Source organism: Copadichromis virginalis, linkage group LG20, assembly GCF_057382275.1.
Source record: "Copadichromis virginalis isolate Kocher_CV1m ecotype Utaka linkage group LG20, C_Virginalis_male_GT1.1, whole genome shotgun sequence".
NCBI classification, from domain to species: domain Eukaryota; kingdom Metazoa; phylum Chordata; class Actinopteri; order Cichliformes; family Cichlidae; genus Copadichromis; species Copadichromis virginalis.
Genome location: NC_140637.1, coordinates 29939407 through 30061302, shown reverse-complemented (window position 1 = coordinate 30061302; position 121896 = coordinate 29939407). Strand labels below are relative to the sequence as shown.

Genomic DNA, 121896 nt, shown 5'->3' with positions numbered 1-121896 from the left:
GGGGGTCAGGGGGCATATCATTACTCTGTGAGACAAATAGACCATCCAAACAAAACATGACACCCTGAACGTGAATGCAAAATTGTCCAAAGGGCAGTGCACACATTTTTTTTTGTTCAATATTGTGTTTTAATTCAAATTCTGCAGTTTTGAGACCTCAACAGTCAGTGTCTTCTTCTTTTTAATGTAATAACATATAAATGTTGCTTCCTGAGTCCAGCTTGAAGTATTTAAGCACTATTAAGCTTCACTGCTGATACCAGTATTAAAGTGCGTTTTCACTCTCTTGCCAGTCTTGTTCAATGCTCCATAGCCAGGTGCTGGCGTTTTGTCTCACTTTATCAGCCTGGACACTCTGAATCAGTGACCTTTCTCTAAAGGATGTCAAGTATTTTATGCAGCCTCTTAAAAAGTTGTGTATTTAGGCAAACATGTCAATTGAGGGACCACAGAGACTAAACACTCCATGAAGCGCAGTGAGCTGTAAATGCAGGCAGGTTAGAGAGGCTTTGTGTGTGTGTGTTATGGATCGTAGAACAAGGCTGGTGGAGTTGATAGTGGGGTCGTTTCCCCGCTTTAGTACCCTGCTTCCTTAAACTGATTTGCAGATGCACATAAAAACCAAAATTGCTCATTTTCAGCCATTTTATGACTCTTTTAAAAAAGGCAACAAAACAACGGACACTGTTTGAGTTATCTTACTACCCACACAAGTTGTCTCAATTTGTTTGTATTGACAGTAAAAGCTCATAAGAGGAAACCATAATGCACCAGGGTGGGTAAACTTTCCCTTGTAAGGAGCCTCCGGAAAGATTTCAACATCTGAAACAAACATATGATTCAGCCACTGTGTTGCTAAGAGCTTGTGTTGAAAACAATAGACGGGCTTCTCAGCAACACGGGCCGGCTCAGGACTTCCACCCCATCATGACAAATCTGTCATCCAGTATGAAGTGTCTCATACTAGCGGGAGATATCAGCAACACTCACCACCCTTCTATTATAAACATGGGGAATGTTACAGAGTGCAGATGGGAAAGCAAAGCTGATAGGAACTGACTGCGCATATATTCAAGGTGTGTTTGCGAGTGAAGTGTAACAGAGTGAACAGTATGAACCCAGTGAAACAGGAAAACCAGGCAGGCTTTTACACTAGAGGAATTTCCTGCCTGTAAGATGTGTGTCATTGTGTTTCTCCTGCTTAGGAGAAACAGACAGACAGCTTTTAGGCTTACCATTTACATTAGCTGAAGAATCTAATTTCAGTGTCCTATTCCTCTCAAAGTCTTTGTTAGGTTTTACACAATAATATAGCCCTCTATTCAAAAACCACATTCTCCATCATTGGCATCATTTTTCTTGATTAGAAAAACTTTTTATTCTGAGCAAAATTCCACTAAATGTTAAAAACACAAGAAACAAACAGAAGTTAAACTTCTTAATCATTGTCACTCGTGACCTGTCTGGGTTTGAACTACTGAGTTATCTGTTGTGGCCTTTATTTACTGTCTGTTTCCCGGTGGTAAAATGGTGTTTACTCTGTGACTTAAAAGCAAAACAGTTACCGTCAGGGTGTCTCTCCAGCCCCGTGGAGCCTATCAGTATCATCTCACAGTTGGTGACACAAAGAGAAATGAGATCAGGAGGTGGGATGGAGGTCGGTGTCTTCTGGAACAAAGATTAATAGCTGGTAATGACTGTTTGCTGAATTAGAGCTGGAGATTACCTTTATTTTGAAACTTCGAGTATTTTACAAAACTGTCTTCTTTGCCACAGTACACCTACAGTACAACCTAATTTCGGTTGGGGATTTGAGTGTTTGTGGTATTAGAAACTAATGTAGTGTTAAGCTGGTAGACACAAACTGCTTAGGAGGTCTGGGAAGCCTGATTCCTTCTCACTTCACACTCCAACATTTTTCATCTTTAAATGTAAAGTTTAGTCTTTGCATCCCAAAGCACTCTTCACAGAGCTCCCTCTATTTAACAAAGCTTAAATGATTTTATTCACTGTGAATATATTTTTTACAGTTGAAGTGCACTGCTCTATTGCAGATCCACTTTAAAAGGGAGAACAAAAGAAATAACTGTTATTTATTAGTAACAGTCTTATATCTAAGCTGGGGCCACCACACCCTTAGCTTAAGACAGTGGTTTTCAAACTGGGGGATGAGCCCACCTGGAGGGTCACATAGTCTTTGCAGGGGGTCATTGAATACCAAGGAGTGAAAATAACCAGAACAAATGTGATTTATTTAAGGAGAATAAAAAGTGAGAGTTTTCTGATGCTATTAGACTAACCTTTCATCAGAAATTTCTTTGGATTTATTTTAACTTAATCATTAATTGAAAATGATGTCTGTTCTTTCTTTGCCTTTGGGGGGAGACCTCGACCTTGTTGCACTGTGTAAACCAACCGAGAAACAGAACTTACCCATGTGAAAGCATGATTTCACACCTTCACATCTTGATATAGCTGTCCTAACATGTGATAGATGCTTGTTTGTTGTAAAGCATATCCTCAGTTATTACAGAGAAAGAGTCAAGAGACACTATACGTGTGTATGCATGGGTTCGCATACATGTACGTACTGCATAGAGGCTATACCACAGTGCCAATATGTCAGTTCTATATTTAAAATAGTTGACCAGCTGTGTTGAGTCCTGTGAAGTGTGCTATAAGTGTTTTGCAGCACTTCAAATCTGTTGCCATAGAGGCTGAGTGATGATGTCAAAGTCCAGGCATTGGAATAAAACCACACCCCCTTTTCAACCGAAAAGACAAGATGGAAAATACTGTTCAGTTAGCCAGACCCAATTACACATCACCGAAAGCAAAAGAGACTCTGGTTTTAGGCACAGAACATACTTAATAACGGAGCACGCTTTGTGCACTGGCTTGTTCCTGCTTGATGGCGTACATGCAGGTATGCATGAAAAGAAGTAGAGGAGGAATTACTTCAAAGGAAAATGTAACCAATACTCTGATGCTTTAACAGGTCACACAGATAAATGTGTGTGCACAGATAGCACGAAACCTATGGCTGTCAGTAAGTAGACAAAAAAGAAGCCCGTGATGACTAAGAGCTGATTATCATTTGCTGATACTATTATACCCTGTGTCTAACCTCATGCATGAGGTCATAGGACTCTGATTGCACCACCATGACTACCTCCAACTGCTTCAGATTTCAGAACATCCAGAAGCATCATTATAAAACAGCAGTGCACCTTTGGAAGATGCACTATCTTGTTATTTGAGAGCCATCGTGTGTTGGGGTTTCTGAATAACAGACCATGACCTCAGCTGAAAACTTTCAACAACAAATGTTTTTTATGGGTACAGCTCGTTTGTCTATTAACCACACCTTGTGCTTTGGCTCAAAATGAACCAGCACTCTCATCTTAGGGACTTAAAAACAGAGTAAGAGAATGAGACCTCTCTGGGATTAAGGCTTTGAACCATCGAGCACCCCCGACAGCTGTGAACTGCCCCCCCCCCGACCCTCTGGATTACTCCCATCAGTTTCTGCTCTGTGTGTCAGAGCACTTAGAAGAGTTATAAATATGAGCAGCACTTGACAGAGAGTTCATGTTGCTACTGCCACACAGCCAAATTTGGCCCCTGTGTTCAATTCCTGAGGCCTCAGATGAATCAGCTAAACCAACAGTCACTAATTCCAGTCGGCCTGGATTGGTTTATTAAAGGTCTCATTGCAGTGAGTAGATGCTTTTCACAGCCTAACCACTTTCCTTGCTCCTCTCTCGTGTGACTCAGACAGAAATACATAATCTTCCTACACCCCCCCTTAAGCTCCCCAGAAGACATCATATGCCCAAATCAGATCCACACTGTAATTAGATAGAAATACATATGGATCACACATTGAGATCCAAGAGTGGCTGATGGACGTATAATTAGTACAGATTTATGCAAATAGGTCATAAGGGAAGGGGAAAAGGCACATGGGAGTCTTGCATTTGGAAAGCGAAGCAGTTATATTTATAGTTTTAAAAAAAGCGTGAAGTGACGTTTCACTGACCTTTCAATCACCTAGCAGCCTACCTTCTCTGCCAACAAATTTGGTCTCAAAGGGTCACGATAAGTGTGAGATAAAATCAGAAAGAGGCTTTAAGGTCCATTGTTAACAGTCTTAGTGTGAGTGATAAAAGCATTTCTATCACATTAGTAAACATATGGGTTAGTGGATTAGAAGATCCCTCTTCGAAGTTTTTTTTTTCTTCTCCCCTCTCTCTCTTCGTTTTTTTAGGGAATCACAAACTCCTCCTCTTCTAAACTCTGTTACGGGTCTGGGAACTCCCTGCTGTATGTATCCTGATTAGGTGAGCAGAGAAGGCGTGGGTCTGAAGAGGGGCAGAGAGAGAGAAGCCGCAAGAAGAGCGGGGACGCCGAGAGGAGCTGACGGAGCATTAATGAGATATTGGCCGCTTAGAGTTACAGGGATGCAACTGTAGTTTTACTCCCCACTGTTTACAGGCTTCATCTACGGACTAGAAAACAAAACATTTGGCCAATTTCGCCATTCAAAACTAACTTTAGTGGATTAATTTATTGTCAAAAATGGGCTTGGTGAGATTTCTCACAAAGACGCCGGGGATAGTAGCCTTTCTCGCACGCTCATTCCTTTGTATTATCGGGCTATTACTGACTTTTTCTAAGCCTGCCTGCAAGGCTTTCAACTTGGATGTGGAGAACCCAGCTGTTTACAGCGGACCCAATGGGAGCTACTTCGGATATGCAGTTGACTTTTATTTGTCTGATTCTGGCAGGTAAGTGTGCTTAATATAGAAAAAAGAAAATGTAACTGCAGAGCGTTATGTAGTAAAAAAAAAAAAAATATATAAATAACATAGTTTCCGTATAAGGTCTGAAACATTTGAGGTTTATCTGGGCAATTCAAGTTTCCCAGTTGTACGCAAATATTGCGCACAGATTGCAGTGTTCATTGAAGTATTTCGGAACTTCTGGCCAAACTTCAGCCATCTACAGCTCACCCGTTAAAGTCAGAAGTTTCCAATATTTCATTTGTGGGATGTTGTTTTGGCTCGGAAAATCGGGGTTTTGTGTGTATACTGTGCTTCCTGGACGCATGCCTTGCGCACAGAGCGCACACGGTCAGTCTGCCTACAACTTACTGCAATTGAATTTATCCAGAAAATTTGATTTTTTGTTGTAAGTGTTTTCTGAAATAAAGCCCACATAACTCCAATATAAAAGACTGAAAGCTTCAGTCTTTTATATTGAGATGAAGATCAAAGATCGGAACATTCGGAAATCTTCCTCAAAGCTTAATCTCATTGTCCCACCAAATTACAAAATTAAGATGACCTTTTAATCCGCCCTTGCCTCGAAACCCCAGAACATGCTACCTCACTGCAACCTTTAGCGATCAAATCTCGGTATTAAATGCTGTGGCTGATTTTGATGCTTCCTGGTTCATCTGGGATGTGATCCCAGTGACTCGTAGCATGCAGTGACCGTCTCAGTATTCTTCCCGAGGGGTTTTTGGCATCAGTCACTTTTGGAAGTAAAACTTTGGCAGGCATGGCTGTGACCAGGACTTATACTCCAGTATTCTGTGGGGAATATAAATAAGGGGTGGGGTGGGGGATGCTCTGTCCCAGGATCATATAGTCTTTCTACCAGCTGGAATGCAGGAAAAGATAAGACATAGATTACATTAGTTCCTGACAGTTCTGCATTTGTGTTTGTTTTTTGTGTTGCTGACCATTCACTATATTTTGGTGAGTCCACTCAAACCTGTAATTGCAGTAATCATTAGCAAAAGGTTATACAGCTGGAGTCAGGACTTCACTCCAATGTAATCACACTCTCTGGCTGACGATGTGTCTGCTGAACAGTTTCTCAGACCACTGTTCAAGCAGCCAGCATGCAGCGATTTGAGAACGGGCTTTGTGCCGAGTGGGCTGCGAGCATCAGCTTTAGTTTCCCTGTTTCTCCTCCCCACTTCCCTGGACGGCAGACTCTCAGACATGAACAGATTTCCTCCTCTTCTATGGCCCTGACTGTCTCTTTAAACTCCTTCTGCTATTGGTTTTTATTTCCCTGCCTGGGAAGCAGGGGTTTTAGGAGAGCTGTATGATTTAGAATGTGAAGCTTGCATGCACAGAACCCTCTCCCCCTCTCCGGCTTTCCCCTCCTTATTTCCTCCTATGCTGATGTCATTCTGCAGGCTTTTTAATTCACCCATCGCCTAAACCTTCCCCCACTGTCTAGCCTTTCTCCCCATCATAACTCCTAGTCTCATTAAGTATCAGACACTGTAGACGTCATCTTACCGATGACTTAATCTGAACTTTTTTACAGTTGAGTCGCTCTGCTCTTGGAAGCGGACGTGAGACAATGGTTTATATGTCCAGGACAAGGATATTGCTTATTAAATGTAGTTTCCTAAAACACACTGCCCTGTAATTTTCCTCCTGGTGATCTGTGTTCAAAAGGCAGACATCAAATAAAACGAAAGTCTGAGAGAGCACATTTAAAACCATTACTCATCGCTTTATCTGCAAACCACATTCATCTGCCACATTTCATCCACACTTTCTTAGAAGTGTACACATCAAACATTATCAGCAGTGACATGAAATGAGTTCCTATTATCTCTTGTTTTGCCATCACATCATCATCGTCCACAATTTTTGGAGCCATAAGATGTGGGGGAGTATCTGGAACCACTGTGAGGTCAGTTGAGGGTTGCACAAAGAGATTCTTCTTGTCAGGATGAACTGCTGTGAGCCTGGCTCCAACCTTTAGGTAAAATTATTGCTGCTTTTCATCCATGCAGATTGCAGATGTGGATTCAGAGACTGAGACTTTCTCCTATCAATAAAGCTGCTGTCAAGTCAACAAAGAAGTGGGCTGCTTTCACCCAGTTTGATGATCCTTGACAGCTAGTTTATATATGTGGGTCTGCCATGCCCTTTGGCATGACATAATAAAGTTAAATTTAGACATTTGTGGATGGCCCCCCATGGAAGGACGCCTGAGGATAGAACTATGTGTGACAGCTCTTGTCAGAACAGGGCAGGAAGAGCAAGAGGATATATGGTTCCCTGTTGTGTGAGCATGTTTCTCCATGTTGAGTGAAGATGGACATTTCACAGGCTTGCTGTTTTCTGTGTACATCAGTCCCCTTGTGTACCCTCCTCTACATGGACTTTGGAGGGCCTACTCTTTCCTCAACCACTTAATCACAACCACTAACTGACTGCTCTTTCACTTTCTCTGGTGTCTGGCATGGATAAGGGAGTGGATCATACCGAGATAGAAAAGGTTAAAGATCAGGAGCTGTAAACAATAACATACCTTGCCTGGAGTGTATGAGCAGAAGAGACAGGTTGATGTGTTTCAGTGATGTGTTTGGTGATATGGATTAGCTTAGCCCTGTGCCTGTCCTGGTTTGGCCGTGACAAACACATGGCAAGGTCAGCCAGTCCATGTTGGTAACTCTCCTACAGTTTAATCTCTCAAACAGTGTTAGAGTTAAACTAATATTGACACTGGACTGGCTGCTTATGCAGCAGTGTTTTTTCTGTGCCTATGCAGGGGTCGCTCTCCATATATGATCAGTCTTATTTCTGTTATTGTTTTCATTGGTGTCCTGTTCTATAGACCTGGTTCTAAATCAAACCAGTAAGTGTTTGAGCTGCAGCACAGCACAGCTTGTATATTTGGGTTGCCAAGCTTTTCTTCATCCAGGTTCTCGTTGTTACGTGCAGACAAAGGGGCCCTTTGTCTAATGGCAGAATTTGTTTACCATTTTCCACTGGAGGAGCTTTCACTGTGACTCATTTCTTTTTTAAAATTTATTAGCCTTAAAAAGCAGCTTTAATCTTCTGTTGTCAAATGTTGTTTTCACCTACTGGCCAGTAGGTGGGAAATATTCATGCAGGTTTTTGTGAAGTCAGGCGGGAATAGTTAGCGAGGTTACACTGTAGTCTCTTTCTAAGTTTTGCTGTTTTTCTTTTAGTTAAAGATACTTTTTTATACTGAGTCTCTGTGTGTTGCAGTGGAAACAGATGTCAACGTGGATGGTGATGATGGCTTTAAAGGGCCACTGGACCCCACTGTAATGTCTATTCTATTAGCAATGTCCCGAGGATGTCAGGTTTACTTTGGTTCTGGAATGGTCAGGGCTGGCCGGACTGATACTTCAGATTTAATGTCTCACTGCCAGCAAGCCTGGTTTGTTTTACCTTGAATCATGAAATGACTCACTTCTATAGTAATCTGATATGGGCTGTCCTTTATATGGCAATAAGCACATGACGCCATTGTCCTCTTGTGAAATTCAAATTGGAATCAGTTTTATTATTTAGGAATATTTAGGTAACATTTAGCCTTTCTTGCCTATGAATGTGAGCTTCTGTATATGCATGTGTGGGTGCAGCAGGGGTCAGAGGGGTGGAGAGGCAAAGTGCTCCAACAGCTGCAATCCCCCATGTTTAATACAACAGCTTCTCTATTCTGAGGTGAGAGCATTAGACCCCCTGATGTGGCCATTGTGGAGAGGTGTGAACCAGCAGCAGTAAAATCCCTGCAGAGGACTGTGAAAGAGGAAGAGACTGTGATCGTGGTTGGGGATGGGCAACAGTTTGGTATGAGCAAATGCAAAGATGAAAATCTGAGTCATTTTGGATGTTTTTCTTAGTAGCTGGGTGTTTTAAATGTCTTGCTTGCCACTTGTGAAACAACTTGACACATCGACGGTTTTAACAAAACAGCTGATGCTTTCCCCACATTCACTCTAATGAGTTCAAACTGATTGCTGCTTGTTGAAAAGTTGGAAGGAAAGGCAATGATCGCTGAATGAACTTGTTGTCAAGTTGCTGATCCGCGTAACAGCTCCTGGTTGAGAGCTGTGAAGAGAGTCAGCTGCTGAATAGCATAAAGTATTGAAGCCTTAGCTGTTATTTCTGGTTGTGACATCTGCTTGGATGCGCACACATTTTGCCTGTGTGACAATAAACAACATTATTTGGCTACCTTAGCTAGCAGTGCCTCAATTTCCAGGCCACCTGTTGCCCGGCTATATTATCCTTCTGAGGATACAGAGGAAATGGTTTTGCTGTGATATGGGATCAGATCCTTGAGAGACTGGGCTGTTTATCTTATCATCACTGGTGGGTGCTTTTTCAGATCTTAATGACTTCTTTTCAAGTCAGTGCTGGGATCTGGAAATGTCTGTAAATTGTTAAAAAAAAGGACATAACTTGCTCTAGGCTTTTAGAGCTACATATAGATCTGTTCCCCGTCCTGCAACTTACAGTAACATCTGACTGTTAAGAAAAAAGTGGCCTCTGCTCAGCGTAGTAGACTCACTGTAGTCAGCACGCGCCAACCAAACACTGCTACTCTCATCATATTCAGGCTCCTGGACAGCAGGACTGACAACATGTGTGTATGTGGTGTGTGTGTGTGACTAGACGAGCGTCCATATGGCAGCTGTAAGGACTCAAACAGCTTCTGTCTGGCCTTGACTTTGAGAGTACTATCCTATTTGTATGGGTCCATGTGATCTGCAATAAATCATCAGACACTACTGCCTCTCATTTCTGTCATTCAGCTGATCTCACTTCTCAAGTGTCAGTCACGCTACAGTTGGAAATCATTCAGCTTTTCTTATACGTGTTCCACATTTGAACTTGATTTCGAAATTTTGTCTCTGCTCCCACTGATCCAGGTTTCATTCAAACTGTTCATGAGAGGGACGTTTAAATCTCTTTTTTTCACTGAAGGAATGAGAGCAGCGAAGGTCATGAGCTGTCTCTGGCTTAGATCAGATCACTGCATACGAGATCCTTTTTCTGATATGGAACCACTCCAGTGTTTAACCATATCCTAATAGGTTAGTGCAAACTCTGGGGCACACGTGTTTTACTTAGGTGTTGCTAAGGTTCAAGGGACGCTGGTTCTTTTCTCCGGCCCTCTTTGTGCACAAGAACCGTAGCATTTGTTGAGCCGTGTTTATGACTGCAGATGGTGACTGCAGCCGGCACTGGAGGCTTAAAATGTGATTGTAATTTTTCCCTTTTCGAGCTTAAATCTCTTTTTTTTTTTTTTTTTTAATAGTGTTCAAGTGACATCAGCCTTGCAGCTGGGTGGAAGACAATTAAATGTGGAATGGGGGGGAAAAAATGCTGTGCTGAACAGGAGGGGGGTAACAGAGGAATTTGACTGCTGACAACTTCCCTCTGTAACCTCATCATAAAGCGTATTAGTTACGGCTACGCACTGTTGTGTCACATCAGCAAGTTCCAGCACTCTGTATCACCCTTAATTTCTCAACCCCACATAAAATAGTGGTTACAGTCTGGCAATTATGGCGTGGTGAAATGTTTTTTTGTCGAATGTCCCCTGATTTCTGACCTTCTAATGAGACAAACCCAGTACTTGGTTACAGTGAAGCTGTTGTTTACACATTCCTTACTTGCAGCCTAAATCGTTTAAACTAGTTTAATTAATGCTTAATTGTCAGCTGGGTGGTGCGCATCATTAGTGGCTGCTGTAAGGCAGTTGGTGGGACATGAAGAAGCCGCTAATGCTTTTCATCTGCCCTGACTTTCCCATTAAAACATTGCTCAAATCTCTTTGTGTGCTGTGAAATTGGCTTGCCATTTGTTCATAGCAGCATGACCAAATGAGCAGACCGATCGGTTTGAGATGATCACATTTGACCTTTTTATTGCCTGTCAGATGGATACTGTACTGCTGTTTTCACGGCACTACAGGAATTATTTGCCTAGTCTCCACTTTAGCCATTGAAGCATTAATACAGCCCATCTCAGGAGTATCTCTGTCCTGAACAGCTGAGAAATCTTGTGCCTGCCTCTAATTACGTGTCTTTTCTATGGGCAGAAATCTGTGCCATCAGAAACTGAATTTGAATAAGTTAAATTTGAATTTGAATTGCTCAGATTGAATCTGAATTGTAACTTGAATAAATGCTTTTGAAAACTGAATTTGAATTAGTCTAATTTGAAATTGAATTTATGGTTTGAAAATGATCATCACTAAATTGAAATTGAATTTTATATTTTGAAAATGAATTGATTTGCTTTGAAACGGCATTTTATCCTTTAAAAATTCAGCTCTCGAATAATTTCAGTTTCACTTCTCACCATTCAGTTTCAGTTCTATAATTCAATTTCAGTTCCAAAATTCAGTTTTTTGGAACTTACATCCGGTTCCGGTTCAAGCGCAGATTAATAGAACTACGTTTTACTAGCGGACCGAAAGTGTTACTGATGGGAATCTACAGCGTCTTGAGCTGAATTAAGACTTCAGAAGTCATTCGTCATGTCGAATGACCAGCGGATAAACTCTCAGGTTGGTAATAAATGTATTACATGCATAAGAACAAGCGTCATGTTAACAAATGATAGCCGTACGGTAACTTTTATGCTTATTGTAGCTGCTAGCTAAAAACGCTAATTTAGCGTAGTTTGCCCTGAATTCAGCTTTGACAACAAATATGATCGACTGTTTCTAGTAGAATTCCAAAGTTGTCATCTTGGACCCTCTCAGAGTACCCCCTCTGTATGCTTGCAGAGACCCCTACAGTAGGGAAACATGCAAAACTGTGTCCAAACCTTTGTATTTTAGCTTTATTTATGTCTTACACAGCATCCCAACTCTTTAGCTAACTTAATAACTTTAGCTAAAGTGAATAGTTAGTCTAATTCATTAGTGCAGCATTACTGGGTCACCTCTGTTTGAAGTGATATAATGTGATATACAACTATCACTGAAACAGCAAACTTTGTAAATAAGCAAACAACACTTCTCATTCTCTAAACGTTTGGCCACAGCTGTAGATTACACTATCAGTGCTTGTTCACTCTTAACAATAATTACATTTCTAAATTTACTTTGTGCATTTACAGGTAAACAATATCTAATATTTTATCTAAATGACTTCTTTGTCTTTGAAAAGGGTGAAGAGCCTGAGGCCGGTGAAAGTCCAGTTCTACTCTAAGTACATCCTTACAGTGGCTCACAGGACAAGGCCACATTCCTGTCCTGCCAGAAGAGAAGAGAAGCTTCAGAGTCTTCATGCAGTTCAACCAATATGACAGGGGTCTCAAACTCCAGTCCTCAAGGGCCAGTGTCATGCAACTTTTCCATGCCCTCGAGGACTGGAGTTTGAGACCCCTGCCGTATGGTGTTTATGCTGTTTTCTACCCCACCGTTACAGCATGTCTGACTGCCTGTTCAGCATATGCAAAAATAGTTTAAGCATGTGATGACTAAGGCCTTCCATTATGGTGTTTGTCATCACATGTCACAGACATCTGGATGATCATTTGGAATAAACTAAAAACTAAAAACTTGTTACTTCATCTTATCTTTATTATTGTTCTTATTTTACATTGTTAGGCATTAGGTTTATTTGTAGTAGTCCTTTCCAACTTCTTTCCCTCTTCCATGTTACTGTGGCAGCTTGTCAGCATCTATTTGGGGTTGGGAGTGGAACAGAAAGTAAGGAAATCCAAAGTGCCATTAAAACCAGGAGAGGTTCTTATATTTCAGAAGAAGGGCTTAATTCAAAAGACCTCAATGCCATATTTTATTTAGGAACCCTAGAGAGCACTTTGCAAAATAACACATTCTTATAATTTCACCCTCAGATGAGCCAAGCTACGACTGTCAGGGAAGGTGATGTAGGTACAGAGCATATGAGAGTGGTTAAGTTTGTCTCTTGTCTAGATGAAGGCACAAGAGGGATGGATGGCAAGGCGTAGAGATTCAGTATCTTCAGTCTTCAGTGGACACTCCATTTCTGGCACAAAACACCTGTAAAAGATGGTCGATTTAGGAGGTGACCCGACAACTTCAGCCTGTCAAACATAGTAATGGAGCAGTATGTTTAAAAAAAAAAAAAAAAAAAAAATCTAATTAAGTAGAATTATTATGGTAGTTAAACACAGTGATAGTTGTATATCATATTATATCACTTCAAACAGAGGTGATCCAGTAATGCTGCACTAATGAATTAGACTAACTATTCACTTTAGCTAAAGTTATTAAGTTAGCTAAAGAGTTGGGATGCTGTGTAAGACATAAATAAAGCTAAAATACAAAGGTTTGGACACCGTTTTGCATGTTTCCCTACTGTAGGGGTCTCTGCAAGCATACAGAGGGGGTACTCTGAGAGGTCCGCTAGTAAAACGTAGTTCTATTAATCTGCGCTTGAACCGGAACCGGATGTAAGTTCCAAAAAACTGAATTTTGGAACTGAAATTGAATTGTAGAACTGAAACTGAATGGTGAGAAGTGAAACTGAAATTATCCGAGAGCTGAATTTTTAAAGGATAAAATGCCGTTTCAAAGCAAATCAATTCATTTTCAAAATATAAAATTCAATTTCAATTTAGTGATGATCATTTTCAAACCATAAATTCAATTTCAAATTAGACTAATTCAAATTCAATTTTCAAAAGCATTTATTCAAGTTACAATTCAGATTCAATCTGAGCAATTCAAATTCAAATTTAACTTATTCAAATTCAGTTTCTGATGGCACAGATTTCTGCCCATACTTTTCATGCCCCTACTTTTACCAAGGAATTTGATGAGTCGCACTCAGCAGACTGACGTTTGAGCCTCATTAAATGCTAATTATGCAAAAGCTCTTTCTTTTGAGCATGCAGCTATAAGATAAGGGTGGGGAAATGCCAACGAGAAGTTGACAGATCATCCAAAGATAAAGACCCATTAAATACTAATTCTTCCTGCTTTACAGTGCAGAACTTTGTGTGTGTGCGTCCTTGCACATCTGCATGTATCAGTGTAAAGTAGTCAAAAAAACTGCCTTCAACTGCCAGCTTGCTGATTAAAGCATGATGTGCTTGTTTGGTTATTTCCTGATTTTTTTTTTTCTCCTCTCTTTGAAAAGCTGCCATGGCCAACTGTGGCTGGACTCTGTTCAGATCTGATTCAACAAAAGATGCTGGAGCTTTGTTTCCTCTGCCTTGTTATTGTGTACATGTTCCTCCAGCTGTGTCATTTATTGCATGCATGTGCTTGCAGATTAATTCTTAAATTATTTTGCCAAAAAATCATTTGCTCATCCTGGTTGTCCGAGAGCATTTGGCTGAAACAAAGGAAACTGTGCTCAATGAACTTTTCTCGCATAGGTTTGGAGGACTTGTAAGAGGCACACATGAAGTGTGTGGTCTGCTGGTGAGAAACTTCTGCTACTTCTAAACTCAGATCTGAATTTAAAGATAGCAAAAGCAAGCTCTCCATCTGTCTTATTGTGAGAATTCAGAACTAGGAAATCCTGCTGTGATTTACAATACCGAACATGCAGGTCTTTGCTGCTTTACTGGGATATCCCTGAGTCTGCATATACAATCAAAAATAAAAGGGTGGGGGGACACAGGTTCTTCCTCTCCAAATTGAATTGGTTTGCTTCTTTGTTCCTCTTCCAACGGGAGTTTCTGCTCTGGATTTGGAACTGGCATTGCACATTCTTATGAGGTACAGGCTACAGTAACAGTGTGACCGTGACCTCTTTGTTCTCCCACATATGTGTTTTCATAACCATAGATGCTGAGAGGATTTCAAAGCTTTGTGCTGACCATCAGTAGACCCTGCCCCACCGCTGTTAGAGGTTTTTTCTCTGTGGTTTTCTGCATCTTAGCATCTACAGTCATGTTCCAGGAGGATTAATTACAGTGGATTACACCATCCTTGGAATATTCCACCGTTTAACTGCTGTTTGACTCATACTGATTCTCCTGTCTTTTTCTGGACCCTACTGAGTAGTTACCCTTCGGGCCATGATACTAAGTTTAGCCCCAATGTAAACCTTCATGCACTATTGGTAGATCTAGGGCAGGAAAGGGTGTATTCTTCCTGTTTTTAAGCTCCCTGGACACTGTCTGGTCTCATTGGTCCCATACCTCCTCTACCCACATCAATCCCAAATACGTCTGTGATGCTTGTCAGGTCAAGTGGCTCAGGAATGAGGTAATGGCTAAACCCTTAGGCACATTATCTAGCCCCCCCCCCCCAAATCTTGCCTAAGGCTTGATTGTCTCAATTTACATAGCACCCCCTTACTGCTTTTATTCTTTTATTTCTGTTTGGAACTCACCTATAACCTCACTATTCTTTCCGTGTCTACTGGTTGTGCCTCTTCACGGGTGACTTGCCTTTCTGTAGTTGTACAGTGTAGCTCCAAGGACACTGATGTTTAGTATCACAGCTGTAGAAACAAGAGAGTGACTCTACTTAGCCTGTCTGCTTTTTTGTTTTCCTTGTGAATCTGGCCCACAGGGGAGCGTGTGTGACCATGCAATTGTTTCCCCTTGTATGTGTCTTACTGTAAACAAAGGGAGTGAATGTGCCTGTCAACATTGCTGCAGCTTGCAGTGGTTGTAGGGGATTATGTAAAACAGTGCTGCAACCTGTTAGGATGTTTAAAAAAACGTGCGCCGGATCATGCTTAAAGCTGTTCAGGTGGGAGGTCTGGAATGCAGTTTTTAATTGAAGTCAGGCTGGAGATGTTTTCACACATGAACTCCCAAAAATGTTGGAAAAAATTAGGTTGGGACAGTGTCCGAAAGTTTTCCTTTCTCACATGTAGCTCACAGCAGGAGATGGCTGGCATTTAGCTGTGTTGGAAATATTCTCTTTACTTTAGGTTTGACACCTTAACCTAAAGCAAAGTACCCATGCTGTTCTCATATCGGTGCAACTTCAAATAACAGAAACATTGTATCTGTGTGGTACATTTGCACTCTCACATGTACCTCTGATTGATTAAAAAAGGGTGTAGCATATGTGTGAAATGACTTTTGAGCTACAAACCGTGGTTTGATTAAAAAAATGTACGTTTAAAAATGCTTGGTTATCTGTTAGTCACCCACCCTGTCTGTCTTTTCTTTGCAGTGCAAGTGTGCTGGTTGGAGCCCCCAAGGCTAGAACAAAGCAGTTCAACGTTACAGAGGGAGGGTCTGTATTCTACTGTCCATGGAGCTCCAGCCAAACCGACTGCCACGCCATCAAATTTGACCTTGAAGGTAAGTCTTATGACTGATATTTACACTCTGGGCTTCATTAGCGCCAAAGAAGTTTTATGCTCTTTTCTAGCTTTGCAATTCAAAAGAAATCCTTCTCCACGGGGCCTTGATGCTGCAAATCAGTTCATCCACTCTCTGAAACAAACAATTTTTTTCTGCCTTCTCCCTCCCTTTATGTCAAATTTCTTCTGTTCAACCATGAGGTTTGATCAGAAGATGTGCTGTGTTTTCAGGCTCAAAGCTGGAGCTGTTTCTCACTGACATAATGCAGAGTTAGAAATGACAGAAAAAAAGGAGCTTTTTACTTCATAGAAGGTTATTTGCACAATCCTGCCTGTTATCTGTGCAATGCAACTACACTCTCTTTTTCCTTTAACCTGTTTGTTGGGACATATTGTTTGCTCTTAAACTATTCAGTATTGTTGTTTCTCTGCCCATTTTTTGGAGGCAATCAGAGCATTTTCTTTCTGTAAAAGGAATCATTGTTTTACTCCATTGAGTGGTTGTTGGCTACATTAGTTCCTGGACTTTGGGTGTTCCTTTTTTCCTGTTTGTCTTCTCTTCAGGGATAAAAAGATAATGAGGTGTCAAAGAGTTCTTGAAGGGTACTACTTCCTTCCTCCAGATCATGTTCGTGTTGCCTGGCCTCGGGAGGTATACGGAGATAAGCAACCAATAAACAAATAGGTCGGACAAAGAAATATCCTGTTTGTATGACAGGTGAGGTAGACACTACTAGTCTTAACAAAGAGGCTCCAGTTGAGTCAAAATCAAGTAAAGTGGTTTAGAAGAACACGAGGAAGCGTGTGAGGTTGTCTTAAGAGTGGATTCATGTTTCAGTATGTTGACAGAGTGCCCACAAGCCCTGTTTTGCACAATGGATCCACGGCGAAGTGAAGAATGAGCAGGTCAAATTATAAATGATGTAGCAAAGACATACTCCTATACAAACACACAAACAGTATGACTCATACATGTAGGAGGATCCCATCACTTCTGGCTTCTTTCCTGGGAAATCCAACTTAAATTTATTCTCCCTAATTGACAAAGTGGAGAAATATTCCACTGCATGTTTCACAAGCCCCTTTCCCCCCTATTGGACGCCACTGCTTGGTACCCTTTGCTCCACTATTTTAGCACTGCTTTTCTTGCAACATAAAATGTGTCGTGCAGCCATGGATGCTGGCTAAAGGCCACGCGGAGTGATATCATGCACATTCAATGAGCCCTCACGGTCAAGGTTAGTCTCCTGGGCTGCCAGAGTCCTTCATATTTTGAAAATGCTTTGAAAGAGCAGATTAGAGTGCCAGTGCCAGCTCTCACATCTGGATCAGAGTAAAACTGCAGTGCTGTGGAGGAACGCTTAGTCCATGAACATCTGCATGCAAATATGGCTATGACAAGCAGCTGTTACATGAATGACATTTACTGCTGCAATTCATTTACTGCAGCTTTGCCTGTATTTTCTTTGCCAATCATGATAGTAAAGACTAGTGCAATAAAAAAAGACATTTAGTGATTTTTTTTTCTTTTCCCCCAATTTATTCAGTATGAATAATAAAGAAAATGGCTCTAGAGTGTCTTGTATATTCTTGAAACAAAGTGGTGTCAGAGGTCGCCTGTTTCTTGGTGTTTTTGAGCTCTGACCCAGAGGCCACAGAACCTCTTAATTAGCCTAACTAATTGGGTCAAAGTGGCCAGAGACTCCCTCCTATCCACATCCTCTGCCACTGAGATAAGAGCCTGTCTATTTGAGAGGACACATACAGGATGGGAGGCAGGGAACGAGAGAAAAGAGGAAAGGCCAAGAAACCAGAGACCAGCTCTCTTCTGTCCCCCTCTCGTCTCCTGCTGTCAGTACTCCCACAGGGGCAGCTGATGTGATGAGTGAATTTGGCCATTTGTCTTCTACCTCACTGACACACAGCAAAACACATACACACTTAAAACGAGAGGGTCTGACCACACTAATGGCTCTCCACTCACCCACAGTTCAAAGTAGACAGTGAGTCTGTATGCACTCCAGACCTTCACTGCCCCTCTGCTCCCTGGAGAGACTGGCACCACATCACATCAGCACACCGTGCTATCAAGCCTCCCAGGGGGACTTTGGTCGGATCACATCTTGTTGTGGGTCCTTCTCTGGATTTCCCTTTATCTCCCCTGTGAATCTCCTCTATTTTCATCTTAAAGGAATTCCACATGATTACAGCTGGCTGCCTTCCGTCGCCTCACAGACAACAAAAAGAGCTTTTCATCATTCATTATAGTGACACAGAGCCATGGCTACCACATAAAGACTTTGCTAACCTTGTTTGGGTCCTTACTATGAGGTGCTTCCTTTCTGTCACCCTGCAAGATAACCTGAGCATAGTTAGACAGTATGAATTACAAGACCACCTTTTTGAATGCTACTCTTGGTTATCTTGGGAAGTTAACGCAAACCAACACAGATGTTGGTCAGTCTTAAACTTCACCTGGCCGATTAGCATTTGCCTTGACCAAACAAACCCTTCTGTTATGAAAATGTTAAAAAAAAAAAACATACCATGCAGCTAAGGCAGATTAGTTAAAGCAACAAGGAGCTGTTTGAAGTACTGGTTGGGGTTTTGCCCATGCAGCAAAAGCACTTCTTATCACTCTTTTGAACACTTGAATCATAGCAGCCTGCTGCTCGCCCATGATGAATACTGTTAGCACGAAAGCCCCAGAGATGGAGATTAAACAGAAATATATTTGGGTTATTATAAAACTATATTCTCTCTGCTTACTGCTTGGGTGATGGGAGGCATCACTCCCTGGAAACAGATGGGAGAAGGGGCTGTGCAGTTGAGGAGCCTTGTGGTGAGATAGTGAAAGAAAAATGAATAGGAAAATAGTGATAATGTTGAAACTGACAACAGAGAAGGGGAGAGTGAAGTGGGTGCCTAAATAGAGATGAGTGAGAAGCTGCTGTGAGGAAGTGAGGCCAGAGTGTGTTTTCCTTGGACCCCAGCCCCTTTGCTGTTTCCACAAAGACATGGTGCAGGCCTTCATCCTCAGCTCCAGGCTGCCTAGTTGGCTTGAAAGAAAGACTAGAGGAAGACAGGCATGGACAGAGTGAATATAATACACAATTCCTTCCTCACATCCACATGGGTCTTGATCTTTCCCGGTATCTCCCAGTTCTGTCTGACAGACACTAGCTCTGTTCTTTAGAAAGACACCTGTGGTTGCAGAAGTCTGAGTGAATGGGGATTATGAGTGAAGGACTCGTGGAATGGCTGATCTTATACGCACTTCCCCTTACAGATGTCAGCTCCTACACTCATATGAGCGGTATGTGTCTTCCTTGCATAATCAATTAGTTCAGATTTCGTTCTTTATTGCAGCACAGATGTAGCATCTGTTTTCCAATAAAGTTGTGTTTAAACTGGACTCCCCAGACCATCTGTCGCATCACCTGCTGCTGTCAGAGCACTAAAGTGGGAGATCAGTGATACTGTCCAGGTGGTCAAACAGGGCAAAGGGTCAGCAGGGTTAAGCCACACCAGTCCAGTCCAAACCTGGCAAAAGCTAACACAACTACTATCTGTAGAACAGTGGCCTAGTAGGAAATAACATTCTTTTCAAGTCTAACCATCTCTGTATGAAGAAAGTGTAACATAATGCATGTTGTCTGCCAGTTTTTACAGATGTTTCCAAGAATCTGGAAGGGAGGGGCAGGCAGCGTTATGATGCTTGAGGTCCAGCTGAAGGAATGCATGTGTTATCATGCTGCTATAACTCAAATTCTTTTCTCTCTCTCTTCCTTTATTTCCCCAGGGGATCGCAATGTCTTGCTCAATGACACAAATTACCAAGCTGATTTCAAATCCCACCAATGGTTTGGTGCCACTGTCCGGTCTCATGGTGACACAATTCTGGTAAGGTAGCCTTCAAAGAGATGCATTTAAAATGATAGAATCTTCCTTAAGGGATGAAAACCTCAGCTGTTGCTTTCTGCTGTTAAGATCAGGAATTTCAGACTAGCCTGATATATGACTGTGAGAAACTTTTTACTTGAGTGATGACTCACTCTCTTGGCTGGGTGATTGCACATATCCTGTGTTAGTTAGAAGTTAGGAGAAGTGGCTAGATTATTGCCCATTAAGTTGTTGTCATTCAGGTCCACTTTTCACCCCTAGTCTCAACTCACTGTACTCACAGCCACACACATACACCATGTGACATCAAAGTTTAGCTGCCTGTTGTTTGGTCTGATTGTACGGCTTGTGACCTGGGTTGAGTTACATGGTTACCCCCACACAAGACACTCCACTGACCTCAGCTTGAGACCCATTCTGAGTTCAACGGGGGGGGGGGGGGGGGGGGGTTCACAACTGGAAAAACATCTCCCACCTAATGGCTCACCCTGTTCATCAACACACTGTTAATCCTCCACTTTTCTTACTTGTCATTCCCACTCCTGTGAACTGCAGGCTTGTGCCCCACTTTACTCATGGAGAACTAAGGAGGATATTCCCCATTCTGATGCTACAGGAAGCTGCTACCTCTCTGTCGAAAACTTCACCAACTTTGTGGAGTATGCTCCTTGTCGTACAGGTAATCATCACCTCTCTTCAAATCTTATCGGCATGGATGCTTTAATATATCAGGATAACACCAATGGTTGTTTCCTGGATGGTTTCTGGATATCATTTGTTGATGCTTCACTTATTCTGACAGTAAGTCCTTCATGATACACTGCTCCTTTTGTCCTTCAGAAATCAGTGGTCCATCAGGACAAGGTTACTGCCAGGGAGGATTCAGTGCCGAATTTACAAAGGTAAATGTACATTTTCTGTCAGTGAACCAACACGGGTTTCTTGAATAGTTGTATTTTTTCCCACTGAGGTAATTCACAGGTGTTATTTTTCTTTTAGGATGGCAAAGTGGTGCTGGGAGGACCAGGCAGTTATTTCTGGCAAGGTATGTAGGACCTGCATCAATCAAAAGTCAAAAACAAAAAACACACACGCACACACAGAAATCTCAGTATGTCCTTCCAAGTTTCTTTCTTATCATTATCTTATCGTATTTTAGGTCAAGTGATCTCTGCAGCTAAGGAGGACATTATCAGAGCATACTATCCAGGCTATTTTATTCAGGCGGTGAGTGGCCAGATCCAGACCAAACAGGCCCATTCTTTGAAAGATGACAGCTATCAAGGTAAGCTAATTAAAACTTTATAAATTTTGCTAAATCACATGTCGTCATGTACCTGCCACGAAAGCTAATTTTTCTGTTTCCTACAGGCTACTCTGTTGCAGCTGGGGAATTTAGTGGTGATGGGGTAGAAGGTAAGTCAACAAATCAGGTAGCAGACACTGCCAGCATTAGGTGAGGTTGACAAATAGTGAAACACTTAAAGACATTTACAGAGCAACATGAATGTTATAGTTGTAGTAAGATAAACATAAATCATTTACAATATTTTACATAATTATTGAGCTGGAAATGTCTTTAGTAAATTCTGTTATCCTCTGACTGGGCTTTAACCGTATTTTTCCCACTTTAAATCTTTGCTTTGTCTCACAGATTTTGTTGCTGGGGTTCCAAAAGGACACATGCTTTATGGTTCGGTAAGATCGCTTAATCATCACTCTCATTTTGGCTTTCATTTAAGCGCTTTTAGAATGGGAAGCCTGGGATTTATACTTGGGAATGATACAAGAAAGAAAACAACTTTAGCGATATTGTCACAGTGGGGATTATTTTTGCAGTGAATTCCTTTCCATGGATCGTGCTTATATTAGACCCTATAAAAGTTCCCCATATGTGCTTGCTGTGTTGCAGGTGTCTATTCTGAACGGTACAGATCTGACAAACATGACTGAGTACACTGGAGAGCAGGTGAGTCCAAAAACTCCCACCTGAGCCAACTACAGAAAGTTCTGTAATGCTCCACTTCCTCTGTGTTTTTATTGCTCAGCTCCCCATGAGAGCTCTTAATTTGCTGATTCATAGTAAGCATAAATAATTTCCTCTACTGCAAACCACAATAGAGACAAAAATCTAGCAAACACAATACTGCAAATCTCAGTTCTTGGGGGGGAAAGTGCAGTCGCAATTTGTGCAAATGGTTCTAGGAATAGAAAAGCAATCAACTTATTTCAACACTGGTGATTGACTCAGCTGAACAAATATAATCACAAGCGAATTTGCATACACTACGGCGAGACTGCTTTTGCAGTGCTTTGTAGACTGAAAATCGTGACAGAAACTGAACGAGAAATGGAACCGACAGGCCTTCACTGGACCCAACCTGTAAAACCCATCAAGCCTTTGTGATTTCTTGAGTCTTTATGATTTTTTTTTGTTCTAGTAACAGAGAAAACACGCCTGAAGTTTAGTTTAACAGTGTGAGGGTTTGGGATTTTGGACTGCTTAAATTGTAATCATGTCTTCTGTTGATGTGATGTTTAAAGTCATGGAAACACCTTTTCTTTTTTCTTTTTTTTTTAATAGATGGGCTCATATTTTGGGTATGCAGTGGCCACAACTGACATTAACAGTGATGGGTGAGTAGTAGCTGTCTGTCTTTCTTTATTTTATTTTTCAGTGCATCTTTTTTTTTCTTTTTTGTGATGTTCCTGTTTTGTCTGCAGGATGGTTGACCTGCTGGTGGGAGCTCCCATGCTCATGGTCCGAAGCTCTCATGGACGCCTGGAAGAGATGGGCCAAGTCTACGTTTATCTCCAGCGTAGCCCCTTGAAACTAGAGTCCCGCCTACCTCTAACAGGCACTCAGGTGTTTGGGAGATTTGGCAGCACCATTGCACCCTTGGGAGATCTGAACTTGGATGGTTTCAATGGTAAGAATAGGGAATTATAATATGGTAGGACAGAAATTGGTAATGTGGGGAAATGATATATAAGGCGACAATTTAAAAGAAAGAAATTTAGTAACAATCTATTATGATGCTACTTTTTTCTCATTACACTTTGAGAATGCTTGTATGCTTTGTTATAATATCGAAGATTACGCTATAACACAATGACGCTCTGTAGAAATGTGCTTGCTTGAACCACTTATGGTCTCTAAAGAATGAAGCCGAATAGCTTTGGTGACTTCAACAATATTTATAGCCTACAATACATTTCACTTTATGAATGAACCAAACTAGAAGACTAATAATGCTAAACCTAAAGACTGTTATGGATGGTAACTAAGTGTTTAGCTTAAAAGATAAAACAGTTATTGGTTATGAACTTTAAGTGTTGCTGCTTATGTCACAATGTAAGGCATATAGTCAATAAATGATATAGTATATACAATGATGAGTATGTTAAGTGATCTTGGTATAAGAGGATGAACATGAGAGCTTATCAGCTAGGATTCAGTTTTAGCTTTAATCACAGAAATGGACCGGAAGTTTCATTCCTACATAACTGGGGATTATGTAGATCACACAGAGCATCATCACATAGGTTGACTTCTAAATACCCCTGTGTCCTTATGTCAAAGAAAAAAAGTTTTGCTTCTTTGTGCAATTTCAAAACATTAGCAACACTTTGTAGAGCAAGGAAACCTACATACTGTAGGCTATTTAAGTAAATCATGCATATTAATTTTGTAGTGAAAAACAGCTGAAACTGTAAATAAAGTGCTCTGGGATTTTAGTTTCTTTCTCTAAATCTCAACGGTAATATAAGTTAATTTTTCCCCCTGCAAGATGTGGCTATCAGCTGTCCATTTGGAGGAGAAGATCAGCAGGGACTGGTTTATATTTACAATGGATACTCAGAAGGACTCAGACAAAAGCCATCTCAGGTGATTAGGGGGCAGTGGGCTGCAGGGACTATTCCTGCTAGCTTTGGATTTGCTCTCAGAGGTGCTAAGGACCTGGACATGAACGGATACCCAGGTAAGTGAGGATGAAATTTGTAATGAGCATCATTAACGGTTTATTTATTTATTTTTTGTGTGTGTTTAATTTATCTTTCTTAATTTCCTCAGATCTCATTGTTGGAGCTTTTGGTATTAATAAGGCTATTCTATATAGGTATGTTTTATTTTTATGTATGTTTTTGCTTGATCGAAAAGTCAAATTCCAAAATTAAGTCTGGGGGAAAAAGCATGGCTGTGTTCGTCTGCCTGGTGTGCCAAGATAAATGTTTGGTCACTCTACAGATATAGTGTAAGAACAAAACAAAAGGAAAGACATAGAAATAGAGTTTCCAAAATCTGAAGCTAATCTATGAAGCACTTAAAGTGGAAACTGTAATATCTGATGACTGTGTCTTCAATCAGCATTCTTGTTGTTGCCTACAGATCCCGGCCGATAGTCAACACCAGTGCCTCGCTGACAGTTTCCCCCACCATGATTAATCCTGAGGAGAAGAACTGCATTCTCACCACTGGAAACTCCAGCATTCCCGTTTCCTGGTGAGTATTCAGACGGTCCAGAATTACAGAACACTCTGTTTCCTGCAGCTCTTCACTTTTGGTATTTATTTGACCCAACTGCAGAGACATGGGCTTCCCCATTTCCCCCATGCATAAACATTTCTATCATAATAGGAAGTTTTGATAAAGAATATCCTTTACACAGTGATGGTATTCTGAGGACTGCTCTTATCTGACCTATTTTCAGAGTGTCTTCATATAACACACTTTATTTTGTGGAGTGGAGAGAGAAAAAAAGTTGAATAGAAGCATTGTTTGCAGTTTTCAGCCTGATCTAACTGTGCAAAGTATCCAGCTCCAAAAAAAAAAGAAAAACCCTAGAGGAAGGAGACCACGGTAGCTTGCTGCTCGACACGGTTGACACTGTGCTCCTGTTTCAGCTTCCCCCCCTTCTCTACATGCTGATCCATAAAGGAAACTGTTGTATACACATATGTCTTGATTGTGCTACGTTGCCTGGTGATGGGGAGATTTTGGTGATCGGGGGGAGGAGAGCAGAGGAAATAATGGGAGGGGAGGGGCTGGAAGGTTTTTGCAGTTGCTTTGAATGAGATATTGTTTGGTGGTGGAACACAGCTGGGAAACATCAGGACACGTAGACTCCCGTGAGCGTGCGCACACAGTTGTGCCGAAAAGGGCAGACACAGGAGCATTCATATGAAGTTACTGCTACTCTTCAAAAGGAGGCTTTGCACTTTCTCTGTCTTTTGCTCTCATTTTTCACCTCTCTTCCTGTTACTTTGCTTTTTTTCGGTAAAGCCCATCCATCTTTCTTTTCTCTTTTGCATTATTTTTTTTTCTGTGACTCTTTCAAGGGGTTACTAGTGATAGGGGTTGGGGGTTTTGGGGTTGCAGACTTGGACAGCGGCGGCATGTTGTGTGGCTGATGTCATGGGAGAGAGCTACAGGCTTATATAGACAGCCACTCACTGGTCAGCACTGAAACCTGAGTCGTTGCTCAATTTCACCCTTCTTAACTCTGCTATTTCTTTGTGTGTGGGGAGGGCTGCGGGTGGAAAGCGGAGACACACTGATTTATCAGCCTGGCCGGCAAAAGTAGTTTTATGCCAGCCTATCTCCAAACATGTGTGGTTTTTGTCATAATATTCACTGAAAGCTCAGTGTGCTCCACGCCTTGTAATGTGAACCATGTAATGAGCTGACACACACAAAAAAAGTCACCCATGAGAAAAGGCGAGAGAACAAGGGAGGGCATCTGAGGTGTCTTATGTGTACAGTATTTACACAGAGTCTCTGCCATTAATGGATATGCTTCTCTCATCATGTCCTTGTCCTTTCTTCCCAAAACAGTGTCAACCTGAGTTTCTGCATATCTGCTGATGGGAAACACCTTCCAAAGAACTTAGGTGAGCCAATTTTCCACATCTGCATTTTATTACAAACTGTCAAATAGCCACCAGTGGTAATGTTTTAAATCCATAACAGTCTGTAGGTTAAAGTGTTTTGGCAGCTAATGCAGATTTTCAGACTTTGTTATGACAAAAAGGGAGTGCAGCATGCCAAATGTCCTTTGTGATCCACCTTGAGTGATCTAACCTCTTCTGTCCTCAACATTTTTCCTCGTTACCTCTTAGTTATCATCTCTTATTAGTCCCCCTCAGTACACAACAGCTCTATGTGCCATTGACTATGTTGTGTGTATTTCAGAGTATTTACGGAGGTCCTTTTCAGACCTGTCACTTTGTGACTCTAGAACATTCATCACACCATGAATGGTCATTTGTGTGTGTTATGCGTTCCAGATTTCCAGGTGGAGGTGCAGCTTGATAGTCATAAGCACAAGCAGAAAGGTGCAGTGAAGAGGGCTCTGTTCTTGGATTCCCAGCAGCCTTTGCTCCCGATGACTGTGAGGCTGAACCACGGAGAGCGAGTGTGCCAGCATAAAAGAATCTACCTAAGAGTAAGTCCTCTCTTTCTCTAACAAAAAATGACATTTAAGCCTGTGCAATGCTTAGAATCATTATTGAAAAACTGCATATAAGTGAAGTGTAACTAATAGCTGTAGTCATTTTATAGTTGTGTTTCTGTGTCACTTTTGAACAGCCAAATTGCACGGTGGTATGACACAAAATGTGTTTTTCTCACTGTAGGATGAGAAGGAGTTCAGAGATAAACTCTCCTCTATTTATGTGGCCTTGAACTTCAGCTTGGACCCAAAAGCTGCAGCTGACTCCCACGGCCTGCGGCCCATCCTCAACTATCAGACCACACACGTAATTGAGCAAAAGGTAATTTGACGTGAACTACACTTCTATCAGCTAGGTTAATTAACCCGGGTATCTACAGAGCTGTTTAAATTATTATATAGTAAGTTCACTAATAATCTGCATGTGCGACTGAGATTCCTTCAACTCATTCTCTCTGATCTCTCGATTGCACTTTCCGCCATCATTCAGTAATCACTGGCCAACTCCTTACTGACTCTTCCGTTCATGATGAAAGTGTGAATCTTTTCTTTGTCGGCTGGGAAGAGATCCAGGGTGTCTGGAAAGTTGTTTTCAAAATGAAAATGTGAGACACATGTACAGTGGCGTGTTTCCTTGTCCCAGCAGGAGTAGCTCTTGGCCTGCTTAGCTACTGAGGTGAGTGTTTTCAGAGCTGCAGGCACAGAAGGATGGTCAATATTTCAGGGAGGGGCACGGACAGAATGTTGGCCCCTCTGGTTGAAGTGTCTCAGCATTTCTACATGAAGGCATCTTTTCAGCTGTGGCACAGCACGCACCATATGTTTAATTCAGCAACAGCCACCAGATTGGAGCATTAAGGGAATAGCAATCAGTCTAGTTTGATCTCCATCTCTTTCTTTTTCGTTCTCTACCCTTGTGTGTTTCTCTTTTTTCCTTTTGGACCTTGTCACTGCTGTTTTTCTTTCCTAAATATCAAAGCTTTTGGGCCTCCAACAGATGTGGTCTACTGCTGTACCAAGACCTTGAGACAAGCCTGAGAGAAAGAATTAGCCATAAACCTGAATCCGTTCTTTGAATGTATAAAAGCAGAGTAGGAGTGGTGTCAGACTGCCAACAAATTTAATTAATTTTGCTTTACTCTGTATGAATATAACGGTATACAAACAGAGTATGGTGACTATTATACCACAGCCTTGGCCTAGAATAGATACATGATGCCCTCTTGATTTCCACACATGCTTTGAGAATGTGTGGAAGGCGATATAACAGTTCATAGACTCTGCCAAGTTCGTACTCTCTCAAAGCTGGAGTGCAGTCTCACTCTCTCACCCTAACATTTTCCACATGTATCTGTGAAGATTTGTGGCATTATGATCTATTAATTGCTATCGCATCGCTCGTCTTGCACATAGCATGCATTTGTATGCATGCCAGTAAAGATTCAAGTTGCAGCCACCTTTGGAGAACTTGGAACCGGCTGAAATTGTGAATCAATGCCCTCCTTGTTCTTAAAACAAAGTCGTCTGACCAATTGAATATGATTTTGATGAATGTGCTCCAGTCATATTGCCAAGGTTGTGTTTTGTTTTTGCCAAATGATACTTGGACTCATTATGTCACATGCTGATGTCAGTGTTGATGTTGTTTAAGTACAGTAATGGTGGTACGAATGTTGTTTTCCTGCCCCAAACAGACATATGAGCTGGGGTGCACATGCGGCCAAGTTAGCATGGTGGTTACCATGGTGTGCATAATTAGAGCTCCTAGATGGTGTAATGACAAGGGGGGTTCTTGGCTCTCTTTAATCTTCTTCTCTATTTCTATTTATTGTCTTTATCATCATGAACATCATCACACTGTCATAGTCGCGGCGAGATGCAATTTAGCAATCCACAGGGCTTTCCCTGCCACACGTTCAGCGGTCATCCACTTATCCGGCAGTGTTTCTGCTCCTTTCTTGTCTTTCCCTCCACTGTAATCTCTGAACCATCCCTCCTGCTGTCAGGTCACCAGAGATATCTTATGTCTCAGCAAGTTCCTTTAGGCTGTAGGCTTCTCCCTTTACATTTGATCATGCTCCACAGTGGTGTAGTGTGTGGTGAAGGCGCGGTTTACCACATAGCGCTGTGATGTGGGACACTGGTTAAAGTTGGGAGCTGGCTGCTTTGTGCTCAGCTCCATAGGAGTATCTTCTTTTGTACAGGCTCTGATCTGCACCCTGTTTATAATCTCCCCCAGTTTTACATTGCAAACAGAAAGCACGTGCGTGCCGGGACAGCTGGCTCATCAGGCTGTCTGTTGCTGTCATGACCTCACTGAGGCAGTTATTGTCTCTGTGTTTTTAGCTGTCTGATGTGTAGTGATGATGTCTTGTAAATAAGAGGGGTTGCAGTCCAGGTGTGTGTGCATCTTGGGTGGTGGTCCAGAGACAGGTGGTGGAATATATTAGTCATACTGCATGTTGCATCTTGCTACACTCATCTTGTTCTCTTCCTTAAACAGATCTTGTGATTTATCTTGTGTACCTAATTCTCTTCACGTGTAGAATAAGTGTCACAACCTACTGTGTGATGTTGGCCTGCACCCCTATATTCAGACTTTTATCATCTTCAATTTGTATCTTCTAGGCACAGATTCTGTTGGACTGTGGAGAGGACAACATCTGTGTTCCTGACTTGAAGCTGGCAGTTAGCGGGTGAGTCTTTTTCCTTAGCTGTTGCTAAAAATCCCAGAGCATATAGGTTTTAGAAAATAGAATAAAGTTCAATGGATATTACACAGTGAACCCTGAACAGGATTACAAACACTGAAATTTTCACCTCCGCTATGCAAAAAGAGACCCTAAAGCATAAAAACAGCTGTTATTGTTGTTCTCTACTTTCTGTTTAGTTTAACAAACCACAGTGTGAGTGTTAATAGTATTTAGTATTTAGTATTTATTTAGTATTTATTTATTTATTGTCATTGTCAAGAACAATGAAATTGCGTTTGGGGCTTCCATACAACCCAAAAAAAAAGAAGAAAATAATAAATACCCCTTAAAACCCAAGTGTACATATTTAACCCAGTGTGACTCCAATGCAATAAGACAATCCTTAGCAATAATGTTCGTAGAAATTCAGACAAAGACCTGAGAAACATGACAAAATACAACAATGCAACCCATTCAATATTATTGTACTGTGAGATATGATATCAGATATGATAGTTATCTATTTAAGAAAGAGGGGGGGGGGGGCAGGAGGGGGAAGAGAATAAAGATATGATGCACCAATGCAGACCAGTTCATTGCTATTAAGAAGTTGGATATGGTTATTGTCCGTGAGAGGGGGGCAGAGAGTTCAGGAGCCTCACAGCCTGTGGATACAGGCTGTTGGCCACAATTAGCTACAATTTTGAAGTACAGTAGGGGCACCATTCGTTAAAAACAAAACAAAGCAGGAAATAGCTCAGCTCCACAGGTGCTGTGACAAACGCTAAAGGGGGAAAGACAGAAAAGATGAAAGGAATCTGTTTGCAAGAGGCCCAACCCTGTCTTCATCGCCATCCCCGCTACACTTTGATTCGAGAAATCTGTTAGCAGTTTTCTCAAAAATAACTGCCTCCCTGATACTCCCTGCTCTGCTCTGTCATTTTGATTTCACATTCCTATATTTATCTACCATCTGACCCCATTTTTCCCAATGTATAACTTATCTATTACATATGGAACAACCTGCTGGGATTCTGCTGCGCCCCATCCGATAGAAACCCAGACGCAGAAAGTGTGATTAGTGCAATTAAAATTATACTTTGTTGATTTTCGTCTGCTCTGCAGTAAATTATGGCAGCCTAATAGTTGTTGGAGGGGGTGATCAGATGGTCATGATTTAGTGGAATTTCAGAGAAAAATGTATCCAACATTTGTACGATGTTTTTTTTTCTATTCCGCTGCCAAATCACATAACCTGTTAGACCAAGGGTCCCTCAGGGAAGTCTTAGGGTTTTGTGGTGTTTTCTAATTTTGAGGCTTTGTTTGCTTTAAAAAGTGCCATGTCAGTTAAAATCAGGCCCCAGCTGAATCTTTGGCCAGCAGAGGATCGGCTTTATAACTCGTCTCCCTTTTGCTGTCTCTTGCTTTTATGAGAATAGACTTTAATTAAAAGTGCCCTTGTAGCCCTTCTTGTGGAATTTCTCTTTGTGCCTAGCTTTGGAGGAAGGTGTAGGGAGTGAGAAAAAGCAATAATTGGGAGATGCTTTATAATTCTGCGCCTTTTGTATGTCTTTAATATCACATGGGGAAAAAAATTATGTAAAGTGGGCTATTTTGAGATTAATCTAATTGTTGCATTTTTGCAGCCAGGTTCTAAATAAAATAGATCTTATAAGCACAGAGCATGCAGTTATATTAGTTTTATTAGAGCAATTTGCAATTTATTGCCTGTTCCACTGCCAGCAAATGGGAACAAAGAATGCCCTCGTTTACTTGGAAAACAACTTAATCCATGTTTATTTATGGAGGCATTTATCTAGTGACCCAACTAATCATTTGGGGGTTTCTTTGTTTTGTATTTCTTTTTCCTTGGGTCCTCAGTGACAGGAAGGAAGTCTACCTTGGTGATGACAACTCACTGACCTTGACATTCAATGCCAGGAATGAGGGTGAGGGAGGGGCGTATGAAGCAGACCTGTATGTGGTGCTGCCCCCTGAAGCTGACTACATTGGCATTGCCCGCAATAATGAGGTGAATAGAAACAATCAAACTGACACCCTGATTTTGGGACTATTGGGACTTTAATCTTGATGATTTTCTTTCGATGTGGTTTGACCAGTCTGTCCTCTTTTCCAGACCTTGACCCAGTTGACTTGCAGCTATGAGACGGAGAACCAGACCCGATACCTCAGCTGTGATTTGGGGAACCCAATGAAGTCGGGCACCAATGTAGGAGCAATGTTGTCTTTTGGCTGTCTTTCTCTTTTAGCTCAGTGCTTAAGAAGTTTAAGTGTTGTGACACAAACAAGGTTGTTTGTTTGCTTGTTTTGTTTACATAGGACATATAAATAGTATCTGAAATTTAATGTATCAGTTATCAGTTCATAGAAACTAAAAAAGGAAGTGATGCGATCTTCATTTTGGGTGTGGACAGCACAGGAAAAGTCAACGTGTGTCAGGAAATGGTGTGGCAGGAAGTACAGGCTACATTTGTTCTATTGGTTCCCTTTTTTATTGATTGAGTCACAAGTCAGCATGTTTTTAATAGGTTTGCGGTGCAAGACAGTTGGCTACATGTTAACTCAAAGCGACAAAAAGACTTCTTTATTGTAAATGGATCTGACTGACTGACCCCTTAATAATGTGCAGCACAGGAACAAGAAGTCACATTTTTGTGCTGCAACATGCTCAAGCAGTCAGTCAGTAATTTTAGGTCCTTTCCTTTTCTCTGTTACTTGTAATGAGAAAAAATTCAGAGGATGTTAATATGTCTGAACTTCCTTTCCTTAGCTCTGGGCAGGCCTACGTTTCACAGTGCCGCGGCTGAAGGACACACACAAAACGATTCAGTTCGAGGCGCAAATCCGCAGGTACAATTTCATGTGATCACCAACACAGGAAAAAATAGCAAAAGTGTACACAATATCAACTACTTCTGATTTAATAGTACTGATTTTCACAACTCTCAAATTACATCAGCTAATCAGATCTTCTTTTTTTTCCATTCTCTGTTTCCACAGCAAAAATGAGAATAATTCCCATAGTGAGGTTGTAGCCTCCAAGCTGGAGGTGATTGTTAAGGCTGATGTCATTCTACAGGGGTGAGCTGAGTGTTAGAATTCCCCCATTCGTGCTTTTGTGACTTCATTAAATCCCTAGTGCCTCCCTACACATACTCTCATACCCCTCCTTCCCATTTTAAGTGTGTCTCGACCAGATAAGGTCTTCTTTCCGCCGGCCAACTGGAAACTGACCAAAAATTACAACGTGGAGGTGGACGTTGGGCCTGCCGTGGAACACATCTATGAGGTAATCGATGTTAGCTGTGCATGCTCAGTGGGGTTGAGCAGATTGGTTTGGAAAGCAGATATTATAGTTAAAAAAAAAAAGAAGGAGGAGGAAGACAGAGGAGGAAAACCAGATCACACGGTGGGATTTGCGCCAGTGCAGATCCATGGATTTGTGGATTAAAAAAAGTACACCAGATATTAATATTTCAACATGGGAAAGAAACTGCTTGGAGAAACAAATGAAAAACTTAAGGGGACTCTTACAGTTTTTTTAATGTTTGATATAGTAAAATGTTTCTTTTTCACTCCTTTTTCCAGCTTGTGAACAATGGCCCTAGTAGGATCAGCCACACCCTACTTGAGCTGCGCTGCCCTTTCCGTGTCCAAGGTCAAACTCTCCTTTACCCTCTGGAGTTCTCCACTGAAGGCCCCATTAACTGCACAGCTGACAAAAACATGAACCACCGAAACCTTAAAGTGAGTGACATTCAGATGAACACCTCTCAGGGTCAAATGAGGCAAAGTCAGAGAGTGAAGATCTCCCATCATTTCCCTGTGTGATTCCCAACGGTTGGCCCACACCCACCTTCTCCACCCTGAATCTCGACTCCACCCAGGACACTTTCCCCACCACTGCTTTGAAGTTCAAACTCTTCCCTATGCTCAGCACAGCTTGATGAACCACCTCACCCAGCAACACACTCATTCATCTACAACACCCCCTCATACTAAGTTGTAACTTGGGGATTTTGTGGGCAAAACATTTTAGTGTGGTTGTTTGTGTTTACATGTGACGTTTGACAGATGTTGAGCAGAGCTGTGAGTGGTCATCTGTCTTAGCTGTGATCTAATGTTTTTCCCACCCCCTAGTGAATTGCTAAGTATGGTGTATTTCCATGGGAATCCATAAGGAGTAGAGCTCACATGCTTCTGATTAATGACAAAAAGCCTCAGGGTCATGCTAACATTAGGTCTTATATTGACAGAAAGGGTGGTGCACTTTTTTTGCCTAGTGAGGTCAGTATCTGTGTTGTTCTAATGGGTGGCTGGTGTGTTTCTGTTTTCCTTTAGCTCCAGCGCTCATCCACGGAGTCACCTATTCTGGCGCTAAAGGGCCATGAGCATCGCCTCGAGAGGAGGGACGTCCACAAGAATCAGCTTGCTCATTTGACTAACCTGGTAAGGCACTTAGCGGGAAATTGTCACATTCTGTAAGAGCAACATGTTTTATGCATGAATGAACCCTGTCGGACAAAAGGGTGGAGTCTAGCAGTCAGGGACTGATTGTGATAGTGTCTTTAAAGCAAAGGAATGACAAGCTTTAGTTTGTAGTTTGGAGTAAGTATGATGATGGAAGTAAATTCATTTTTGCACCACACATAAACTTATATTTGAAACTATAGATTTGATGCTTTTCTGTGCGACCCTGTTTTGGTGACACTGGCCCTGCTCCTACATGAAGCTCTGGGGACGGGAAATTAGGTTATGATGTCGTTAAAAGGGAGGGGTCAGAGGTTACAGGCTTGTCCCATTGTGGTGATTAACATTAAAGAGCCTTTAGTAGTGGTGGGGAAAAAGGCATGGGAGGCTTTTTGACTGTGATGCACTGCTTAGTTCACAGACTTGTCTCTAATTTTTGGCTCTGGGTGTTATAAGCCTGCTCAGCCCCCACACACTGGTCCTATTGATCCACCCAGCTGTAGGTAGCTGCTCTATCTCCCTCTGTCTGTGGATACCTGCCTCTACCAAAGAAGTCTTTGTCTCTGTGCCCGTCTCTCCTAACTGTGGTCGTTTATCAAGCATGTCCAATGACACTCTAGTATGAAGCAGCCCTTTCTCCTGTTTCTCTTGTGTCTGCACTTTTTCCTTATGCCTGAGAGAATAGACATCTCCATTCAGCACGAGTCTTGATCAGAATGCATTACTGTTTTGTGGTCAGAGAAGGTGAGATGGTGAGAATTGTAGATGACCTGTTTCGTTTTTGAAGGACTGGGATTAACTGCATCAAAACTCAAAAGACTTCCAAATTACTTTGATTTAAAATGGCCTCACTTTCATTGTGTTGTGGGACATGCAACATTCAGTGGCACTGAATGGGGAGCTCTTTGAAGATAATAGTGGTATATCTTATTGTTCTAGCACATGTAATACATTTGAAACCACTTTACAGACTTTTCTGCTTGCTAAAAGCAGGACTTCTTGGTTCAAAGATACCAGACGACTGGGGTGTTTCTGTGCATGTCCTCTTTGTGCTTGTGTGGGCTCTCTCTGGGCACTCCAGCTTCCTCCCACAGTCCAAAGACCTGCATGTTAGGTTAATTGGTGACTCTAAATTGTCCGTAGATGTGAATGCCTGTTTCTCTGTGTTAGCCTTTCAAAGGACTGCAAGCCTGTCCAGGGTGTACCCCGGCTCTCGTCTTATGACAGCTGGGATAGGCTCCAGCCACCTTGCTACCCTGAATTGGACAAGCTGCTAAGAAAATGGAAGGATGGAAAAAATTTGTAGGCTAATAATGGCCGAGCGCTTTACACGTATGTTTAAGGCCTTTAAAACCTCATGGGTTTACCAAGTTGGGATACCTGGCAGATGTTTATCTTTATCAGGGGCTGAACCAAAGTCCTCTTTATTAACAATCTATTAACATACTGACTGTAGACACGTATTAGTCTTAATTCTGTCCTTATTAATGTTGAATGACTGCCATATTTATGAACCAGCAACGGTAACTGTCAGCTTCAAGATGAACTAATTATAAATCTAACATCAAGCATGTCATATATGAAAAAGGGCTTCCACGTATTTGATAGTTCTGTTATGTTTTACCTTACCAAATGCTCTCATTATCTTACTTGAAATATGGCTGCAGTTAACAGTAGTTTTACCTGATCAACACTCTGATTCAAAACCACCTAATTTATTATTAGCACCATTGAAGCGTAATTGTAAAACTTTACAGACCGCTTCCGTACAGTAGCTGTGTTTTCAAGCTCAACTGTCATTTTATTAAGGATCCATGCCTCCATGATCCAGCTCTTGACCACATAATCCTGCCAGTGAGGATATATGTGGGAACTGGGTCTGAGGCATCTTTGGCATTCGACCATGTGCATGTCATTTTCACAAACCTTTGAGGCCCTGCTGCCCTTGGGCATCAAGCATGACTACCGAACGGAAACAGACTGATATGCTCTCTGTCTGTCTGAATAATTATTAAGACTGTCTAAGACTGAGCCTAAAGGAACTAGGCGGGTACCCTCTTCTCCTACTTTTGCCTTTCTCTGTGTAATAAGTAAACTAATGGGTTCCCGCAGGAAACCCGCCGAAACCTCTCAGTCTAGGGGTGGTCTGGCTACAGCACCTTTAAAACAGAGTGTGCACATGTTTTAAAATGTTAAATGTATCAAGCTGCACTATGGGGATCTAATTAAGATTGTGTACTCTACAGTCTTGAGAAAAATGGGCTGGTTTTAGTGGTTGGGCAATAATGTGGCGAGTGGTGCATGCTGCATTTTTACAGTCTCATGACATTCCTTCAATCTAATTCGAAGCAGGCGTGCAATAGGGATCATAACATTGGGTTCTTTGTTATATTTGTATATTTGTTCCACCGGCTTTTATTTATCTGTTCTGCTAGTTTTTAGATTTGCTTTAATAACTTCCACTTGAATTTAGGCTTTGTCATATTATTTAAGTTTAGTGGGAATAAATTTTTTTTTTAGATGGTATTCTCGCACAAAATGGCTTGAAATGTATTTAACATCGCAAACCACATCATAATGATGGCATTCTCTCTGTTTGCACAGAACTGCTCTACTGTGGACTGCTGGAAAGTTGAATGCAATGTGGGTCTTCTGCAGAAGGGGACTACAGCTATCCTTAAAATGCGATCCCGTGTCTGGGCTGAGACCTTCACTGAGGTTTGTGGGGGAAGAACCTTGCCATACAAACTCCCCACACACATACTGTACATTTTACATATCTTCCAAACATAAGACAAAATACAGTAATAAATTGATCTTCCCCTACCAGTGGCTGTATATTTTCTCATGTCAGGCTCTGGGAGGAAGTAAGAAGCCATTTTTATTAAAGCGTTATTAAAACAACACTGAGACTCGACCTCAAATGTGCTGCTAGGAAAGGCAAATAGTTGGAGTTGTCAGTAAGACATGTTTGGTTGTGATCAATTTGTACTCAGCAGCAGCTCTGAATCAGTTAACAGTATTACCAGTTACGCATATTTGCCTAAACAAATGAGACAACGGTTGCTTTCTGAGGATGCAGTTTGCTCCACACTGGTGTTCATACTGCAGCTTCTACCAGTGTTTGTCATGTCTAAAATACACAGATTATTTCCCATCTATGTGGTATGTACTGAAAATTTAATATTTGGTTACCACAGCTTCTCATAGGGTAGGAATGCTAAAGGGTGTTTCGCAGGGAGATGCACATGGTCAATGTCGCCACCTAGTGTATAACTAGTATATTATATGCATTTTGAATGTAATTTCTTTTTTCTTCTTCAGAGAGCTTATAAGCAATATGTGCTGGAGTGCCTGGCAGAATACCGTGTGAAGAAGATGCCATATGCAATCCAGCCTAAACTTTTTCCCAGTGGAAACAAAAAGGTATTTAATGTGTTTATTAAGTTATTCAATTTATTAGAACTTGTTCATTTCACACAAATCTATATTTTTAGTACATATTTTTGTATTGTTGTAGTTTGGAAGAAGACATCTTGTCTTGTCATCCTCAGGTGGTGACTCCAGTGGTTTGGAACAAGCCGGATATTGAGAACTCAGTTCCACTGTGGATCATCATCTTGGCTATTCTGGCTGGTTTACTGCTTCTGGCTCTTCTCATATACATCTTATACAGAGTGAGTACTGCTGTGATATAAAAAGAATCATAGCATGCTTTTGATCTGAAAGATCAATTAATGGGCTGGTTTTCTGTTCTCATTTATGTTTCCTGCATTTCTGAAATGTTTTTTTTCTTCTTGCAGTTGGGCTTCTTCAAACGATCTGACCCTTACGGCACTGCCATGGAGAAAGCGGAACTCAAACCGCAGGCTGCCTCTGAGGCCTAAAAGACCACCAAAGCTACCAAAACCACAGTACCTGGCCATATGATTGCAACGGAGAATTGTGGTGGAATATGTAGAGTGGATTTAAAAAAAAGAAAGAAAGACAGAAGCAGTTGAAGAGTTACAAGAAAGAAAGACTACTGGAACTCCACTGTGCTGCACTAGAGGAAGACAAAACTCCAAAGATCTCAAAGCCAAATGAATGTTTTCTTTTTCTATTTTTAATTTATGTCTTTTTTGCTGGCAGGGTTGGACTGTTATCAAATGGAACTTGTGTCAATGCATAAGGCTAACATTGGACTGTACAACAAAAAACGACTGCAGAAGAAATGCAGGCTACCGTCAACCTGCAGATGCAGGAAGATGGGTTTAATTTTATGGATTCTTGGTATGGATCATTTTGTTATTTCCCTGTAACTGCCTTATATTGGTGCTAATGATCTGATATGATTGCTGCCTCTAACAGGATATGGCCACATGTTGCTTGTGGCATCTAGGAGCTGTGAATTATGCTGCCTGCTGAGGCCTGAAAGTATTCTGATATCTCCTAAACACATTTAATTGACAAAAAATAAGAAAACTGTTTATCTGCCTTTAGTAAAGGCTACATTACATCGACAAATATTTAACAACAAAACCTGTTTTAAAGCTCAGATTTCATAGCTAATTGTAATTCAATTCCTTTGCTAAAATTTAAGTAATTTTAAATCCCAACTATTCAGAGGTGCTGATTCTTGCCCAGTGCATGCTGGGATATGCTCCACCACTCCACCACTCCGGAAATTTAAAAAAATGCATAGATGGACATTTCTCACCCGACCATGGAACTGATCTCTCTCTGCCTCAGGTTGGTGGACAGTGCCGGGTTAAGTTGTTTTTGCACTCAAAGGAAATCTACTGATATTATTCCAAAGACACCAAAGACTGACTGACCTTCCTTTGAGTTCTGAATTTGACTCCTACTGATCACTTTGTTTAAATCCTGTATGTTTGAGTCGAGAGTTACCAGTGCTGGCAATGTCATTGTTGTGTAGTCGACTGGGATGGGACTGGAACCACCACAGACCTGTGAAACCTCATGTAAGGCCTGAAGCAGTGTGGTGCTTCTGTCAAAACGCAGTGTTCTCAAGATTTAGTTTTAATGTCATTACTCCTGCTTTGTTTGGATTGGGTTCATTCAAGATGGAAGCCTAAATGAAGCAAATTGTGCTTACGGTGGAGGAAATAAGCATATAATGATATATATATTTTTTAAACTGAAGACATGACAATCAGCAATCCTGTAGCCTCGACAGTAGGCTGAAGGCAGAATGATTCTTTTTCAGCATAAAATGTGTGTTGCTGTGAGATACTGTATTTTTCTATTCTTTTTTTTTTCTCTTTTTTTGTGTAAATGCTGCCCATGCTTAAAATGAGAAGTAGCTGAAGCCATCCCACACCCAGAGGCTGCAGGGACGCAACATTAAAATGCCTCGTGTTGGTTTCTTTTGACATATGCATAAGTTTAATGTGTCCTTAATGTAAATACTTAGTGCTTGTCAGTTACCGTTCCAGTTGTGTGTGTTTACATGTATACATGCGAGATTTCATGAATACATGCATTTGTGTGGATGGTATATTTATGAATGTTTGTTTTTGCCTTATTACCTTTCCCACTGCCTAGTCCTTTTTATGCCAATCACATCAGTAGCTTGAGATAATTGAGCTTAACCAGTTCTGCGTTACTTTTAAAATTGATAGCATAAATACCTCTAACAAAGGGATGACAGCTAGGCACTGGGAACTACATGTTGTTTGGAAGTGCAATATTTATATTCACTTGTTTTAATATTACAGTGCTTTCTTTTGATTTATGTTTTGTTTGTGATTGATTTGTGATAAATCAGACCTTTACGTGTGAAGGTGATGAACATGTAGCCAAATCCTTTGTTGGTGGTTCACTTGCTTTTTCTCACTAAGCATTATTTCAGGTGTGAAAGTTTTTGTTTTTCAAGGATTTTTCCCACTTCATATGTACTCACCACTGCAGGACCTTTCTGATCTCACTTTTTGTAGCATAGATTTTCATAAAAATACAAGCACATTTCTGGTATGTTGAATTAGTTTGGTGATTTATGTGCTCTGGTGTTGCACCTGTCCAAACAGCATCATACTGACCGTCTGCAATGCATTTGTTTGCTTCATTAAATTCTCTTCATAAATCCCCTTGTAGTTGATAGATACAATTTTCCAGATAGTCCACAAAATTTGCATTTGGAAAATTATTTTTATCCTAAAATGTAGTCAGTAGACATTGTTTTTTTTTTTTTTTAAACGAAACACAGAAAATCATTATTTATAATGATGGGATAATTTTACTTCTTCCTCCTCAGTTACATCAGGAGAAAGCACTGGTTTCTTCATTTTGTTATTTACATGTCTTAGCCAGGACTTTCAAAAAGGTGTTGTAAATATTAATAAGATGGAGAATTGTGAATATCCTCACCCCATATTGGGGAGACCCTTTAATGTCAGGTGGAATGGGGGCTCTTTGAAGGTCAATTTTTACCTGTTACGGTTTGTACTTTAAATAAAATGATTCCTTTTTAAACATGTTTGTACTGTCATTAAATACACATTAGTGGGAAAATAATTTATTTAGAAAATAATATACGAAATTATGCATGTCAGTTAGTGCCAAACATGATCTGATACAATATATTTAATGTGAAAACACTTGTGCACTGACCTAAAGTGGTTAATTGTGGCACAGGTCTGTGTTCTTATGGCAGTTTTGTGGAAAAAACAATGTGATTCTTCCACAGACAGCAGTATAAAAAAACTTCACAAAATGAATTTTGACACCAAAGACAAGAATACTTCACTGTACATCATGTTGTAACATTTCCTTTTGAAGGGATCACTTGAAATGTTTAGACACCAGTGTGACATAAGGCTTTCTGAATAACCACAAGTCCTGTCAACACAGAGTCAGGGCCACTGGAGCTCATTTCTGTGCACAGAGCCCATTTTGACTGTCAATGTTTTGCTGTGCAGAAAGCTTCTCCAGTAATGTCCAAACTCCTTAAGTAACAATGAATTTCCATGGGATGCTACATCTCCAAAGGTCCAGTTCCCACCTCTAATTGAGATGAGTTTGGAGGTTTTATTCCGTTATACAGAGTTAATTTTTCGGCTGTGATTTTGCTTCAGTTTCACAGTCCTTGCACATTTTCAGTCATATTTCCTAGCAATCGATTGTTCTCGATAGCTGCGTAAGCTTGCGCTGGTTGTCAATCACCTTCAGGTTTTGGATATAGTGCCGGATGTTTGTGGAAGTCCGCAGAGGAAAGGCGTGATCTGAATCTAGAAAAGATTAAAATCATGCCTGAATCTGCATATGTTTAAGTTTTTGTACTTTTGTAGAAACAAGGTTAAACTGAACCTTCTATAGATCTTATGAAGAAAATATTAAAAACTGTCGAATGGCATTAGAGATGTGGCTTACATGTAGACAAGCGAGTAGCAGCGCCTTCCAGAAACATACGATCTGCCAGGCCTCTCTGTGGAGATGAAGGCACTGCAGAGGGAAAATAAAACATTATCTTACCCGATTTATGCACAAAACTGCATTGTATGTGTTTACTCCAACATGCATGTGAATTACTTCCAACTTTTCCTGAATGCATACAGTCTCAAAGGTATGAAGTCAGTGGGCCCGATCATTTTGCTGCCAAACTATCACTTACCATAAGGTTGGCTTCTGCATCCTCGAACGATTTTCACTGTTTTGGCAAGCATTCGCTACGACAAGGTGAGAAAGGAAACTCTTCAAGTCAGTCTATACTGAGGATATGATTTGTAAGGAAACAATTACATAACAACATTTGAAAATAACTTTTCCATACCATTTTCTCAAAATTGACCAGTTTGTCTACGTAGTTTGCGTTTCCCTCATGGATAAACGTCATATCTAGATATAGGAAGGGACAGAAGTAATTAGTATCTTAATAATAAGGACTTGCCAGTGGATTTGCGATTTACTGGTGTCTGTTACCTTTCAGCAGCAGAGGCATGAAGGGAATGTAAGGAGGACTGAGTTTAGCTATAGCCAGTCTGTATGCCCTGTGGTTGCGTGAAGGGTCCTAAAAGAATAAGCGAGCATAGCACAATCAGACCATTAGAAACCTTAAAGAAAATCTATTGTTTAGGACATTTATAAAACTTATTCAAAGCTGAGTACATAGTATAATTTACCATGAGTCTCTCAAGAGAACAGTAAATCCTTTTTGTCTTGCTGGGTATTCTCTGTAACAGACCAGCAAAAGATTGCAAAGTCAATTTTAAAGTATTTGTTTAATAAGTGTGGCAGAACATTTATTATTATCATGCCTGCTGCCTCAAGGGGGCTCTCACCTCCCAGGTCTTGTAAAGCCTCTGAATTGCACTGTTGCTTAAGCCAAACATCACAGCAAAGAATGAATTTAGATTCTTCTGCTCCTTTAATCTGTGATGGAGAGGACACATGACTGTAAATAAAGTGCAGTCCTTGAAGTGGATGGATAAAGTTTAAGATGGGGGGACAAAAGTAAGTACAAAGGTCCTGCCCGGATACTCACAGTGAAAATACCTGTATGATTACAATATATGATATTAAGCAGGATATTAATGTTTACTGTATCAATTTCTTTTTTTGGTATAAGACCATGCTAATTTTTCTAAATGTATACTATATACAAAAAAAGTATTGGGCCGCACCTCAGTGGATAAAAAATGAGTTGGCCTGGATCTTTTAGTTTCAAAGAATGAAAACCTTAATGCTTCTGCTTACTAAGACATTGAAAATGTCTTAGTAACAATTTAATGGTTCGAATGTTGTGGTAACAGTTTGGTGAAAACCTGTTTCTGTTCCTGCACGACTGTGCTCCACTGCACAAAGCAATGTGCACATATTTCACACATTTCTCTGTGAACCATAATTATAATGGATTGGATTTATATAGCGCTTTTCAAGGCACCCAAAGCGCTTTACAATGCCACTCTCACATTCATACACTGGTGGAGGCAAGCTACAGTTGTAGCCACAGCTGCCCTGGGGCAGACTGACAGAAGCGAGGCTGCCATATCGCGCCATCGGCCCCTCTGGCCAACACCAGTAGGCAAGTAGGGTAAAGTGCCTTGCCCAGGGACACAACGACCAGGACAGAGAGCCCGGGGATCGAACCGGCGACCTTCCGGTTACAGATGCGATTCCCAACCCCCTGAGCCACGGTCGCCCGTGGCCAAACGTTTGCACCAAACCATCTGAGGTTTCAATCAACAAGTCTAAACTATGAGTTGCTTACTGGTAAAGTAGATGCACCTATGGTATGACTCTGAAAGTCGTAGATGACTTCCTTGTTGTGTCATTACATTAAAATGTGACATTGACCTTGAAGCTGACGTCACTGAGATTTAAACTGAGATTTGATTTATAGTAGATGCACCTATGGCATGAATCTCAAAATCCTACATTGCGTCATTCTTGAGTTATCGCAACCATAAACTTGACTGTCCACACCGCCCACCCGGTAAGGTGATGACAACACCCCATCGGCCTTTTAGGGCCGGGAAAAAGGCAAGACATGCGTGAGGTCAGTAGGTTTCACTGTTGAGATGCTTATTTGTTCAGTGGCCAACCTGCTTTGGCTAAATGTATGGTTTATGCAATTAATTCTTACACTGAAGCGATCTTGATAAACTTCTTGAGCAGCATAGCACGTTTCACGAGGTCTTCACATAGGCACAGCTCAGTCAGTACCCAGTGCTGCACCTCATTAAAGCGACGCACAAACCGCTCTAGGTTAGCCGTGATGGCTCCAGGGAATTTGTGGCGCCCAAAAATGTAGTAGACCAGCTCCACCTGGAGAGACACAGACAATGAGTCACAACCACTGGCATAATTTAAACACACCGTGAAACAAGCAGACAGGAAGTCTTTTGCAGGTATCTTTTGTTTCTTTAGAAATGTGAGGCATGCAGGAAATGACCCAAATAATCTGATGGCAGAGATGATACTGGTAGATAAAAGGCGGTAAAGTTTGAGAGTCATGCAAAGTTCTTTGTTGCACGAATGCTACTTTGAGCTTTGGTTATGTATGTCAGTGAGCAAATAAACAGCTATGGGCGTAGTGGCCATGAGATACAAAACACAACTACAAAGGGAAATCCACAACATTTAGAAAATGCAACAAAAACAACAATTCAGAGAAAAACAAAAACAAATGCAGAACACTTCAGAACATGCATAAAGAATGTACAACAGGCAAATACACTGTTGAGAAACAAAAAGGCTTTAAAACCAAAAAGGAAATGCTGTTATAGGTTCCCTCGCCACCAAAACAGTCTTCTCCTTCCTGCATGGTTCTTTCTTCTTTCTCACTCCCGTCAGGCTGTGTTTGCTCAAAGGGGATTACCAGATCATTGTGTATCACTCTCTAATGTTGTAGGGCTTTTATCTTACAATATAAAGTACACAGAAATAGCAATTTTTGTAAAATATGCTATATAAATCAAATTCAATACAATTAAAGTTAATTACTAGTTAATACTCTAGTGTTCTGAAGCAGTTTTGAAGCAGTTGATTGGTAAAATCAAACGAAACATCAATCATAGCCGCCAAGTTACCTCGTGCATGGCAGTGAACAACTCCCAGTCATAATTGGTGAGCTCACTGGCAATGTCTTTAGAAGACATCTGTTCAAGGACGTCAGCGCTTCCTTGCTCTGGACCCTGCTGCTCCTTTAGAGGTGTCTGACAGAGAGAGAGACGGCGCAGTGGCAGAGAGAATGAAAATCATCAGGAACAATGTTGTTCAGGTGAACATTTAATGACTTGCCTTATAGTTGGGGATGCTGCTTTCAACAAAACCATAATATGAAAAACCATAATAAACAACAAACATATTTAGAATATATCCCGTGAGTTAAATCCCCTCCTCATTTTCTATGAAATAGAATAGGATGATATTAATCGTTACTAGTTCATGACCATGCTACAGTACTTTATGGTGAAACTTGGCTGTGAGATGAAAATGACATGAGGCTTTTATTAGGTGTTGCAGGTACATAAATGCAAAATATAGGTTGTTTTAGGTTTGGCTGCTAGGTAGTTGCTATGAAACATAATAATATTGTGTATGATTCAGCTTTTGTGGCTATAAATGAGATGTTACTGTTACAAAATTAAATGATAGGATGTTTTCATAGGTGCTGTACATGCGTAAATGCAGAAAACAGATCCTTTTAGCCTGTTGATAGTTGGTTGCTAGGCAACATCATAATGTCTGCCATAGATAACAACCGGCAGCAATATCTGATGTAGATAAAGGACATAGGATGTACCTGTCTTCCAAGTCTGGTTGCTCAACCCCTGATTGTGTAGGAGGAGTTGGTGGACAGACAGACAACGAGTTCATGTATTTTAATAAGTGTGTTTTAATAAACTAAATAGACCAAAAAATGGTAAAGAAGTTATGGAAGAAAACAAATCCTCACCAGTTGTTCCACTTCGCTGATTGTGCAGATGAACAGTCTCTCGTTGAGTCCCAGGGCGGTGTAGACTGCAGTAGCATCCAGCTTTAGCTGAGCTCTTTCTGTGCGCAGTCATAGGAAACAGAGTAATTTTCACCGTAATTAAAAAAAAAGGAGAGCATTTGAAATTCTGTGAACACGACATAGGTTTGATGACAAACAGAATTACTCATCTGTTAGTACATTAGTCTAGCAATCTACAAAAAACTGATTATTTTAATGAAAAATAAGTGTTGGTTCTAGAAAACAAAACAAAAACATATGACTAATGCCTCCCACCTCCTGTGGAGTTCATTTTGATGAGGACATGATCTTCTCCAGCTTTTCCTAATGCTGACATTATCTCCTGTACAGATGTATTCACCGGCAGCATCGGAGTGAGAGGTTTGTTGTCTGGCCTGTAGATCTCATACAACACTAAATCAGAAGAGGACAGAAAATAAAATGTCACATCATGCTAATTTGGTGATTAATTTAAAGACTAATGGTGCCTGTTAAGTTACTGGATACTGAGATTGTTGTCCTTTATTGACATATTGCGTGACACACACGTCACAAGCACTGATTCTAAACCCTTTTCCCAACATCTGTCATCATGGCCATTCACGTGTTCATTTAAACTAACTCTAACCTGGATATGGACTTCAGCTTAGCATTTAAAACATTTTTGACTAGTTTTACTATTCCATCAATCAATCAATTTTCCTGTAGACTCCTGGTGGAGCATAGGGCTGCAACAACACCACGCCAACGGACTGTTCTGGGGCGTTCTCTTCAGCTGGGTTCACGTCATTCAGGCGGCCAGTCCAGTGCTTGCCTTGTGAAGTTGTCGGACGGTTTTCGGAGTGTGTGACCTATCCAGCCCCATTTTCTCTACTTGATGCCTTGACCGACCAGGTTCTGGCTGGTTCTCTTCCACAGGTCTGTGTTCGAGATCTTCTCAGGCCATCTGATGTTAAGGATGTGTCGCAAGCACTTGCTGATGAAAATCTGTATCTGTATCTCGGACCCATACAGGAGGACTGCTTTCACATTGGTGCTGAAGATGCGGATCTTGCCACGCTTTCTATTCCATACTGCTATTTAATGCATATAGTGACCAAGTTGAACTTTATATTCAGTATTTTTAGTGAACATTAAACATGAACATCTAGCAAAACTGTTTATACTGTTTAGCTATATTTCAGACACAAATTTAGCCAGGTTTGATTTTGAAGTTGTTGGTAAAGATAGATGTAAAAGTTTATGTATGATGTTTGTATGATTTGCCATCAATTTCAGGTCGTTTCCTTTTTTCATTTATTTAAATATCCCCCACTAGACTTCTATCCTTATTATGGGGATTTGGTTTTCTTGATTATTGTCAGCTGTAGTGTTTGAGCTTTACTCACCTTTATCATGTGCTCTGATTGGTTGAACCCTCCCAACTGACTCCTCAAAGTTTGAAAACCAATCAAACTGGTGGTTCTGCCAATAATATAAAAGGCGACTCAGTGACACTTCAGCGACATTAAACTCTCTAATGGCAGTAGAAAGACATTTCTTACACTCTGTCACACTTTTTGGCAAACATCCCAAAGGGTTTAAGCTCCAGTAGGACTTGTAGTATAAAGAAAAACTTTCATTTTGGCCTTTAGCCTCTGTCAGGGTTATCAAAAATATACTGCAGATACAACTTTAAATAGAACACATTTTAAGTAGAGAGTTTAAGTAGAAAAGACAAGCTGTGATATATGTCTGGTATACATATCCATCAATCCACTCAAATGTGTATTTTTGGGGAGGAAATTTTATTTTTAGTAGAAAATTATTCAGCATACATATTCACCAATAGATATAAGGCCAACTGGGCCTTATACCTTATGAGCCCCCCCTCAAAATAAATTAAATATGTCATGGCTGTGTCCAGGCAGGGATAGAGGACCCAAATGTAGACTCGAAAAGGGCAGATGTGAGCTTTAACAGCTTTATTGCTGGACACAAACTGAACTAAACCGAGAGATACAAACATAAGCTAAACCGGTAAGGGAGACAGAACACACAGCTAGAGTGAGGGTACCATGCGACGACGAGCAGTAGAAGACACGGACACTAAATACACACACTTGGTAACAAGGAAGTGGTGCACAGGAGGGCGACACACCTGAATCTAATTGCTCAAGGGAAGCAAGACAGAATACACTAACCTGAGACACGGACCCTCAAAGTAAAACAGGAAACACACAGACAGACCCTCCAGACACAGACTCAGACACACGATACTGACTAGACAGGAAAGGCGGGACCGCGGCAGGTAAACAGAGGGTGCACTGAGTACAGGGACATGAGGAGCACAGGAACCAAAACCTAAAGAACTTGAAATGCAAAACAGAAATCAAACCCTGATATATATGAACCAAGATGAAACCAAAGACTAATAAAAAATAACAATACAAAATCCAAAACACTGGGTCACTGACCCAGGACTGTGACAAAATATGGTAAAGGATAAAAAACTGGTTTAAAACCATAGAAAACATACTATTTAAAAAGTGCTCAAATATGATCCAGTTAAGGAATACCTTAAGGAGTTGCTACTGTAAGAGAATTTTCTTGGACATGATATCTCTGAAAAAGGGCCAATTTTCTTTACTTAATGGGTTGTTCCTCATACTACAAGAGTTGCTGGAGCTTCAGCCTCTTAAGACATCTGCTCTTCTCCATGCACCTTTGAAGTAGGCGAAGTTGTGCCAGAAACCTGTACTTTGTTTCCACACACTCAATAACTTACCCTGCTCAGTGACTGATAGCCATTCTCCAACCTGAAAAAGTATAGAAGAATTAAAGTGTTAAATAGTATGCGAAGAATATCTATGACTTGTGAATTGTTAAGAAATATGAAACATGATCTGATAGTGCGTACACTTTTGTCCTCCTCCTTTCTCTGAAGTCCTTCAGCACGTTGAACAGTTGTGAATTCGGTGCCATATCTTTCTTTAATCTCTGTTTCAACCCCAACATTAAAATAAAATGATTGATGAAAAAAAACATACTGACACAAAAATCACACAGTGATATGTTTAAAATTTTAATTTATGACTTTGAGGCTGAGATCTCACCTCCAGAAAGTCCAAGGCAATAGGGTCTTCTTTCAGGTGAAGGCCAAACAGTGCCACCCACTGGCCAACCAACTTTACTACTTTCTGCTTAATGTTGAGAACATAGGCAGTCTTCTCCTGCTCTGAGCCCTCAGCAAGCTGTGCCTGGTAAGTGCAATGTTGGTTAAGGGTATAACACATAAGACCTTAATTACAAAATAAAAACAACATTAACTATAACAATTTATTCTGGTAATAAAATGCACTGAGAATTCCATTATATTACAAAAATACACTATAATACAGCTTTGTTTGACTACAGTAATTCTCATAAACAACACTAGCTTCACTGTTGTCAGTATAAATGACACTGTAGGATATTGGTGCTGTAGTGCAGGACAGAGCTGGCTGGAGGGCATGAAGACTTTGTGGGTGAGCAGGAAGTCACTCACACAAGAAGCTGCAGGGACACAATCATCACCATAATACAGTGATTACAAAGTAACTGACTTGGTCTGAACATTTTTCAACAACAGAAAACAGGTATCTGTAATCTTAACAGTGTCACCTATAGCATCATTTCCATTACACTCCAACTTTATTGTTTCCAGTAGGTGTTCCAAGATTTTCTCAGGTGTTCCTGACATAACTGTGTACCTGCAAAAAGCAAGACAGAAAAAAAACAAAGAATAACTTTCAAAACCTTGTGTTTGCCTTACATTGATCCACATAAATAAAGCAATAAATTAATTAAAAAGTATTTGTTGTGTAAATGTTGACTTGTTATCTCCTCAAAAAGAAGAAGCACAAAAAGTCTCTTGACGTAATCATTGCATAGTTTGTCTAGCAGACTGTGTTTACAACACTTTGAAAGTTCTTAGCTGTATATCACAGCCGCGTAGACAATAGCGCTCTGTCTGTTTCAGATCATAGCTTTACTGTGTTTGCTTAAAACACTTCACCTTCCAGCACATCTCTAATTTCCACACCCCTCTTTCGCTCATGATGCTTTTACATGACGCTACCTCATGTTATTAACTTTTGTGTACTCTCTCACATACTTTGTTATGCTCTTGTCTATTTATGCTCTCCTCTTTTCCTCTTTTCTTTCCCTCACCCCTCCACAGCCAGCTGATTGCTGCCCCTCCCTGAGCATAGTTCTGCTGGAGGTCTGTTTCTGTTAAAACTAAGTTATTCTTCTCCATAATCACAAAGTGCTTGCTCATGGGGGATCGTCTGATTGCTGGGTTTTCTCTCCAACATCAAAGGATCTCTACAATGCAATATAAAGTGCCTTGAACTGTTTTGAATTGATTGCTATATTAATCAAATTCAATTCAAAACTTTGAGAGCACAAAAAGGGACTGAATGTTCAGAGAATAAATGTTCTTTTCAATTGTGTAGATTTACAAGTAAAGAGAAAAAAGTGGTTTAAACGTAATCTAAATAAGAGTCCTGCATCAACTTAATTGACCTTCATACTTGATAAAGTGGTTCAAGACTGATAACACGTCACTCAGAAAGGCAGGGTTAAAGTCCGCCTATTATGTGAGTGTTAGGTAATACTCCATTAATAAACGGTTAACCACATCTTTAAAAAAAATTTATGTAATCATCACTTATTGTGATGCAGTGTTTGTATTAGAGCCATGCATTATCAGCCCACACCCAGGCAAAGCGTCTTCATGATCATAAACCTACTTGTAAATTAACTGCAGTATTTTATAGAAGTTAGTAGGTCAGAGTCGCTTACTTGCTGCTGTTCCCTGCTCCTCCTTGTTCAGTCGAGTCTGCACTCTTTTCCAACACCAGCACAGTCTTTCCGTGCTCTTCCAGTCGCACTGTATTAGCCTCCACGTCCTGAAGGACAGAGAAGGATGACAACCAGTTTGAAAAGTTATTTGAAAATTTGCGTGAATCTCACATCTCTTAAATTGTCACATGGGGCTACATGTGTTCAGTAAGCACCCGATGTCTGACAGACAACTTCTGGTGATAAAAATGCAGTAAGAGGAAATCCAACAAACCTTGAGGATCCTTATGAAGTCCTGTTTATCAACACGAAGGAAATGACAATTGTCCTCTCGCAAGATGATGGTGGCGGCTCGAGGTTGCTCATTTAGCAAAGCTAGTTGCCCAAAATCCTCACCTTCATGTAGAGTAGTCACCAGACCCTATATGCACACAATACTCTGAGCTATACAGCATACTTGAAATCAATTGCAACGTGTTTTATTAGAGACAGTGGGTTTTATTAATTTGGAACCACTGGCTTTACCTTGCCGTGCGTGATCACATTTACAGAGCCTTTCCAGATGATGTACCAAGAGGTTCCTTTATCCCCTTGACTGAACACTATATTGAAAAACAAGCAGAAAGAAACCACATCAGTCAGTCATATATCTTTCTAACCATTACAACTCCTAGAAGATCACACCTTGAGAGCACCTTCCTTAAAAGTACTTTGTTAAATATGGCTTTAACATTAAAGAAATGGGTAGGATTGAAGAGAAAAAAGACCTGATGATCTTCTTATCCACAGTAAACAAAGAAATTAATTATAACATTAGACGGTCTGAATAGTCTTAATCTTATTTTCTGGAAACAATGAATGTTTCACAGAAAAAGATGCTATTTTCTGTGCATAAGAACCGTATTATCGTGTGATTCAGCAACACAATGAAGCTGTGTAAACTCACAGACTGTTCCAGCTTTGGCATGTGATTCAAAGACCAGCACTGCTGCCAGCTCCTTACGCACCTACAGGCACAGCAGGACAAGAACAGACAGAAGCGCACTGATACCTTTTGCTATCATTGTTGTAAATGGGTTTTTCTTGATTTTCACTTTCATATTTCCAGTGTATTTTTAACATTTCTTTCATGTGGCATAAAATACAAAAGAAAAATATTATGGTTGATGTATGCAAGTAGAATAGTGTCTTTTAAAAAAAATATATTTTAATAAAATATATCAGATCAAATCCATGGTTAACTATCACGAAAACTTGATAACAGTTCACATTAAAAAAAAAAATCAATATGTAGAGCCTTTAAAAATGTTAGGGGAGTTTATAGAGACTGACTGAAGAGGAGAGATGAGCGGCAGCTTTGACGTGGAGCAGCTCCTCGTAGATAACCTCCAAGTCCTCGGGACTCCTCTGACTGGGGCTGTAAAAAAAAAAGGAAAGAAGAAGAACATAATAAGCCAAACAAAACAAAATACAGTAACTTTGCTAGCACCTTGAACTTGTTGTAAGAAGCTTTCTGACAATACAATACAGGTTATCATGAGGAAATGCTCATGTAACAACTAAACAAACTGACCATTTACGTAGAATCATAGTGAGCAGAGCATCAGGACCAAGCTGAGACAGCAGAGACAGAGCTTCCCCTAGTTCATCCTCTGAATCCTTCTCATTCAATATGTGGTTAAGTCCAAACTGGGAGTCTTGGAAGCGATAGAACTGTGTGTCCTTGTCGAGGAAATTCAACTCGTGTTTCACTTTGATTGAGACAAAACACAGAAGAGAAAATAAAACCCTTAAAATGAAATGCAAGAATGCGGTTAGACAACTCCAACACACACGTTGCTTTAGAAACAACAACGAGGCAGATGAGTAAATTTTTAGATAAGTTTTATGCCGGTCATTTATAAAACTTTAGATATATGGAAATAAATGCAAATGCTTTCTGAGTGAGTTCCTTCATTTGATGATGAAGCATTTCTGTCCTGATTGGAGTGGTCTCTTCCAGGAAGACAGTGTCTCATCCAAAGAGCTTAAGTGGTTAGTGAACACTTGACTGACTGAAATAACAACGCAAAACAAATGTCATGGTAGACTCGGTCACCAGATTTCAAGATACTCGAGCATGTCTGGGACATTTCTAAGTGCTACCAAAAGCATTATCATCAGAATACATGAAAAGTAATTTGTTTGGACATTATTCCACATTCATCTACAGTTCACAAGAAGCCCTAAATTCACCCAACACATGACAAGTATCCTTCCTATTTTTCATCAAAATACTAAATTCTTCCCCTCCTTGAATCGCTACCTTATCGTGGTGGAGGGGTTTGTGTGTCACAGGGATCCCAGGGGCTATGTTGTCTGGGGGCTTTTGCCCCCTGGTAGGGTCTCCCATGGCAAATTGGCCCTGGGTGAGGGACCAGACAAAGAGCGATTCATAAGACCCTTATGAAAAGGACATCGAGGGAACAGTTTACCCTGCCCGGGATAGGGTTACCGGGGCCCCGCCCTGGAGCCAGGCCCGGGGAGGGTGCCCGAGGGCGAGCGTCTGGTGGCCGGGCCTTAGTCCATGGGGCCCGGCCGGGCACAGCCCGAAGAGGAGACATGGGCCCATCCTCCCGCAGGCCCACCACCCGCAGGAGGCGCCATAGGGGTCGGGTGCATTGTGTGCCGGGTGGCGGCCAGGAGCGGAGGCCCTGGCGGACTGACCCCCGGCTGCCAAGACTGGCAATAGGGACATGGAATGTCACCTCTCTGGTGGGGAAGGAGCCTGAGTTAGTGCGTGAGGTTGAGAGGTACCGGCTAGATATAGTCGGGCTCACCTCTACACATGGCTTGGGCTCTGGAACCAGTCTCCTGGAGAGGGGCTGGACTCTGTCTCAGTCTGGAGTTGTCCCTGGTGAGAGGCGGCGGGCTGGGGTGGGTATCCTAATATCCCCTCGGCTTGCTGCCGGTACGTTGGGGTTTTTCCCGGTGGACGAGAGGGTTTGTTCCCTGTGCCTTAGGGTCGGGGAACGGGTCCTGACTGTCATCTGCGCTTATGCGCCGAGTGGCAGTTCAGAGTACCCAGCCTTCTTAGAGTCCCTGGGGGGGGGGGGGGGGGGGGGGGGGGGGGGTGCTGGAGGGTGCTCCACCTGGAGACTCTGTTGTCCTGCTGGGAGACTTCAATGCTCACGTGGGTAACGACAGCGAGACCTGGAGGGGCGTGATTGGGAGGAACGGCCTCCCTGATCTGAACCCGAGCGGTGCTCTGTTATTGGACTTCTGTGCTAATCACAGTTTGGCCATAACGAACACCCTGTTCGAACATAAGAGTGTCCATAAGTGCACGTGGCACCAGGATGCTCTAGGCCGTAGGTCGATGATAGATTTTGTAATCGTATCAGCAGACCTGCGACCATATGTTCTGGACACTCGGGTAAAGAGAGGGGCTGAGCTGTCAACTGATCACCACCTGGTGGTGAGTTGGATCAGGTGGCGGGGGAAGACGCTGGACAGACCTGGTGCACCTAAACGCGTAGTGAGGGTGTGCTGGGAACGTCTAGCAGAGGCCCCAGTCCGCGAGATCTTCAACGCACACCTCCGGCAGAGCTTCAACAGCATTCCGAGGGAGACTGGGGACATTGAGTCCGAATGGACCATGTTCAGCGTCTCCATTGCCGAAGCTGCTGCATTGAGCTGCGGCCGCAAGGTGGTTGGTGCCTGCCGTGGTGGTAATCCCCGAACCAAATGGTGGACACCAGAGGTGAAGGGAGCCACCAGGCTGAAGAAGGAGTCCTATCGGGCTTGGTTAGCCTGTGGGACTCCGGAGGCAGCCGACAGGTATCGACAGGCCAAGCGGAATGCGGCTCGGGCAGTGGCTGAAGCAAAAACTCGGGTGTGGGAGGAGTTCGGAGAGGCCATGGAAAAAGACTTTCGGGCTGCCTCGAAGAGATTCTGGCAAACCGTCAGACGTCTCAGGAGGGGAAAGCGGTGCTCTACCTGCACTGTGTATAGTGCTGGCGGAGCGCTGCTGACGTCGACTGAGAAAATTGTCAGGCGGTGGAAGGAATACTTCGAGGACCTCCTTAATCCCACTGACACGTCTTCCGAGGAGGAAGCAGACTCTGGGGATGAGGGGAATGACCCGCCAATTTCCGGGGGCGAGGTCACTGAGGCAGTTAAACAACTCCTTGGTGGCAGAGCCCCTGGTGTTAATGAGGTCCGCCCCGAGTTCCTGAAGGCTCTGGACGTTGTAGGGCTGTCCTGGTTGACACGCCTCTGCAATGTTGCGTGGAGATCAGGGGCAGTACCTGTGGACTGGCAGACCGGGGTGGTGGTCCCCATCTTCAAGAAAGGGGACCGGAGGGTGTGTTCCAACTACAGGGGGATCACACTCCTCAGCCTCCCTGGGAAAGTCTATGCCAGGGTGCTGGAAAGGAGAGTTCGTCCGTTAGTCGAACCTCGGATACAGGAGGAACAATGCGGTTTTCGTCCTGGTCGCGGAACACTGGACCAGCTCTTTATCCTCTCCAGGATACTTGAGGGTGCATGGGAGTTTGCCCAACCAGTCTACATGTGTTTTGTGGACTTGGAGAAGGCATTCGACCGTGTCCCTCGGGGTGTCCTGTGGGAGGTGTTGCGAGAATATGGGGTGTCTGGCCCATTGCTACGGGCCATTCGATCCCTATACAACCGTCGCAAGAGCTTGGTTCGCATTGCCGGCAATAAGTCGGACTCGTTCCCGGTGGGTGATGGGCTCCGCCAGGGCTGCCCTTATTCTCCGGTTCTGTTCATAATTTTTATGGACAGGATTTCTAGGCGCAGCCAAGTGGCGGAGGGCTTTCGCTTTGGTGGCCTCAGAATCTCATCTCTGATTTTTGCAGATGATGTTGTTCTGTTGGCTTCATCGGGTGAGGGCCTCCAGCTCGCACTGGAGCGGTTCGCAGCCGAGTGTGAAGCAGCGGGAATGAGGATCAGCACCTCCAAATCTGAGGCCATGGTTCTCAGCCGGAAAAGGGTGGAGTGCCCACTCCGGGTCGGGGATGAGTTCCTGCCCCAAGTGGAGGAGTTCAAGTATCTCGGGGTCTTGTTCGCGAGTGATGGGAGAAGGGAGCCGGAGATCGACAGACGGATTGGGGCTGCAGCTGCAGTAATGCGGACGCTGCACCGGTCCGTCGTGGTGAAGAGGGAGCTGAATGTAAAAGCGAAGCTCTCAATTTACCGGTCGATCTACGTCCCTACCCTCACCTATGGCCACGAGCTGTGGGTAGTGACCGAAAGAACGAGATCGCGGATACAAGCGGCCTCTCCCTTAGAGATAGGGTGAGAAGTTCGGCCATCCGGGAGGGGCTCAGAGTAGAGCAGCTGCTGCTCCACATCGAAAGGAGCCAGCTGAGGTGGTTCGGGCATCTGACAAGGATGCCCCCTGGGCGCCTCCTGGGTGAGGTGTTCCAGGCATGTCCCACCGGGAGGAGGCCCCGGGGCAGACCCAGGACACGCTGGAGAGATTATATCTCTCGGCTGGCCTGGGAACGCCTTGGTATTCCCCCGGATAAGCTGGAGGAGGTGGCTGGGGAGAGGGAGGTCTGGGCCTCTTTGCTTAGGCTGCTGCCCCCGCGACCCGGCCCCGGACAAAGCGGATGAAAATGGATGGATGGCTGGATGGATACTAAATTCTTCAAAAGTTAGCTCTTCAGTTCTTACCATGGAGAAGTATTCCCTCATCCACTAAGACCTGCCATATTCCCACTGCCTGACTTCTTGATTGGAGGCCTTCATTTTGGGTCATCAGCCAGTCAACAAGGTCCTTACCGGAGCAACATTGCCTATGAGAGAAATTTGCATGTAATTAAGAGACACTGTTACTTTTAATCATGAACTAAAGCACATCGCCAGAATAGGTACCTGTATGTTTTGAGGTGATGCTTTCTATCTCGGATCAGACCAGGGTTCTTCTCAATCATGACACTATATACTGATCTGGCTGCCTTCACCACGCGATCTGAGAGAAACTTGATAAACATGAAAGATAGGTGAAGTTAGCAAATACAGCAAAGTTACTGTATTAGGTGAAGTGTTTTTTATAAACACAATTTCTGCCAATTTTTGGGTTGGTGAAAGGCCGAAGTCAGCAAAAGAAACGAGTGTTTGTGAAAGTGAGGAAGACAATTTCCCCCTCAGTTTTGAACAATGTTGTGTGTGGAGACTTCTGTAGGTGTTGGAGTGTAATGGAGTGTTTGTGGGGGTTGCATAGGTGTCAAAGTGTAATGGAGTGTTTTTGGGGGTTGCACAGAGGTGAAAAGGTGTTAAAGATGCAAACTTAAATGCTCTGAAACTTCACTGACTTTCCAGCTTCTGACTCTGGCCAGCACAGAGCAACAACAAACTGTATGACAACTCTGAACTAGTTTCCCTTTAACCTGCTTTGATGTCCCCACCACTCATTCTCAACAGCACACCTACACACACACACACACACACACACACACACACACACACACACACACACACACACACACACACACAGTCCTGTTTTCATATCTTAGTGGGGACATCCCATTGACATAATGCTTTCCATAGCCGCCTACCCTAACCCTAACCATCAAAAATGAATGGCTGAACCTAACCATAACCTAATTGTAACTCTGACACTAAAACCACATTTTGAGTCTCAAAAATGCCTTTAAACTCATGGGGACAGGCATTTTGTCCCTATAAGGGTTGTTATGGGGACAAACAGACCACACACACACAAACACACACACCCAGACACACACACACACACACACACACACACACCATAATATAAAGGGTTGCATTAACCTAGACCATAACTTTAACCTAAACCCAAATCTTCAAATTTAGTGAGATTATGGGGGCTTTCTTTTTGTCCCTATAGTCCCAACAATATTGGTAATACAAATACACATAGCTGCACATAACACACTGAGGTCAGGCTTAAACTCACAAAGACCTGCACACAAGGGTGCACAACCTGCCAGCCACTCATGCAGAGGCAAAGCTTACGTAACAAGAATGTACTTTGTTTGTGGCTGAAATTCAGCTCTCCAATTTTAGACCTTCTCATGCTTTATGCTTTGTATTTTGAACATAAAAGAATTGATTTAAACTACCACCCAACGATATTTACTGTCTCAATGACTGACAGTCGCACAAACTTTAATTCTGCGCCTCCCTGGTTGACTCCCACAGGTCTTGTGATTACATGCTTGACACAGGCTGTGGATTTTCCCCTAGACACTGTTGTTTGTCTAAGGTGGTGACCTGGAGATTCACACAAAATCCAACACGGATTACTTCCTATATTCTTTTCTTAAGAATGCAATGCAAAGAAGCCAGCAACAGAAACTACTTTCTGTCTCCTGTAGGTTTCTGCAATTCATTCAGGATGTAAAAACACCTACTGTTTGACTTATCTGCTGACATCATGCCTCGATGACTCCAACACAGCCCCTGGTTTTCCCTATTTAAAGTGGGCCATAACACATCCTTGGTAAATCCAAGTTCACACAAAGTTGTTAATTCAAATTTAAAATTGCAATTAACAGCTGCAGGCACAGTGTACACTTTAACCTATCGCCCTGACACTGGACTCTTCCCAGACCTGACATCAACAGAGTAAATGCGTCCTGAGGCCTCTGCTGTGCCCTGCTGAAGTTAGTGTGTCGTGAGGTCACTTGTATTCCCAGAGGCCCATTTTCCCATGGGGCTCCTGCAGTCACATTCTCATGCCTGTCAACTCCCAACTTATTTTCTTGATGAGGCGACTTTCCATTACCTAACTCATTCCTTACAAAAACAACATCAAAAGCCATACATCACTGTGAGCCCTCTGCTGCTGACTATATGTGGTTGAGTCTGCTTCCTGAACTAGGCCATCTAATCCCATTATCTGAGAACTACAACACACATGTAACTGTTTCTAGTGAGTGAAATTAAAGAGCAAACATTTTTCCCACAGGTGTGCCAGTCAGTGACACAGAGTACAACACACACTCAGCCCGTGCATACACAGCAAAATCTCCAGTGTTAAATTAACACTGGAGAGTGTCTATATGGGTCCACACCTCTGAGTGTTAAATACAACACTGTTGAGTGTTAAATTAACACTTTTGACAGTGTTATATGTTTAAAAGTAACCTAGTCAGTTTTGAAGATTAACAATGGCTAACACTGAGCAGTGCTGATTTTCTAACACTGGAAAATAACTCAAAATGTTAGAAATATTCCAGTGATGTATATGCCATCTATAACAGTTGGACAGGCGGCCATAATATATTCATGACAGGGCACTATACTGTTGTTTAGGTAATTTTAAAGTCAGGAACCTACATTATTAGGTGATTTATGACTGAATATGTATAGTATAATACTCACGTGATCCATACTAGATCATACTCAAATTGTCAAGGAAATGATTCTAATCTGTGATTATAAATTACTACAGCCAATTTTTGCAGGACCAGGCAAAGAACAGCTGTTCTACAGGTTGTACAGTTTACTCAAACATGCTAGATGCTTGAGAAAAGCTTGTAATTGTCTTTATCACAGCTCAATTGGATTATCTTTTCTCTGTCTTATCCTTTTTGACTTAAATCTGATGGTGACTAAAACCATTAGTCATGCTCTTTTAAAATGTTTAATTTCATGCCTTTGTCTCATTCAGTGGAATATTGATGAGTGCAGCATTCACTGCATGTCTCCTTTGTAGGCGAGACATTTCTCTACTTTCTCTTTGACCTCAGTGGGCTGTGTTGTGTGAGAAGCACAGAGTGAGTTGACAAGCAGCTTCATCTTTGGGCTGATTTTTACCCCTCTCTTTCTCTGTGAGAAAAAACAGCAACGCCACACTTCTTCAGCAAACATATATACCACAAACATGGGTAAAAATGTACGGTAAAAAAAAAAAAGCTTTTCAGAGATTACAGACAGATTTCCGTTTCCATTTCATGTTTGAATTGGAAAATGTTGGAGCACAATCAAACCTTGCTTATTAAAAACACCAATCCTGTACAGTGCTATCATAATGTATGATGCTCACTACTGACTTTTAGAATCGGGAGCAAACATTTGCTAAGCAACAATAACAAAAAAAACCCCCAATGAGGTTAGCAACACATGTCTCCTGCAGATTCAGTTGCTCTGTCCTCCCTCTGTGTCTTTACAAACCCGAAAATATTCACAGGGTTGATTATTTACCCATATGGAAAAGATATATATAAATCTTATAAAGTTTGTATCTGTCTTGTGTGAAACTTGTATTAAAAGCAGATATAAGATCCCTTGAAAAATTACATAAATGAAACTTGTATGTTTTGGATACTTATGAAAACAATATATGAAAGTAATGAGAAAGTGGCCACTTTCATGAGTAAATCATATAAGCCTTATATGATTCACTATATGAAGTAGGCCACATCTTATGCAAGTCTTTTATAAGTTTTTACTATTTCTTTTCCATATGGGTAGGAGTTGAAAGATGCACTCTCTGTACTGCTTTCTACCTTTTCTGTCGCAGGGAGACCACTGAACCTAAACAGAAGCCACTTTCCCTGTCAATTCTTCTTATCAGGGTTTTAAAGGTTCACTACTTGGCATGCTGTTGAAGAAGCTGAGATAAAGCAACATGAGGGGCCTGGACTGAGTTAGGTAGGACTCAGGAGAGTGGGGAGGGTCAATTTATTGTGGGCCTTGGAGTGCTCTTTAGACTCCTTATGACTGCTTGCCCCTGCAAGGAATGTGTTTTTTTAAAACTCGGTTGAGTAGTAATGCAGGATATTATAAACAACAAAAGAACAAGTTCAGCAGTTTGAGAGGATGCAAGCTCTGCAACTCTGAATTATACTGGAGGTCAGTAAAACTAAAGCCACCAGTGCAGTGAAACTTGTCAAAGGCTAACTAGAGTTTAATCAGCTAATTAGTGATAACCAACAATAGATCTCACATGTGCTTAAATTATCTTTCAGGACAGGGGTGAAGGTGTTTACACTCTGCTTTAAATCTTACCTCTGCTCTCACATTGTGGTTCTCCTTATGGTCAGAGTGAGAGTCTCAAAGCACCACTGAAATGCTGTTAAATGTTGGCACACATACCTGCTTCATAGTGTCCTTTGAATTCAGAGCCTCTGGCAGTGGAGTCTGGGAGAAACAGAAAGACATACTTTATACCCAGTGAACCGTTTCTCCATATCTAAAACCTCTAAAATAAAGAAAATAAATTGCTCGGGAGCAGCATTCCACAGGAACTAGCTGGGCTGGTTGTTGATGACAATCTTGTTGTAGCTAGTCTGAAAGAAACACAACCAAGCTGGACCATCGAGAAACGGAAAATTGTTTTCTTTTCTTTGGTATGAAGGTCACTACAGATGCATTATCTCAACCTGTGATGTGCCATTGTCTCCAACATGGTGTGGGTGGTTGTCAAGTGTGTGTAATGAAGTGGGAGGAAAGAGTATTTAGATCTCGGCAACAGAAGGTACATGGTTAAACTCTTTGAATTTCATTAAAACAAATATTTGCTTTAAACTACAGACTATCCTTTCATGTAAAAAGTAATTGAACCTGAACATTTAAAGATTAATACTGAAGCAGCTGCCACAGGTAAACAATATTGATGATTTTTCATTACACTCTTGAAATGCTCACTTAAAAGAGTCAAATCATTGCTATCTCTAACGTCCTACCATGTAAAAATATTCAACATTCCCACGTTTGTACTTTGACCCAAGTCAGACTTCCCCTTTGTTGCTTAGATTTTATGTTTTTATGACCATCTTGCGGCTGTTGTTGTCTGTCTGTATTCCCAAGGTAATTGGGTTCAGTGTAACTAATTGAAAATATAAAGGACACACTACGTTTCAACTTGCCTCACAGTTCTAATAATTTACTAGTGTCACTTTAACACAAATCTCTCTCTTTCTACTGAATTGATGGATTGTAAGAGTTGTAACAAAACAAAAAAAGGTAAATATGCAGAGCACTCACGTGACATAGAAGACATGTAAACAAACAGTAGCTGATGTGATTCTTCACATCGGAGATAGACATCGGTTTCTCTGCTTCTACTGCACACACACTTTGTGGCATGTTTTATTTGGCCTGCTGTACAGGCAGCTACATCATGTGATATTAGCCTGAATGGACCACAATTTAGCTTGTAACCCAATTGCCACTGAATGGCAGTAACTCCATGAAACATTATGCATAGCATAGCTAATTTATGAGCCAATCAAAACAAACGTGCCTCGTAAGTTAAAAACATGTGGAGAACATTTCAATATCTGTTCGACAGACACACTTAGGAACCCTTATGTATGTGAGGTATTTTTTCTGCATTGTGTCCATGTGTCAGCACTGGTATGCAGGAGCAAGAAGTCCAGGAGGGATGCTGCAAATGATGACAGAAAAATGAGCTCAGCTGTGCTCTTATCTGCCTCATGTGCTCAGAGAAAGAATTAGCTTAACCTTCAGGGCTTATTACTAATAACACACGACAATGAATAGAAAGATTGGATATCACTCTACTGCCAAACAACTAAACAGCTTTGAGTAAAACCAAATACAGCATACAGGCTTGCTATTACCTGTTACAGAGTCAGATTCCACTAATGTGCTGGCATAGCACAAACAATATTTGAAATGCACAATGCACAATGTGAATGCATGCATTTGTCAATTTTGCATTTAGGATGATTTAGCATGTTTTCAAGTTCTGTAATTTGTCAGCTGTAAGATATCCCTCGGTTTTATCCGGTTCAGCGATACTTCTGACGTTCAAAAAAAGATTGATACTTTTATACTTCTAGATTAATGTGTTGTGCATCATAGTGTTATGGTAAAAAAATCCAAAGCAATTGTTGCTGTTCATGCAGAACTTTTAACTAGTTCACGGAAGTATGACATTGATATTTGGCTGGTAAAAGCAGGTAGTTTGGGACACAGTCTCTGCACGTTATCTTTGGCCCCCTGATAGTTAAAAATCAGGTAAATTTAGAAGACTTTCAGCGCTGTTATGTGTCGTCCTGTGACCTGGCAACCGAAACCTCCCTCATTTTGCATTCTTCTACAAACTCTTCTGTAAACTGAGCAAGGGTGTTTCAGGGAACGTGAACAATAAACAATGCACTATTTATAACCCGAGGTAAATAATAATAATGAAATATGCTTTGTTACCTTCCTGTGTCACCACAGCCAACTGCTACAACAATAGAGGAACCTGCTTCAGTCTACTTGGAAGCGTTCCTGAATATCTACAAAATGCAGAGACTCCAGCTGATTTACATAGTTAAGGCTGAGCTAATTTTATTTATTCTGTATATGACTAAAACAGCTGCTTAAATGGATGACATTCCATCTATTTTCCTGGAATCAACCGATGATAGGTTTTCAAAAACTAAGACAGTGGCAAGAAATGCTACCGCAGTCAGCCACAACCAAAAGAGAAGGGTTCACACTCCTTGGTCTGTTTAATAGCCAAAACATCAACATCAATAACAATGAAAACAAGCTATAATAATAATTCAGAGGGAATTTTGAAAAGTTGGACACATGAAAATGCTGATGTCAATTAATTTGCTCTAACTAACTAATTTGTAGGCTTGTTAGCTGCAATTGTTTCTGCTGTGGTTTCTATAATGAGGCTAGTATACAGAGAAAGTAAGGCTGGGAAAACTAGTAAATAGAGCAGGAAAGGCAGCATAGTGACATCAAATAAACAGAGAAGTGCCACAAAACTGGGCTGTACTCAGTTACATGCACTATTCACACAACCACACATTTTGCTCCCAGATCTTCAGAAATGTTCTGTCACTTTTCCATCTTTCCTATTTCAGCACCAAATCTCGAAGCTTACTTGCAACGTAAAGGATACTTTTAGGGCCTTTTAGGCAACATGTGTCAGACATTTAGGAGATACCAATTTGCATACCAAATTATGATTACAGTCTTTTACCCTCGCAGTAGCTCTACCAGCAGTGAGCTCATATGAACTAAAGCAAGAAAGCAAATGACATCTTGGAAGCCCTATTTTGTGCCAACACCTCAAATTTATAAACTTTTTATGTTATTTTATTTTTTCTTAATGAACGCTAAGCCTTTAAGTCATGTTACTTTGGAAATGAACGGATCAATATAAAAAGACAGTGAATTATGATGTCATCGTAGTCATCATTCTCATCTCTTCTTATCCGCATATTGTGACACCATGCAGTAAAAGCAATTCTTGCTTATGTTCCATGAAACATTCCGCAGTCGTTTCGCTTAAGTAAATGTATAAATATTAAAGAGGCATACCCAGCTGATGCCCCGTATTGTCTGTTTTTCCACCGAGCAGCGGTCCGGGAACACTTGGTAATTGTGAGTCCGAAAGAGATGCATCTTGTTTCGGATCAAAACAACCGACAAACAAGTTTCCCAGTCAGAAGATCTGCAGCTCGGCAGCTCTACACATTATTCACGGCACAGTAATCTGGATAGCCCCGTCTCACACTCATTACTGCACAGCGGCGACTCAACACGGCGACAATGTGAACTCATAACTCCGCATTTTGTCCTCCTAGTAATTCCAGGCAGGTCCTGCATCAAACTCAGATCTTGCTGCCTCATTGAGGTCGAGTCGTGTACTGTTCAGCCATCCCTCGCGGCACAGGCGCACTGTTGCTGCGTTGCGTGTGTGCGCTCTTTGGCTTTTCACAAGAAACTGCATCAGAGAGACTGCCTCTTCTGGCAGTTTTACCACCTAATTAAAAACGGCGTTTGACGTATTTAGCTTGACCTCGTGTGCATGTAGAACCTTAACATTTTGTCCTTCTGTTAAAACACGTCAGCGAGTAGACAAATATGATGTGTATATTTCAACTCAAATTCATTCTTGAATGCTAGAGATGAAATTTTCAAAGATGTCAAACCTTACTCAAGTCTTAGTCAAACAAGTAATTTGCTAAAAATGTGCACCCTTTCTGTAAAATAACTGGCTTATTTGTTACAAATTTGCATCATTTCTTGGCTGAACTGTTAAAAAAAAATGGGTGAATCCACACAAACATTGGGGTCAGGGGTATTAAAGGAGGTATAATGTTGCATGAAGGTACTATATAATAAAGTTTGTTTAGTACAGTAGTTCAGGAAAACACACAAGCTGCAGCACGTTGTATAGACCACACACTTATCAGGTTATCCAGCTGCCTGGCTCAACTGGGCCTGTAGGCAGAGATAAACTGCTTCAAGGGCAGAAAGTAATTTAGGTTTGAGGACAACACTTAATGCGTTTATGCAGTTCTAGTTCACAGGTGTTTTTCCTTTGGTGTTGAAGTGTTATGTACCCATTAAAGCTTTATGAAATCATAAAATTCATAACAGGTGTTCAGTTTTGAATGGATTTTTCAATATTTCTTCCTGTGATTCAAACCTTACACCTGTAGTTCACACTTTTGGCTTTTTGTGTTCGTTTATAGATGCAGGTGACTTACGTCCCCCAACTCTGGTGTACGCCGCCTTGGTGGAAAACTGCTGTTTCTGACGTAGTTCTCCATCAAGAAAACAGCTTGAACAAAATCTGTGTGAAGAAAAAACAGCACAATGATTTTATTCTTTAACAGTCGAGAAAGTAAAATGGGAAGGTGTCACGGTCCTGGGTCTCCTGACCCAGCGTTTTTAGTTCTTTGTGATTTTTGTATTATTGTACTTGTGTGTGATTTATTCTATGGCTTCTAGTTTTGATCCCTTGCCCTTCATTTCTCTCTGTGTCCCCTCTGTTCTGTGTAATTGTGTGTCTTTGCATGTTTGAGTTTCTTGTTTTCTGTCACTCTGCATTGTGCATTATGTTCTCATGGTTGGTTTTTTGTTACTCTCTCTAGTCTAGTCTCTTGTGTTCCCAGCTGAGTATTTCCCTGTGTATTTTGGTTCTTAGACCTCTGCCTTATGGTTTATGTCTCTGTATTTCTTAGTTGCTGTCTCCACTGTGTCAAGTTCGCGTCTCTGTGTGATACTTCCTGTTTTACTTTGATGGTCCGTGTCTCATGTGAATGCGTCCTGCTTTGCTTGTCTCGTCAGTCCTGATTTCTCCCAGCTGTGCCCTCCTTCTGTGTCTCATTCCCCTCGTTACTTCCCAGTGTATTTAAACCCTGTGTTTCTCTGAGTCAGTGTCGCGTTGTCCCTCATGCTGTGTGTGGATCTCCCTGTGAGTTCTTAGTTTATGGTCTCCCAGTTTAGTCTAGTTTTGTATGTTTGTTCTACCAGCAAATAAAGCTGTGTTTTGAGTTCACCTCCCCGAGTCTGTGAGTCCTGCATTTTGGGTCCAACTCCTGCCTGCCGCACAGCGATTCATGACAGAACGACGCGACCAGACATGGACCCAGCAGGCTCCTCCCGGGAAAGCGATTTGGCCCGCATCTTCAGCCTGTGGGAGCGAGTTTCCCATGCCTCGGACATTAAAGCAATGTCCATTGGGATAAACGCCATCGAGGCAATTCTCAAGGGGAATCCCCATCTTCGCGAGCTCTCAGGATTTTCGGGCCTACTGTCCAATCTGCAGAAAGCCAAGGAGACAGTACAAGCTCGCGAGCTCGTCATACCGCAACAGCGACCGCCACAATCGGGGAAACGTTTCCACGCCGCTGCCACTGGACTTCTCTCCATCCACCCTCCACTCTGACTGTCACTCACCCGCTGCTTTTCTCGCAGCAATGTGGTCGGAGGATGAGGAGCCGGCCGTGATCTCTCCGTCGTTGCCAGTTTCCTCCATCACCGCACCTCCGGCTTCCCGAAGAAAACGGCATTCACGCCGCCGACACCCACCGCCACAGCCAGACCCCGAGACGTCTGAGTTGCCAGCTGTGGTGAGTGGAAGGGACAATCAAGAGTTTCCTGACTTTGGGACTGTTTATTCCGGGGCTGTGTTTTTTCACTTAGCTGCCCAGCCAGAAGCGCTAGCTCCATCTCCTGTGTCCCCGCTAGCACAGCCATTAACTCCACCACACGCTCCATTTTCACCTCTACCATCGCTTCAGTCATCAGTTCGGTCTGCCACTCAGTCGCCCTTAGTTCCGTCATCCACACTACCACCTGTTTCCCTTCCACCACCACCATCACTACACCCAGCCATTCAGGCTGCTACTCAGTCAGACATTCAACCCATAGCCCTGCCGTTAATATGCTCTATAGCTGAGCCACTAGCCGCCCGACCCGCAGCCACTTCAGCCACTCCTCCACCCGTCACACCTCCACTACAACCATCACTGCAATCCCCAGTGCAGTCTCCAGTGTCCCCAGTGCAGCCTCCTGCAGCCCTGCTTTCCCCAGTGCAGCCTCCTGCAGCCCTGCTTTCCCCAGTGCAGCCTCCTGCAGCCCCAGTGCAGCCTCCTGCAGCCCCAGTGCAGCCTCCTGCAGCCCCAGTGCAGCCTCCTGCAGCCCCAGTGCAGCCTCCAGTGTCCCCAGTGCAGCATCCCTTAGCACAGTCATCCACTCAATCACCAGCTCCACTTTCCCCTCAACTATCACTACCACCTCTAGCTCAGTCTCCTGTGCACTCACCTCTGGTTCATTCTCCTGTGAAGTCATCAACTCCACTGCCTACTCCACTCTCACCACCTCCGTTACAACAGACATCAGTTCAGTCCCCTGTGCCAGTGCAGACGCCCTCAGTTCAGTCTCCTGTGCAGTTATCTACTTCACCACCATCAGTAGCTCAGCTCCCACTCTCATCCGCATCTCCAGTAGCTCAGCTCGCACCTGAACCATTGGCCCAGTCCCCGATAGCAATACGGTCTTCTGTTCGGCTTAACATTCAGCCAGGGGTCCCAAACCTCTCTGGCTCTACATCAGCTCCTGCTGGAAGCTCGGATGAGCTCATCCAGGACTCCGCGGCTCCCACGCCGCCATCTACCTCGTCCGCTGGGGGTTCCAGTGAGCCCGGCCAGCACCTCCTCGTCTCCGCTGAAGGGCCCGAGGGGCCCGTTCAGCCTCCTGTCTCCGCTGGAGGGTCCGAGGGGCCCGTTCAGCCTCCTGTCTCCGCTGGAGGGTCCGAGGGGCCCGTTCAGCCTCCTGTCTCCGCTGGAGGGTCCGAGGGGCCCGTTCAGCCTCCTGTCTCCGCTGGAGGGTCCGAGGGGCCCGTTCAGCCTCCTGTCTCCGCTGGAGGGTCCGAGGGGCCCGTTCAGCCTCACGCCGCATCAGCTGGAGGGCCCGAGGAGCCTGTCCAGCCGCCACCTGCGACCGCCTCGTCGTCGCCTGGTCCGGTCTCAGCCTCTGCTTCTGGTCCAGCTTTGGCTTCTGCTTCTGCTCCGCCTGGCCCAGCTTCGGCTTCAGCCTGTGCTCCCCCTGGTCCAGCCTCAGCCTCTGCAGCTCCGCCTGGTCCGGCCTCCGAGTCTTCGTCCTCGTCTGGTCCGGCCTCCGAGTCTTCGTCCTCGTCTGGTCCGGCCTCGTCTGGTCCTGTGCCCACCAGGCCATGGCCAGCACGCCTGAGACTGGAGGGCCGCCGCTGCCTTCCGCGCGGTCGGCCCCCTGAACTGCTCCGTTGTCTCCTTCGCCGCCGCTGTTGCCTTGCGCACGGCCGGCCTCCTGCACTGTTTCCGCGTCGCCGCCGTTGCCTTGCGCACGGCCGGCCTCCTGCACTGTTTCCGCGTCGCCGCCGTTGCCTTGCGCACGGCCGGCCTCCTGCACTGTTTCCGCGTCGCCGCCGTTGCCTTGCGCACGGTCGGCCCCCTGAACTGGTTCCACGTCTCCGCCGTTGCCTTCCGCATGGTCGGCCCCCTGAACTGCTCTGTGTTTGGGTTGTTTTCTTGGGCTCCGGTGTTTGCTGTGCTCTTCTTTTGTTTTCTGTTCCGAGCCCTCCGTCCTGGGCCCCCGCCGCCCGCCCTGGGTTGTTTTCTGTTTGGTTTTGTTTTTCTGTGTTTGGGCTGTCTGGAGCCAGCCCTTGAGGGGGGGGTACTGTCACAGTCCTGGGTCTCCTGACCCAGCGTTTTTAGTTCTTTGTGATTTTTTGTATTATTGTACTTGTGTGTGATTTATTCTATGGCTTCTAGTTTTGATCCCTTGCCCTTCATTTCTCTCTGTGTCCCCTCTGTTCTGTGTAATTGTGTGTCTTTGCATGTTTGAGTTTCTTGTTTTCTGTCACTCTGCATTGTGCATTATGTTCTCATGGTTGGTTTTTTGTTACTCTCTCTAGTCTAGTCTCTTGTGTTCCCAGCTGAGTATTTCCCTGTGTATTTTGGTTCTTAGACCTCTGCCTTATGGTTTATGTCTCTGTATTTCTTAGTTGCTGTCTCCACTGTGTCAAGTTCGCGTCTCTGTGTGATACTTCCTGTTTTACTTTGATGGTCCGTGTCTCATCAGCTGTGCCCTCCTTCTGTGTCTCATTCCCCTCGTTACTTCCCAGTGTATTTAAACCCTGTTTCTCTGAGTCAGTGTCGCGTCGTCCCTCATGCTGTGTGTGGATCTCCCTGTGAGTTCTTAGTTTATGGTTTCCCAGTTTAGTCTAGTTTTGTATGTTTGTTCTACCAGCAAATAAAGCTGTGTTTTGAGTTCACCTCCCCGAGTCTGTGAGTCCTGCATTTTGGGTCCAACTCCTGCCTGCCGCACAGCGATTCATGACCGAAGGTAGCGTTTTCCCTTGTCAGTTAATAGCAAAACAAGCAGATGTAAATTTGCAATGTCTTACATAAGGACAAGGAGACCCTTCTAAAAACTTAATTTCCCATGTTCTGTTATAACAGGATCATGTCTGTGTGCTGCAGGCTGGAAAAGTTATGCAAGAATTGTTTAAATCCCAGCTATTGTTCTAGTGCAGGGCAGCCCTTCCTGTACTGACCTCAGTGTCTGAGTCACTTTGCCAAACCTTTCCACAACACACACTGACCAGAGCATCCATGTTTTCCATGCTTGGCTGTAATTTGAGCTGTGTTCAAACCGCCTCTTTTGTATGTTTTTATTAAAAGCTCAGCACCTGTTGCTGACCTTTACTGTAGACATTACTGCTTCCATCTTGGAACCCTGTTACATAATCGTGTGGTAAGTGAACGGTGGCTCTTGGAGTACAGAAAACTGTACTTTAAAAGGTACCGTGAGGCACATTTGCTGCAAATGTTCAAAAGAATAATGATTTCTTACCATGTTTAGACCTCCTTCGAGTCATGACAACAGTCACAATTGTCTCAAAATCCAATCTTAAAAGTAGCCAAGCAATCAAACCCAACCAAACAGATTACCGCTGAAGTTTAGTCGATAAATTGTGTCCTCTGACTAAACTGTGTTTCTCTGTGTCTTGAAAATGGCTCACAGGGGCTCTCTGATGCCACATAAAGAATGTTCACAACCAAGGAATCCGGTTTTCCTTCTTATGACCTCCTGGGGGAATTTAAATACAATAGTTTAGCTGATAAGGAAGAGCATATTGCTACAGTCTGGTTGATAGCATCTGAAAAAGTGACTGTCTTGATTGTCTTCTGTAAATAGCAACATATTACTGGGAAAACATTCTTTCAGGGGATTGATGTTTTGCACCAAATATCAAAAGACCTAAGCTGCACTTAGACTATGATCAGCTTTCACCCTGAAAATCCTAAAAATTCAGCAGTGGCGATTGCTTTCTGGCCCAGGGATTGAAATCAAATCTTATTAACTCGTTTGGAGATTTAGGTGACCTTGTTTTAGCTCCAGAGAATATAACCAGCAAAAAGCTCCAAGTTTCAAGGTAGACTGAATTTAGACTGTTGACACCTTGAACTCTTATGGACCCAGGTCTGCATTGCGTATCACATTCCAGGCTGGCACTTTGAAAATAAATGCTGCCCCCTATTGATGATGCACATGCCCTGCAAAGCAATTCACAGGGTATTTAGAAATTGAGCAACTCGCTGATCAGTTTCTTATAAAGAATGCTCAAAATGAAACAAAACAAAAAAAAAAAATGCAAGCATTAGTTATAGAATGTTATAGACTTAATTTTATTACAGCATCAAACTATAATGGATTGTTTTATGTGCAGCGCTTCTCTCTGTGTTTCTATCTCTAAAGTTGTATTTATTTGTGTGCGTGTGTTTCTATTTAGATCCTTCGGGAATGGGAGTGGGATTTCCTGCAACACACCCATGGAATGTACTTTGCCAGTAGTCTTTGTTGTGACTGTCTAGTGTCTCTCCATACACACACACACACATAAACACACACATGTCCGTGCACATACACACATTTTCCTTCCTTTATCCAAGCCAGTTAGCAGTGACAGGGAAATACGTGTTTGATCTGTTTGACCTTATGGTCTATTGAGGGCTGAAGCAGAAAGCAGAGCACACATAAGCAAAGACATTAAAGCAGTTGGAGACAATATTTCTGCACCCACTGCAACACTTTCACATTTGTCAACCACGTTCTTTCACTTCTAATCCCCGCTGTGCAGTCACATGTTGACATTTACATTACCGACTTAGTTTCAAATACTAAAAAGTAGCAATTTAAATATATTATTTGGAGAAAAACTAGAATTTGAACACCTGTGATGGAAAAGTGCCTTTATAGACTGAAATTATCCTTAAAACCCTGTCAGACAAATCAGCAGGGGCTTTGTAAAGCACAAGATATTATGATTAAAATAGACATATAATATTCATTAATTAGCACAACGAACCAAATGGTCTGCCACAATTCCACACAATCCTTTCCTCTGCAATCAGTAACTCACCAATGTCGCAGTCTTATAAGATTCTTCAGTTTGATTACTTCAGTTCTTTAATTTGTCTGCTTTCCTTTTCTAGCCTTCGCTTCTATCATATGTCTCTCAGTCAGGGTACTTTATGTGAGTTACGGGGAGTGCTACTGGACACAGCTTCCTGTGTCTTTCTGATTGGTCCTGAAAAGAGTGCCCGGGGGCATGGGCTTAGTACAGCACTGATACATGGCAATGTATGTGAGAATATGAAGACAGAATTTGAATCTAAGCAATGTGAATTGCAGTTCATCAGAACTAGGTTATGTGGTTTTCTTGTTTAACAGTCTCGACTGTAGACGAGCTGCAGACAACCACAGGAAATCTATGAGGCTCAGCTTCTGAGAAAAAAAGTCAGTACGCTTTACTATACATCCTTATCACTGTTCCATTCATAGTGAGATTATAAATACATTATGTTTTTCCATGGGAAAACTGCTTCATGCCTGCCACTGTTAGCCAGGAGCCATGATTTACTTTGAATACAGTCTTTGGTGTTATTCTTTTCTGTGTGCAGCTGCATTAACACATGTCCATTTGTGCAGGAAAATACTGTGATATATTTGTCTGACCTTATGACCACATAAACATTTGACATTTTACTCATAAACTTCTAATACATTAAACAGAAAGAAAAGAGACAAACTAAAAATTCATCTCAGGTCAGTTAGTTTTTTGTGTGTGACCAAAATGCAAATGTATGAACAGCACTACAGCACTGTATAAGTTATAGGGATTTTAGATGCTTACATTCTTATTTATCAAAAGTACATCTGATCAAGCATCATGCATTCAAGCATCAAGCATTCAACATAAAATTGTCTTCAGAGACCTGATCAAGTAATCATGACACTTCTTCTTTCGGAGCTCCCTTCAGGGGTCCCCACGGTGGATTATCTTCCCCTATTCCTAGCATTCTCTTCTGATAACCCAGCCCCCTGTATGTACTTTTTCAATACACCCATTAACCTTCTCTGCAGTCTTCATCTTTTCACCCTACTTACCAGCTTCATATTCAAATATCCCTATATTCCTCCTCTGCACATGTCCAACCCAGCCTTGCCTCTCTAACTTTGTCCACAAACTGTTGAACCTAAACTTTCCCGCTGATATCCTCATTTCTTATCCTCTCCATCCAGGTAACTCCCAGTGAAAATCTTAGCATCTTAAGCTCTGCACCCTCCAGCTTGGCCTCCTGTCTTTTTTGTTAGTGTCACCGTCTCCAAACCATACATCATTGCAGGTCTCACTGTCATCTTGTAAACCCTCCCTTTCACTCTTGGTTTTGTCCTTCTTTCACAAATCACCTCTGACATTTGTTAAATTATAATACATTAAAGCTGTTCAAATTTGCAGAATAGTTGCGCAAAGGTCTTTAAGGTGCTCAAAACAAAAGTCCCAGAGAGTGCAGTGCACACAAACACTAAAGGCAATGGGTTGAAGTTAATAAACAAATTAAAAATTTATAAATTCCTATTTTGTTTTCAGTGCCTACAACTTTGCACAACACATTTAATTCTACAAAGCTCCATTAGAGAAGTCTAAGAGAAATGCTGTTTCTCTTTGCTCCACTAGGGGCGGTGTGTCGATAAGAAGGGGGTTTCCTCTGTACAAAGATATTTAAAGGGGAGGTGATAGTATGGCAAATTTTTGTAAACAGAGCATAGAAATTCGTTTTTTCCCTGAACTAGCAATGCTAGTTCATTTGTTTGTCCTTTGTCGTGTAACAGCGAGTGGCAGGTAAAGACCAATAACGAAAGTTTTTTACTGAAATAAATATTTCCTCTGCGGATGAAGAGGCAGCTCTCCGGGGTGGTTTTGTTTTCTCGATGATAGCCTAACATCTTTGCGGCGTACATCGGATAAGCTCGTCTGTTGTTATTTTGATGTTGCTTGCTAGCTGGAAATCTTAACGCCATTTTCGTCTTTGTATTACGTACAAGGCACATGAAGTGACTGATCTCTATTTCGAAATAGAGTTTTGCTAGCAGGGATAGCTGTCGGTCTCTCCCTGGGTCCTCTTTAGCGGAGGGGAAATTCATTTCGTCCTTTTCCTGTAGCTTAGGGTATTGCATAATGTGGCAGTAAGCTGTGGTTTAACCTAATAATAGTTTGTTTTGAGGGAAAAAAAATACTCCTTTATCTTCGACGACGGTGCTAACGTTGGCTAACAGTAGCAATATTCCAACATGGGAGTCACCAACATATACATTAAAATAGGATATGCTACTGTTGGTACTGTGTTTGGACTGTCGGCTTTCTTGGTCTGGAATATCGCATATAAACAACCATGGACGGCGGCTATGGGAGGCCTGTCAGGTATGTTGAAACACATAGCATTAACTAAAAACACTGCAAACAGTTAATGACTTTATCACGGGATATCGGCGCATTTAGCCATGTCAGGCAATCCTAATCGCGATGTAGGCCTGGACAGTTAAGCGCCATAATCATATAACGACTCTTAAAATTTAGTCCGTCACTGAAATCTTTATAAGATACAATGCATTATTGGTACATTATGATTTTTAAAAAAAAATTTGTAATGATATTTTTAATGCTAAATTATAATTATTTATCTTTCAAGTAGAAAAACCGTATTGTTCTTTTTTAATTAACTTAAATAATTGAGTAATTTAAGTGATTTACTTGCATTTCTGAGTATCATGTAAATTTTGTTTTAAAACACATTTTTTTGCAGAAAATTTCTAAAATAGTAGTCTTTTCTTGTTTTGTATGGGAGTAGTCTATTACATTCTATTACAACACTGTAATTTCCATAAATTACTGTCACGTGGTGGTTTTCTGTAGTCTTCAGGCTGCAGTGTTATCATACTCAATCGAAATCTGTGTTTTTCTGTCTTGACAGGAGTTTTAGCGCTCTGGGCTCTCATCACACACATCATGTACCGTCAGGACTACTGGCGAACCTGGCTCAAGGGTCTTAGATTCTTCATCGCTGTTGGAGTATTCTTCTCAGTTTTGGCTGTGGCTGCCTTTATTATCTTCCTAACTATGGCCATCGCACAGAAGCAATGTAATCTTGTCTTTTCTGTTCCTGTTTTTTTTTTTTTTTAATGAATTTTGTATTGTTGTTCATTTATGTTAAAATAAGTGACTGACAATTCAAATACTCAGAGAGGTGAGGATTGTTGTAACTCTAGTAGTAACCACCTTGTTTTTTCTGTCCCACAGCTTTCACTGACCCGAAGAGCTTCTACCTCTCCTGTGTGTGGAGCTTTCTGACCCTCAAATGGTCTTCCCTCTTGGCCTACTACTCATACAATTACCGCCAGGAGTTTGCGGACATCAGCATCCTCAGTGATTTTTAGTCAGTACTCATTTTAAAGACTTTGGTGGACTTAAGGGGTTTTAGGCTGCCAGCGGGAGATGGACAATGAGCTTTTATAATAAAGAAGAGGAAAAGCAGACATGGCTAGATTAAAAAAAATAAAAAATCATCAGACTTTTATCACATGGTGCTGCATTTGCTGCACTTGCTTAACAAGCTCTGTATTTGCATAGTAACCTGTTCTCCCACTTTTAATGGCCTACGTGCTACAGTCCTGTAGAAATTGTAAACCTCTGAAAACATCAGCTGCTTTTGAATGAATTTGTGGAGGACATTTGAGACGTGCAGGTGGTTTTAAACAGCTACATCTTTGGATTGTTTCATTTTTAAACAGTCAGAAAATCCCCTCCATAACAGGCTTTTAATCCAGTGATTAGTGTTTCAAATGAAAGTTAAAATACTCAACCATAAAATCGAAACCAAAATTAAAACCATTTACCTTAAAAGTTATACTAGCTTGACAGCGAGTGATTGTTTTCATCCAAATTAGCTCTCAAACAGTCAGCACTCAACTGCAGAATACTCATATCTCCCGATAGTCACTGACTTAATGTTTGAGAAGTGTTTTATAGTTATTATAGTCCAGGATTTGCTAGACAATACCAATACCACTGTTCAATACCAAGTTCTTTATTCTGCTGCACTACTCTGCTATTGCTATTGGCGCTTGTTATTTTAGTATCACGACTAAACATTATGTGTGAAGCATTACTACAAAGATCAAGCTGTTGCAGTGCACTAACAAAAATGGCAACATTATCGAGAACGTTTTGTTTATATAAACTTAACTGAAACTTGTTCACCTTCACTTCTGTGTACAGATACAAATGTCTGTCTTAGATGAGTTAAATATGTTTTATGTGCATCCTACTTTTTGATGAAAATCCTCTGCGGCATTGGTTTTATACAGACTCATGAAAAAATGTATACACTCACTTCTTTATATTTTTTCCCCTACAAGTCCATGTACATGTTGCTACATGTAGCCACGTATCACCAGTACTTGCAGCATTTTACTACTGTTGGCACCATTCACAAACAGTACTCTCAGCTTTTCACAGTTTTTGTTTGGAAAATGACTGGTTCTCATAACATTTCTGTCATTGTCAATTTATTCGCTGAACTATGTTTTTGGAAATTTAGCTGCAGATATAAAGTTTTGTGTTCTCATCGAAAGCTTTCTGTCATGTGAAATGTTAAGAGCATTCATGCTTCTGTAAGAAAGGAAGAAGTGCTCTATTGTTCTCTCATTCTTGAAGGCGATGCCTTCAGGTGAAGTTTGTGCTTTTCTTTTTGTTCCACCAGAGGGAGACTTTCATTTTATGTCGAGAGGTTATCTGAAGTCTGGCATTCCTCTTTTAGAGAAAACACAAATGGAACTACTATATAATTGCACTTTAGTCTATGATATTGATGCCATTGTTTTGCACACAAATTCTAATACAATGGGACAAAATCATGTCTTACACATTGTCATGTCTGTCTCACCCTCTTTTTGTGAAAAGGTGTTTGTATGTATCATTTTGTTGCAGTTAGCAGGATTACTTGTATTTGCCAAATTAAACTGGTTTGTAATTGGTTTAGTTCCAGCTCTATCTTATGTCTACCCTTTTCCCATGAAATATGTAAAGTTGTATTTTTGTTTGTGTGTTTCTGTTGATAAGTATGAATATCAGGATGCTACATGTATATAGAAACTGAACCTATTAAAATACATTTATTGGTAATTACATCTTGTGTCCTTGCTCGGTAGCACACTGATGAAACGGCACATTCGGCAATCAGAAGTTTAACCAATTTAACTACACTGCTCAATAAATTAAAGGAACACTTCAGTCAGAGTATACCATCAAGTCAGTTAAATTTCTAGGACATTGATGTGGTCAGTTAAGTAGCAGAGGGATTGTTAATCAGTTTTATTTAATTTGTTTTAGTGAAATTCAACAATGAGACAAGCCTTCAAACAGGAATGTTTTTATAGATGGAAGCTGACATTTTTCCTTCCTCATCTCTTCTGATGACTTTTTTCACTGGTTTTGCATTTTGCTAGAGTCAGCATCATTACTGGTATCATGAGTCGGCACAGGTAGTCCAACTCTCCCAGGACAGCACATCAGTGTGTGACATTGCTAGAACGCTTTGTCAGGGAAGTCTCCAAAACATGGAGGAGAATGTAAGCTCTAGGAGAGCTGGACTGGGCAATAGAAGGCCTTTAACTCATTAGCAAGACCAGTATCTGATTCTTTGTACAAGGAGAAACAGGATGAGCACTGCTGCAGCCCTATGAAATTGCCTCCGGCAGGTCACTGGTGTGTATGTTTCAGACCAAACAATGAGGCACAGTCTTCATGAGGGTGGCTTGAAGGCCCAACGCCCTCTAGTGGTCCCTGTGCTCACTGCCTGACACTGTGGAGCCTGATTAGTATATTGCCAAATATTACCGGAATTGGGAGTCCAGCACTGGTTCCTGTACTTTTAATAGATGAGACCAGATGTTAAAAGGTCAGGAGATGCCATGGAGAACATTATTTTTCTGGTAACATTGTTCAGCATGACTGGTTTGATTGTGGATGGACGGACAGACCTCTACTGGCTAGGCAGTGCTTGGCCTCATGTGGCAGGAGTATGCAAGCAGTTCCTGAAAGATAAAGGAACTGAAACAGCTAACTGCCCCTCACACTCGCCTGGCTGAAACCCAGTAAAACAGCTCTGGGACATTATGTTTTGGTCCATTCGATGCTACCTCAGACTGCCCAGTAGCTTAGTCATCTGGTCCAGATATGGGAGGAGATCCCCAGAAGACACCATCCATGGTCTCGCTAGGAGCATCCCCTGACGTTGTCACGTATGCATATCTTGGGCCTTCACATACATCTGAATACAATTTTGAGTTGCTACAATGAAAATTCAGCATAATGGACTTGCATGCTGTATTATTTTTTCACTTTGATTTTTTTGTTGTCTTTGAATTCAGCCATCTATGGTTTGATAATGATAATTTTCATTAAATGATGTGGCATCCTTATGATTTCATTATGTGTTTGAAAGTGTTTCTTTAAATTTTTGAGCAGTGTATTTCACAGCACCAGGCTTTATCCTTTTAAGCTCCACCCAGCAGGTGTAGAAGGTCTTTAGCATTACTTCAAAAGTAATCAAACAAGTCTCATTTGAGTCAAACATCTGCAGACGTGCTTCAAGAGTAAGCAAGGCAAAAGTAAGTACAGTGTCTTAAAATTTCTGTTTTTTATTTAACATTGTACAACAAAATTTCTTTTTTTATGTTGAGCTTTAACATCTGTCTAATTGTGTTTGCCTTTACACACGGCATTTTAGTCAGCTGCAATCAGTCACACTACAGGCATACACCAGTTGTTAGGAATCGCTTATTTACATTAACAGGTTATATGTAAGAGATGTAATGTAATATCCCTAGGTTGTGATATTGATAAGATATATTATTCACACAGTATTTCCATATTGGAGATTTATTTATTAGACAAAAAGGCTAAATCTAATTTCATTTTCTTAATGCAGTTATATCTCTTTTTAGCTTTATTTCTTTAAAATCTTCTTTTCCTGTTTAGTGTTTAACAGTTTATAAAAATATAACAACAATTACAACTGACAGCTGTTGGATCATCTGTTCAATATAAAAAGTAAAAATATCTGTGTATTCATAATGTATTGTATTGTCATTCTGGTGAAAAATAACATAAGTTTTTCTCCTGCATGGAGAAAAGGATTACCGAGGACTGAATAAACTTGTGCATGATCTTTTATTTACCCAGTGTAGATCAAACATTTTATTAGTCCCGTGAAGTTTTGGCTGATCTTTCATTCATCAAGGTTAGATAAGGACCTTACACTTAAAATATGGGCCAGGTTTAGTATCGGGAAAGGTGAAGTATAAAGTTCCAGGTATGCTGTTGAGTTTTTATGGATACTTTCATGAATTAATGACAAATTTAAACAAAAAAGACACCAAATGACTTACTATATTAATGTGTTAAATTTCACTTTGAAGACATTGCATAAAATATCTGCCTGTTTAATATATTTTGCTATGTTGTAGCCATGCAACAGGAAAGCCCACGTTATGTGATTGACAGGCCGGCATATAACCTCCCTGACTTTGACAGAGAATTTGACAAAAAGAGTCGACAGTTCCCTGTTGGAGAAAAAGTAAAGAAACTCTTCAGGTACCGAACTGCAATCTTACTGCACAGTCAACATGAACAACGTGCTTTTCTCTCACACAAACTCTTCTGATAAGCCTCTGTATTATATTCAAAAGCACGGGGATACATAACTGGAACTCAAGTTTACATGTGTGTTATTGACTTTTATAAATGAACAAGCAGAAAACCAGAGATCTTCTAAGACAGTTTTTTGTTTTTTTGTGTTAGATGTTCTGTACCCAGGCTCAAAGGATTGTTACTTAAACACCTGCCGGTTCTAAGCTGGCTTCCCAAGTACAAAGTAAAAGAAAACCTGCTGTGTGATGTCATTAGTGGGGTCAGCGCCGGCACCATTCAGGTTCCCCAAGGTCAGTCAATCTTCTACTCTCAGATAACTCTGTATAACAGCCTTTGACTGATGCTAGCTGGTGGAGTGGATAACAGTTTTTGTGTTATTTTTTATTATTTATTTGACAGCTTCTTTTCTTTCCAGGCATGGCTTTTGCTCTCCTTGCAAATCTTCCTCCTGTCAATGGTCTCTATTCCTCTTTCTTCCCCCTCATCCCATATTTCTTCATGGGCACTGCTCACCAGATGGTCCCAGGTAAATCAGAATGATTTATCTACAGCAATTTTGTGTGATGACAGTGATAAGTTACCAGAGCTGCATGGTGCTGCACTGAGCCTGACTTTGCCCGCTTTGCAATATGGCAAGGAAAATAGATGTGACACCCTACTTTCTATGTCTAGGTACTTTTGCTGTTCTCAGCATTATGGTGGGAATCGTGTGTCTTAGGCTAGCCCCTGAGTCGGATTTCAGTCATTTCAATGCCACTCTTAATGCCACAGTAGTGGACACTGACAGGATGAATGAAGTTCGTCTGGCTATATCTGGTACTCTGGCCTGTCTCACTGCAATCATACAGGTACTTATACCACTAAAAGCTCAGTCCTTTAAGGTAAAATCTGAAAGGAATATGGGATATAGTTTAAAGGTGGCACACTGAGTATGATTTATGTCTGTGCAGATTGGTCTTGGCTTCATGCAGTTTGGGTTTGTAGCCATCTATCTGTCAGAGTCGTTTGTCAGAGGCTTCATGACTGCTGCAGGACTGCAAATCTTAATTTCAGTGCTCAAGTATATCTTTGGCATCACAGTGCCATCTTACAGTGGTCCGCTGGCTGTTATATATGTAAGTTACCCATTCATTATTAAAGAAAATATGATCGGATACTTTGCAAAATTATGATTTGCTGAAAATGATTTCTTTCCAAACAGACTCTCAAGGATATAATATTGGGCCTTCCTGATACCAATATAGCCTCCTTAGTCTTTGCTTTGGTCAGCAGTGCAGTTTTGATTGTGGTGAAAGAACTAGGTTTCCACTTTCGTCATAAACTTCCTTTCCCTATTCCTATTGAGATCATCGTCGTAAGTAGTTAAAATTTTTTCTTTTAGATATTTGAGATAGCTGTTGCACAGATGTTTTTCTGGGTGCACATAAGAGAATTAACAGTATATAATAGAATGTAGCGTGATTTCTGTTCCTGTTTTACACAGGTGGTGGTGGCCACAGCCATCTCAGGTCCGCTGCATCTTCCTGAGATCTACCACATGGACATTGTGGGCAATATTCCTCTGGGGTAAAGCAGACATCAGCTTTTTTGTCCTACTGTTATTCATGAAAGTCATTAAAGAATGTTTAACTCTGATTTGTTTCTTGTCTCTGTTTTCTAGATTTCCTGCACCGATCCTCCCAACAGTGAGTCAGTGGGAAGACATGTTGAGCACAGCTTTCTCTCTGGCTATTGTCGGATACGTCATCAACTTAGCTATGGGCAGGACACTGGCAGCTAAGCATGGCTATGATGTGAATCCCAACCAGGTTTGAAAAACTGCATCTCTCTTAAAAATGTAAGAAGTGTATTTTATTTCACTTTTGTCAACACTGAAATGGTCTTTTTGAATAGGAAATGTTGGCTCTAGGCTGCAGCAATTTCCTTGGGTCTTTCTTTAAGATCCATGTGATCTGCTGTGCTCTGTCTGTAACGCTGGCTGTTGACAGTGCTGGAGGAACTTCACAAGTGAGTGCAGATCATACTCAAATTATAACTAAGAACCTACTGAGGAAGATTTAGTATGGACTATAAATACAGCAAATGTTTACCAAAGCCCCTAACTACTGCACTACTGCTCTCTTGTAGTTTGCCAGTCTGTGTGTAATGCTAGTAGTAATGGTCACCATGCTCGCCCTGGGAATCTATCTAAAGCCACTCCCAAAAGTAAGTGGACATAACAGTGTGAACCTGAAATATCATACAAAACATACAGACGTAAGAGAACAACTGAGACATATTAAGTAACTTCAGTTATCTTTGTTTCTCCAAGTCAGTGCTTGGAGCGTTGATTGCAGTAAACCTGAAGAACACGCTCCTACAGCTCTCTGATCCCTTTTACTTATGGAAGAAGAGCAAACTGGACTGTGTAATTTAAATTATTTGATATGATATTGAAGCATAATGCAGTGGGGTTTTTTTTACTATATTTTTTTCATGTCTTATTGTCTCTTTTTTAGTGTGTGTGGGTTGTGTCATTCTTGGCCACATTCTTTCTAAGCTTGCCTTATGGTGTTGCTATCGGAGTGAGTTTTTCCATCCTGGTAGTTATATTCAAGACACAGTTGTGAGTAAACTGTATGAACATGTAGTACATTTGAACCAAAAATGAGCTCTACTGTTTTAGTTTTTCATAACTACATTTTCCTTACAGTCGCAATGGTTCAACAATTGTTCAAATTAAGGATACAGATATCTACAGAAATCCAAAGACGTACAGCAAGGTATATTAAGTATATATCTTTTTTTTTTACCATAAGAAATTACTTGGGGTGAATTGCATCTCATTTTTTTGTAACAACTCCACAGGTCATGTCAGTAACAGGTGTGAAAATAGTTAACTATTGCTCACCAATCTACTTTGCAAATGTGGAAATATTTCGCCAGAGAGTCATCAAAAAGGTAAGACAAAATGGCCACTTTTCCCGTCAGGCAAGGTTGGCCATGTGTTCATGTGACATGTAGATGTTTATATAGTATTTGTATACCTAGACTGGGCTGGACCCTGGCAAACTTATCCTGGCCAGGCAGAAGTTCTTGGACAAAGAACAGAAGGAAAAAGTGAAACAAGATAAGGACAAAACGTCAAGAAGGCGGAAACTCAGCTCTTTGGTTAACATGAAAGCTCAGGTAGGATCAAGTTCATATGACATCAGACTCATGTAATTTACGGGCCATCCAACTGTTGATATATATCCCACTGAGTTAAAGGTGATTCACTGAAAGTACAACTTGTGACCTTTCTGTACCTTTCTGTATTTGTTTCCTGTAAATCTAGACCATATCTCAGCTTGAACTGCAAAATGACTTTGATATGAACGATGGCAGTGCCAACAATGCTGAACTTCCTACAAGCTATGTCAACTTCCACTGTAATGACATTGAACTTGGTGAGCAGTTGCCTGACCAAGAGCCATCCAGTCCCCCTGTTCTCACCCTGGAGCCTCAGCCAGTGCCCTTCCACACCCTAATCCTCGACATGGCGGGGGTCTGCTTCATAGACCTGATGGGCATAAAAGCATTGATAAAGGTTATAAAGTTCTCTCCTGTGCTAACAGAGTCAGGATTAATACAATATAGGATTAATGTAATGTAATATAAGTACACTAAATGTTTTAAATTTTTTTTATGGTGCAGAAAGTAACCATAAAAGATTAAAGATGCAGTTATTTTAGATTGGAAAATAGTTTAAATTGGCAGCAAAAGTTTTTTGAAAGGGGTTTTATTATGTTTAATACTATAAAATGGATGTCTAACAGCTAAGTTAATTAACACAAATTATAATTTCAGAGAATTTCTCATTTTGATATTCCCATATCAAAGAGACTGAGGCAGTTATGTCCAAATAGAAAAAGAGAGCTTCTAACCTGCGTTGAACACGTTTTTGAATCATGAAAGGATGCTTTACTTTTTTCTCAAATATTTCATTTTCAGTTAGCCAGATGCTGTTCAGCCGAGCCTTTTTATGAGAGCATTAATAATTGGATTTCGTTGTAAGTTCATGTATGTGCATGTCCATGACAGGTTTTCTTTCTTTCATTTTCCACGCAGATGAACTCGGGCTACACGATGCTGGGCATTAAACTGTACCTGGCTAACGTTCAAGGTAAAATCTTAAACTACCTGCATTTGTTCACACCTGTTGGCTACTCTGTACAGTTGGCATGGCAACAAAGACCTAATCATTCATAAAGCACTGAGTCCATTAGCTCTGTGAAGTGCTCTGTCAGAGGAAAACAAGTTAGACATTGCTTAACATTTTGTGCAGGTAATCTCAATTTCCCAGCGAGATAAAGGGAAGATCCACAGTGACTGTAGTTTATCATGCTTGATTACTTTAAAGCTGCAAATTTTCTCTTGTTTCCTGCCTTAGAGAATTGTAATTACAATACTACAGGCGCGTTAGGCAAAATCACTACGTTTAACAATGTCTTTGTCCCTGTATAATATTAGTTGCCTTACTTTCAGCCCAGGTGTATGAAGAACTGGAGGCCGGGGGAGCGTTTGAAGATGGCAATATTGCCCGCAGTAATCTCTTTCTTTCTGTTCATGATGCCATTCTGTTTGCTCAGCAGACCTCTGGAGAGAGGGAAGTCTACTCAAAGGTAGGCCTCTCTGCATAAAATAACCTTATCAGACAAATCCTTTTCAAAACATCACATACAAACACATGCTGTTTAAAGCCTCTAAGGTTAGGGATATGGGGACAGATTAAACAGAGGAGAAAAATATATTTTTTTCTTAAGTGAAAAATTCCTCTTCTTAGTACAGCTTTTGTCACCTTATCTGGTTCAGCAAAGGTAAACAGAAATATCACAGGGTTTTGTGACAGAGTAAGCGCCACAACAAACAAAGCTGTACGTTACACCAAGGTCATGGCACATGCTGTATGCTCTGTATCTGATTTAGTCTCTCATATTGTTTCTCATTGTCACATGAGCTAGAGCAGCCTTTTTATTAATCTAACATGACATACACACCATGGAAGACAATAGCAAATTATTATAGGTGAAAAGGTAGAAAATTGTTAATATTTTTTTAATTCGGAAGATTAATAAAATAGATTATGTTGTACATTTCTAAATAGAAAGTAAAATAGCTCTGTAAAAATTGGTTACTGATAAAAAAAATATTACTTAGCATGGATAACAAATGATTTTAAAGTATACTTTAGTTCTGTAATGCAAAAGTCTAGGTCTTTGAAGAGCACTTTGGAGTAACTGCTTTCACACAGTTAAAGGAGATTTCATTGTATGCCAACTGTCTTACTGCATGTCTGTCAGTATTAATAGAATCACATTGTGTACAAGCCTGTTTAACTAAAATATGTGAAATGTTGTTGGCTGCAGGCCCAGGGAGCAAAACACGGACTTGATTTTAACATTAATGAGGAGAAGGATCTGGAACAGGTACACTGACGTTTGTTTGCACAACCTGATACAAAATGACAGGTTCACCTACTTATTATTAATTCTGTAGCGAACATTCTGTGTCTAAGAGTCACTTTACTTTTGCAGGAAATGTTTTGAAGTGAACAAGAGCAGAAGAAACATACTGAAGATATTGTCAATAATCTTGACATTATTCTGCAATTTATGAAATGCGTTCTTGCCAAAATCCGTCCTCTGCTTAAACTTTCATCTTTTATCCGACTATCTAAAATTTTCCTATGTTCTACCTTGATCAGTAATCAGGGGCAGTATCCAGTACTTCACGTCACTGGCAGGGGGTGGCACGTACTAGCGCAAGAGACACTAGCAAGAAGCAAGTGCTAATGAAGGGAACTCTGGGGCTCAGTTTGCCTACCTTTTACAATAACCGAGGAGTGAACTGCTGACTGCGCAGTCATACAGAAGTGCTCCTTTAATTAAATGAGAGTGTGCATGGCCACAGCTGTGAGCTACAACTAGCTGAGCAGTCTGGCTAAGCCCCTGTGGAGGTAAGGAACTGCAAAAGGCTAAACATAAGTGAAAGGAAGATTACATAGTATCAGCAGTTTCATGGCTTTGTTGTTGCAAACTCTGTTAAGCATCAGAGTCTTCATAACTGTCCATAAGGCAGAATTGAGCTACAACAACCAAATAACACTCTTAATTGTTGCCTCTTGCGCCAGTATAAACTGTAAGAAAGAGAAATGTGTGGGCCAGATAACTTGTGTTTGTGTAGCAGGTGCTTAAAGGCCTGTGGTGTCTAGTCTAACAGCAGGCTGTCAGTGGTGTTGGTATGCCTGTGATGCATGAATGGATTTATAACGCTATTAAGAAATCATCCTAAGGTATTCTGGCACACATCTGCGCCTCTGCTCCCCTTCGTCTCTGCAGCAAATTGGCACCACAAGTGATTACAAGGTTTCTATGGCCATCAGCTTTAATTTGGAGCCTTGGGAAAGTCTTTCATCGCTTAATGCATGTAAGTGTCTGTGTGTGTTTGTGTTTAATTCATCACCTGCAGCTTACACTTCTCTTTCTTCTCTGCCTCATTGTTTTCAGGCTGCCTGTGTGGACTTGATTTGATTTAAATTAAGGGATATTTTGATTGAAAGAATTAGTTTGACTATTGTTTGACATATGGTTATGAGCTATTATTGTCCTACTTTTCTTGACTATAAATGTTTCAATGTACTGTGTAAGAAAAGGCAATCTCTCTGTCATTTTTCATTTTCCATACACAACACTAGCAAAAGCTAATAGACCACTATATTCATTTGTTGTACTAACTTTAGCCAGTATAGCAGTTTTTATTATGTACATGTGATAACTCATTAGAAAAAAGTTTTCAAAGGAGTCTGTGCAGTCCTTTGAAATGCAGAGGAGTTCAGCTCAGTGACAGCAAGGCGCCCAAATCATCACCCCTCCACCCCCCTTGACAGTTGGTATGGGTTGTTTGGCTGTGGGTTGTTTGGGGTGGTAGAACAGGTCAGCTACTAACCAGAAGGTTGATGGTTCGATCTCAGGCTCCTCCAGTCTGCATGCCAAAAATATCCTTGGGCAAGATACTAACCCCATGTTGCTCTCCGATGCATCCATCAGAGTGTGAATGTGTGTGAATATTAGATAGTGAGCACTTAACAGCTTATAAAAAGTGTTTGTGTGACTGGGCGAATTAATTAGCTGTATAAAGTGCTATGAGTGCTCAGATAGAGTAGAAAAGCCCTATATAAGAACCAGTCCATTTACCATTTGTGCTGATATACTATGTTTGGTTTACCAGACGTGGTTCTCTGGTTCTCTCTGCATTGTGGTCAAACATATCTACTCAAGTCTTATCTGTCAACCTTTCCAAAACATACATGCTCAGTTTTTTTTTCTAATGGTGCTGTCATTAACTTCAACATTTAACATGCTCACTGAGGTCTTGGTATGTTATTTTTCATTTTCTTTGAACATTGAATGGTTTGACTTTGAATTTGCTGGGACATGCAGACTGTGGCAATGTGTTAACGTACACCTGAATAAACCAATAAACAGCCAAAATGTATTCTTTTATAGAGGCAGTCACACTTACTGACCATCAGTTAATCAGATGCATTTGATTAGCAGTACCTGGCTGTTCCTCTTAATTCCTATAGCTCCAGTATTGGTGAGGACTTCATAAAGTCATTTGAAAATGTTATTTTTCAAATTACTGTAGTATTTAATTTCAATCACTTTCAATTAATTTCCAGTTTTTAATGTTTTTTTTAATTTTATTATTTTTTATAAATGTTATGTTTTTGAGTTTCAGTTATATTATGAAAGTTATTAGTTATTGGTATGAATCAAGATGTCTTTCATTGCAATACAAAAACAACACTCTGTTAAGACAAGTCCCTCACATTCATGTAGAAATCCCAAACTTAGTAAGCATCTACATTACTTACTCTTCCCTGTGCTAAGAAATTTTGATAATATTGATTGTTGGCCTAAATCAATTTTCTTTGTATTTTTAGTTAAATATGTTACTTCATTTGTGTTGTTTTTATTTTTATCTCAAAAATAAATGATTGAACGATGAAATTAAACGAGTTATTTGCAGTAACATTGTGAAATTTCAGTGGTCATTACTGAGCATTAAATTACTTTACAGTAACAATACTGTAGGCCTATGCACATGTTTGTGTGTAAAGCAGGCCTAGCTTAAAAACACCAGGTGACTTAATACACAGTAGTTTCTTGCACTTTAGGAGAATCTTTTAATTTGCTTCCATACTGTAAAAAACAAAAGTAACAGAATACAGTAAATAATGTATGCAATAAATATATGGATCACAGAAACATGTCAGTCATAGCTTTTGAAATCGTGTGGTTGCAGCTTTTTGTGAATTGTTCAGAGTGAAAGGGATTAAAATACTGTAACACCCCCAAGCCACTGGTTCACATCGTCTATGCACCCACCCATGAATTCTGGGCAACTGTTTTTTCTTATTTGGTGTTGTTACAACTTTACAGTTACCATCATATTTTATTCCTTTCTAACGTATTCAAATTGAACAACAGACTTTGGACTACTTCTATTTTCAATCGGACCCCCTTGATACTGTGACATTACTCCATAATTACTCTTTATCAATGAAGCAATAGGTAGAAAAAAACCAAACCTTTCTGGAGGTCAAACGATGATTACACTGAACTATGAAATACCTCCAGCTAAATCCCTTTTCAAATGAGATGCTGTTATAATGGACTAGCTTCTTAATCCTATAATAGCAAGTTCACATAAAAATTTATTTTACACCCCTTGCACATTCATTGACCATGATGGTTTAATTAACAAGGTTCCTTTTAGTAATCTGAGACCAAGAGATTTATGTATTAAATTTGTTTACACGCCCAGTGGTTTCATACTATTGAGACTAATTGCATGGTGTCAGAGGGTATCTTCTCATTGAGTTATGGGACCTTGTCATTTAACGCTCGTGTACTTTTATGAAGCGCCTTCCCTGAGAAAATATTTAGTTCTGACCTTTCAAAATCAGATTTAAAATTGGAGCGCTTGGATAAAGACCCAGGAAGCCAAAGACTGTTGTGCAAATTGGATGTGGGCTTGTGAGCCTCATCTGAGGAAATGAGGATGATGGAGAAAAAGCATATCAGTTCTGTAAATTTAAATAATTGTTGTCTGACATTGATCAATTGACAGCAGTTGGTGCTTTGCATATGCATTTTACAGGCCTGTGTTTGGGGATCTGTTCTGCATCATTAATAAACTAGTTTTAAGCTGGGGCATCATAAATCTTGATTGTGTAATGTCAGCAAATTGTCTTTGGACAGGGTTTGTTTCCAGAGTTGCAAAGAGCAAATGTGACCAGTGATATCTGGTATTAATTAATGCTGCCTATTGTCTCATTCCAGTAGTTCAGCAGCAACTAAATGCACCAACAATGGAACGTTCTCTTGTGATTAATTAAGGCATAAAATCATTAAGTCTGCGTGTCTAACTGAAAGATGGTTAATTATTTATAGTTGAATTAAGCCAGAACCCCACATCTGATTGAAGATGCTGTTCAACCTTCTTGCCATTTTTGTTTTCCTCCTATATCAACTTGTAGATGCACTGAATTTACACGCTACCATTATTGCATTAAAAGCAAAAGCAATGCTAACTAATTATTTCAAAAGCCACTGACCTTCATTAAATGATTGAAACTACAAACAGCAGAATTTTTCTGTTGAAAACTCAGAGTTGGCTTTATTTTTTGTTTTTAACAACTTAATTGTGTGATTTCAATTTCATAAACAGTATCATAAACAAACTTGCAACAAGAAGATAACTCTTTAGAGAGATACACAAATTTGACCTTGCTAATCAAGACAGATTTGCAGCTATTGTGTTGGACAGGTATGCAAGTGAGGTGTTTTATCATCCTATCAAGTCATTAAACAGAGTGGGGGTGCTGTTTGCGTTCCTGTCTCTTACTAGATTAAAAACAACAACAACGCAACAAAAACCAACCCCCTCCCCCCGCCAAAAAACAAGTGATGACTATAGATTCTGGCTCCTTACTGAGCCCTTCAGTATCAGTGGGGAAATTAGACAAGACAATGCAAAACAACGCAGTGTGGTGCAATGCTGGGAGAAGTCATTAGAAGACTACACAGAGTGTAGAACAGAGCCACATGATGCTTTGCAGCATGTCATCAGGGGTGTTATGAGTGTTATTACACAATGATAATTTAATCGCTGCTGTACAATTATTTCATTTATTTTGAGAATTGAATGATAAGCTCACAGCCCAATTTAGAAGATCTCCATCAGCACTGATGGAGTGTTTGTATGTTCAGACTTTTAGAACCGAACTGTTCAGCACAACAGACACTTGACTTTAGAGACCATCACTAGGCATAACTGGGTGCCTACAAATGCCTGTCACATGGAGTATGCTGAGACCATTAACCGCATAAGCATTAGTGAAATTGCCACTTGCTTCAGCTGCATAATATAGCAGAATCATTAACACAAACATATTAGCATCCCAGTGAGTTCTACATGAAAGTGATCCATAAAATTTTCCATAAATGCAAGTCTGAAAGCTGAAAAAAGGGGGAAAATAGGAAAAATAGGAATAGGAATAGGAATGGGCTTCAATACCAGACCAGTTGAGACCAGTTTGGCTTGCTCTCTTTATGCCTGATGTCTCATGGGTAAATCTGCCTTTCTCTGGCTCAGAGGAAACACACCTGTCAGAAACACACAGGAGAAATCTTCTGCTTTTATCTCCACAAGTAGACAAGCCAAGCAGCCATTACTGAAAACCCTTTACCAGATGTTACCATGACTTTGCTGTTGCTCACCTCTTGGTTATTCATAACCTTTCTTTGGGGGAATTCAACCTACCTTTGGGATGACTTTTTCTAAAGTCTTAAATTAGAGCTAAAATAACTTAATCTGTTGTAAAATGTATTAACATTCCCTGATTTGAAAGCATCATGCTTATCTTAACATGTAAACTGCTGCACACAATGCACTATTCTATACAGTAGAATAGTGCAACCAGATATTTTTTATTCTTTAACACCCCCCCCCCCCAAAAAAAAATAACTAAATAAATAAATAAATAAATAAATAAATAAATAAAATAAAGGGAGATTTATGGTGGAAGTTGAAGTTTCAGCATTGGCCATTTACTATGTTTAGGCATATGAGGCGTTTTATTGTGACAACAGTACACAGTACTGCTTAGTGATTCAGTGTGCCTGACTCACTAAAACTCTAACTGCATCACATTATGACCATCTGTTCACCTTTCTCTTGCATTTTATTAGATGACAACTGCAGGTGAAACTGCTTTTCTATGGCTGCTCTCGGAGTTAAAGCAATAAACGCAATATACAAACTCACTTTAAAACGATAAATGACAATATGCATTATTTTCTGCTTTTATAACATGGACATTTATTATAGCCATTAAAAATTGCTCATAAGTAGGGTTCAACCCCATTCACAAACGCAATCAAATGATCATGCAGAATCCTGTATTGACGTGCCATAACCACAGGATGGCACTGTGGCTATATCTGTCAACCCAGAAAATCCTCCTGTCTGATCAGCACTAAGAAACTTTGAAGAAGTCTCAGACACCCCCCCCCAAGGAAACCATGAAAGGTAAAGTTTTGAAAGCTGAAGCCGAGGCGATTAAAAAAAGTATGACTTTAAAAGAGCTGGTGTTGTGATCTTGTTTCCTGTGATCCATATATATTGAGCAAAGGCAGAGTGATGGTTGAGTGGGGACTGCAGCACCTCAGTGGCCCTGCAGATGAATGAAGATGCAAATGGAGGGAGGGGGAAGTTAAAGCCTTTAGTGACACTAAGCACACCCCAGAGGCCCTGGTGCAGAACGCTCAGCCTCAGCACATCAAGGACGCAGCCCTCTGTCTGAGCGTCCCCTTGGCACGCGCTACATCCAGTCCGTCTACATTTTCATCCAGACAAACACTTGACTCCTTATGCCAAGCTGAGCCAATGACAAGAGACAGATGTGTCCTCCTCAGAGAATCCAGTTTGATAAGCTGGTCCACAAACTATTAAATAACCCAAAGAAACCACAGGAAAAAAACCCTCCTTCTGTTTAACATGAGAATGGATATGCCTGGAAACCGTACCTTCAGACGCTGGCATCGTCTTGGCTGCAAATGTCAATTTCATGTCACATTCTCTCTCTATTCAGCCATGCTATCTGTGATTGCTACATCCTTTGCATGAGAATGGCTTGAAATGAACGCTGGCCTATTCTTCGGATCTCTGGAAATGACATGAATCTTAAAGGATGGGGTTGAATCCAATCACATGATCAGGCTTTACTTTATAGAATCTAAAATGGTGCACCACATTGTATCCTTTTACAGTTATGAAGGATGCCTCAACAAGATCATGGTGTGCTCATAGCTTTCTTTGTCAACCTTAGTTGACAAAGTAACTAGAAACTAAGCTTTCTGGTGGGACCTTCTCTATGCTAAAGAGTGTCACAGTTATGATGCAGGCCCCCTTGTGACATGTTGTTTCTGTGAGTCATTCAGGCATACAGAACTCTGGCTTTCCTCTCCACTGGTTACAGAAATACGGGTGAGCCCACAGCAGGTGAACCTGTCATACTCAGCACCTGCAAGATCCTAACAGCCAGCAGGGGAAAACTGAAGGACAGAGGAAGTTTTGTCATGAAGAGTTTTACTGTGCCACCTGGGAAGCTAAGCGACGAAGGTGAAACACAATGTTGTTTAAAGACACATGGCGAGAAAGACAAACTGTTACAAAATGTCATTACTGCATGCTACAGGGTTAAGGCTACATTCTGGCAATGTAAGGCATCTTTATTTTCAAAATCAAAGTCAAAGAAGTGTGAATTGCCTTATGCATTTGAATATTATGGCAAACCAAGAAGATTCGAATTCAAATGACATCACTGTAAAGGGAACCCTTACGATGTTCTAGGATTTTAGGCCAGTGCTTCGGTAATACAACAAAACTCCGCACACACTTTTGGTCTTAGAGCTTTGCTCATACAGCTTTGCTTGGCACTATAATTTGTTTAAATGTTGATTTATGAACTAATAGTCGGTAATTGCTACTTAGTGCCACTGTTAATCCAAGCTGTCTGACTCCTGAAGCACATTAGGCCAGATTTGTATAATGAAGTAATTAGTTCAATTATGACGAAGAAAGTAGTGTTAGAGTAAGAAACAAGAAGCTCGAAAGTACTCCAGCGCCGTGAGCTTGTTTTCTATCTTGCAATTATGAAACTGTTTGTCTCAGCAGAGTAAGTAAAAAAAATATTCTGAGAAAATGCTTTTCTTAATTAAAACTTGCACATGTCAACAAAGTAAATTTGAAATTAGACATTTTTATTTTGTTGGTCTTCCGATACAAATTCTGGACTGACTTACTGCATCTCAAATATCAAGTTATTTCAGCTTGCTAAGAGTCCTTCCCACTTTACACTTTCAAAAAATATAGCCCCGTGTTTTCTGTTTGGCTTTGTCACCCGCTGGAAGCTGCCATCACAACGAGTGCTCCATTGTCTGCTAGCATTGTCATTGTTATTAGTCTTTTGGATTGCCTGTGGAGGTATCGGCAGGCTCCGGGGAAGCAGGCGCCAGGCTGGATAATTAGTTGTTCTTCGATGCCAGACGGGCACGTTGCCGTCACTTGGAGGGGAAATGGAAGGTGGCATCACTATCACAGTAACACTGGAACAACCTTTGGTGTAAGGGCTGGGTTCCAGCGCATCTGTCACAGTACCAGTCATCTACCCACTGGCAAGACAATAACACTTACCAGTCTAGCAATACACACAAGGATAATTATTTGATCTCAAACTACATTATGCTTGTCACATTTATCATAATTAGCAGTAGTGATTTAGAATCGATATTTAGGTCCTGCATTGGTTCTGGTGATGATTGAATGTTTCAGGCATATTTCTCTGCAGGACTTACCAGAACAGCAAAACCAAAGAAGACAAAATATGTTCAGCTTTTATTTTTGTACACTTATTTCATTTTTGATAATTGGAATGTTTACATCTGACATTCCAGAAGCTCCCCAAACTACATGGCTTTATTGCTGGAACTGCTGGTGGCTCTGGAGTGACAGTTCTGAAGCCTTCCATGAGAAATGTGGACAATGACGAGGAGTAAAGCTGTGCCTATGAGCAAGGTGCCCCCGAAGCCCAACAGAAGACCGTACAATACTGGCATAGCTACATCCAAAGGCCCCTTCTGGTACGGAGGGACGCGAACCTGCTCCACAATCAGATCCAGGTCACGCCATGTCAGATCGCTAACTAACACACACACAGACACACACACAGCACAAACAGGACAGACACACTTACCATCTCAAAGGATTATGGGAGCATTTCTGTCAAGTTTTAACTTGAATGAAGCACCCAGGAGACTGACGAAATGGACAGGTGATAATTACATTTTGGGTTTCCTAACTGTCCTGGGAAATATTACTTGTATAGCGAGAGTGTTGATACTGAGAAGTAATGAGCTGGAAGCATGCCCACGACCACCAAATCTAATCTGTCATCTCATCTAAACACTTAATAGATTCAGGGTTCAGTGAAACATTATACCATTTGTCATTCATGGAGTCTCCAGAGGAATAACCCAGAAATCTCCTTTGGACATCTGTAGTCACAGATCTGGGCTTAGCATGGACACAGATGCTAAGACTTAGTTGTCTATCATGTTTTCCTGTTTTATGATCTACCAAGCTCAAAAGTGAAAAATTCAAGCTTTGAGTTAAGTGATCATACCCGTTCTTTTTCTGACCCTCTGGTGTCCGCGCTTTTGGTGTTTTGTGTCTGAAACAAAGTTTAAAGAGTTGACATATTTGTGATAATCTTCAACATAGCGCTTCAGGCTCAGGGCTTTGTCCTGGTTGATGTTCTTCCCCACTTCTGTGAAGACAAAATAACACAAGCGATCATTATTTCTCTGCATCTCAAGGTATAAATGTGTTTACGTATCCTATAAAAGATTGTAAAATTGGATTTGATTGTTGTTTTTTTGCAATGACCATAATTACTTCTAGCAGGAGAGCTCCTGCTGTCCTTCAGAATAAAACAAAATGAATCTCTCAGGTTTCGATGTATGAGTAGAGCTCTTCAGAAATGCAACCAAGTGTAAGATAATTGCTACATTTTGCATCCAGGCTTTTCCATCAAGGCCCCCACTCCACCCCACCCCAAACTCCAGCTCATCTCTTCCTATCCTTTCCTTGTCTTTTTTTCACTCCAAAGCTGCTGATGAAAGGAGCAGATGGTTTGTTCTGTGGCTGGTGTCAGCTCCACTGAGTCCTCTGTCAGATCATTTACACCTCCCTCTACCCAACGCCACTCGGCTGTGGACTTGTGTGCACACTGGACTGCAACACATGCCAACGACTGGCATTCTGCAAAATATGCCACTTTTGAAGTTCCAATTAAAATAAATCTCAGAGTAATGAAGCAATTATACACTGTTGTTAAAATCTTGAGGAGGCCTTCTTGACCGAAATAAACCAATTTTGAAAATACACTGCCATGTACCCAAATGAGGCTTTGTTCTAATTTCCTTTTGTCAAGGGACATGCTGTGATGTCTGCTCATAGGGATTTGTTCCTATCAACAACACTGTACTGTGTATAAAAAGTCAGCCATTTTAATTTGAAAACCACTACATTAGTAGCACAACACAGTTGTTCTGTTTAAAAATAAATGATTCCATGCTACAGGAGGCAGGAGTCACCATTATTCTCACCAGTGGCGATGTCTGTTCTGCCGATGTGATGCAAGGCACGTGAAAGCCTGTCATAGTAGGTCTCCTTGCCGTACCTCAGCAGCCAGTCTGTCAGGGCCGTTTGGCACTGGGCTTCACTATCTAGTAAACACAAAACATATGGCCCTCAGAAAGACTTTTCTTTGACTGTCAGTTTGCTGCCAGAAACTCTCTAAGCTGAGCTGGCTGTGTGAGAAACAGACAGGTTTCAAGGTGCGCTTTGTCTTTATACCTTATTACAGCTCATAGCGTCTTTTCATCTCTCGCTAAAAAGTTAACTTTGCATTATTTGTTCTATAACTTATTTTTGCATTGAAATGAAGAGTGACACTTAATGTTTAATGTATAAATAAGAAGCTTGTGACTTATGTGTTGCTGTCATCCTCAGATGTAGAAGTTTAGCTAACCTAGAGCAGAAGGCGTCTCTCTCTTGGCTCGAGGCTGGAGACCTAGGAGATTTTTTTCTGGCGAGAGGCGCTGAAGGTGCTCAAATATGTTTTCCTCTGGGTGAGAGAGGGCAGACAGGAGGTCCTCACACTCCCTAGGTGTCAGCATCTCCACTAAACGTTCCAGTTGTTGGACATCAATGTCTTCCGCCACTAAACAGCCATGACACAAACTACTAAAAGCGGTGCATAAACTCAAGGAAGACCACCAGTCTAACCAACAACATGGCAACGTGACCCTACACTGAAATCAGCTGCTGTCACATTAAATGTCATGCTTAATGAAGCATGGTGCAGACACAACAGAACATTTCTGCAGCACGGCTGTGCTTTCAATTAACAAGTGCCGCTTTTATGGCGTGAAACTGTCATTTTATCCTTCTCATCTGCAGTGCATAGAAACTCAATAATTCATACTTTATAACAGAGAACAGGAAAATCACAAATTTCATACTTCTTGTGTCAGCTCCAGTATTGCTGTCTGCTACTGGATACGAACCCAGCATAAGAACATTTTCTCTCACCTGTGTCCTCTCCGACTGTTGAACTGTGTAGCAGAAAGAAGAAAGAGAAACAAAATTTCAAAATGTCCATGTCAGCTGTGTAGACCGATTTAATGCTGCTAACAATCAAGGATGTTTATTTCCAAAAAGTCTAAATGATCTAGAATTCAAATGTAAACAATGTAGCTGAGTCAGTTTTGTTTTGAATATGACTGGAATCTATTTTTAGTTAATCATTCATTAATATCTTTGGATTAGTAATATATCTATTGTATGTCAAGGGTTATAGTTAACAACTTTTTTTAAAAAATCTTTATTTAAACAGCAAAAATATCCATTGAGTTTACAAAATCTATTTTACAAAGATGTCCTGGCAACCATAACAATAGTAAAAACAACTTATCATTTTGGGAAATGGAAAATTCTAACAAGAAAAAAAGAGTATTAAAAAATACTTTAGATTTATTAGAAGATTTATTAGGCATGATTTTCAGGTGTTTTGCAGCTACAGGTCATTTATTTTGTTTCCCATTTGGGACAGACAATAAACATACCCCCCACTTCTTAAAAACCATCTTAGTTTATTTCCAAACTTCAACAGGAATAATACAAAAACAAACTTAAAACTTATTACAATGGCTACAAATGAATGACAACCTTGATCATGCAACATCCTCAAACTCAGGGCTACAACTTTTGATTGGAAGACAGTCGCACAAGTTGGCTTGTTGGAAGCAAGAGCCTGTGGACAGCCCTATCACAAGCACTGTGCTGAAAAAAGATACAATGACTAAATGACTATCACCCAGTGGCTCTGACCTCACTTGTTATGAAGTGATTTGAGGAGTTGGTCCTAGCACTGAACAGAAAAGGTGTCCCTCCTCTCTACATTAATACTTCTTTTCTTACTGGTAAAAAGGTCAACAGAGGATGACATTTCACTGGCCCTTCACATCGTCCTGTTACAGCTGTATCTATGGATGTTGTCACTTATTATAGCTCCAACTTGAACACCTCCTATCAAGCTGGCTATGAAGCCTACACCCTCCCCCAACCCCAAATGTGTTTTTGGTAATCACACATTTTTTGTTAACTTAATAATCCTATCTTATAAGTAAATGTCCTGCATTTATCACAACCCAAATTGCTTGAAATGTATTTGAAAAATGTAGCGCATTATGATGATTTTAACTGTCAGTTGGCCACTCTCTTTTATAAGCGTGCATAAGGAGATGCCACTTCCCTGTAGCAACATAGTGGATGGATTGACTCACAAGATTTCACAGGATTTAAGTCTGATGTAGGGGAGATGTAGGAGCCATGTGAGTATTGTTAGTTTGTTCTTTGGTTTACTGTTTTGAGCTGTGTTTGTTACCATAGTGACATGAATTCTGCATGCTTCACACAAGGGGTGTGTTTTCACATTACTTACCTGTTGACTCGGGCAACATCAGTATGGAGAGCATGGTGTAACATGTCGTTCGTGCCTTCGTGCATAGGCAAAAGATTCAGCCACTGCATTATTGCCATTTTCATACACATCAAACATTTTAGAGACTGCTTGTGTCCTGTTTACAAGGACATTGTCATCCTGGAGTGGACCACTCCCATTAGTATAAAAATAATTATTCAAAGGAAAATAGGATTTGACTCAAAACTAATTTGCATTGATTTAGGTGTGAATGCTTCTTCTAAAGGAAAATGCTGAAACCAAAAAAATCCCAGTGAGATGCGCCCCCAAACCAAAACACAGGGAACCGGATCCCCTCACTGTAAAGGTCAAGAGTTCATGAATTTCCTTTGATTTGTTATTCGTCTGTGTCTGGGGGCATTTCATCAGGGCTTGCACATTTTTTTATTGTCCCAATTGTGTTTGTTTGCTGTCTGAAAAAACCCCCACATTGCTTGTAGCAATGCACTTAAAAGCCTGGTAGTGCAAATGTCTAAAACCTTTTAGAGGCCACTTGGAAAAAATCTTAATATTTTTCAAGCCACTGTGAAAAGCTTCAGCCACTGTTGAGTTTATATTCACATGCATGTACCCACATGCATAACCATGAGCCAAGAACATGCTGCTTAGCTCTGTTTTGTTATTATTATTTCAGACAGACCCCTGCCATAAAGACAGATGAGCACAAACCTTGAGATGCAATGCTTTATTTTAAATGACACAGTTCTTAAAATCTCCAAGTCTGGTTTAAAAAAAGAGAGAGAAGAAAACCCTGTAGTTATAGACTTTATAAAAGCTGCAAAGCATAGCCCACACATGGAATCTGCATCACAAAATGCTGAAATCTTGCACAGAGTAACACTCAGGAATGGAAAAGTAAAGCAGCAAAGACTATTATCTTTGCCTTTCCCTTTAATGTGCGCTACTGGAGAGAAGTGTGATGGGAGTAGTGGAGAGGCATCTCTCTAGCACCAAGAAACATGTTTAATGTGTGGGCTACAGTGAGGGCATGTTTTAAATTGTTAATAAGCTTCATTTGCCAAACAGTAAAGGTTGTTTGTGTGGGCTGAGTCTTAAATTCTCCATGTTGGCTAATGAAAAAAAATCATGCTTTGGGGCTGAGAACCACGGAAACTCGGGTGTGGGTGGTATAATAGCTCTGTAATGATTTGAGATGTTGCACTTTTAGAAAAAAAAGAAACACTGGGCACAAGGTTTGGAAAATTTATTCATATTAAACAGTTTTTCAATGCAGTATATATTGATTGAAAAGTATGCATAGCTTATTTCACACAAAAAGTACATAAACTATACTATACAACAGTGAATAAATGGAAGCACCTTGTGAAGAAATTAATAGTTTCCAACATTGAAAATGCAAACCATAAAACAGCAGGTAGAAACTGAGAAACTTCAAATTGCCACGTTTATAACCTATGACTCAGTTGCCTTCTGCTGTTGTGACTGAAGTCGTATTTCCATGTCTCTTACACTTCACACCACTGAAATCTGGTCAAATACAGATACAGACTCCGGTGGAATGAAGGATAGAACACATGGAATATTCTGGCAGCGTCTGAAATTAAAGATAAAAATGTACATTGCCAAAACACTGCGCAGTTTTCTTCAACCTTCTTCTCTGAATTTCTTTCTGGCTCCGATTCATCCGTTTCCCCAAAGTAATATATCAAAATCAGTGTGTTTTTGCAGGAACATTGATTCCTAAGTTACATTAAGGAAAGCCTTGAGCTTTACTTTCACTGTTAAGCTTCAAGATAGAGGCAGAACCTGGAAGTTGGTGCAGAGCATGCAATTGGGACTGTGAGATTTATGAGGAAGCCTCCGAGGTTGAGGGGGTGGCAATGAGTGCGGCAGGAATTGGATGTTGGCCTCTCCCTTAGTTTAAGTTTGAGCCTGAGCCTGAGCGAGACCAGGCCTGCCCTTCTTTGTGGCTCGAGGGTTTCAGGCTGCTGTTAAAATCCTTAGCTCTGGCACGTTATCACAGGCCTGAGCTGAATGACGGTTTAGTCATCATTGATGCAACTGCAGCACAGGTCTCCTCGAGCCCACTGTGGCCAGCCGTGCTATCTGTATACCTCAGAGTCCTGCTCTTGGGGAAACAGAGTGTTCACTCTCCACACCTGAAGCTTTCTGATAGTACTTTTTTTTCCTCTTTTATGCACTTAGTCTTGCACACTTTTATTACTACTTCTTATATTCAAAAATCTCTGCTGATTATGCTGGACCTTAACACAAATGATGTCTCCAGGTTAATTCCACAAGCACGTAAAAGCGACTAGCTATGATATGCAGTAGTAGAAGCTAAATTCATATGAAATGAATTTAAAATGCTTTTTCATTGAATAAAATAATACTGTACCTTGCCTTAAACTCATCACTCACCCTTTTGCTCCTTCATTTCCTTGGTGACTCAGTGAATGGAAAGCAAATCAAACAAAAATGCTCAAAGAAGTCTTCAGGAAGGAGTGAAGGTGCAGCTGACAAAGAGCTACTAGGCTTCCCTCTGACTTTTTTCTCTACCTGATCCAGGTATTGGTGTTTTAGAGGACTGTCCCAACCAATAACATTCAAGCACCTGAGTAGGACCACCTATTCCTCAGTCATAAAAAATCTGCCACACCCTGCCATGTGCTACAATGTATTACCAAGAGTTAAGAAGCAGAACAGAAAAAAAGAAACCAAATAAAAATAATAACACAGAATCAAAAGTAAAGTTCCCAAATCCAAAATGTGAACACCATTACAACAGTATTAGTAAAATCATCATATTTTAGATCCGTTATTAACATAATAGACATAACATCTTATTCACTTCAAAGGCTTTAAAGGAAGCCCCCAAGGGAGGCAAAAAAACTTACAAATGAAAGACTGGATTTCATGTAATATTAAGGGCTTTGTGTTCATTATTTGATGAGCTGTAATTTGCTCATTTTCATCTCACCCTCTAGAGTAAACCACATTCTTCATTAAACCAGAGCATCTCTGAGCCATTATAGTAAAGTATTTGAATTATAATATGCAACTATGGCAAGAAAGAAAAACAGCCTTTGGAATTAGTTAAATGTGTATATCTTTACAGTCACGTTCCTGATGATCAGTCCCTTCTAAGATCATTGTGAACCACAAAACAGTAGATGATTAAAACAACTGTATGCTATGCATACTTTAGTTAATTTTTGAATAGCATGCATGCATTTCTTAGCAAGAGATTCCTAGCTTGGTGTACGTACCCTACGTTTAGCCTTAGATGAAAACGGGGCGACACCAGCCATCCGTCACTGTGAACTTTTTGAAAAGCATTCCTTCCCTCAACTCACAATGGCAGAGTTGTGGGGGATGGGTGAGGAAACACAGCACTGAGACATTCCTGAGGTAGAGAGCTGCACCATGCCTCACCTGACAAGATATTCCTCTGGAGAGTATATTCATTTGAGCCCAATCTTCTTTATGTGTGATTTTATTGACAAGGACACCAATATCTTTGAGTTATGAGCTGTTGTTCTCCAGAGACAGGCCGTGTTTTACCTTTGTGTTCGGTGTGGGCCAGATAGCTCTGGACAGAGTGACTCGTTCAGGGTAATCTTTTGGACCACTGGAAGGTGACAGCTGTAAAACGAGCCTCTAAAAACATACCGTTTGAAAGAGACCCTGTGGCTGGCTTACTAAACACGCAGACAAAGACTTTGCAGGAGGATTTCTTAGCTCTGTTGGTTATATCAGAGCAAATGGTCAATTGTTAGAAGGGATAATGCTGTTTAGTTAAAAATGTTGACGCGCATAAACAAAAGAGAGAAAAAGACAAAGAAACAAAAAAACTATTCCTTCTGTTTGCACAGTCAAACTTTACCAGACTGGCAGCATGTATCAGCATGCATCAAACACATCAACTGATGTCTCCTTGAAGTCTCTGATAAAAGAGGGTGCTGTTTTTGGGCAAGCTGCCTCAGAAGAAATCAAAAGCCCTGATGTTAAACAACACCTCCTATCCACGAAAATCCACTTTCACAACACATATTTGTCCTATGAAGTATTCTAAGAAGTGTACTGCCTGCTGAGTTGATTTGACTGCTCCTAAGTAATGTGGCGCTTCATATCACATCTGCTCTTACATAATTTTAGTTTACCAAGTTTTATTGTCTCATGGTTTGTTAAGCATATTGATGCTATGATATCCCAAAATATCCCAACTCTTTTCATTGCAAAGAACATGATTGAAATGCTGTTCTTTTGACCTTAAACTGGTATTTTATGTCCCAGTGTGTGGCATACCTCGAACTTAACAAGTTGGTCAACGGCGCATTCACTCCAGAGGATTCAAAAATGCTGCACCTCCACCGAACAAGCAAGGTTACTGGCAACAAAACACTGTCATTCAGAGATGTTGTTGGGTGAGCATTGACCCTTATGACAGAGATTTGTTGAATGAAAAGGTGCTGTATTTCAGTGCACTGCAGTCCCTGGAGGCACAACAAAGAGCGATGGCTCCATTGTAACACGTCACTGTGAGGAATGTGAGAGCATCAGCACAGTATTTAGAAAGTCTCTGCAATGCCACATGGGCATGCCAGTGTATAATTAATATCTATCTATCTATCTATCTATCTATCTATCTATCTATCTATCTATCTATCTATCTATCTATCTATCTATCTATCTATCTATCTATCTATCTATCTATCTATCTATCTACCTACCTACCTACCTACCTACCTACCTACCGTCCGTGGGGCAAAAAAGTATTTAGTCAGCCACCGATTGTGCAAGTTCCCCCACTTAAAATGATGTCAGCCACCGATTGTGCAAGTTCCCCCACTTAAAATGATGACAGAGGTCAGTAGTTTGCACCAGAGGTACACGTCAACTGTGAGAGACAGAATGTGAAAAAAAAATCCATGAATTCACATGGTAGGATTTGTAAAGAATTTATTCGTAAATTAGGGTGGAAAATAAGTATTTGGTCACCTCAAACAAGGAAAATCTCTGGCTCTCACAGACCTGTAACGTCTTCTGTAAGAAGCTTTTCTGTCCCCCACTCGTTACCTGTATGAATGGCACCTGTTTGAACTCATCATCTGTATAAAAGACACCTGTCCACAGCCTCAAACAGTCAGACTCCAAACTCCGCCATGGCCAAGACCAAAGAGCTTTCGAAGGACACCAGGAAAAGTATTGTAGACGTGCACCAGACTGGGAAGAGTGAATCTACAATAGGCAAGCAGCTTGGTGTGAAAAAATCAAATGTGGGAGCAATCATCAGAAAATGGAAGACATACAAGACCACTGATAATCTCCCTCGATCTGGGGCTCCACGCAAGATCTCATCCCGTGGGGTCAAAATGATCATGAGAACTGTGAGCAAAGATCCCAGAACCACACGGGGGGACCTGGTGAATGACCTGCAGAGAGCTGGGACCAAAGTAACAAAGGTCACCATCAGTAACACACTACAACGGCAGGGAATCAAATCCCGCAGTGCCAGACGTGTTCCGCTGCTGAAGCCAGTGCATGTCCAGGCCCGTCTGAAGTTTGCCAGAGAGCACATGGATGATACAGCAGAGGATTGGGAGAATGTCATGTGGTCAGATGAAACCAAAGTAGAACTTTTTGGTGTAAACTCAACTCGTCGTGTTTGGAGGATGAAGAATACTGAGTTGCATCCCAAGAACACCATACCTACTGTGAAGCATGGGGGTGGAAACATCATGCTATGGGGCTGTTTTTCTGCCAAGGGGACAGGACGACTGATCCGTGTTAAGGACAGAATGAATGGGGCCATGTATCGTGAGATTTTGAGCCAAAACCTCCTTCCATCAGTGAGAACTTTGAAGATGAAACGAGGCTGGGTCTTCCAACATGACAATGATCCAAAACACACCGCCCGGGCAACAAAGGAGTGGCTCCGTAAGAAGCATTTGAAAGTCCTGGAGTGGCCTAGCCAGTCTCCAGACCTCAACCCCATAGAAAATCTGTGGCGGGAGTTGAAAGTCCGTGTTGCTCGGCGACAGCCCCAAAACATCACTGCTCTCGAGAAGATCTGCATGGAGGAATGGGCCAAAATACCAGCTACTGTGTGTGCAAACCTGGTAAAGACCTATAGTAAACGTTTGACCTCTGTTATTGCCAACAAAGGTTATGTTACAAAGTATTGAGTTGTATTTTTGTTATTGACCAAATACTTATTTTCCACCCTGATTTATGAATGAATTCTTTACAAATCCTACCATGTGGATTCATGGATTTTTTTTTTTTCACATTCTGCCTCTCACAGTTGAAGTGTACCTCTGGTGCAAATTACTGACCTCTGTCATCATTTTAAGTGGGGGAACTATCTATCTGCAGTAAAATGCAATGATGCAATGTATGACATGTATAACAATCTAGAAATGTGTTGACTGATGACATATGGAAATGTTACATATTGTAGACTTATCACATCTGGTGCAGATGCTTAATATTTATTTATGAATGTAGTATCAAAAACATTGCATTATGAATTTGCTTTATTGCATGTGCCACCATTTTTACTCACACCGCGATAAACCTAAATAATATTTGCATAAAAAAACAAAAACACTATTAATTTTTAAGTATTGGTGCTCGCTTTAGAGGCCTTTGACACATGTTGCAGTTTGAATGTATTTGCGTGAGATTCCTGGGTGTTGGCTGTGTCTGCAGGCTCTATAGCCTGTGGCTGCCCAGAGGTTGTCTCCTTCTACCTTGATACTCCCCTCTGTCCTTCTCTCTTCGATGCCTCATTGGCTGATTCTGTTCTGATTTGCCTGGGCAAGAATGCACCCACCTTCTAATGCACTTTTATGTTCAAGCAAATTGACAATGAAGAGTGCCATCATTTTGCAGCATAAATATTTCATTCCCCGTTTGGATGCAGATTCGAAATGTCACACCCAGAATACAAATGGGCTGTGTGAATGGGCTGAAAATAACAAAGGCTCTCAGTGAATATGATTTGTGTGAGCGCTAGACAAATATGGTGCAATGTGATTAGGTCTTATTGAGAATCACTGTCACTGTAAACTAAATAAATAAATAAAGTCTGAATAATAATCAAATTTGTAATTTAAGCTATCCCCGGCAGCCAAGACATGCAATTACCTTGAATGTCCAACACTTTAAGATTTTAAAAATTGCTGAAAAATAACATTGATGAGAGGCCAAATGGAAACAGTTTCAGGCAAATTCAGTACTCTCTGATGCCAGCTGCCTACAAGAGGTGAGATTTTTACTTAGTGAGTCTTTTTTCATATCTAGATATGTATAGTTCTGAGGCTTCCTGGGTCATGGCATTTTATAACAAGTACATAACGTGAATGAGCGAACAATATCAGCAAGCAGCTGAGCACAGCTTTTGCTAAGCAATGAAACCTGTGTTACTGAAGACAAGTAAAAAGGAAGAAAATAAGTACTTGTGCTCCCCCCGAGTTTTTTTTATTTTATTTTATGTTACTGATACGCTTTTGCTTCCACTTCCACTACATTTTAGAAGGATATCTGGTATTGTAGTTTTTACAACACTCATAATATTATTAGGGGAGTGCAAAGTGCCACTGAGTGTCTCCTTCCAGCTGACTGCATATGCTTGTAAATGGTTCAAAATAATTCTTAATTGGAGCACTGTGTGCTACATGCAAAAACTTGTGTCCCAAAATGAATCTCTTGGGGTAGGTGGAAGCTGGATAATTCTTCCATTCATGTGTGAGACAGGGGGTCTGTCAGCACCCCGTGTTTATGCACTTCTCTCACAGACATGGAACGCGCTCTAATAACTGTGGAGGGATGGCATCGCAGCGGGAATCGTTAAAATGCTTCTCTTTTGCTGCAACATTGTGACTTATCCAAATATTACTGGAGCATAAATGGCCAGTCGTTGCCATAACCGCAGTATAGTACAAGACACCACAGACGCTAAGCAACTCCTAAGTGTGGAAAATTGTTTCAATTCTTCTTGTAATAAAGGCATTATTTCATTATTTCTGTGAGTGCATTTTTCTGTCAAATGTGCTTACTTACGTTGAGGCCACAAATAAAAAAGCTTCTCAAGCACTCCCAGTTTTTACACTGCACCGCAGCCTCACCAGCGAATGAGTCTGGGCTTGTTTTCTTGTCAGCGTACCTGTCTGTTTTTTCACTAAGCCTCTCTATAGAAATTGGGAACATTCCAGTAGGCTGAAGGTGCTGATTACTCCTGCTTTGTTTTGAATGAGAGCGTATAGAGCTTCCGTGTGTTGTGGGAGGAGATTGGGGGCAGGCATAGTTGAGAGGTCAACACTCATTTATTGACAAAAGGTGAGACTGACGTGACCAACACCCTTTGATTATCTAGTCCATTAGTTAAACTGGTCACACAACAGACATGGAGCTTTTGGGTCAAATAGCACTGCCAGAACTTTGTCTTCCAAAAGGGGGTTTCATTGTTTGTTTGTTACTGTGAGTCTGTCTGTGTATCATGTATATAATTGTGCTCTATATCCACAGCTTAACTTTGCTGTCTGACTAATGTGGAGATAAAATTCATGTGAAGCTTCATTCTTCATTTTAGATGTAACTTGAGACCTAAATTCCCAACTCAGATAAATAAAGTAGAGGTTATTCAAGCTGTATTTCCTGAATCCTTGTTTTCAGATGCACAGATTCACCCTTAAATTGATTTTGTCTTTTCCTGCTAACCTTAGGGCACTGGGTTTGGTTACCTTGGCGTAAAAAGTCAATACACTGTCTAAGGGGACTCAAAGAGGTCACTGAGAGCCAATTTAGATTTCTCATTCTCTAAAGTCAGAAGTTAATCCAGAGACAAAAGAATCCGTAGAAAAAGTGAGAAAGGTGTGACTGATTGTACCGATTTCCTCTTTGTAAAAAAAACACAAACAGAAATGGACCGAAAGTGTTTTCTCCAACAAACACACTAACAACATATTTGTGATTTTCTCAAAATAACAGTAAACAAGTTTTTACTTTGACATGTGGAGAAAAAAAAGGAGAATGTAATGTGATATATACAACAAAAAAGCAGTTCCACAGAACAAAATGAATATTAGCAGAGGGACTAAAAACTGTGGAAAACAAAGGTCCCAAAAGGGTCCCAAACTTAACAAAAACATAACAAGATTTTTATTTCACTAGTTAAAAAAAGTCGTATTGCTCGTATTGCTCAGATTTCTCAAAAGTATAATGTGCAGACTGATATGTGACATTTGATATATTTTAGATGCTGAATTTTTTTCCTGCAACAATAGCTACTAGTCACCCTGCTGTGATCAAAACTACTTGCACAGTATTATGAAAATTTCAAACATTTGATTATGTTGGCAGGTTTTGACTGGCACAGTGCTAGTATAGACTTCAACACTCGTTTGTGATAAAAAAAAAGCACAAGTGATGCCATTGTAGCTACTAATTTCTCAATGGCATATTTCACACTATTTCTGTGAAATATGGAGGAGGTGTGATTGTAAAGCAATACAAAAAAATTCCAGCAGAACTGACCTGAATATAATGTGAGACGGCAAGTAACGCCAGGCAGTTCCCAAAACTCACTGTGTATTGTCAGCTGAGGGTATTTATAGCTTCCCCATAAACAGCGGGATAATATGTGAGAAAATGTTCCTGTGAATTATTATAAAGACACATATGGGAAAATGGCAAAATTACAGTAACTTCTGTAGTCTTTTACATAGAATCTCAAGCTGCATTATCCCCACCAACTACCTGCCATTGCCCTTGTATATTTATTGGTTTTATTATGGTCTAGTTTTCACTCCCTCCTGCCTTCTGTGTCTTGTCTCTGTCGTCATGTGAGGTGTTATAGTATGGCTTTATGATTCAGTCTTCTCTGTATTTTGGTTACTTCCTGTTTTACTTTTAGGTTGATTTTCGTATATGTCTTGTTGTGAACTGTGCATGTGCAAACGGACATACGTGATGGTTTAGAGAATTAAAAGAGTTAGTATAGGATTGCCTTGGGTCGCAATGATAGGTTTCTAGACTACTTTAGGAAACAAGGTGGTTAGTCAGACATATCTCATGTCTTTACTATCTTTTGAACTTGACACTGTTACAGTGTGTAGGTCTGGTCTTTAAACTCTGACTGTATTGAGAGCAATCAGTTACTGTAAAATTAATTTAAAGGAGTATTAGAAAAAAAAATGATAACCAAAGCTGACAACTGAGTAAGATGTTTTTGTAAAGCTCAGGAGCAGTTATAATCCTCACAAAACAACAACACTCCCGCTGCTTTTCTGAAGCACCTAATCTGTCAAAGGATTGGTGGACCTGGGCAGCTTTTAGGCTGTCGAAGCTTAAATCACCTTTCATAGAGTTGTTTTCCTCAAAGTCAAGGAGTTACCAGATAATCCAAGGCAACATCACTGGTAACAGTCAGAAAATAAAAAAGTGATACTGTGGACCAATAATAACTGTCAGAAAGGTGAACAAAAACTCACTTATAATTCTTGGATCTTATTTAATTGGTTACAATTTATTGGTTATTTAAAAATCATGATAGGCTATTTATAGGCTCAGTTAGCACTTTGATATAAGTATAAAACGATCCAGTAGAATTATGAGTATGACTGTTTTTATTATACCATATGGCTACATGTATCGACATGTTTTAGTCTTAACTTGCTCCTAAGAACCTCTTATGGTATGTGATGCATGATGTTGCTGGAAGAGGTTTGTTTGTGTGGGAAGGTGCTGTTATTACTAAGAAAGAAACTCTTCTCTTAGAGATCATTTGTTAATTAAAGCTGGGTTAAAGCTGCTAAGGCATTGGGGGTATTGTGTGGTAAATCAAACCACTGACTTTGATTTACTTAAATGTATAATTGCAAGAGACAAACTAACAAGTCACTATAATCAACATTTTTACCTAGGGATAATTATTTCCGGTCTATATTATAATGCAAATTCATTATCAGTAGACGATCAGCAGGACTATGCTTTTCGTGTCATGTTGTTTCAGCAGAAAAACTTGACTCCTATTTCTCCAGGGCTACCAAATTATTCATTTTTCAGTTGTCTACTGTTTCATCACAGAATGACACATGACTTGAAAAAACTTGTACTTGTATTTAAAAATCAAAGCAATGAAAACTGATCAGGCAAAAATAATGTGTTTGTTGCGTGATGAACAGGTATAATATTTGGTTCCTACGAGAAGAGGCGTGAGTTGTTGTGAATGTGTGACACAAGGTTTTCATTCAGAATGTGTTTCTGGGAAATTACAGCCCATGTAGGCCGAAAGGCTGAACAAAATGTGCCAAGTGCATATGCGAGATGCACATTGCAGGTGTGTTGTGTATCTTTGTGTACTATCTAAGCGTGTGCATATGTTGATTTCACCTTTTATATGTCTATTTACTGTGCTCACACTTATAATTTAGAATACTAAATTTCAATAAATGACCAGCTTTTTGACCAACGTCGTTTTGATGGGTGTAAATATTGTTCTACCTTGAAAAGAACAAATAAAAAGATACTTAAAATATCATCAAGTTAATTTTTCTAACATCAGCGTTGCCCTAAACACAGGGGTTGGTTAATTTCACCCTTAAGTCTATTACCCCATTATTACAGAAGTCAGATGGAAGTAAGCTCAGGGTTTGTAATCTGGTTATTGATCATTTTTTACCCACTGCTTATCTGAATAGAACATGAGGAGGAGAATGAATTTCTTACTTTTGAAAATAAGATCCACAGCCACTGCCTTTACATATTTATTTGGTGGCAAAGGTTGGATAACACAGCTGAGAAGCTAAATTATGTATCAACATCTAATGCTGATTTCTCTTCATAGGCCAAGCTCTTTAGACGAGAAGAGGGCAACAGCGATGTCAGATGTATAACTCTACACGGACCTGTTTATTCCACTGAAAGTATACACAGCCAGAATATGTCCTGTTTTACATGTAGATAAAAAAAAGTATTCTGGATTTGCGATCAGATTGAAAGCAATTTTTTTTGCTATAAATATTCATTCTTGGCATTTTTTATTCAGTTGTTGTGAAGCTCAAAATTAATGGGAATTTATCTGGTGATCTCCTATCTGCTATGTAGATTCATGACATTTGGATGTCTCTTCTGGGATAACCCTACTTCCTCGGGACGGGTTTTGTATTCTGTTATGACCTGAAGCAAGTCTACACAGATTTTCTCAGAATAAAGCTGATGTGGATTTATCTAACAATGAAAGATTTATTTTACAGTTAGTCAAGGATTTTAAAAATGCCTTTAGTTTCTCTTGCTGTCTGTTCCGATTCTCCTCCCGCGTTTTTCTTCTGCTTTCTTTTCAGGCAGGAATTTTCCAGAAGAGTTTCTGCAGAACTGTGGAATGCTGACAGGATGGAGCATGTTTCCAGTTCTTGCACTAACTGAAGAATATGTCAGAATATGTGGTGTCTGTGCAAACTAGCCCACTTTAAGAAAAACAAAGGAAGTTGTATCAGGCCATCAACGTGTCAAGAATTAAAGGTCAATTATAGTATTTGGATACCAGGTTTTATAACTTTATTACCTGTAATACATGTGCAAAAATATTGTGTAAAGGAAGTAAAAATACAATTTCTTCTACTAAAAGAACACAATGACGTTTTTTGCTGCTTTGTGAATTAGTATTCTCCAGTCTTTTACATCGGAATTATTCAGGGAAGTGACAGACATGCTTCATGCAATAGCACTGGTATACCAGAGGAAAAAAAGTTTAAAGTGAGGTCTTACCGAGGACTCAGACTGAGCTCTACATGTGCTTTAGGCTGACTCACAAATGAATGTTTTGCTTTCACCTCCTCCTCAACTTTCATTCCTCACAAGCTGAAGTCTCCTACTAAGTTACTGCAGGAATTTGACAGAGTGGAGGATGCCTTTATTTTCTACTGAACGATGCTGACACAGAGCTACATGAGCTGCGGCTTTGTAAAGCTTCTTGTCCTCTGTGATCAAGTCTGGTTAAGTCACTGGACCCGCTTGCCAGTGAAACCTGAGCCAGTAGTGAAATTTTCTTTGAAATGGAAAGGTAATACAGTTTGCCTACCGAAAGTGTGGATAACAATTTAGTGCTTCTTGACTCTCTCCATTATGTGGGAGTACCATCAAAATGCATGAGTGCAACACATCTCTGTGGAGGTAATGGGATCTGACTCCTTGATAATGGTGTACAATTTGAAATCTCATTTTGGTGGAATGGTTAAGCATTAGCACCAGAAATGCTTGACCATTATCTGCCTTGATGCTGTTGACAATTCGAATGATTTTCAAATTAGGCAAACTTAAGCACAATGTTCTTTAATAAGAAAAATACTTGAGGGAAGACTCATCACGTAGTTACCCAATTTATTCCACTGGGTAATGAAACTAAGTAAGTTGCCAAAGAACAATAACAACCTCGGGAGCAGAGCTGACGACCTGCAGGAAGATCATCAAGTATGTGCTTTGCCTGGCCATCCGTGAGACTCAAAGTGACCTTGTGCGCCATCTGCTGAAGCATAGACAAAAGTCTGATTGAGCAAAAGCGTAATTACTAGAGATCACTATGCTTTGAAGCAAATTACAGAAATCTCAGTAAATGTACGGGTTGTTTTTTTTTTATTTCAAAGGAAAAGTGAATGCTTAAATGTTTCAGCGTGATGCCATTATTATCATGCTGTGCTTTCAGTAAGTAAAATTTTTTGAGATTTATTTTGTTTGTTGGGACATGTTGGATACTTTTTCCATGAATAAATAAAAATAATCTGAGATGAAGTTTATAGGTAGATTTGATAAAAAGGAAAACATTTGTTGGCAAAGCATTATATACAAGGTTTTATAACATATTGTTTCTCTGGAAATCTTTCCTTTGAAAGTCATTCAAAGACAGTGGAAGTCATCAGGTTTCTTACTTTCCACAGTTTGCTAGGTCACTGTACTAACATCTCATCTGAAACCTAACATTTGATGGAATTTGTCATTCTGGTCAGTCAGTAGCTCTTATGGACCTTTCTTACCCAGACTGACTGAGAACTTTCAGTTGATTACAATTCATGGTGGATCCACAGTGTGAGCCTGGAGAAATGTGAAATGAGCACCCTGACCAGCCCCTGTTTAATAGGTTCCAACTATTTCTTCCTATTTTGACATCTAATTTAATTTTGCTCTTTAACTCACCCAATATGCACTTGACACAGAATGTGAACACAGTGAGTCACCCCTGTCATTTCATACCAAGGTCTGACAAAGGTTACTCATTATTGCCATCAAAAAGAGGATTTTACAGCTCCAGATTCTCTCCAGTCAGAGGATGTATATTTGTAAACTTTAAAGCATAGATACTGCAATGCTAAACAATAGATTTTCAGAAATTTTATTTTGTAATGCAATTTTGCGTGGCTTTTTGTGTGGTTATTTATGGTGAGGGCACACCGAATGCTGCACACAGCATATACGCCATCTGTCTCTCTCAGCATGTAGCCTATTTTCACTCTTGAAATATTTCTTTTTCTTTTGGAACTGAGATATGGATATTTTGAGAAATGTGCAGAAACTAGATTTTTGTAACTTTTGAAAGTTACAAATGGTTTGTTTTTTCTCTGTATGAGAGTGGGCGAGGCGTACGGAGGTATTTTCTCCAGCCGGGGGAGACACATAAAAAAGAATGTTGGCAATATTATTTCTGAAACCGAGTTGACGTTATTGCAGTTTTATGTGTCATGGGAAATCATTGTGTCCTGGGTGGCAGCAAATGATTATTGAGAGCTAATAGTGTGTGATGTTTAATATAAGGGAAAGAGCAGACAAAATCACTCATAGCACCGCGGGGAATAAATTAAGGGTGAGGGAAAGTGAGGATATGAGGCATCTCTGCAGAAAGAGAATCTTTATTACCACCCGCCTAGCTTTGTGTTGTGTCATTACTGGGACACAACAAATTTCATACTGTGCAGCTGGTTGAGAACTCTATTCCCAGTCTCTGCTGGAATGAGCACCATGTGTGGACTGCGGTATTTACTGAAACCAATACATCCAGCAAATATTGACTTGTGAAATGTAGTGGGAAGCCACGGACAGCATTCCTTCACTTCTTTGACCATATGTTTGACTTAACAAGTCCAGCGTCCTTTCATTATACATCCCATGTTCTCAAGTGTATCAAGGATAAATTTGCTGTCTGCAAACTAGATCATACATAATTTAACTTCTGCAGCCCAGTGGTCTGTGGTGTCAGGTCATTGAGTCTCCTACATCCAGATCCCCAGGCAGGCAGAAACAGCTTTCTCTCTCACTGACCTTCTGCAGGGCAAACTATTGCTCGTGTGTTGTGGAGAAAGGCAGTATGGTCTCAAGAGGCCAACCTGTGCCTGGGTGTGCTTATCAGCAAGCAGAAGACAGGCTATTTTCCCATATCCTTCAGTGAAGGGCACCTGGAGAAGCTTCTGCACAAGTAGGTAGGGCTAACTATAAAGTATATTGGATTACCAGACAGAACAGGGAAGGAATATATTAAAATGTATTAAAATGCCTTAATATGCAGAAATGATCAAGAGACAGAATAATTTATCATATTTTTACATGCTGAATAATGAAGTCGTAGTATTAGTAGTAAAACCAACAAACCCAAAAATGACACAAAATCAATGATTTCTTGGTTTTAATTGTTAGCTTGACATCCCAGTTAGAAAGCCAGACCATCCTACACTTAGCTATATACTGGGGGTATAAATGGGCTCTAACTGTAGGTTAGTGTAAAATGCATGAAGAATTGTGACTCACATGGTAAATGGTAAATGGCCTGCATTTGTATAGCGCTTTTCTAGTCCATAGGACCCCAAAGCGCTTTACACTACATTCAGTCATTCACCCATTCACACACACATTCACACACTGGCGATGGCAAGCTACATTGTAGCCACAGCTGCCCTGGGGCGCACTGACAGAGGCGAGGCTGCCGGACACAGGCGCCACCACCACCACATTACAGTTATGCTGTCAAATCAGTGCCTACTTTGCTTCCTGCATTGACCTTTATGTAGCTTTGACTGATTGTACATGAGCAGATGCGTTTACTGGTACATAATTCTCTGGCATGACTGGGTTTTGCTGAGCAGAACAACATATGTAAAAGAAAGTCTTGATTGAAGGCGATTTACAAAAATACAATACAATACAATACAGTTTTACTTGTATAGCACATTTAAAAACCAAAGGTACACCAAAGTGCTTCACAATAATATAAACAAGTTAAACATCCTATGCCCTTATGCCATCTAAGGTAACAACTGTAGACACTTGAATTGTAAACAGTAACATGTAACAGTAAACATGCAGATATGCAAACTAAAAATTAAAACAGGGTACAAAAATGGGTACAAAAATGTTTTTGATAAAACAAATATATAACTGTTTGATTGGAGACGTAATATTAGCGGCTAGCCCAGTCCAAGAGGAGTTAAAGCACTTGTGAATGTAATTACAATTAAGACTACATTTTCAGTTTAAATATGGTGATGTGAAGGGAGCAGTGTGGGAAAATGAAACAGGCAGAGAGGCTGGGAATGTATCCAGGAAGATATGAAGGAAGAGATCACAGACTGCAGAGATCACAGACTGTGTATTTGCATTAGAGGTTAACTAAAGCCTAGAGAACTGTGTTAGGGTCTTTCCCACTTAGCTTAGAAACAAGGGGACCCTGGAGCAGGGTGCCGCCGGTGCGTCGAGCCACCTGGGGGGCTCTTCAACTGGTGGGGGAGATTGTCACATCTTGCAGGAGCTTTCCTCTCCTCAGGAGCTCCCTCTGCAGGAGGGGGAGATACAGGAGAGGTGGAGGAAGATCTCAGCCTGGGTGTTTATTGTCTTATGTAGTCTGGAAGATGAGTGGATGGTGGGGTGGGTGCAGTTTTCTCTGTGGTGGGGTTGGGTGGACTGTCCCGGGCTCTGTGGGGCCGGGCGGCGCTGCTGCACTGGGCCCGGTCTGGATGGGCCTGGGCCCCCTTTCCCTGGCGGGTCGCGGAGTATGGGGGTGCCTACTGGGGTCAGCGGGGGAGCTGGCCCCAGGGAGGGGTCACCTGCCCCTCCCTTCCTTCCCTCCCCATCTCCAGCTGCCTCCCTCTTCCCGCTCCACCACAACCACCCACACATGCAGGGCCTTGGAGTAGGGGTATGTCACCAGGGTGCAGAGGAGGCTACCCCCCCTCTGTCCCCTTCTGGCTGCCTCTGCCTCAATTTTATCCCACAACTTAGACATTCACATTACTCACACTCTCATTACACATACATATAGGATCTTGGGGGTGGGCACGATACACGGAGTCCAAAGTACCATCAGGGTGTACACCCCACCCCTGGCATCGTTGCCCACCTCTCAATTTTAAATACACGTAGACATTGAGGGCTAGCAGGAGGGACCATGCGCTTACCTGCTGCTCTCTGGCAGGTAGCTCCAAGCCCTCCTGGGTTTTAAATGCACCTTAGAACACACATGCATCAACATTACAATGAGCGGGTGGAGGGAGGTTCGGAGTCTTCTCTCACCCCCGTTCTCTGCGACCTGCTGGAGCAGGGGGGCTAGGACTAGGAGGAGGAGTTGGCCGTCCGACTGCGGTCTGGAGTGTGGAGCCTTCCTGCTGCTGCGGAGTCGGGGCGGTCTGCCTCCCCCCACCGCAGGGAAAAGGGAAACACCACCTGGGTCTGGGTGCAGTTCCCCCCTCCAGGGGCGGGGGCACCTAGACCCGGTTTGTAGAGTATGCTTGGGGAGTGTGATCGTGTGTACAACGTCTCTTTATGTCTGTCTCCACGTTGGTTGAGTGTGGAGTAAGTGCATATGAGAGCATGAGGGTGGGAATGGATGTTGTATCTGTGTGTGCCTGTATGTCTGTGTCTATATGTCAGGTTGGGTGTCAGGCGCCACCTCTCTGGGGACATCTCAGGCCCTCCAAGGTTTGGAGGCCTATCTCCCCCTACCACCACTTCCCCTGCCAGTGGCGGACCCCCTCAGACATCGGTGCGTTGGTGGTTCTTTGTGTCCGGGGATGGGCGTCCAGGTACACACCGGCTCACTCCTTGGCGGCCGCTTATCGGGGCCTGGAGCCTGGGGCTCGCTCGGGCCACTTCGGAGGTGGGGTGCCCCCGGCCTCTCGGCCTGGGGTCGGTCACTCAGGCGCAGCTGGCTGCCGGCGGAGCTCACGGGCGCGTCACTGCAACTCCCCCTGGCTTCTGCTCCGCGGCTGCTGAGTGAGCCCTCATCTGGGACTCTCCTCAGCTCTTTCCGGGACAGTGGCGCAGCTGCCCCTCTGTTGGTCTTCCTTGGTCTCTTGTGTTCTGGGGGCCTCTGGATGTCTGGAGTTTTGATCTCCTCCACACCTGCTTCACGCCCTGGAGGACGGGGCTGTGGCCCCCCCACACCCTCTAGCAGATTATTACATGAAGGAACCTTTTAAAAAAACAAAAAACAAGCACGTCCATGCTCACAGGTGTACACACGGGTGATCACACCCACAAACTACACCCTTTTTGGCTCCTACCTCAAAGCACACTGTGTTCTGTTGATCTTATGTGCTGCACAATAATGTTTAACATTTAGTATTTACTGTCATATTCCCATATATCATTGTGATGTTGTTTATTCTATTACTCTTGTTCTCTTCTGCTTGCTTTCTTTTTTCTTTCTCAGCAGGTGATCCAGGTGATTGATATATGCATTTTTTTTTCTCTGCCCGTTCTGTTGGTTTTTGTCTTTTGCCCTTCTCCCCCGTCCCTCTTCTCAGCTGTTTCTCTTTCCCTCTTTCTTTCTCCCCTTCTTTCCCCCAGTCAAGTCTGTCCCGTATTCAGTAAGTGAAAATAAAATAAACAATAAAAGGTGAATCAAATGGACCATTACGGCAAGGCTGGGATGGTCAGTTTGGTAAAGTAAATCCGTTGGGCATCTTTCTTTGCCTTTAGACAACAATTCTGATGGCAAAAGAGCCAAACGGGACAGGCCAAAAAAAAAAAAAAAAAAAAAAAAAAGCTTAGAAACAAGGCCTTACAGCTATGAAAAGTTGAGTGGAGCAGAGGGACTATTCTCTGCTATAGATCACACTATATATACTAGATAAAAGTTAGAGTGGATGATTTTAATAATTTATATAAATTAACTTATATACAGTAGTCTAGTAGTTAGCAAAGGGGTTTTAGGCATAAAGTTGATACATAAGCTTACAGCCCATGAGGGCAGGGATAGCTCAGTAGGTAGAGTGGTTGCCCCATGATTGGAAGGTCGGGAATTCGACTCTGCTGAACGGCTGCCCTCAGGCTGAAGCTTCTGAGCAAGGTACCGTCCCTACACACTGCTCCCCGGGCACTGCATTGGTGGCTGCCTACTGGGTGAATGGGTTAAATGCAGAGGAGCAATTTCCCTACGGGGACTAACACCTTATTATTATATTAGCTTTTGGGAATTTCAAAAAGTAATACATGTAGGAAAATTACATACACATTGCTTTACAATAGAAAAAAAACCAAAGTAAAAAACACATTTGCTCTCTTAATGTATATTTGAATACCTGTAAGGTTTCTTAGTACAATTATGAGAAAGAAAAGCAATGTATTCTTTTCCGCCTGTCCCGTTTGGTTCTTTTGTCATCAGAATTATTGTCTAAAGGCAAAGAAAGATGCCCAACGGATTTACTTTACCAAATGGACCATCCCAGCTTTGCCGTATTGGTCTATTTGATTCACCTTTGCTTTTATTGTTTATTTTATTTTATTTTCACTTGCTAAACATGGGACAGACTTGACTGGGGAAAACAGTAATCTATGTGAATATCAATACTAAATATTGAATATTATTGTGCAGCACGTAAGATCGACAGCGCACAGTGTGCTTTGAGGTAGGAGCCAAAAAGGGTGTAGTTTGTGTGTGTGAGCACCCGTGTGTACACCTGTGAGCATAAGCGTGCTTGCATTTAAAAGGTTCCTTCATGTAATGATCTGCTAGAGGGTGTATATAAAATAGGCTTATGTGTAAATTGTAAAAGAACATTTAATGTTGTGTGTTATAAATCCCTTCATTTCATCATTAACATTTATTAGTAAATCTTCTCATAATTAAAATTTTAAATGTAAATAGACAGCACTTTTTTGCCAGGTAAGCACTATGTTCATATGAGTAATTGCCATTAACATTTATGCTTTTACATCTTCACAGTTTATTAACATGAAGAGATATTATGGTAAATATACTGCCTTTAAGGTTATTATGATTTTCTTTGGGAAGGAGTCAAGATATGTTTTGTTCAATAACACCTTTCAATAAATCAATATATATCATAAATAGCAACATATCCTTGACAAAGAGCTTAATTTAATGACAATGTATATCCACATAAAGTTCTTATCGATCACTTAGAGTTCAGCATAGTCCAGCTGGGTTCCAGAAAGTCTCGCTCATGTTTCCAGTGCATCTAGCAATATATTGCGGTCAACCATGTGGAATGCAACGACAGCAAGCCTAAGAGTTTTCCACTGTCCATGTCTACATGTGCATGGCAGTCAAGACCTTAATATGAGGAGTGGATAAAATTCTGACCGGAAAACAGTAAACATCATGTGTTTAAATGAATCAAAAATGCTTACTGGAGCTTTCTCCAGTGACATTTGGCCCACTAAAGGCCTTGCCCTCTGTAACATCTCACAGTCCTGGAGGTCTCAACAGAGTACCAGTGGAGAGATTGGTGATTAAGTTAGAAGGTCAGGTGGAATTGATTCTTTTCCCAGCGGTACTTTCTTGCAGCACTTAGACTGGAGACGAAAGCCAATTTGTTTTGGGAGCATAGGATTATTTTGGAGACTCTCATTGCTCCCTTCATTTCCAACTCATCTCTTGGGGTTTTCATCTGCTCTTCCTGACCCTGTGGTGGTGCCTTACTGGACAGCTTCAGCTGCTGGCTGGAAGTCAGACAGACAGTGGTCAGACATGGGGAACAAGAAAAGGCAAGCCCTACGGCGATTGGCTTAATTTAGCTCAATTACTTCATGAGATGGCATACACTAACCCGGAATGATCTCTTCTAATGATTCATTAGTACATTAATCACCCATTTAGCTAATAGCTGGTACAAACAAAAATCATTTGCCCTTGGTGTGTAAGACTTTTTCAGTCTTTGTAGGATAACACAGTGATGAGTCAAGCCTTCAGATTTTGACTGGATCACATAGTACAGAAGCAGCATATATTTAACATAGAACAACACAATTGTTAATTAATTTGTCAAACAAAATGTTCTTTCCTTTTATTGTTTTTTTTTTATATCAGAATGTGTGGTCTGTATGGCAATTTATGGAGGAGGCAAAAGCAGGCGTCATGTATTTCATGTCATGTAGACAATATCTGAGCTGTGTAAGCTTCAGGCTGACAACTTGTTCTCTTGTCTTAATGCTTCATCAAGCATTGACAGCAGGCAGTAATTGTGGACCAAGCTTATGTTTTGATAGAACTAACTGACACAACGCTGACAGCACATACAGCTGCCATCAGTTATGAAGCCACTGACATTGTCTATGTGCTTATTAAACTGAACTGAATTCAAAGACACCTGAAATGTAGCAAAAAACAAAACCAAAAACCCCCCACATACGCATCTTTAACTGCTGACATGTGAGTCAGATAGGAAGCCACAAACACAAATAGTTTATTGTGTGACAAGTGGAAATTTATGCATTACATAAAATGTATCTTTTGATATAAAAAAACACAAAAAGCCCCACAAAAATCGTTTCCAATTCCACGTATTTCTCCCTGTTAGTGTAAATCCATCCATTATTTGTTTTTACACCCTTCCATGTGTGCCCAATGTGTGTCTGAGAGAGTGAGAGGTCCACTGGGACTGGGATTGTGTGTGTGTGTGTGTGTGTGTGTTTTAACGATTCAACCTTTTTCTCCCGCAAGATTGCTGTGCCATAGCTGCACGTCAGGTGGCTATTCCCCTCATCGCGGGTGGTGGATGGAGGCACTCTGGGTGAAGAGTGGGTGTAAAATGTGCTGCTAAGCGTCTTACCACACATCCCAAGGGAAATGCAGACACTGAACTCTCCCTCACCGATACAGGAAATGGGGGTAGTGGTAGGTTGGTAAGTTTGGGCTGTTGTGTTGCAGGCTTGGCAGAGCAACAAATGCGGTCATGACGTAGGTAGTGGCTGCTTGGACTGGTAATGCTGTTATTATGATTTTGAGGGAATGTCTTCATAAATGTCTGCTCTCTGGGGAGGTGGAGAAGAGATGCAGGGGCCCTTGCACGGATGGACTCTTTTTGCCATGAATAAATTCATGTCCACTCCCGTGTGCTGCTGCAGCCTCTGTTTGCTCATCTCGTATGCAGCTGATTCTGCTGCCCATCCCAAGAGATGAAAAGTTTGTAAACATGAATAATAATTAGGAACAGGTCGACGGGCAGGTAATCTGCATGTGAGTTCCAGAGGCGTACTTGCCCAGTATGCAGCCAGCTGGGTGGCTTTCATTAGCATTTTGTTTGCACAGAGATGCAGGTAACGTTTGATCTCTTATCAAGGCAAACAGAGTAGATGTAATTTCTAATTGCTTTTAAGAGAGATTAGGTGTTATATAAAGAGGGGAATGGATAGCAAATAGATTTCATGACTTCTGGGCATCCTTGATTTTTCAATAGACATTTATGCTAGCTACCACACATACCCCTTAGCGAACTGCACCCACACAAATTTTAGGCCTATTTGAGTTTAAATAGCAGACAAACAGTGAGTGTGTCTTATCAGTAGGATGCATATACACAGGAAGTTTATGCAGTAACACTCTGTTTACCAGACAACATAGCCATCTTATTTGGTTTTAATTTTCAAATGTTCTCAGACCTCAGTGTTGGGAATTGCGTAAGACTGGCACATGGAACATCTGGCATGGGGCGCCTAAATGGGAACTTATTGGTTTTAAAGATTTGATAGGAAGCCCCTAGTGGCACTAGCTTTCTGACTTATTATTATAATGACAGGATGCTAATGATTAATTAAGAGCCTGATTTTCATTATTACTGTGGCAAGAGAGTGGTTTGATCTTGAAGTGACTTTGGAGCACAAACAGAAATGGAAGCTTTTGCTATTCTGCAGCCGTACCTTTTCCTGGCTCTAGCAAGGCCCTGACAGCAAACAAATCTTTGACAAGTCCCTCTCATTGCCCAGCCCCCTTTTATAAATAGTCTTAAGACTTTAATCCAGATCCGGTGACAGACTCATCCTCAGTCAATAGGGTAAAGAGAAGCGCATGCAAGGGATGTGTGGACTTGTCCAAAGGCTGGTTCAAGTGCTCATGACCTGAATCTTAAACTGGAGCTCACCTCAGATGAAGGGTATTGAAGGAGGAATTGACGTAATGTTTTGTGAATAAGCCCACGCCTTTATTCAATTCTGTAACGTGTTCAGTCTCACTGTTTGACTGTTGTCAAAAATATATCAGGTGAATGTGTAACACATTTAAAAAAGTGTCCGTAAGCTATTGTTTTATTTTCATATAGTGTGAATACCAGAAGAGCTCACATAATGCACACGCTGTCGTCGGCTTTATCCACTTCCACATTTGATTTTTAGAAATATACATTACCTCGTGTGTGTCCACTGTGCTATATGTGTGGTATCTCTGTACTGTCAGCAGTGATCCATGTGCACTCACATTTCAGAGGTTTAAGCAGGACTGTGTGAAAAGATCCACTGGTTATAACGATGTGCCCTGCAGGTTCTAATCTGTCTTTGTTAGGCCTGCTGTGTGTCCTATCGCAACCGCCTTGGCTAAGACTGATTACCACCATCTTCAACAGCATGTGCAGGTGCATCTAATATAACAATGTGTATCCATTTTGTAATTGTCAAAAGAGGCTAAGTAACCCTGTTGTTTCTGCATAGGGACAGTAGTACCTCTTTACAAAATGTGTTAAAATTAAGTTTAAATAGGAGGTTAAAAAGCTTAACTTTATAGGGAATAGTGATATCAGTGATCAAGCATGTTTTTGATATAATGTTATTCTTAATCTTAGTGGATTATTGCAACAGAACTGAGCACAACAGTAATTTAATGACTGCAACCGGTTCAAAATGCTGCTGATGGACAGACACATGCACAGACTCCTTGAGGTGTTCCCACAGCATTTCAACCAGGTTGAGTTCAGAACTTTGACTGAGCCATTGGAATAGCCATTTTTCAGCCGTTCTGTTCTACATTTGCTGCTGCTGTGTGTGTGATCATTGTCCTCTTTAATGACTCAGTTTCGGCTCATCTTGAGCTGTCAGACAGAGCCTCATATTTGACTCTAGAATGCTTTGATATTCAGAGGAGTTTATGGTCAACTCAATGACTGAGAGATGTTCCAGTGACATGATTTGAAAAAAAGATTCCCAATTATCCCCCCACCACAACTGACAGCTGGTATGAGGTGTTTGCTGATATGCTGTAATTGTTTTTCATCAAATTTGGTGCTGTGAATTATAGACAAGCTGTCAAGGTCCAGAGGCAGGTGACTCCGTGGTTAGGTTTTGTTTATTCTTTTTTTTATTCTTTGTCATGGTTTTGGCTTTTGTATTTCCTGTTTTTTAGTTATTCTTTTGCACCTCAGGGATTTTCTAGCCTTTAGGTTTTGTCTTTGTGCCTATGTTGTGTTCCTTGTGTCGTGTTGTGTGTTCGCCTCATTTACTGTTTTATTTGGACAATCCCATGTCAGTGTGTCTAAATTTGCTTCCCCTTGTCTCGTTATGTCTAATTAATCCCGGCTGTGTCTCCTTCCTGTTTCCCATTCCCTCATTACTCCTCCATATATTTAAACCCTGTGTTTTCCTTTGCCCTTTGTCGTGTTGTACCTTCCTATGTGTTTAAGGCTCCCTGCGTTTCTAGTTTCCATTTTTCTAAGTTTAGGTTGTTTTTTGAGCCTATGTTTGTGGAGAATTTTTCCAGCAATAAAGCCTTAAGTTCATCTTTTGTGTTTAAGTTCTGCATTTGGGTCCACCTCCTTTTTGCTGGCCACAGCTTCACATGACACAAGCATCTCCACTTTGATCTCTTCTGTTCACCGGACATTGATCCAGAGGTCTTGTGGCTTGTTTGCATGTAATGTTGAAAATCCAAGCCATACTGAGATGTCCTGAGAGAAAGACTTTCTCCTGGCAGTCCTAAACAAGCCATACTTGTGTTTTGCATTTCCTCTGAGCATTGCACAGTCTATTTACTCCTGGAAAAGACTGGTAACTGTCTTGATTGTTTTCACTTGTGAATAATCTTTCTCACAGTAGAATGATGGATGCCAGCTTGTTTGGAATTAGACTTTTAGCCTTTACCAGATTGATGGCAAGGAATTATTGCATATTTAAGAGTATTGCTGGCATCTATCCTCCTTGGAATTGTGTTTACACACACCTGTCTGCTCCACAGACTCTATGTACAGTATTCAAACCGATGGTCCGATAGATTCCACTCGATAGTGAAATAGACTTCTCTCTCCAACTTGCACGCACAAATCCCCCTTGAGGAAAACAGGGCAGGCTCCTGGAC

The 121896-nt window shown here is 41.2% G+C and overlaps 5 protein-coding genes across 6 annotated transcripts; 3 read left to right on the top strand and 2 right to left on the bottom strand.

The window, feature by feature from the left end:
- Positions 1–4325: 4325 nt before the first annotated feature.
- itga5 (integrin, alpha 5 (fibronectin receptor, alpha polypeptide)) lies at positions 4326–40088 on the top strand. The gene is made up of 30 exons (XM_085444208.1): positions 4326–4790; positions 15943–16073; positions 19878–19978; positions 20534–20657; positions 20819–20880; positions 20978–21023; positions 21138–21263; positions 21350–21394; positions 21633–21676; positions 21891–21947; positions 22563–22615; positions 22703–22908; positions 23770–23961; positions 24054–24099; positions 24369–24482; positions 25815–25870; positions 26267–26424; positions 26615–26752; positions 29059–29126; positions 31005–31155; positions 31261–31353; positions 31915–31994; positions 32145–32225; positions 32328–32433; positions 32733–32891; positions 33486–33593; positions 36219–36332; positions 36939–37040; positions 37169–37291; positions 37418–40088. The coding sequence occupies exons 1-30, from the start codon at positions 4582–4584 to the stop codon at positions 37499–37501; spliced, it is 3177 nt and encodes a 1058-aa protein (XP_085300334.1). The 5' UTR covers positions 4326–4581; the 3' UTR covers positions 37502–40088.
- Positions 40089–40115: 27 nt separating this feature from the next.
- Positions 40116–70641, bottom strand: rapgef3 (Rap guanine nucleotide exchange factor (GEF) 3). 2 transcript variants are annotated; one of them, XM_085444211.1, is made up of 28 exons: positions 70547–70641; positions 64344–64429; positions 59971–60015; positions 55762–55868; positions 55561–55682; positions 51452–51629; positions 51211–51295; positions 50825–50885; positions 50404–50480; positions 50153–50299; positions 49879–49985; positions 48694–48782; positions 48507–48585; positions 48147–48297; positions 47951–48030; positions 47819–47849; positions 46440–46515; positions 45328–45465; positions 45013–45110; positions 44144–44269; positions 43198–43379; positions 41894–41984; positions 41735–41785; positions 41535–41622; positions 41386–41450; positions 41227–41281; positions 40986–41057; positions 40116–40843 (listed from the first exon to the last, which is right to left on the bottom strand). In XM_085444211.1, exons 2-28 carry the CDS (start codon positions 64404–64406, stop codon positions 40725–40727), a joined length of 2583 nt encoding a protein of 860 aa, XP_085300337.1. In that variant the 5' UTR covers positions 64407–64429; positions 70547–70641; the 3' UTR covers positions 40116–40724. The 2 variants fall into 2 exon arrangements, with proteins under 2 accessions (XP_085300337.1, XP_085300335.1); XM_085444209.1 differs by lacking the exons at positions 64344–64429; positions 70547–70641 and adding an exon at positions 63169–63589.
- Positions 70642–72165: 1524 nt separating this feature from the next.
- Positions 72166–75654, top strand: slc48a1a (solute carrier family 48 member 1a). Its single transcript, XM_085444385.1, has 3 exons — positions 72166–72889; positions 73440–73607; positions 73766–75654. The coding sequence occupies exons 1-3, from the start codon at positions 72760–72762 to the stop codon at positions 73900–73902; spliced, it is 435 nt and encodes a 144-aa protein (XP_085300511.1). The 5' UTR covers positions 72166–72759; the 3' UTR covers positions 73903–75654.
- A 1454-nt stretch (positions 75655–77108) lies between these two features.
- On the top strand, positions 77109–84602 carry LOC146685100 (solute carrier family 26 member 9-like). The gene is made up of 21 exons (XM_085444379.1): positions 77109–77136; positions 77995–78121; positions 78329–78468; positions 78594–78704; positions 78851–79026; positions 79129–79293; positions 79380–79532; positions 79662–79744; positions 79839–79986; positions 80072–80185; positions 80306–80383; positions 80490–80585; positions 80677–80783; positions 80871–80940; positions 81026–81118; positions 81209–81346; positions 81495–81746; positions 82268–82322; positions 82685–82821; positions 83566–83625; positions 83734–84602. Exons 2-21 carry the CDS (start codon positions 77997–77999, stop codon positions 83743–83745), a joined length of 2313 nt encoding a protein of 770 aa, XP_085300505.1. The 5' UTR covers positions 77109–77136; positions 77995–77996; the 3' UTR covers positions 83746–84602.
- A 7547-nt stretch (positions 84603–92149) lies between these two features.
- tmdd1 (transmembrane and death domain 1) lies at positions 92150–95068 on the bottom strand. The gene is made up of 5 exons (XM_085444684.1): positions 94925–95068; positions 94362–94553; positions 93937–94056; positions 92952–93095; positions 92150–92471 (listed from the first exon to the last, which is right to left on the bottom strand). Exons 1-5 carry the CDS (start codon positions 94992–94994, stop codon positions 92236–92238), a joined length of 762 nt encoding a protein of 253 aa, XP_085300810.1. The 5' UTR covers positions 94995–95068; the 3' UTR covers positions 92150–92235.
- Between the last annotated feature and the right edge of the window lie 26828 nt (positions 95069–121896).

Excerpts from the sequence above, each read along its gene's own strand:
- slc48a1a (XM_085444385.1), top strand. The coding sequence starts at position 72,760 with ATGGGAGTCACCAACATATACATTAAAATAGGATATGCTACTGTTGGT. Across the intron at positions 72,890-73,439 it reads GGCTATGGGAGGCCTGTCAG|GAGTTTTAGCGCTCTGGGCT; the intron begins GTATGTTGAAAC and ends CTGTCTTGACAG. Across the intron at positions 73,608-73,765 it reads GGCCATCGCACAGAAGCAAT|CTTTCACTGACCCGAAGAGC; the intron begins GTAATCTTGTCT and ends TCTGTCCCACAG.
- rapgef3 (XM_085444209.1), bottom strand. The coding sequence starts at position 63,252 with ATGCATCTCTTTCGGACTCACAATTACCAAGTGTTCCCGGACCGCTGC. Across the intron at positions 49,986-50,152 it reads ACTTCATAAGGATCCTCAAG|GACGTGGAGGCTAATACAGT; the intron begins GTTTGTTGGATT and ends TCTGTCCTTCAG. Across the intron at positions 45,466-46,439 it reads AATCAGAGCACATGATAAAG|TGTTGTATGAGATCTACAGG; the intron begins GTGAGTAAAGCT and ends CTTCTGATTTAG.
- tmdd1 (XM_085444684.1), bottom strand. The coding sequence starts at position 94,994 with ATGGACATTTTGAAATTTTGTTTCTCTTTCTTCTTTCTGCTACACAGT. Across the intron at positions 94,057-94,361 it reads AGAGACGCCTTCTGCTCTAG|ATAGTGAAGCCCAGTGCCAA; the intron begins GTTAGCTAAACT and ends TGTGTTTACTAG. Across the intron at positions 92,472-92,951 it reads GAGGGTCAGAAAAAGAACGG|TTAGCGATCTGACATGGCGT; the intron begins GTATGATCACTT and ends TGTGTGTGTTAG.
- LOC146685100 (XM_085444379.1), top strand. The coding sequence starts at position 77,997 with ATGCAACAGGAAAGCCCACGTTATGTGATTGACAGGCCGGCATATAAC. Across the intron at positions 78,122-78,328 it reads AAAGTAAAGAAACTCTTCAG|ATGTTCTGTACCCAGGCTCA; the intron begins GTACCGAACTGC and ends TTTTTGTGTTAG. Across the intron at positions 82,822-83,565 it reads AGAGGGAAGTCTACTCAAAG|GCCCAGGGAGCAAAACACGG; the intron begins GTAGGCCTCTCT and ends TGTTGGCTGCAG.
- itga5 (XM_085444208.1), top strand. The coding sequence starts at position 4,582 with ATGGGCTTGGTGAGATTTCTCACAAAGACGCCGGGGATAGTAGCCTTT. Across the intron at positions 4,791-15,942 it reads TATTTGTCTGATTCTGGCAG|TGCAAGTGTGCTGGTTGGAG; the intron begins GTAAGTGTGCTT and ends TTTTCTTTGCAG. Across the intron at positions 21,948-22,562 it reads CTGAGTACACTGGAGAGCAG|ATGGGCTCATATTTTGGGTA; the intron begins GTGAGTCCAAAA and ends TTTTTTTAATAG.